The sequence below is a fragment of the Mesoplodon densirostris genome, chromosome 8 (assembly GCF_025265405.1).
Source record: "Mesoplodon densirostris isolate mMesDen1 chromosome 8, mMesDen1 primary haplotype, whole genome shotgun sequence".
NCBI lineage: Eukaryota > Metazoa > Chordata > Mammalia > Artiodactyla > Ziphiidae > Mesoplodon > Mesoplodon densirostris.
In genome coordinates, this window is record NC_082668.1 from 92,542,881 (window position 1) to 92,687,059 (window position 144,179).

Here is a 144,179-nt window from a genome sequence, read left to right on the forward strand (position 1 = left end):
AAAAGCTATTTATTACCATGTTATGATTGTACGTGAAAATGCCTCCCTTCAGTTTTTAAGTTTGCCAAATTGGAATGCTAGCCCCTTGGGGCTATCTAGCATCCTTCGGTGACCAAGTCTGAAAGCCAAACAGCAAACCAACATTTCCTATAATTACATGGGAATTTTTCTCACCACTGGATAGATAAGAATGTTGGGGCTATTGGTACTTTATAGTTTCTCAATCTTAACTGTGAAGGATAAGTAAACCAGAGATTTGAAAAATTCTTGCAGCCACTTATAAAGTTAAAAGGGGACCACACTTTTGTGGAAGTCAAAGTGTTAAGAAATGATAATGTATTTAATTCATTTTAATTACAGGACGCATTTCAACATTTCATGAACACTGTTGGTTCAGAAATCCTTTAAGGCAGTAAATATTGCATAGGTTTTGATATTATAAAAATTATAAAGTCTAAAGGCATAAGATAGAAAATAATCAGTGCAACACTGATGAACTCAAGGTGTAAATTAGTGGTCTTTATCAATCTCAAATGCATGCTTTTTTTAAATGAAGAGGGAACGGGATCTTTGAGGTGCACTGTAAGTTATTGAAGAGTACCGTAGAAAGAATTCAAGTTCTCCCCTCCCAACTCTCTTAAAAATGTAAATAATCAAAGGGTTGCTTATGCCTTTAGTTAGCTGCTTGTAAATCAGAGGACATCTCTGTGTGTGCATATACAAGCAAAGATATATATACCAGACTACACAGAGGTTTTACTTAATTCTTTCAAACTTCTTTTCTATAAAATTTATGAAACTAGGACTTCCATTCTCAAAACCATCCAAACTAATCAGTATTTGTATTGTATTAAATAAAAGGTGTTTTTAAAATGTGGAACCCTGATAACAATACTTGTGTCCATCCATGATGGTTAGTATATATTTTTTGGAATGGCATGTTACTTGTAATTTGAACTAAATGATTTTTTTCTATAGTTTTCCTTCACCATATGCTTTGAAACACAAGGGGAAACTTGCAGCTAAATTTAAACATACCTTATATACCTATACTTATGAAATGTATCTAAACAGTTTACACTGGTTCATTTGTGATGTTATGTAAATGCTTCACCTTTAGAAGTAAAATCTGTAATAGCTGAATGTCAGTAGTAGAAGGGCCATCTGTCCTAGGTAGAATAATGGTCCCTTAATGACATAGCAATCCCAATCCCTGGAACCTGTGAAGATGTTAGGTTACATGGCACAGGGCAATTAAGGTTGCAGATAGAATTAAGGTTGCTAATCAGTTGATTTTGAAATAGAGAGATTCTCCTGGTGGGCCCAATGTAATCACAAGGGTCCCAAAGAGTGGAAAACAATGCAGAATGTGAAAGTGTCAGAGTGATTAGATGTGAGAACTTGACTTTGTTAGCTTTGAGATGGAAGAAGGGGCCAGGAGCCAAGGAATGCAGGCGGCCTCTAGAAGCTGCAACAGGCAAACAGACTTTCTCTAGAGCCTCCAGAACCAAACCTGCTGACACCTTGATTTTAGCCCAGTGAGACCCATTTCAGATTTCTGATCTCCAGAACTGTATTCGGTTAAGACTGAGGTTATTTGTTATGGCAGCACAGAAAATTAATAAATCATCCAAATGTAAATAGCTTCTGACCCTAGAGCAAAACACCTGAAGGGAATTTAAAGTCTTAAATACTGACCAATCCATTACTTAATTCATAGCAGTGAATTCCTATAATGATTACACTTGGCTTCAAGTAAATTCAAATCTTAAAAGTAATAAATTTGAATTGAAAAAAATATATATACCCATTCAATGTACTGTCTGTCATTCTTTTAATGATGTTTCAGAATAAAGAAAATGTCACGCAGTTACATGGGGTTTTTGTTTTAGTATAGGGCACAAGAAATATTAATGAACAGAAAATATTTTTACAGCCCCAAAACAGATCACTTACAAATATTTGCCAAGTTCATTCTTATGGGATTCATGTAGTTTTGTAGTTGATATAACAGTTTACAGAGATGAAAAATTAAAATAGAGCTTTTTTATTAGAAAGACAATAGTACATAATTTAGCCCTTGCTAAAGGTATTCAAAAAGAAAGTGGAGATATTTTTATTTCCAGGTAATTGTCACATACAAGTCTCTATTCTCTACTTCTACATTCTCTTTGCATCACTCTAGTGTGCCTGTCTCCTGATAATGCTCTGTGCATTTTCCCTCCTCTGTATCTATCTGTGTCATGGCTTCTGGCGTCATTTCTTCTGTCCCACTCTTCACTGGGGCTTCGCCGTGGCCGTCTTCTTGTTTCTCTTGGCTTGTAACCTCCATGACTTCTGCTTCGGCTTCTCCTACTCCTCTCATCCCTGCTCTGGCTCCTGCTGCCTCTCTCATTTCTTCCAGATCCTCTCTCCTCTGGACTCTGGTTATGGCTTCTGGGCTTTCTGTCAGAATCAGAATGCCTCCATTTGCTCTTCTCCCCAGAATTCTCTTGTTTTAAAAACCTAGGCTTTTCCTTGTTACTGTGACTGCTAGAACGTTCTTCATCAACTTTTCTCTTCTTAGACTTGTCCGTCTCTTCAGAACCACTGTTGTAATTCCCTGAATGCTTGTTTTTCTTTCTTTTCTTCTTCTGTATTTTTTTTTCTTTGTTGTCACTCTCACTGCTGCTTTCTGAAGTGCCACCACAGGAGGAAGAGGAGGAGGATTTGTTTTTATGTTTTTTGTGTTTACTTCTGCTCTTCTGAAGCTTTTTCTTTTTGCTATCTTTTCTCTTTTTCTTTTTTTTCTTCTCAAGTCGATCCAATTTCCTGTTATTGGGAAAAAAGTGACAGGCTACGTAAAAACAGTCCTTTCACCGACAAATATAAAATTTTGAATAGACAATATAGTTTCTTAGAAGCTATAAAAGTGGTATTCAAATACAAATACATTCTTTACTTTTATTAAATGACAAATCATTTTCTTCCCTGTAAATTATTCAAGTCACATATACTATAAGTTTAAATTAAAAAATGCATTAACTGTCTCAGTATACTTTCCTCAATAGTAATGACTATTAAAAAAATTCTTACTGAATTAGAATTTGATATTATATAGTACCCTAAATAAATGGTCATCCTGGCATAAAGAAAAGTTTGTAACATTAGCTGGACCAACTGCAAACTGAAATATAAAGCTCTAATCAGATGAAACATTAATTTTATGTATGTACTATTTTAAATATGGAAATACTCATCAACATTACACTATCAAATTTCAAGGGCATTTTCTCCAGAAAGTCTGAATAAGTATAATACATTTTACATTTTTTTAATATTCTAATTTAGTTACATAAAATAATCACATATTAGTTTTCAACAATTGTTTAGACTTATAAATAAATAATTAGGACAATTCTATTATGGCATTCTGAATTTCTAAAGAGTATTTCACATTCTCAGAAGAGTAACTTGTTTATATGATATGTTTGAGTTACTCTGAAATAAAAATGTCTTCACTGGATTCTGTCCAGCCATTCTCAAAACTCCACATATTGCAACATCATGAGCTCCCTCTATTGGACTCAGCAGACATTTCTGGATCCTTTAATGCTTAACACGATTCATACTGACTTTAAATTTAAGCATTTTTCGGCATTCCTCATAAAATTGTACAAAATGTAAGAAGAGTAATACATGGCCCACAATTTTCTAAGAACAAACCGTATGCAAAGATATATACAAATCTATGAAAACTAAAAGCTACAAATAAATCTATTTCCAAATTAAATGTTCTGAAAAGTGCAGTGACTTTGCGGTATAAACTGAGTATATAATCTTACATTCATTTTCATATTACTGAAAGAAAGATAAAATTGTACTACTATAGCTGAAGAATAAATCAATAAATGAATGTGATACATGGTTTAAGTACCTTAAACTTAGGATCAGAGTTGAATATGACACTAAGATGAAACATAAGAAAAAATGTAGTTGAATTCATTAAACAGACACTTTTTAATCACCTGAGAAGTTTCTGTTTTTGTTTGGTTGTTAGTGACTTTAAAAATTCGACTTCTGGATCTTCTTCACCCTCACTTGCAACATATTCCTAAGTCAACAAAGACATCATTAAATTGCCAGATTACAAGACAAGTTAGTTATCAGACAGGAAAGGAAACATTTACAAATAAGAAGTTTTATATTAGGGACATACTGTAAATGAGTATGACATTTTGGATTGGAAAGTGGAATTAAAAAATTTTTGTAGTCTACCTGCCAAGGAGGATCATAATGCCCTAAGAGGTTAAGATGACTGCTTTGCCACCATTAACAAACTTTATCAGGAGAGGACGACAGAGAAGCATAGACAAAATGTTTATAGCATGGCTTCTACTCTCTCAATTTTCTTTTTAATTTTATGGAACGTAAAAACCAGGAAGATCATGAACTTTAGGGGAAGGTCAAAACATCCACAATTTTTGCCTTTACAAATTCAGTAGTACATTATCAAATATATTAAACAGTACAAATACATGATATATACGTTATACGTACAATCCCTAGCAATGTTTGAGAAGGAATGTGACTCTTTCAGAGCAGCACGAGTTTACGCCAGTGGGAGTCTGGGTTTTAGTCTCAGCTCTGTCTCTAAAAAGCCACATGATCTCAGGGAAATCACTTAACTTCTGTGGGCTCCAGTTTCCTCATTAAATGAAATAAATGGTTTGTATTAGAACATCTGCATTTAACCCTTTAAACTCAACCATTTTCTGGATCTATGTACACTTTAAGCAAGTAACTGTTGAAAATATTTTCCATATTTTTTAGGGGTTTGCTTTTAATACACTTCTTCCCATTGGTTCTGTTTAGTGTCACTTCATGGGTAAGTTAGCAGGAAGGAAAAAGTAACAACCTTATCACCAGATCAGTTAGATATTTTATCTACATAAACCCAGAGGAGCAGGTTTGTTTATTAAAATATAGGTTTAAAAACAATTTCTCATTTAGGTTAAAATAATAAGCAAAATCAAAATACGTTTTAGGCATTTTCTTTGCTCTATGTTGCCTTCCTATGGATATATACATATTGGAAAACATTAAGTAGCAATTCACAAGCAATCATATTTAGATTTATAGACATTTTCAGCTTACTGATAAAAAGATCATTACCTGTGATGGATCATTTGCGGTCAAGTTTCTCCCCAGTACGTTTCGTTTCAGTGCAAACCCACTGTTTCTCATCTCCGCTATTAGCTCCGAGGGGTGCATCGATGGTCCTGTTCACAAAAATCACAGTTTGAATGTATCATTTATATCTCTCTCTACCTTTTTCGGACTCCACAGTAGGAATGGAGCTGAAGCTTTGTTAAGTAAAATCACAGCTAAATCAACTCAATAATCTTCTGCTGAGCAAATAATCAGATATGATTTTCTAAAACAGCAGTCTGGAGATTCAGAATAGAAAATAATTGCATTTTTCTTACGTGCTAGGGGATTCTCTTATGTAACTTTGTCATATTGAAAAAGATACACTTAAGTGTTATCTGCTTGGTAGTTTTTAGTATAAAATCAAAGCAAAGTGATAAAAGACTGCAATTAAACTTTTAATAGTTATTCTCTCAGTAAGAATTCAATTTGAAAGATACACATATGCTATCGGTAACGATCAAGTACTTTAGTTAATCTTGCATATATACATTTTCAGAGTTTGAAACTTCTAGTCATTAGTTTGGGGTTGGTGACAAGCAATTTTAGGCTAGCTATAGGTGTGTATGTGTTATATTTTCTACAAGCTGTTGTTTCCACTTTTACAAAATCCCCAAACTTTTTGAAAAGTGAGCTTGTTTTTGGTCACATAATATGCTCTAAAGACAAATAATATGGACTAAACATAGATATAATTAAAAATAAAAAATTTTAAACATCTGCACCCTTCCCTCAAACATTATTATGTTTACATAAGATAGGTAAGATTCTTTCCTCCTTCTTTTGTATATTCCAGTTTCATTTTGTTTTCCCTGCAAGTAGCAAATAATGACAACATTTCATGTAAGCTTTTTAGTTTCTGGCCTAAATCATTACACTGGCTTAAAAGAACTGTACTGGGCAACGTATCTGGAATACAGGGAAGAATACGACAGTTCCTGCCAACAAGGAATTCATAAGGGAGGGTGGGGGATAGAGAAACATTCAGAAACTGATACTCTAGTTTGTTGATTAAATACGTCATCTAATTTCTTTACCTTTTCCCTGATTTATTGGTCTTTTACTACTTATTTTGCATGCTCACTTACATGTTACCATAAAAAAACAAAAGGCAATAGGCAATATAATTCAAATCTGTTCTCTTGCCAATAGCATCTTTGGTAAAAAGTTTGGTCAGACAAGTTCAGGTGTAGGTTAATAACTTTTATTGGACTCTGGGCTTTACCATTCTACTCATATTACCAAAAACAACTGAAAGCTGGCTATAGGTATTAGGGAGATAATTAGAAAAAACTGCCTATTACTGGTGTATGGGAAGTATTAATAATGTGATGCTTTAATTTACTGGGGGGAAAAAGCCTTATTTAATTGAAAACAAAACAAAAACATCATAAAGCACCATCTTTATTTCATTGATATTAATATTTCATTTTAAAACAATACTGGATTTTTGGTTTGTTTTTTCTTTTATACAATTAATTTAATTTCCTGTGGATTACTTCAATGACTTCTAGAAAAATTATTCAATTTGGTTGATAATACTGATAATAAGACGTTAAGTAAAAAACTGAATTTTATAAATTCGTTTATTTTATTTATTTTTGGCTGCATTGGGTCTTTGTTGCTGCGTGCGGGCTTTCTCTAGTTGTGGCGAGCAGGGGCTACTCTTCGTTGTGGTGCGCGGGCTTCTCATTGCGGTGGCTTCTCTTGTTGCAGAGAATGGGCTCTAGGCATGCGGGCTTCAGTAGTTGTGGCACGCAGGCTCTAGAGCGCAGGCTCAGTAGTTGTGGCACACAGGCTAAGTCACTCCACGGCATGTGGGATCTTCCTGGACCAGGGATCAAACCTGTGTCCCTTGAACTGGCAGGCGGATTCTTAACCACTGTGCCACCAGGGAAATCCCAAAAATTGAACTTTAAATATTAGTATGGAGTGCCTCTAAATGGCATTGAAGTGCTAATACAATTAATAGCTTTAAATTAATTATAGAGTGTTTCACTTTGGTGGCTTCTCAAATTTCACATGTAGGAACCTAATTTTATAAAGTAGAAAATGTCTTTCCTGAAGTGTCAAAACTACATTTCCTTGTCAACAACTTTTTTAGATGTTCAATGAATTCAGAAAGCAAACATGCTAAGAATTAGGATAAAAACCACTCCAGTAAAGGGCTAAAGAGCTTGGCCATTATGATGAAAGGGTACTGATTTCATCAGTTTTCATCAAAAGATGGGTAATTTTAATAAAATGCTTTAGAAAACATGCTTTAAAATTTTTCATTACAGTACTTCCAACTACTTCAAGAAAATGATCTCTCCTTCCCCAGGCTGACAGAGATTATTCAGATGGTAAAACAAACATTACTCTTCCATCATTTGTATTTCTCCAAAATCTCAACTGAAATTTTGTAGTACATATGCTTAGCATATACTTCCACACTGTAAGACTCTAAACAATGTTTAGTGAAGTACCTAACAAATAGTAACTATTATTTTTGTCAATAGCTATAAAACTTTTGTGATTATTATATATTTTTCACAAAAAATGCTCTTAATAGTAACATTTTTCAAAATCCAGTCTTACTCACTTCTTTTTGTACTTAAACTTTCTCCTTCTATCATCAAAACTTCCAGAAAGATATGACAAGTCAGGTTTAATTAAGATATGTTCAGCAAGGTATCTTAATACTTTCATGTTACTGTGATAGTGGCTATGTAGAGTTAACCTGACAGAAATGACTCCAGCTCTCTGAGAACTCAAAATTTAATTTATATAATATGAATAGATTATATAGGTATGTTGAAGACAGATTTTACAATATGTTCAAATGCAAAATGACTACTTTTTTTGGATGCCTTTATAATTTAAATTACAGATGGAGCTGGGGTTCAGGAAGGTTTGGTTTGCTCTTAAATTTGTTATGGAAGTATGATTCTAGAGAACTCAGAAAAAGGGCGTTTGTTTTAAAATGTAGATTTGTGAAGGCTCCTTTCTAGATCACTTCAGTCAGGCTGGGTTAAGCCTCCATAGCTTGAAAACCAGTGTTCCAACTTAGAAAAGTTGGTCCACTGAAGAAACTGTTTTCAACATTCATTAATTTTGCAAACTTTCTTTGCTGTGATGTGGGTAAGCACCAAAATACTAATTGTGACTGTGGTATTCAGTTCTATGCCCTTATTAGACCCAGACTATTTTCTACTAGAAAAAAACATGAAGTCAATGTCACAGAAAAAATTAATTCTCAGAAGGCAAATTATGGCATACAAAATTATGTTTGTAGGACGCGGAGATCACCTTCCTCCCCACAGATACACCAGAAATACAGCTACACGTGCAACAACTCCTACAGAACAACTACTGAACGCTGGCAGAAGACCCCAGACCTCCCAAAAGGCACGCCCCGCACTCCGTGCCCCTCCCGTGCCCCTCCCTCCCGCCCGGCCTGAGTGAGCCAGAGTCCCCGAAGAAGCTGCTCCTTTAACCCTGTCCTGTCTGAGCGAAGAACAGACGCCCTCCGGCGACCTACACGCAGAGGCGGGGCCAAATCCAAAGCTGAGACCCAGGAGCTGTGAGAACAAAGAAGAGAAAGGGAAACCTCTCCCAGCAGCCTCAGAAGCAGCGGATTAAAGCTCCACAATCAACTTCATGTACCCTGCATCTGTGGAATACATGAATAGACAACAAATCATCCCAAATTGAGGAGCCAGGAGTCAGTGCTGTGCCTCTGAGGTGGGAGAGCGAACTTCAGGACACTGGTCCACAAGAGACCTCCCAGCTCCACATAATATCAAACGGCGAAAATCTTCCAGAGATCTCCATCTCAACACCAGCACCCAGCTTCACTCAACGACCAGCAAGCTACAGTGCTGGACACCCTATGCCAAACAACTAGCAAGACAGGAACACAACACCACCCATTAGCAGAGAGGCTGCCTCAAATCATAAAAAGTCCGCAAACACCCCAAAACACACCACCAGACGTGGACCTGCCCACCAGAAAGACAAGATCCAGCCTCATCCACCAGAACACAGGCAGTAGTCCCCTCCACCAAGAAGCCTACACAACCCACTAAACCAACCTTAGCCACTGGGGACAGACACCAAAAACAACGGGAACTACGAACCTGCAGCCTGCAAAGAGGAGACCCCAAACACAGTAACATAAGCAAAATGAGAAGACAGAAAAACACACAGCAGGAGAAGGAGCAAGATAAAAACCCACCAGACCTAACAAATGAAGAGGTAATAGGCAGTCTATCTGAAAAAGAATTCAGAATAATGATGGTAAAGATGATCCAAAATCTTGGAAATAGAATAGACAAAATGCAAGAAACAGTTAACAAGGACCTAGAAGAACTAAAGACGAATCAAGCATCGATTAAAAACACAATAAATGAAATAAAAAATACTCTAGATGGGATCAATAGCAGAATAACTGAGGCAGAAGAACGGATAAGTGAGGTGGAAGATAAAATAGTGGAAATAACTGCTGCACAGCAAAATAAAGAAAAAAGAATGAAAAGAACAGAGGACAGTCTCAGAGACCTCTGGGACAACATTAAACGCACCAACATTCGAATTATAGGGGTTCCAGAAGAAGAAGAGAAAAAGAAAGGGACTGAGAAAATATTTGAAGAGATTATAGTTGAAAACTTCCCTAATATGGGAAAGGAAATAGTTAATCAAGTCCAGGAGGCACAGAGAGTCCCATACAGAATAAATCCAAGGAGAAATACACCAAGACACATATTAATCAAACTGTCAAAAATTAAACACAAAGAAATCATATTAAAAGCAGCAAGGCAAAAACAACAAATAACACACAAGGGAATCCCCATCAGGATAACAGCTGATCTCTCAGCAGAAACTCTACAAGCCAGAAGGGAGTGGCAGGACATACTTAAAGTGATGAAGGAGAAAAACCTGCAACCAAGATTACTCTACCCAGCAAGGATCTCATTCAGATTTGATGGAGAAATTAAAACGTTTACAGACAAGCAAAAGCTGAGAGAGTTCAGCACCACCAAACCAGCTTTACAACAAATGCTAAAGGAACTTCTCTAGGCAAGAAACACAACAGAAGGAAAAGAACTACAATAACGAACCCAAAACAATTAAGAAAATGGGAATAGGAACATACATATCAATAATTACCTTAAATGTAAATGGACTAAATGCTCCCACCAAAAGACACAGACTGGCTGAATGGATACAAAACAAGACCCATATATATGCTGTCTACAAGAGACCCACTTCAGACCTAGAGATACATACAGACTGAAAGTAAGGGGATGGAAAAAGATATTCCATGCAAATGGAAACCAAAAGAAAGCTGGAGTAGCAATTCTCATATCAGACAAAATAGACTTTAAAATAAAGACTACTAGAAGAGACAAAGAAGGACACTACATAATGATCAAGGGATCAATCCAAGAAGAAGATATAACAATTGTAAATATTTATGCACCAAACATAGGAGCACCTCAATACATAAGGGAAATATTAACAGCCATAAAAGGAGAAATCGACAGTAACACAATCATAGTAGGGGACTTTAACACCCCACTTTCACCAATGGACAGGTCATCCAAAATGAAAATAAATAAGGAAACACAAGCTTTAAATGATACATTAAACAAGATGGACTTAATTGATATTTATAGGACATTCCATCCAAAAACAACAGAATACACATTTTTCTCAAGTGCTCATGGAACATTCTCCAGGATAGATCATATCTTGGGTCACAAATCAAGCCTTGGTAAATTTAAGAAAATTGAAATTGTATCAAGTATCTTTTCCGACCACAATGCTATGAGACTAGATATCAATTACAGGAAAAAAGCTGTAAAACATACAAACACATGGAAGCTAAACAATACACTACTTAATAACGAAGTGATCACTGAAGAAATCAAAGAGGAAATTAAAAAATACCTAGAAACAAATGACAATGGAGACACGACGACCCAAAACCTATGGGATGCAGCAAAAGCAGTTCTAAGAGGGAAGTTTATGGCAATACAATCACACCTTAAGAAACAGGAAATATCTCGAATAAACAACCTAACCTTGCACCTAAAGCAATTAGAGAAAGAAGAACAAAAACATCCCAAAGTTAGCAGAAGGAAAGAAATCATAAAAATCAGATCAGAAATAAATGAAAAAGAAATGAAGGAAACGATAGCAAAGATCAATAAAACTAAAAGCTGGTTCTTTGAGAAGATAAACAAAATTGATAAACCATTAGCCAGACTCATCAAGAAAAAAAGGGAGAAGACTCAAATCAATAGAATTAGAAATGAAAAAGGAGAAGTAACAACTGACACTGCAGAAATACAAAAGATCATGAGAGATTACTATAAGCAACTCTATGCCAATAAAATGGACAACCTGGAAGAAATGGACAAATTCTTAGAAATGCACAACCTGCCAAGACTGACTCAGGAAGAAATAGAAAATATGAATAGACCAATCACAAGCACTGAAATTGAAACTGTGATTAAAAATCTTCCAACAAACAAAAGCCCAGGACCAGATGGCTTCACAGGCGAATTCTATCAAGCATTTAGAGAAGAGCTAACACCTATCCTTCTCAAACTCTTCCAAAATATAGCAGAGGGAGGAACACTCCCAAACTCATTCTACGAGGCCACCATCACCTTGATACCAAAGCCAGACAAGGATGTCACAAAGAAAGAAAACTACAGGCCAATATCACTGATGAACATAGATGCAAAAATCCTCAACAAAATACTAGCAAACAGAATCCAACAGCACATTAAAAGGATCATACACCATGATCAAGTGGGGTTTATTCCAGGAATGCAAGGATTCTTCAATATACGCAAATCAATCAATGTGATACACCATATTAACAAGTTGAAGGAGAAAAACCATATGATCATCTCAATAGATGCAGAGAAAGCTTTTGACAAAATTCAACACCCATTTATGATAAAAACCCTGCAGAAAGTAGGCATAGAGGGAACTTTCCTCAACATAATAAAGGCCATATATGACAAACCCACAGCCAGCATCGTCCTCAATGGTGAAAAACTGAAACCATTTCCACTAAGATCAGGAACAAGACAAGGTTGCCCACTCTCACCACTCTTATTCAACATAGTTTTGGAAGTTTTAGCCACAGCAATCAGAGAAGAAAAGGAAATAAAAGGAATCCAAATGGGAAAAGAAGAAGTAAAGCTCTCACTGTTTGCAGATGACATGATACTATACATAGAGAATCCTAAAGATGCTACCAGAAAACTACTAGAGCTAATCAATGAATTTGGTAAAGTTGCAGGATACAAAATTAATGCACAGAAATCTCTGGCATTCCTATATACTAATGATGAAAAATCTGAAAGTGAAATCAAGGAAACACTCCCATTTACCATTGCAACAAAAAGAATAAAATATCTAGGAATAAACCTACCTAAGGAGACAAAAGACCTGTATGCAGAAAATTATAAGACACTGATGAAAGAAATTAAAGATGATACAAATAGATGGAGAGATGTACCATGTTCTTGGATTGGAAGAATCAACATTGTGAAAATGACTCTACTACCCAAAGCAATCTACAGATTCAATGCAATACCTATCAAACTACCAATGGCATTTTTCACAGAACTAGAACAAAAAATTTCACAATTTGTATGGAAACACAAAAGACCCCGAATAGCCAAAGCAATCTTGAGAACAAAAAATGGAGCTGGAGGAATCAGGCTCCCTGACTTCAGACTATACTACAAAGCTACAGTAATCAAGACAGTATGGTACTGGCACAAAAACAGAAAGATAGATCAATGGAACAGGATAGAAAGCCCAGAGATAAACCCACGGACATATGGTCACCTTATCTTTGATAAAGGAGGCAGGAATGTACAGTGGAGAAAGGACAGTCTCTTCAATAAGTGGTGCTGGGAAAACTGGACAGGGACATGTAAAAGTATGAGATTAGATCACTCCCTAACACCATACACAAAAATTAGCTCAAAATGGATTAAAGACCTAAATGTAAGGCCAGACACTATCAAACTCCTAGAGGAAAACATAGGCAGAACACTCTATGACATAAATCACAGCAAGATCCTTTCTGACCCATCTCCTAGAGAAATGGAAATAAAGACAAAAATAAACACATGGGACCTAATGAAACTTAAAAGCTTTTGCACAGCAAAGGAAACCATAAACAAGACCAAAAGACAACCCTCAGAATGGGAGAAAATATTTGCAAATGAAGCAACTGACAAAGGATTAATCTCCAAAATTTATAAGCAGCTCATGCAGCTCAATAGCAAAAAAACAAACAACCCAATCCAAAAATGGGCAGAAGACCTAAATAGACATTTCTCCACAGAAGATATACAGACAGCCAACAAACACATGAAAGGATGCTCAACATCTTTACTCATTAGAGAAATGCAAATCAAAACTACAATGAGATATCATCTCACACCAGTCAGAATGGCCATCATCAAAAAATCTAGAAACAATAAATGCTGGAGAGGGTGTGGAAAAAAGGGAACACTCTTGCACTGCTGGTGGGAATGTGAATTGGTACAGCCACTATGGAGAACAGTATGGAGGTTCCTTAAAAAACTACAAATAGATCTACCATATGACCCAGCAATCCCACTACTGGGCATATACCCTGAGAAAACCATAATTCAAAAAGAGACATGTACCAAAATGTTCATAGCAGCCCTATTTACAATAGCCCGGAGATGGAAACAACCTAAGTGTCCATCATCGGATGAATGGATAAAGAAGATGTGGCACATATATACAATGGAATATTACTCAGCCATAAAAAGAAATGGAATTGAGCTATTTGTAATGAGGTGGATGGACCTAGAGTCTGTCATACAGAGTGAAGTAAGTCAGAAAGAGAAAGACAAATACTGTATGCTGACACATATATATGGAATTTAAGAAAAAAATGTCATCAAGAACATAGGGGTAAGACAGGAATAAAGACACAGACCTACTAGAGCATGGACTTGAGGATATGGGGAGGGGGAAGGGTAAGCTGTGACAAAGTGAAAGAGCGGCATGGACATATATACACTACCAAATGTAAGGTAGAGAGCTAGTGGGAAGCAGCCGCATAGCACAGGGAGATCAGCTCGGTTCTTTGTGACCGCCTGGAGGGGTGGGATAGGGAGGGTGGGAGGGAGACGCAAAAGGGAGGGGATATGGGAACATATGTATATGTATAACTGATTAAATTTGTAAAATAAAAAAAAAATTAAAAAAAAAAAAAAAAAAAAAATTTATGTTTGTAAAGGGTTTAATCTATTCATTAAGAGCATTCATTTTTATAGAACGAAGCAATAGAAGGTAAAAATTGTTCTGTAGTAAAATAGGTATTTTATCAGAGAATAATATAGGAGTCAAAAGTGCTGGCCGTGACAAAGGCCCTGTCGCCGACTTCCCAATTAGAGGACAGCAGTCCCAGGTGAATCCCACAAATGGCACAGGAGGGAGACTAATGCTGAAGGCAGAGATATTCCTGTGTCTCACTGTTAGCCTGGGCCCATCTGCTCTTCCCAAGGACAGAGCTATCTTCCTTCCAAAGTTCACTGTTCCTTTCAAATAAAGCATTACCTTCTACAGTTTTATGGTATTCAGTGGGAAAGAGGACACTGAGTTACAGGTTAAGTATGGCTGTATTAGAAATACTTTCCCCTCCTTCCCGCAAATTCAATACACTAATTTATAGGAAGCTACTGCTTCCTGAGACTAAAATTCTATTCCTAGAGTGAATATCATTTTGTTTGTGATGACAGTGGTGATTAATTATTTTCCTTCTCATTCTGTGTGTGTATTTTAACTTGATACAAAGAAAAAATCTCAAACCTAGGGAGAATAAAGAGTTCTATATATTCATCACACAGCTTCAACAATTATCAGTGTTTTGCCATCCTTGTTTTATTTATTACCTCCAGGGTTTTTTTTTTCTTTTTTTTTTTTTTTTTTTTTTTTTTTTGTGGTACGCGGGCCTCTCACTGCTGTGGCCTCCCCCGCTGCGGAGCACAGGCTCCGGATGCGCAGGCCCAGCGGCCATAGCTCACGGGCCCAGCCGCTCCGCGGCATATGGGATCCTCCCAGACCGGGGTACGAACCCGTATCCCCTGCATCGGCAGGCGGACTCTCAACCACTGCGCCACCAGGGAGGCCCTGTTTCTTTTTTGATAGAGTATTTTAAATAAAATTTCAGATGTCACTTTGGTATATACATCACTAATATGGGCTATTTCTTAAAAATAAAGCCCTAACACCTTTGTTACACTTATTAATAATGACAGTTTTAAAATCTAGTAGTCAACATTCAGATTTCCCCAATTATCTCAAAAAAAATTTTTTTTTTACAGTTGGCTTGTTCACATTAGGATCCAAACAAGTTCCACACATTGCATTTGGTTTATGTATCTCTTAAGTCTCTCTCTCCCTCTCTACTTTTGAGGTACAAATGACACATATCTTAAATCTCTTTTAATCTAAAAAAATGCAGCCACTTTTCCTCCACTCCCCCCTTATTGCTATTCATTTGTTGAAGAAACTGGGTCATTTGTACTGTAGAATTTCCCCCATTCTGGGTAGTGATGTCATTTAATATGTTCTTCTGGCCCTTGTATTTACTGTAAATGAGCAGTTAGATCTAGAGGCTTATTATTAAATTATTTTGGGATTTTATAACACATACTTTAGGGGAATAATGGAAAGTTTTCTAAAGTTTGGATTCAGGAAAATGACACCTGAAAAAAACCACATTTTTGCTAATGAACTAGACTAAGGAAAAAAGGCTGAGACTTTAACCTGGTATGTTCTTGCTTTCATCATGTATTTATTGTAGTCACAGTAACAGCGGTACAACCTTAAAAATGCGTGGGTTTGAAAATAAACCCCCAAACACATCACAAATGAATTATGATTCTTATTTCCATGAAAAGTATGACATTTATTTCTTCCTTCTTTCTTACGGTTAAGCTGACTATATATTGTGAAAAAGCCACTCCCTGTCACTAAATGTAAAACGGACACTTAGAAACACTAGTAATAGTACGTGATCAAGAGGGAGAATTATCACAATTATCTTACATTTGTATCTGAATCCTAATATTACCTAACCTTTTTGCTTTAAAGAAAGCTTATAGAAAGTTAAAAAGACTGAAAAGGGGGGCACAGCATGCAGCACAAGTCCCAGGGAAAAAGTGAACAAAGCTATTAATAAAGTGTGTGGGTGATTTTTATTTATATAGATGAGAATGTTTTATGTATGATTTTCTAAAGGTTATGCAAGAACCAATTGTACTGAATTGTAATAAAACTGCTCCATACTGAGAATTTTCCTGACACGTTGCCAGTTCATCTTAGTGGAGGCTGGAAACAATAAGGTTTCTTATTGCCCTTATCCTGAGTTCATACTGAAGAAAGCTAATTTGATCTCTATTAAGACATACAATGTAAAGGAAAAATTAAACATTTCATTTTTGTCTGTGTCTGGAAAATACACAAAGGCAGGGAAAGATGAAACTGCCCTTATTGTATGCTAGTGAAAAACACTTTATAAAAAACAACCTTGCCTTACAGAATCAATAATGTTAGAGATATTTGAGGTATATCTGATTATGTCTTTACACTTATATTTTCAACTTAATTTACATGCAGGTATTTTACTGATGATACAACTATCACTAAATAATAAAGTGAATAAAGATAATAAAGTGAATTCATAGTCCTAGAGGACTAAGAAAAATCACTTGTGTTGTGATGAACATGAAGTATTAGAAGTCAGCACTATGTTTTAAGGAAGTTATGAGAATATGAACACTCTTGAAAAGCTGTGCTTCCATGAACCTCAAAAACAATATGTTGAGTCAAAGAAGTCAGACACAGAAGAACACATACTGTATGATTCCATTTATATGAAGTTCACGAACAGGTAAAAGTAATATATGGGATTAGAAATTAGAGTAGTAGTTGTAGGTGGAGGATGCCAACTGGAAGGGGATAGAAGGGTATTTACCAGGGTGACAGCAATAATGCCAGGGTGACAGCAATGCTCTATGCTCTGTATTTGTCAGAAACATTGGTTACATGGGTGCATACCTTTGTCAAACTCAATCTACACTTAAGACCAGTGCATTTTACTTAAAAATATATTAAATCAGTCAACAGTAATTACTGAATGACTGAGTTACTATAGATTTTCACTACATTTCTATACTAGATCTCTCTCAAAATATGGAGAGAGCCCTGCATAGGGAATTTCAACTTATTCTTCCCTAGTATAAAACATAGAAAGTGATTTTATAAATCAATATGTATTATTGAGGGCTTCTTATTTTATCTCACTAGGTACTTGAGAAATAAAGAATGCAGAACTTGGTTTTTGCCTTCAAGCTTATAATCTTTTTTTGGAAAATTAGTTAATATAAAATAATAAGAAAAATATAAATTGAAAATTTGTGTTATAAGATATATTCAGAGAATAAGATGATAAACAGTGATGTTTAGTATAGCTAGCAAAGCCTTACTCTTCAGCCACTCACTAAACTATTATTTACTAAGCATGTGCATTGTGGAAAGCACTGGGAATACAAAGATAAATAAGATACATTACATATTTCAGAAATCAATACTTTCTAGGAAAGAACTAGAAACTGAGTTTGACTTTCAAACTCATAGGATTTAGAAAAAGGTAAAAAATATGGCATTATAAATGAGTGGAACATGACGAAGGTTCATGTTAACTTAAGTCTGATTTGGGTAGAATTATTAATATTTACTAGGTAGACTACATTTCATTCATTCTCCTTTACCCAGGTAATCAGTAGTTAATTTCCTTTACTTGAAGTTGGCAGACCTTGAGTAGATGGAATGATATTAACAGGAAGAGTCATATAAAAGAGAGTTATGGGGCCTCCCTGGTGGCGCAAGTGGTTGAGAGTCCACCTGCCGATGCAGGGGATACGGGTTCGTGCCCCGGTCTGGGAGGATCCCATATGCCGCGGAGCGGCTGGGCCCGTGAGCCATGGCCGCTGAGCCTGCGCGTCCGGAGCCTGCGCGTCCGGAGCCTGTGCTCCGCAACGGGGGAGGCCACAACAGTGAGAGGCCCGCATACCGCAAAAAAAAAAAAAAAAAAAAGAGAGTTATGATTGGGATCTGGGAATCATAATACCCCTTTGAGATTATGGGAGGTGTAGCCTCCACTAGCCCTACATATGCCTTTAACACAGAGCAGAGCCATTTACTGACAGAACAGGATTGCAATTAATTTGTTAATGGAATTTCAAGGCATAGCCACTCTAACAACAAATTTAATCACTGAATTGTAATAGTGCCTATAAATAGTTCAAAATGAGTAACCATCTGTAGTCACTTAAAATAGCCAAAATTTAAAGTACTAATCAAGAGCATCAATTTGACCTTTGAAACACTATGAATTGACAAGTTTTACTGAGTAATCTCTTTAGTAGGTCAGTATTTCTTTTTAGATAATTAGTTTTCTCATGCATTTAAAAACATGTTGTTCCCGATTTATCAATTTTTTTTAAACTTCTTATTTTATGTTATTATTTTTTTAAATTTAATTTTTATTTTTGGCTGCATTGGGTCTTCGTTGCTGCGCGCGGGCCTTCTCTGGTTGCGGCGAGTGGGGCCTAGTCTTGGTTGCGGTGCGCGGGCTTCTCACTGCGGTGGCGTCTCTTGTTGCAGAGCACAGGCTCTAGGCACGCAGGCTTCAGTAGTTGCAGCACGCGGGCTCTAGAGCGCAGGCTCAGTAGTTGTGGCGCACGGGCTTAGTTGCTCTGTGGCAGGTGGGATCTTCCCGGACCAGGGCTCGAACCCATGTCCCCTGCATTGGCAAGTGGATTCTTATCCACTGCACCATCTGGGAAGTCCCTAAAACTTTTTATTTTATATTGGAGTATAGCCGATTAACAATGCTGTGATAGTTTCAGGTACACCACAGAGCGACTCAGCCATACACATACATGTATCCATTCTCCCCCAAACTCCCCTCCCATCCAGGCTGCCACATAACATTAAGCAGAGTTCCCTGTGCTATAACAGTAGGTCCTGGTTGGTTATCCGTTTTAAATACAGCAGTGTATACATGTCAATCCCAAACTCCCTAACTATCCCTTCCCTCCACCCTTCCTCCCTGGTAACCATATGTTCGTTCTCTAAGTCTGTAAGTCTGTTTCTGTTTTGTAAATAAGTTCATTTGTATCATTTCTTTTTAGTTTCTGCGTATAAGCGATATCATATGACATTTCTCTTTCTCTGACTTACTTCACTCAGTATGACAATCTCTAGGTCCATCTACAATGCTGCAAATGGCATTATTTCATTCTTTTTTATAGCTAAGTAACTACTGACAAGGGCTTAATTTTCAAAACACACAAAGAGCTCATACAACTCAATAACAAAAAACCACACAACTGCATATTAAAGGAGAGAAGAAATGGTGCCTGCCTAACTTTTCTTTTTATTTTGAGGTCAATCCTTTATTAGTTTTAATATCTACCTATTTGAAGAGTTTAGCTTTAAAGGGATTCTGGTAACACAAATACTTTTTCTGCTGTAGAATTATGTTGAAGGATTTAAAAAAATTCTGCCATCAGATGTAGGGCTATCTCAGTAGCTATCCTGGGAGGATTCAACTTCTTCAAAGAGTTACATAAAAGAACTCCGTAATAGATACGGGCGGGATGTGCCAGAAGGGCAACTGAGTTTATCATCTTTCTTTCTAAACAAAGTCCCTCCAGCATGTTCCTAGGTGTCCTTCTAGTACAAGCTTATGATCAGACAAATATTTTGTTAAATTTCCCAAACATATTCTCAAGCAACAAAAATTCCTCCAACATGATAGGCTGATGGAAAGATGGAGGAGCAGCATGTGGGAATACTATTGCAGGAAACTGCTATTAGTACTACAGCTTAGTGTAATATTCTTCAACAAAAATTAAATCAAGACTTAGGGGAAATAAGGCAAGGAAAAGAGCACCGATATGTAAACAAACGTTTGCAACAAGTATAAAATAATACTTTCCTCAATTTAAGCTATTATTAATTTTCATATTGTTTAAACGCCCTAAAACCTTTGGCGTACACAAGACTGGTTAGAGAAACCTGAAATATTAAGTACCAATCATCATTTTAGCTGTTAGTGGTATGGCTGGATCTCATACTTAGGCGTTATAAAGAAAAACAAATTTTGTATATGTTAAGAATATCCAGTGATACCATTTTGCATTTAAAATGTACTTTTATTAAAAACATGAAATTTACCATATTATCATATAGAGTCAGTTCCAAATATTCTTAAAATTAAGTTTAAAAAAACGGCAGGGGGCTTCCCCGGTGGCGCAGTGGTTGAGAGTCCGCCTGCCGATGCAGGGGACATGGGTTCGTGCCCCGGTCCGGGAGGATCCCACATGCCGCGGAGCGGCTGGGCCCGTGAGCCATGGCCACTGAGCCTGCGATTCCAGAGCCTGTGCTCCGCAACAGGAGAGGCCACAACAGTGAGGGGCCCGCATACCGCAAAAAAAAAAATAATAATAATAATGGCAGGGACTTCCCTGGTGGCACAGTGGTTAAGAATCCTCCTGCCAATGCAGGGGACACAGGTTCGTGCCCTGGTCTGGGAAGATCCCACATGCCACAGAGCAACTAAGCCCATGCACCACAACTACTGAGCCCGTGCTCTAGAGCCCGCGAGCCACAACTACTGAGCCCATGTGCCACAACTACTGAAGCCCATGTGCCTAGAGCCCGTGCTCTGCAACGAGAAGCCACCACAATGAGAAGCTCACACACCGCAACGAAGAGTAGCCCCTGCTCGCCGCAACTAGAGAAAGTCCAAGCACAGCAACAAAGACCCAACGCAGCCAAAAATAAATAATAAATAAATTTAAAAAAATCATTTAAAAAATGGCAAAGTAACTTTAAATATATAGCAACTTAAACCTAAAAAAACAAAAGTTAAATAATTAGTACAATATGAATCTTATGTTAACAAATTTTGAATCAATGTTTCTTCACTTTTATGTTGCTTTTACAACTTTTAGGCTTCAGTACAATATATGAAGAGCCTGAAATTCCTCCCATTCTCACAACAAGTAAAAAGCTGAAAAAACTGAAAATCAATAAATCTTATAGATTTATCGGAGAATTGAGGTCACAGAGCAAATCACTGCCCCCAAATGGGAGAGACAGGTGATACAGAGACTCAGTTTACCGAGACCAGAAACCAACAGAGCCAGCAATTGGTAGAAATACTTAAAGGATAACTGACTATTCTTGGAGACTGAGCAAGGACTAGCTTGAGAGATGAAAACTCCTGGGGGATCAACCTTAAAGGGGCCCCAACACTTCTGTGAGTTTTACTTCCAGAAGTCCCACCAGGTTCTCACTGTGAACATCAAATAACAATCCCCTTGTACTTCCAACAGTGGGAAGGGAAAAGTAATCATCTTGAAATACGCCCAGAGCATTTTGTTGTCCTGAACAAATGCTTACCCTCAAAGGAAGCTATTTCACCAGAGCCTAACCTATGTGGGTGAAGAAAAAAAGCTGAGAAGTTGGGGGAAAAAGTGCGGAGAAACACTTGTGAAGGTTACAGCCCAGGGGCAGAAGCTCACTAAAAAACTGAAACCTAGTCATAGGATTATAGAATGCTTCCCCTCCCCTCATATCTTACCACTACAACAGTAGGGCTCCTGTAAAATAACAGAAGATTACAACTGAAGCCAGGCTCAGCCTCTATTAACAGAGTCTGTAGGGAAACCCAAAGATAACAGAGGAGACCAAAATAATGACACCAGAGGATATTTATCCTCTAAAATCTACAGCTATAGCAAAGAGTAAATACAACCTAACTCCTAGCCAGATAAACATAAAACCTCACACTAAAGGCCTATTTATCTCAGTTCTGTCTACCTGATACACCATGTCTGGCTTTCAACAAAAAATTACAAGTATGCTAAGAGGCAAAAACCACAGTCTGGAAAGACAAAGCAAGCATCAGAATCAAGCTCAGCTATAATGAAGATTCTGGAATTATCAGATTGGGAATCTAAAATAACTAAGCTTCATATGCTAAGGGCTCTAATGGAAAAAGTGGACAACATGCAAAACAGATAGGTACTGTAGGCAGAGAGGTGGAAACTCTGAGAATCTAATGGACATGATAGAAATAAAAAACACTAATAGAAATGAAGAATGTTTTTGATGAGGTCATCAGTAGACTAGGCATAACTGAGGAAAGAATCAGTAAGCTTTAATATAGGTCAATAGAAACTTCTCAAACTGAACAGAAAATTAAAAAAAAAAAAAAAAGGGAACCCAGAATATCCAAAAACTTTAGGACAATTACAAAAGGTGTAACATATGTACAACAGGAATACCAGAAGGGAAAGAGAGAAGACAGAAAAGAATAGAAAAAAATATTTGAAATAATAATGGCTGAGATTTCTCAAGACTAATGATAGACACCAAACCACAAATCCAGGAAGCTCAGAGAACATGGAGCAGGATAAATACCAAAAATCTGTACCTAGGTATATGATATTCAAACTGCAGAAAATCAAAGATGAAGAGAAAATCTTGAAAGATGTCAGAGGGGGGAAAAATACCTTACCGAGAGAGGAACAAGGATGAGAATCATGAGACTTCTCTTAAGAAACCATGCAAGCAAGAGGAGAGTGGAATGAAATATTTAAAAGTTGAAAGGAAAAACCTACCAACATAGAAATTATCCAGTATCCAGTAAAATTATCCTTCAAAAGTGAAGAAGAAATATTTTCTCAGGCAAACAAAAATTGAGGAACATGTTACTAGTAGACCTGCCTTTCAAGAAATATTGAAAAGAATTTATTCAGAAAGAAGGAAATGACATAGATCAGAAACTTAGATCTACATAAAGAAAGGAAGAGCATTTGAGAAGAAATAAAAGATACAATATTTTATGTTTTTTATTTTTAACTGATCTAACAGATAACATATTATTCAAAATAATAACAGCAAGAATAAACTGGATGCCTTATAACTTATGGATAAATGAAATATATGACAGTAATGTTATAAGAGACAGGAGAAAGGAATTGTGTTATATAACAGAAATTGGTTTACTCTGTTATAAGGTACTGGCATTACTCATGAAGTGGTACAGTGTTATTTGTAAATGGATTTAGATTAGCTGTAAATGTATATTGCAAATTCTAGGGCAACAACTAAAATTTTTTTAAAATTAAGCATAATTGATATGCTAAGAGAGGAGAGAAAATGGAATCACATAAAATACTCAATTAAAACCAGAGAAAGCAGAGAGTGGAAGACAAAAACAAAGAACAAGGGCAACAAATAGAAAACAATTATAAATATGGCAGATTTTAATCCAATTATGTCAATAACAGATAAAAAAAGATCCGACTCTGTGTTGTCTACAGAAACCTGAGTTAAATATAAAGACACACACAGAGAGATTAAAAGTAAAGATATGGAGAAAGATATACCATGCTAACACTAATAAAATAAAGCTGGAGTATTACACTATTTTCAGATAAAGCAGATTTCAGACCAAGGAAATTTATCAAGGATAAAGAAAGACAATTACATAATGAAAAAGGGGCTCATTCTCCAAGACATAACAATCCCAAATGTATATGCGCTTAATAACACAGCATTAAAATATGTGAAGCCAAAACTAACAGAAGTGTTTTTAGAAATAGACAAATCCCCAACTACAGTTGGAGACTTCAGTGCTTCTCTATCAGAAATGGACAGATCCAGCAGGCAGAAAATCAGCAGGATATAGTTGAACGGCACCATCTATCAACCAGATCTAGTTGTTATTTATTGAGTACTTCATCCAACAACAGAAGAATACACATTAAGCTCATATGGCAGCAGTCCCCAACCTTTCTGACACCAGGGACAATTTTAACACAGACAGGGGGTGGGGGGTGGGATGGGATGGTTCAGGCGGTAATGCGAGTGATGGGGAGTGATGAGGAGCGGTAGATGAAGCTTCGTTTGCTCACCCACTGCTCACCTCCTGCCGTGTGGCCCAGTTCCTAACAGGCCGCGGATCGGTACTGGTCCGCGGCCCAGGGGTTGGGGACCCCTGTCATATGGAACAGTCACCAAGACCACATGCTGAGCCATAACCTTAGCATATACCTTAATACTAAAAGAACAGAAATCATACAAAGAATGCTCTCAGACCAAAATGGAATTAAACTAGAAACGAATGACAGAATGATAGCCAGAAAATCCCCAAATATTTGGAGATTAAATAAACACACTTCTAAATAACACTCAGATAGAAGAAGTCTCAAGAGAAACTTAATATTTTGAACTAAATGAAAATGAAAATATAACTGCTGTATAATAAAGAACTCTGCTCCCAATTCATGGAAGGGAGCCTCTAAATCTCAGAGTTTTCTTGAGTGATAGGAGTGTCTTTGTTATTCATGGTGAGCCCCTAGATAGGTTTTGCCAAGGAGATGACTCAGGATGGGGCTGGCCACACCAGAAAGGCTAACCATGTGATTAAAGAGTTGAAGCTTTGAGCCACATATCAGCCTGACCTCTGGGGGAATAGAGAGGGACGAGAGATTGAGTTCAACCACATGGCCAATGATTCAATGAATCATGCCCACGTAATTAAACCCTAATAAAAACTCTGGGCCGCCTGGATGAGTTTCCCTCGTTAACAATACTCTGTGCATATTGGTGTACATCAGTAGGTAAGGAAGATGACATGTCCAGACCCGTGGAGAGAGGACACTGAAGCTACGTGTTTGGGGTAGGGAGAGGCAATGAAATTTTGTGTTAAAGTGTGAAATTTTTCTTTTCTACATATTGTATGATTCCATTTATATGAAATGTCCAGAATAGGCAATCAAAAAAAAAAAAAAACAAAACAAAAAAAGCAGAAAGTAGGTTAGTGGCTGCCTAGGACTGGGGGAGACGGGGGACTGGGGATAAGAACTGAGGGGCGTGGGGTTTCATTTTGAGGAAATGAAAATGTTCTAAAATTGACTGTGGTAATGGATCTACAACTCTGTGAATATACAAATTCAAAGCCATTGAATTGTATACTACAAATGGGTGAACTGTATTGTATGTAAATTATAACTCAATAAAGCTATTAAAAACACTTGCTCAAGGAAATGAAAAGACAAGCCACAGACTTGGAGAAAATGTTTGCAGAAGACATATCTGATAAAGGACTGATACCACAAATATATAAAGAATTCTTAAAGCTCAACAATAAGAAAGCAAATAACCCAGTTTAAAAAAATGGGCCAAAGGCCTAACAGATACCTCTCCAAGAAGATATACAGATGGCAAATAAGCATATGAATAGATGTGCTGCATAACATGTCATCAGGGAAATGAAAAATAGAACAATGAGATACCACTACATACCTACTAGAATGACCAAACTTCCTAACACGGACAATGCCAAATGCTGGTGAGGCTGTGGGGTGACAGGAACTCCCATTCATTGTTGGTGGGAATGTAAAATGGTGCAACTACCTTGGATCAGTTTGGCAGTTTCTTATAAAACTAAATATACTCTTACCACATGATCCAGCAATCACATTCCAAAAACCTGCACATAGATGTTTATAGCAGCTTTATTCATAACTGCCAAAACATGGAAGCAACCAAGATGTCCTTCAGCAGGTGAATGGATCAATAATGTACATCCAGACAACGTGCTATTATTCAGCACTAAAAACAAATAAACACTATCAAGCCATGAAGAGACATGGAGGAACCTTAAATGCATATTACTAAGTGAAAGAAGCCAATCTGAAAAGGCCACATACTATAGATTCCAACTGTATGACCTTCAGGAAAAGGTGACACTATGGAGACAGTAAAAAGATCAGTGGTTGTTAGGGGTTAGAGGGGAGGGAGGGATGGATACTCCAAGCACAGATGATTTTTTAGGGCAGTGAAACTACTCTGTATGATACTATAATGGTGGATACATGCCATTATACATTTGTCCAAACCCATGGAATATACAACACCAAGGGTGAACCCTAAGGTAAACTATGGACTTCGGGTGATAATGGTGTGTCAGTGTAGGTTAATCAACTATAACAAATGTACCACTCTGATGGGTGATGCTGATAATGGGGGAGGCTATGTATTTGTGGAGGCAGGTGGTATATGGGAACTCTCTGTGCTTTTCTCTCAGTTTTGTTATGAACCTAAAACTGCTCTTAAGAAAAAATCTATTAAGAAAAAACACAAATAAGACTGAAACAAAACAAACAAAAAGACTAAGTAGTAGACATACAGATATATGTGACCATTAAATCTACTAAAGCCAAACAAAAAACAACCCACTTGCTTTGTTGAAAACCCCCACTGTGGATTTCAAAAATGATGTTTAATTTCAATATACATTAAAAACATGAGTAAGTAACAGAAGGTAAGAGGCAATGATAAGAGTAAGGGCTGGGCTTCCCTGGTGGTGCAGTGGTTGAGAATCTGCCTGCCAATGCAGGGGACACGGGTTCGAGCCCTGGTCTGGGAGGATCCCACATGCCACGGAGCAGCTAAGCCTGTGCGCCACAACTGCTGAGCCTGCGCCCTGGAGCCTGCAAGCCGCAACTAGAGCCCGTGTGCTGCAACTACTGAAGCCCACGCGCCTAGAGCCCGTACTCCACAGCGGGAGAGGCCACCACGATGAGAAGCCTGCGCACCACAACAAAGAGTAGCCCCCACTCACCGCAATTGGAGAAGGCCCGTGCACAGCAGTGAGGACCCAACGCAGCCAAGGATAAATGAATAAAATAAATAAATTTATTAAAAAAAACCAAAACCAATAACCTAATCTTAACCTTAATAAGCAAACTAAAACCAAAGCAAAAAGAAAGAAAGGAACAATAGATATTGGGGTCAAAATTTATGAAATAGAGAATAAAATACAATAGAGAACATCAACAACAACAACAACAACAACAAAAGAGTAAGGGCTACAGAGTATAAACAAAAGGCTGGTGGGCCAGGCATTTAGTTATGTTGTAATATAAAAATATTTTATAAAAATTCAGTCACCACTGAAGCTTATAAATTTTATATATAATTTTGATGTATCTAGAGTGGACAAAAACTTATAAAGTTAAGATGATCTTATCAGTAAAAAAGATATTCTAAACCAGCTTAGCCAAAAGAAGCATTTTGATTGCCTAATTTAACTTTGTAAAGGAGAAGTAAATCTTATAGCTGGTCTCTGTAAACCTCACAGCTGGAACGTTCTAACAGCACCTTGCAGTTTCCAGTGATCAAAGTAAGTTACTTTATATACTAAACTAAGAATTTCATAATAGAAATAATGTAACACCGGGGGTGCAGTTATCATGAAATAATTACACTCCTGGGAGATTACAGGCACAAGGCTGTACCCCAGGGGTGTGATTATCCCATGATAACCATATCCACTGAAATTGCCTTATTGCAAAAATAATCTCTATTCACTGGTGAGACATTATTCAATAGGTGATTTTTTTTTAATGAAAAGTTTTTAGCTTGAATCAGCAAGTGGATTAGGAAATTGGCCAGTTTATTTTTCATTGCATTCAAATTTGGAATATAACATCATTATTTGCTTTCCTATTTGATACAGTAGAGTATTTTTGATTTGGTTTTGAGAAACCTTTAGGAGTTTCTAATAATGTTAGTTAAGTGGTATTGCTAAATTCAGGTCAAACTTTAAACGGTGTTAAGTGAGCAAAACCATTTTAAATAATTTATTTCTATGTATAATTCCTCTAATATTCCTTTAAAAACTATAAATGTATAACCACTGTTAATATTTTAGTGTATCTCCTTCCAGGCATTTTTATTTTTCTAAAAGTATCTCTCTATATGTCTACCTAAAGATATAAAGAGAAACATGAATGGAATCCATGTAATTACCTTGTTTTATAATGTTTTTTTATTTGACCAAATGTTGTAAACAACATCCATTCATTAAGAAATCTTCCTATCATTTTTAATGGTTGCATAGTATAGTAATTCCCCTGTGGCAATATCCCATAATTATTTACTTACATCCTTTTATTAGGTATTTAGGTTCTCTACCTGTCTTACTATTATACACAATGCTTTATGACAAAAATCTTGGGATGTATCGATGATTATTTCTGTAGGATAAATTTATGACTGTGTAATATTAGTAAAACATAATTTAAACAAACAAACAAGGTCCTGTTTCCCAAATCTTCCATTGTTCTTACATACAGCTGAAGCTGATGGTTCTCAACGCTGACAGTGCATCAGAAATAGCTCAGTAACTTTCATCATCTTATGTGGTATCACAGATGGTGAAAGTTACTGATCTATTTTTACCATAATCTTATCATAGAGTTCAGTGCTTTGAGGTATTCTTAGAAAAGTAAGACACAGGATTTAAGAAACTTAAAATACTGCTTCTTAATTTTTTTTTTACTTGATATATCCTGGTATACCCTCATGTGTCAACATAGATCAATAGCTTGATTCATATATCTATATCTAATGGCTATATGGTATTCCATTTTGGCTATATTGGTATTCCAATTAATTCCGTAATTAATTTATTTTAAAAATTAAAAAAAAATTTTTGGCCACGCTGCACATCATGCAGAATCTTAGTTCCCCAACCAGGGATTAAACCTATGCCCCCTGCAGTGGAAGCGTGGAGTCTTAACCACTGGACCGCCAAGGAAGTCCCCATAATTAATTTTTAAAAAATACACCAATAAGGCTTCCCTGGTGGCGCAGTGGTTAAGAATCCGCCTGCCAATGCAGGGGGCACAGGTTCAGTCCCTGGTCCAGGAAGATCCTACATGCCATAGAGCAACTAAGCCCATGTGCCACAACTACTGAGCCTGTGCTCTAGAGCCCGCAAGCCACAACTACTGAAGCCCGCGCACCTAGAGCCCATGCTCTGCAACAAGAGAAGCCACTGCAATGAGAAGCCCGCACACTGCAACAAAGAGTAGCCCCCACTTGCTGCAACTAGAGAAAGCCCATGTGCAGCAACGAAGACCCAATGCAGCCAAAAATAAATAAATAAAATAAACTTATATATGTAAAAAAATACATCAATAAAGTGTATGTGCCCGGTGCTATTCTAAGCACTACACGTGTATCAACTCATTTAGTTTTCTTAACAACCTTATGAGGTAGGTACTAGTATAATACCTATTTTACAGACACTGCAAACTGAGGCACAGAGCAGTTAAGCAGCTTGCTTAAAGTCACATGGCTACTAAGTAGAGAGCAGGGGTTCCAAATCAGGCATCTATGTACCTCCACACCTCCACAGTCTGAACTTACGGTTCCTTCTGTGTGGAAGGTTGTTCCTTCTGCCTGAGATACCAAATGCTCTTCTCCCAGATCCTGCATGGTTGCATTTTTCTGTCATCTAGGTCTCAGCCTAACATCACTTCCTCAGAGGGGCCTTTCCTGACCACCTCATCTAGTTATTCCCCATTTAGCTCTTATCACAGTATCCAATGTAATTTTAACCACAGAATTTATAAATACCTAGTACTTTCTTATTAGTTTATTTTGTGTCATTCCCAATAGAATGAAAGTAAGAACCTCTTCTGTCTTGCTACTATGTTCTGAGAGCCTAGAAAAATAGCTGGCACAGAGTAAGCACTCCATACGTGGTTGTTGAATAAATGAGTGAGTTTATTTTACCAACACCTTACTGACAGACATTTAGGGTTATTTCTAATCTTTACTACTATTAACCTTTGAGCATCTACCCTATCACTTTCTTACTATAAATTCCTGGACATTGAATTTCCAGTAAAACGATATGCATGTTCTTAAGACTTTTGATACATATCATCAAATAACTCTCGAGAAAGGCTGCTCCAATTTATCAATAGTGGATTAAAATGTTCATTTCATCATACTTGCTCCAACACTGGATGTGTTTTTCTTTTAAACCTTTAGCACTCGTTCTTTTTGTTGCTGTTAGTAGACTTTCTAATACAGATTCATGAGAAAGCAGGTCTGTTAGTTACTAAATAAAGGGCTATCCTAGTCTACAGTCTACATCCTAGTCTCCTAGTATCCTGGAGTCTATCCTACTCATTCTCTCCAAGCAGAATCAAAGTAAGACAAGGCTGAGGAACAAAGACAGCAACTGCCACTGCCTACCCCTAGCCAACACAGGGGTCAGGTAGCTGGAACAGCACCACAAGGATGGCGAAAGAATGAAGAAAGATGCAACCCCTTCCAGCAAACAGAATATACCTTTCAAACACAACAACAGATCCCCGTGACTACCAAAATAAGTGGTCAGAGATATTTGTGCCAATGGGTTCTTCATCCTACTTCGCCCTCATTTTCTTTGGGGCTTTATTTCTTTGGGAGCTTCTCTCCCGTCTTTCATCAGTTGAGTGAGGGCAGGGGAGAGGGAGCATAGTATGTGGGTTTTAAGAGTACCTGCACTTTGGCATCAACGGGATGTTCTTTTGTCAGAGATTGCCAGACCAAGGTCTGTATGGCTATTTTCTCACTACTGAGCAGTTTTCCCTTTACTTAAGATGTGGTTTTTTAAACTTGTTTAAAGAGCAATAAGGATTTTTAAAAAATCAGTTGCAATATTCTGTCTGTACTTCCTCTAGCCATCCTGACATTCGTAACACCATTAATGAGACAGTGTCAAACCTGATAATGGATCAAATTCCTAAACTCCTAATATGAGAACTGTCATCTTGAATCCTATAGCCTGTATCTGGCTTGCTGGAAGAAAGCCCAATGTCTAGCTGTAGAAGAGGGCTGAAGGTCATATGCTGATTGAGGGTGAACCCTGGGCTCAGAAGTGGCAGTGGAAGCCTCAGGGAGCCTAAAGAGGTGCATCACAGGCCTAGATTAGCTGAGAGGTTGGGGCTTCACGCCCAGAACATTTGCTTCAATATAGCAGCTCTGCCTTTATATGTTCTATACACTGGGATTACGTGTAGGATTTATTTTTAAAAATTTTAAAAAGGTTCTATAGCTGTTTAAAAAATTCCGAAAATCTCGAGTTATATTATCATCCTTATTTTAAAATGAACTGAAACTCATAAAGGTGAAATGACTTAAGGTTACAGGGTTAAGCAGGTTATTGCTATTACGATTCACTATGAGTTACTGTTGGATTAGCGTGGCTGTCTCAACAACATACTAACAAGGCACCGATAAATTTAAGTTAAAACTTCTCAGTTTTAGTATCTTTTTATAAAAAGAACCCAAATGATCCAAACCAAATTAGACCAATTTTTCTTAAGTAGACAATAACATGCAGGAAGGTAAATAACTTTCAAGTAAAAATTAATTTTAATATATCTAACATCTTTAAAAACTCAATTTTGATTTTATCTCGGAAACAAAAAGTGCAATTGTTGAGGCTTTTGTCCAGCCCAGTTCTACAACTCGGAAGGACATGAATATGAGAAATAGCCATTTCTTCCTTCTATTTTTAGGTTACCAACCTGATAAACTATGTTTAATACATCTGTTACTTTTAAAATCAATTTCACAGGGCCCTTGGCTAAAAAAATTAAATTCTAATATACAGCATTTCAAATTCAAAACATATGATCAGAGTTTCCTGTTGACCATCATATTTTGGGTATGTAACCTAACCCCCAAAAACCAAACCAAACCAAATCAAACCAATACCCAGAGAGACAAAAAAAAAAAGTTATTTTAGCTTCCCTTGTTTGCCCTCTTATAAATTCTAAAACAAACAAATAAATTATGTCCAGTGCCTACCTGAGCCATCAGTGGGAACTGAACTTGCATTAATTCCAGAAAGACCAAACAAAGGACATTCTCGATCTGTATTGACATGACCCCACTTGTGACATTTAATGCACCTCACATTTCGAACCTGAGAAATAGTAAACGTTAATTATTTTGGTTACTAAAATACTAATAATCTAACCAATGTTCAACTCCCCACTCCTTAGCAGAGTTTAAGTTAAATTAGTCTTGTTTTTAAAAGATCTCCAGGGAAAGAGACTCTACAACTATATTTGGTAATGTAATTCAAACACTAAAATCTTTTATCATAAATTATGCCTAAAAGCCAAGCTGAATCCTGTTTCTTTTTTCTAAAAATATTTATTTATTTATTTATTTGGCTGCATCATGTCTTAGTTGCAGCACATGGGATCTCCCTTGCAGCAGGCAGGATCTTTCATTGCAGTGCGCAGGCCCTTCTTTGCAGCATGCGGGCTTCTCTCCAGTTGTGGTGCACGGGCTCAGTAGTTGTGGCGTGTGGGCTCTCTAGTTGTGGCACGCGGGCTCTAGAGTGCATGGGCTTACTTGCCCTGCAGCACGTGGGATCTTAGTTCCCCAACCAGGGATCGAACCCGTGTCCCCTGCATTGGAAGGTGGATTCTTTTTTTTTTTTTAACATCTTTACTGGAGTATAATTGCTTTACAATGTTGTGTTAGTTTCTGCTGTATAACAAGGTCAACCAGCTATATGTATACATATATCCCCATATCCCCTCCCTCTTGCGTCTCCCTCCCACCCTCCCTATCCCACCCCTCTAGGTGGTCACAAAGCACCGAACTGACATCCCTGTGCTATGTAGCTGCTTCCCACTAGCTATCTGTTTTACATTTGGTAGTATATATATGTCAATGCCACTCTCTCACTTCGTCCCAGTTTACCCTTCCTCCTCCCCATGTCCTCAAGTCAATTCTCTACGCCTGTGTCTTTACTCCTGTCCTGCCCCAGATTCACCAGAACCATTTTTTTTTTAGATTCCATATATATGTGTTAGCATACGGTATTTGTTTTTCTCTTTCTGCCTTACTTCACTCTGTATGACAAACTCTAGGTCCAGCCACCTCACTACAAATAACTCAATTTCGTTTCTTTTTATGGCTGAGTAATATTCCATTGTATACATGTGCCACATCTTCTTTGTCCATTCATCTGTTGATGGACACTTAGGTTGCTTCCATGTCCTGGCTATTGTAAATAGAGCTGCAATGAACATTTTGGTACATGACTCTTTTTGAATTATGGTTTTCTCAGGGTATATGCCCCGTAGTGGGATTGCTGGGTCATATGGTAGTTCTATTTGTAGTTTTTTAAGGAACCTCCATACTGTTCTCCATAGTGGCTGTATCAATTTACATTCCCACCAACAGTGCAAGAGGGTTCCCTTTTCTCCACACCCTCTCCAGCATTTATTGTTTGTAGATTTTTTGATGATGGCCATTCTGACTGGTGTGAGGTGATAATTCATTGTGGTTTTGATTTGCATTTCTCTAATGATTAATGATGTTGAGCATTCTTTCATGTGTTTGATGGAAATCTGTATATCTTCTTTGGAGAAATGTCTGTTTAGGTCTTCTGCCCATTTTTGGATTGGGTTGTTTGTTTTTTTGATATTGAGCTGCATGAGCTGTTTATATATCTTGGAGTTTAATCCTTTGTCCGTTAATTCACTTGCAAATATTTTCTCCCATTCTGAGGGTTGTCTTTTTGTCTTGTTTATGGTTTCCTTTGCTGTGCAAAAGCTTTTAAGTTTCATTAGGTCCCATTTGTTTATTTTTGTGTTTATTTCCATTTCTCTTGGAGGTGGGTCAAAAAGGATCTTGCTGTGATTTATGTCATAGTGTTCTGCCTATGTTTTCCTCTAAGAGTTTTATAGTGTCTAGCCTTACATTTAGGTCTTTAATCCATTTCGAGCATATTTTTGTGTATGGTGTTAGGAAGTGCTCTAATTTCATTCTTTTACATGGAGCAGTCCAGTTTTCACAGCACCACTTATTGAAGAGGTTGTCTTTTCCCCACTGTATGTTCTTGTCTCCTTTACCAAAGATAAGGTGACCACAGGTGCGTGGGTTTATATCTGGGCTTTCTATCCTGCTCCGTTGATCTATATTTCTGTTTTTGTGCCAGTACCATACTGTCTTGATTACTGTAGCTTTGTCATATAGTCTGAAGTCAGGAAGCCTGATTCCTCCAGCTCCATTTTTCTTTCTCAAGATTGTTTTGGCTATTTGGGGTCTTTGTGTTTCCATACAAATTGTGAAATTTTTTGTTCTAGTTCTGTGAAAAACACCATTGGTAGTTTGATAGGGATTGCACTGAATCTGTAGATTGCCTTGGGTAGTATACTCATTTTCACAATGTTGATTCTTTCAATCCAAGAACATAGTATATCTCTCCATCTGTTTGTATCATCTTTAATTTCTTTCATCAATCTCTTATAGTCTTTTGCATAAAGGTCTTTTGTCTCCTTAGGTAGGTTTATTCCTAGGTATTTTATTCTTTTTATTGCAATGGTAAATGGGGGTGTTTTCTTAATTTCACTTTCAGATTTTTCATCATTGGTGTATATGAAGGCCACAGATTTCTGTGCATTAATTTTGTATCCTGCTACTGTATCGAATTCACTGATTAGCTCTAGTAGTTTTCTGGTAGCATCTTTAGGATACTCTATGTATAGTATCATGTCATCTGCAAACAGTGACAGTTTTACTTCTTTTCCGATTTGGATTCCTTTTATTTATTTTTCTTCCCTGATTTCTGTGGCTAAAACTTCCAAAGCTATGTTGAATAACAGTGGTGAGAGTGGGCAACCTTGTCTTGTTCCTGATCTTAGTGGAAACGGTTTCAGTTTTTCACCATTGAGAACAATGTGGGTTCCTGGCTGTGGGTTTGTCATATATGGCCTTTATTATGTTGAGGTAGGTTCCCTCTATGCCTACTTTGTAGAGAGTTTTTATCATAAATCGGTGTTGAATTTTGTCAACGCTTTTCTGAATCTATTGAGATTATCATATAGTTTTTTTCCTTCAATTTGTTAATATGGTGTATCACACTGATTGATTTGCGTATATTGAAGAATCCTTGCATGGAAGGCGGATTCTTAACCGCTGGACCACCAGGGAAGTCCCTCCTATTTCTTTTTGTGTGTTACTTTGTGGCAATAAAACAATGTCATCCAAAAAGATATGGTAAAATACCAAAAAAGAATGATGTCATGGCTTAATGTTAAATCCTCTCATTTAAAAAAATTAACCTTTGAGGTTTCAATTTCCTAAACCAGGGGCTGGCATACTTTTTCTGTAAAGGGCCAGATAGCAAATATTATAGGGTTTATGGGCCAAAGGTCTCTGTTGCAACTACTCAACTCTGCCAATATAACAGTAATATGTAAATGAATAAGTAAGGCAGTATTCAAAAAAATGTTATTTATAACAAGGACCTGGCCTTCTGATGATAGTTTTTTCTGGTTCCACACAGTTTTATATATTTTTTTGACCTTGAGCTAATTCTCCAAATTCCTTGAAAACCACAGAGACCATTATCATTATAACCCTCACTACAAAACTTTGAATCCTATCTTTTATCAGTTTAGTACATTTAATATTTTCTCTCCTAGTCCTTCTATTATCTGATACAAATAGAAGCCACAGAGCCCCTTTTCAGCTTAAATACCTTTTGGACAACAGTATAAAGAAGTGTTTATAAAAAAAACTTATTCTTACAGTATAAATATGTGTCACTTGCCTGAATACCAAAGGGCTGATCTCTGATGTTCATGTCATCTTTGGCATATCTATTAAGGAGAGAAAATGTACAAACTCAATATTATTAATAATTAAACTAAAAATAGTTTTATAGTTCTGAGTAAATTATGAAATGTACAACTTCAGTAAATAAATAGAACCATAAAATCTATTTAGTATTTCCAAACACCACTTCATTATTAAGTATCCAGTCTGATGATCTGTGATTTTAAAAAATGAAAAAAATTAAAATAGAACTAAAGACTATAATCAAGCAAATGAGTTGCATAAGACAAATCATTAAAAATAACTTTTCACATTAGTTGCTTTCTCTAATGAATAAAAAGGCAACATAAGATGGGATATTATCTAAATTTAATGATACACATTTTATCTTAAAAGAAAACCAGCTCTTACTTTTCTCGTGGGGCCCCTTTTTGCCATTCAAATTTGTATTCAGTCTCTCCTTCTGTTTCTTCTTTCTAAAAACATTCATTAAAGTCTTTCAATTTTTCCATAAAATTATAATCTGTTGCAAATAAATCCAAACATAGAAAACAGTACTTTACCTCTTTGTTTTCTTGATTGCATATCAAAAACATGGGAGGAAAAAAAGGTAGGTCAAGTTAAAAACTTCAACATAAAAGTCTGCTATCATATACGACACTATGATATCATGGTATTTAATTGTAGCTTGTAAGAATGTATTAGTTTGACTTTTTTTCTTTCATAAGATAAAATTCAAATCACTGAAGGATAAAAAACAGTGAATAAGAGATAGTATTTAATAAGCACATTTATTTCTAGTCTTTAAACTTTTATAGTTTTCATTGACAGTGAATATTATGCTTTGTATTTACAAGTATACTCAGTAAGAAGGACTAAATACACAAATTATAAAAGAATAAATGGGGCCTCCCTGGTGGCGCAGTGGTTGAGAGTCCGCCTGCCGATGCAGGGGATGCGGGTTCGTGCCCCGGTCTGGGAGGATCCCATGTGCCGCGGAGCGGCTGGGCCCGTGGGCCATGGCCGCTGGGCCTGCGCGTCCGGAGCCTGTGCTCCGCAACGGGAGAGGCCACAACAGTGGGAGGCCCACATACCGCAAAAAAAAAAAAAAAAAAAAAAAAAAAAAAAAAAAAAAAAGAATAAATGTACTTCTCGTGATGTTGAGATTATTTTCCTCCCCAAAGGACAAGTCATGAAATTATTACTAGATTAGACAAATATTTTTAGTATTTATTCTACTGTTTTTTTGTTTTGTTTTGTTTTGTTTGCGGTATGCAGGCCTCTCACTGTTGTGGCCTCTCCTGTTGCGGAGCACAGGCTCTGGACGCGCAGGCTCAGTGGCCATGGCTCACGGGTCTAGCTGCTCCGCGGCACGTGGGATCTTCCCAGACCACGGCACGCACCCATGTCCCCTGCATCGGCAGACAGACTCTCAACCACTGCGCCACCAGGGAAGCCCTCTTCTACTGTATTGATTGCAGTATTTTAAAAAATTATTTTGCAAAAATAATAGCAATTTTAAAAGATGAAGAGCAACTTCTAAACAATGTCTGTCATAATAATTCGCAATCTTTAGTTGCAAACACATCAAAGACTTAAAAAAAGGAAATGACCGAGTACCTTTTTTAGCCCCTGGTGGAGCCTCATACATGAAATTAAGGCCATTCTTTACACGTTCATCTCCCATAAGCAGTCTAAATAAAACAAGACATAAAGTTAGCAATTTGTTGTAGGAGGAAAAAATTACAGAAAAACTGTCCCTCCATACCCCTAAATCCTAAGGGAATTAGGATTAAATATTTTTATTAGAGATAAAGTTCCGGAAGTTTACTCCACTGATTAGGTGACATCTGAAATATCTGACTGGAAATTCCAACAGTGCTGCCTCTTTAGTAACTAGTTGTAAATTCTGAGACTTTCTCGTTACCTGAGAGATCCCGGCACTCCCAACTGAAATGAGGGAAAAAATGCCATGCTTCCCCTCACATGCTTTTCTTAAACTTTGAAATGCTGTGGAAATAGGAACAATTTGAAATTCTATACGCCAACACAAATTTGCAATTAAGTTAAATAGTGCCAACATTTTTCCTTAATTGTGAGGAATCAAACAGTTCTAGAAAAAAAAGTCTCTCTGGAATTTCTTTAGGAAGGCAAATCCAATTAATTCTTAAAAGAGCCACAGGCAATAAGAGAATCAAATTCTTTAGCGAGGCCAATGAAGAGAGAATAGTTTAAAGATAATCTACAACAGGTTAATTACTATGATGGACTGCTGCATCTTAAAAATCATTTTCTTTCTTTTTTTAAATAAATTTATTTTGTTTATTTATTTTGGCTGCATTGGGTCTTCACTGCTGCGTGCGGGCTTTCTCCAGTTGCAGTGAGTGGGGGCTACTCTTCGTTGCAGTGCGCGGGCTTCTCACTGCTGGGGCTTCTCTTGTTGCGGAGCACAGGCTCTAGGGGCATGGGCTTCAGCAGTTGTGGCTCGCCGGCTCTAGAGTGCAGGCTCAGTATTTGCGGTGCACGGGCTTAGTTGCTCTGCGGCATGTGGGACCTTCCCAGACCAGGGCTCGAAACCGTGTCCCATGCATTGGCAGGCGGATTCTTAACCACTGCGCCACCAGGGAAGCCCCTCATTTTCTTTTTTATCATTTCCGTTTTAACACCAAAAGTTCCCTGTTTGGGTTCTGTTTAGAGAGATATGCTGTGCTTTTTAGAAAAAAAGCTCTGCTACAAATTGAATCAATGGTCAAGTTAAAGTTTTAATTCATAAGATCCAAGTAAAGTACTGATTATAAAGAAGAAGGCTAAAGAGTGAACAGAATTTCCTCTTATTTGGAAAAGGCTATCACAAAGGATCTCCTACATGATTATAGTTCCTCACTTCTTATTCCCACTGGTGTTTACAAAGAATTGTAAAAGAAGAAGAGGGCAAAAGGATGACAGGATCTACCTCTATACAGTGGGATATTATTCAGCAATAAAAGGGAATGAACTACTGACACATGCTACAACATGGATGAACTTCAAAAACAATGAAAAAAATGTTTTTTAAAATACATTTAAAATTTTTTAATTTTTAAATTTTAAATAATTATATTAAATGAAAGAAGCCAATCGCAAAAGACCACATATTGTATGATCCCATTTATATGACATTTCCAGAATAGGTGAATCTATAGAGACAAATAAATTAGTGGTTGCTTAGAGCTGAGAGGTATTAGGGGGCACAGGGTGTGGGAATGGGGAGTGACTGCTAATGGGTATAATATTTCTTTTTCGGATGATGAAAATGTTCTGAAATGAGTTATGGTGATGGCTCCAAACTCTATAAATACACTTAAAACCAACATATACTTTAAAGTGTATAAATTGTATCTTATATTAAATTAACACCATTTAAAAAATTAAAATGGACCACATGAAAAGCTCAACATCACTAGTTATTAGGGAAATGTAAATTAAAACCATGAGATATCATGTTGTACTCATTAGGATGCCTATTATCAAAAAAAAAAAAAAAGAAGGAAAATAACAAATGTTGGTAAGGATGTGGAAAAACTGCATTGCTGGTGGGAATGTAAAATGGCACAGCCCCTATGGAAAACTGTTCGGTGGTTCTTAAACAGCCAAACACAGAATTACCAGATGATCCAGCAATTCTACTCCTAGGTAATACCCAAAGGAACTGAAAATAGGGAGCTGAACAATATGTGTATGCCAATGTTTATAGCAACATTATTCAAAACAGCCAAATGGTAGAAGCAATTCAAGTGTCCACTGATGGATGAATGGGTAGACCAACTGTGGTATACACATACAATGGAATGTTATTTGGCCATAAAAAGGAATAAGCTGTGATACATGCTACAATATGGATGAATCTTGAACATGTTATACTAAGTGAAGTACGCCAGACACAAAAGGACAAATATTGTGTAATTCCACTTATATGGTATACCTAGAATAGGCAAATTCATAGAGACAGAAAGAAGAATAGTGTTTATCAGGGGCTGAAGGGAGGGGGAATGGAGTTATTGTTTAATGGGTATAGAGTTTCTATTTGGGGTAATGAAAAAAATTTTGGAAATAGACAGTGGTAATGGTACCAACACTGTGAATGTAATTAACGCCACTGAACTGCACACTTAAAAATGGCAGATTTTGTTTTATATATTCCCACCCCTGAAAAAGCATTTCACTTATACTGAAACAAAAATAACAAAATCAAAACTGGAATATCAGTTTCATTTTGTGCAAAACTCAACAGGTATACAAAATAAAAGGAAAAACTATGATATTGGCATTTCTGTTTTAACTTCAACTAAAAACCTGTACAGGTTCTTTTTTTTTTTTGCTGTTGACTCTAAGCAGAGTGAAATGTACAGATTTTTGGACATCCTTTTATTTATCCAGTCAGAAAATAAATGTGATTGTCATCTTTAAAAAAAAGTATGTAGGGATCAATATCCACAAACATTAAGAAACATCTAGGACAGTTAAAAACTTAAAAGGGAAAAAAATACAGTACTAAGGAACAGAATTGGCTATCAAGGACAAAACTTTTGAATGGGAAAAAAGAAAAATGTAGCAAATCACTCCAAATACTCATAAATTTGCTTTTATATACTCATAAATTCAAACAAACAAACCTAAAAGCAATGAACACACCTAGGGTCTAGATCCTGGTATGTAAATATCTTTCTCCAATAAAAGGAACCAATAAAACTGCTCCAATGTTGGAGCAGGGAAAAATAAAAGACAAATTTTTGATGATCTTGTAGTGCCAGGAAGAATTTTTTTTTTTTAAAGGGATGGGGCATGTTAAATGGACATAGGAGTCAAGCTGAGAGCAGGCAAAGGCCAAAACTGGAACAATTTGAGCAAAAAATAAATAGGAGTACTAGATTATAACCAATTAAATAAATATCTGAGTCCATGCTGATAGGAATAAATGATTAAATAAATAAGTGAGGGAAAGGGAAAAATCCTCTTTCCAGAAGAATTCAAATTAAATAATGTAGAGGGACTGAAATAGAAAATCACTATTAGAATACTACAGTAATAACTGATGCAGGCAAGATCTATCAATGAATACTGACATCAGTGGGCAAAGTTCAGAATATTTGCATAGCTTCAAATATTTCCACCTCCACTATCTCTTCATTGGTGTAACTCAACTATATTGGATGTTTCCTGAACATCCTCTCCACCTTCCCACCGTGATCATCCTTAATAAGCTTTTACTATATGTAAATCACAGTCTCTCAACGGTAGTGCTATTGACATTTTGGACTTGATCATTCTTTGAGTGCACTGTGGGCTGTTTTACAGCATCCCTAGAATCTACCCACTAGGTGCTGTTATCACCCAACCCCTGAGTTGTGACAATCAAAAAATGTGTCCAGGGACTTCCCTGGAGGTCCAGTAATTAAGAATCCACCTTCCAAAGCAGGGGACACAGGTTCTATCCCTGGTCAGGGAACTAAGATCCCACATGCCACAGGGCAACTAAGCCTGTGTGCTCTAAAGCCTGTGCGCCACAACTAGAGAGCTGGCAAGCTGCAACTACCGAGCCTGCATGCTCTAGAGCCCACACGCCGGAACGAAAGATCCCACATGCTACAATGAAGATCCCACATGCCGCAACTAAGACCTGATGTGGCCAAAATAAATAAATAAATATATATTTTTTAATAAAAAAAAAAATGTGTCCAAATGTTGCCACATGTCTCCTAGGGGTAATAGTGGCCCTCAGTTGAGAACCAAAGATCTAAATCCTTACCATTCTTCACAGTTCAGCTTAAATGTCACCTCTTTTATGAAGTCTTACCTTGTTATCCCAAATGGAATTCTTTTCTTATGCTAGCATGCCACAGTTTTTATAAAGTGTGTTTTCAATCAGTTATTACCTTCAGCCTTGAACTATATGTATGTACATATCCCTTATTAGATTTCCTTGGGGGTAGAGAGAAACTATGCATCACAATTTTATAGGCCACTACAACACCATTTGTTGTCTTACATGAAGTAGGCACTCAATAAAAGTTAATCAGATTAAATAAATTAGTGAGAAAAGTACTTAATTAAACTAAGCATTTTATTTCCTTAATTTTGCTCTCGATATACTATATTTTAAAAAGAGTATTTAGTAATAGTTTAGTATTACTTCGCTTAAGTTCCATGTTTTGATGAAATATACGACTGAGTGGAAGAGAAAATATGACCTATCTAACTAAAGCACCACTATTCATTTGCTTGATTAACCAAGAGAAATCAGCTTCAGAGTTAGACCTGCAAATACAAACATAAATGACAATAGCTAAAGGGCAGGTACTGTACCGTAGTAAACCAACGAAGAACTCTAGCTCTGATCCTGCCATTAACAGAACAATGACACGCAGGTCAAGTAGAGACACTTCAATTTACTTCTTGAAGCTGTCCTGTGCGCCTTTTCATTTCAGTGTATGTTGAAGAAATATCTTTGTAAGAGGCCTCAGTAGTTCAAGTATAGATATTTATTTTTCTTCTAAGTTTTGTATAAGTTGGGACTTCCCTATAAACTGTATGTGGAGTCACATCAATCAATTTTTTTTTTTTTTTCTTTTTGCGGTATGCGGGCCTCTCACTGTTGTGGCCTCTCCCGTTGCGGAGCACAGGCTCCGGACGCGCAGGCCCAGCGGCCATGGCTCACGGGCCCAGCCGCTCCGCGGCATATGGGATCCTCCCAGACCGGGGCACGAACCCGTATCCCCTGCATCGGCAGGCGGACTCTCAACCACTGCGCCACCAGGGAGGCCCTCAATCAATATTTTATGTGAATTATGGGTAAGGTTGGAAAAAGTGCCCATCTATCAATATAAGAGTAAAGACAGTTCACAGGGAATACAATCCTATCATTGGGTCATTCAATTCAATAAAGCTAATTTAATATATGATTCAGTAAAGGATATTCTCATGCAATTGACTATTCTAAAAACACCAGCATAGTGGAATTTCTTACCTATTGTCATATGATTCTTGTTCTTTAAGATATTGTTGCATTAATTCTTCTTGTTTCTTCTTATCATATGATATTTTCTGTTCTGCCATCCATACCTAAATTAGTAAAGTACAAAACTTAAGTAGGAAGTTTACTCTCTTTTATAATAAAATATAAAATGCTATTGTATATAGTTTACAACATCATCTATTTTGGTCATAATGTCGTTATCACAAAACAACACTTGAAAATCTGATTTGTGCTTTTATATAAGTCCTTAAATATAATCATTCAGAACAGCTAAACTTTCAGGCAAAAATGTCAAACTTGAGAACCACGCTGAGCACTTGGGGTACAACTGCTTCTTGCATTCAATCCCTCTGTTGTTGTTTCAGAGATGAGAACAACCATCTCTCTACATGGAATATGTCTAGTCCAAAAAACATATAGGGCACAACCAGTAAGGTTAAATGGTGCCCATGGATGCCAGTGGGTGTCACTGACATCCCAAGAGAGGAGAAATGGAAGACAAATAGGAGAAAAAAAGGAAAGGAGATGAAAGGTAGTTGTAGAAAAAAGGGACGAGACAAGAGAGGAATCAAAGAGATGCATCTGACGTCCTGCAGCTGCTCAAGGGCACCACCACCACAGGCTGAATGCGTCCCTATGTGAAATTCTCAGAATCGTAAAAGTGGTGAAGGTAAAAAGCCCACACAACTGATGTAAGGATATTTAATCATGTTACTTCCAGGTTTAAAAGGTATCAGTGACTTCCCACCTCCTATAAAGTAAAGGACAAAATGTTTGATAACCATTCAACATAAACAGCAAGGCAAAACTTTCTCTCGCAACAAGCTAAGTTTTAAGAAGGTAAATTCAAGGAAAAATACTTACACTGATAAAATTATAATTATTAAATGTAGGTGGGGGCAGGTAAGTGTGGGGAGAAGGATGGGGGACAAGACTGACATTATTTAGATGCAAAACAGCAGTTATCAGTATTTAATAGTGCTCAGAAAGGAAGCTTCTATGGGCACCACAATCTGAGATTAATATGGAGATAAAAGCAAAAATAGAAATGAAAAGAGAACCCTTCAGGGACAGATATACCAGAAATTTCTTTTGGTATAAGTTTCTGAAAGTTTCTTCCACTGCCTTCATAACATAATATACATAACATACATGCCATAACCAACATAACATTACCAATGTAATATTATAGTAGAAGAAAAGTCTACACTTGGGATGGGCAGTAAAAAGCACATGTTTGGAATTTTCACCGTAGCTCAAAATGCAAACAGTTGCAATAGAAAAATGCAAGGTGTCATTGCCTGGTCAAATAATATATTAAAAATAACATTCTAATGATTAACATATTACTTCTAACAAAAACTACCATTTATTTAAAGCTTTAGATTTTACAAAGTTATTTTACTAGTCTCAATTGCTCAAGAGCTTAAATACATGAATATTTATGATGAACTAGAATAAAAAGTAGTAAAACATATTCTTGCCTACATAATGCTCAGAATCTGCTAATAGAAAATCATACTAACTTTTCCGTATGTTTAAGATATTTCATAATAAAAAAGACAGGAATTGTGTAAATAAACAGTAACAATATTTGGGCCTGGGCTAAGGGCAGGGGAGAGGGGCACATGGTGACTGTGTTTTTCATAACTGATGTTTTTATATGGTTGCATTTACGCCAATAAATCCTCAGCTGGGAAAAAATAGTAACAATAAAAATTGATATTTGGAACAGAGTATGTTCAACATGAAGAAATAGAATAAGACAGTGTTCTAGGGGGCAAGGAAGAAGGCTGGTATAATGGAATGCTTTATAGCCAAGTTTTGGTTTTTAGAAGTTCTTTATTTTTTAAATGAAGTAACTATATTCACAGGTAGCCAATATTATTCCTGTTTTGTATATTCTTCCAAAGATGTTCACAAGGACATACACATAATATACATAATATAATACAAACACATGCATTTTTTGGTCATTCTTTTCACAAATGGTAACATATACAGCATATATATACAATATGCTGTACACAGAGAATATGTATAAAATAAAATTCTATACCATGAAGATCATTCCCAGATCAGTAAACAAAACACTTTCTTGTTTTCTGGGGGATGGGGTGGTGAAGAATATCCTTCTTTTGTGGGGCTACACCACCATTCATTTAACCAATCTCCTGCTGTAGTGATGGGCATTAAGAAATTTCCAATCTTTTACTATTACAAACTCAGCTGCAATAAATAACCCTGTTACACAAGTAGCTTCATACATGTTAAACAGGATTTTGAAGCGGATCAAAATTTTGCCAAGGGAAAAACAGAGTGAGATATTACCAGCAGAGGGAACAACTCAGACAAAGATCCAAAAGTGTAAAACAGGAATTAAGTAGCTTGATTTTACTGGAGTATAAAATCTATGGTGGGAGAATAGCAGTAAGGCATGAAGAAGGAAAAATAAACTGGAGCCTGGTTACCTGGACTTAATCCTGTAGTATTTTAATAAGGAGCTAGAAGAAATCAGAGTTGTGCTTTAAAATGACTACTCTATGGAAACACCCAAATATTCATCAAATGATGGATAAATAAAATGTGCTATATCCATATAATGGAATTATTCAGCAATAAAAAGGAATGTAATACTGATACATTCTACAACATGAACTCTGAAACATTATGCTAAGTGAAAGAAGGCAGTCACAAAAAAATCACATATTGCATGATTCCATTTATATGAAATGTCGAGAATAGGCAAATCCACAGAAACAAAAAGCAGGTTAGTGGTTGACTAGGGCTGGGGAGGGGGAAGGATTAAGGACAAATGGGGAGTGACTGTTAATAGATATGGGTTTGCGGGGGTGATGAAAATCTTTTAGAACTTTTGTGATGATAAAGTTCATAAATATACTAAAAACTACTGAATTGTACACTTTAAATGGGTGATTGTATGGTATGTGAATTATACCTCAATAAAACTGCTAAATAAAAAAATAATTATTCCAGGGCTTCCCTGGTGGCGCAGTGGTTGAGAGTCTGCCTGACGATGTAAAGGACACGGGTTCGTGCCCCGGTCCGGGAAGATCCCACATGCCGCAGAGCAGCTAGGCCCGTGAGCCATGGCCGCTGAGCCTGCGCATCCGGAGCCTGTGCTCCGCAACGGGAGATGCCACAATAGTGAGAGGCCCAAATACCGCAAAAAAAAAAAAAAAAAATTATTCTGATGGCTAGATGGGTAGAGAATGGATTTGAGAGGGGTCAAGACTGGCAGCAGAAAAACCAGTTAGGAAATATAACTGTCTAGGTGAAAGATGATGAGGGTCTAAGCTAAGATACAGGCAGTAGTGACAAGGAGGAGAGATGGATTCAACAGATATCTGAGAGGTAAGACCAACTTAGCTGACAAGATAAAGGAGTGATGGGAAAGGACGAATCCTGAGTCTCTGGCCTGGGTGACTGGATGAAGGGTTGTGTTACTACCTGTATTTCCTACTGATATGAGAACAGGAAGTATAAAAAGAAGAGCAGATTTAGGATAAAAGGTAAGTTCCATTTCAAATATGTTGAGTTTGAGATGCCTGTAGGATATCAAGATGAAACTGTCTAGTATATAGTTGTCTTCAGGTGCCTCCAGCTAAGGGGAAAGATCTCGCACTGTAGATTTGAGAGTCAGGAGTAAATAAGGGGTGGTTAAAACTATAAAATTGGCTGTGATTGTTTGGGAAAGCATACAGAGTAAGCAAGACATGGGCCAGGGATGAAACTCTTGTTACCACCTGTATTTTAGGAGCAGGCTAAGGATAAGGGTGTGTGTAGGGGCAATTAACACTTTATTGAGCACTCCCTCTATGTGTTGGGCAGAGTGCTAGGTGGTGGTACTTGTTTCAAAGTCTTTATCTACACCATCTTATTTAGTCCTCATAACAATTTTCACAAGTCAAGGCAACTGATACTAATCATTCTTAACTTATAGATTAGGACACTGAGGATCAGGGACATTAAATATTTTGTGTAAGGTCTCAGGGCTAAAAGTGACTGTGCTGGAAAAAGAGAATCTAGGTCTGGTTTCAACGCTCATACTCCTCCTACCTCACCATTCTGCTTTCCACTACTATAATATTCAACACAGTTTTTCTGTACTGGACGTAGTAGACCTGTAAGTAGTTATTTAAAAAGCCAAAGTTCAATGAGGTCTCCAGACAGACGGTACATGATCAAGTGGGATAAAAAGAGTAAGCAAGGTGTGACTTTATTTCCCTTTTAAGATCTATCTTAAATAGACAGGGAGTCTTCTTTGTATAGGACAGCAGAGCTCAGAAGCCGTGATCTCTGGGATTCGAAAAGACAACATCAGAATCTGCTGCGGGAAGTTATGAGGAAGCCGGTTATCGGTCTTCATATCTTAAAGATTTACATTCTAGCTGACAAAACCGAAAGAGCACACAGAGCCGCCCGTCTCCTGGCTGATGTACAACAGAATAAACGTCGAGGGCCAGCGGAGAAGGGAAGAGAACGCCAGGGCTTTAGGCATGGAGAAGAGGCGACTGTCCCAGGGATCCCAGAGACTCCACCGCTCTCACCTCCAGGAACCCCTGGGAACCCAGGCGCCAAAGGCCTGCTCCTCGTACTCACTTTTTTGATGTTGGATTTGGAGGCAGGATGAAAGTCCTTCTTGCACATGAAATTGGCGAAGGATTTTCCCATTTTGGAGCCTGAGCTCGGGAAGGGAGCCGCTAGATCTGAGACCAGCGTAAACAAACTCTGCTGCCTAACCGGAACTGCGCCTCCCGTGGCAGAGAGAACTTCCGGGGTCAAAAGGGACAGCTTCCGGCAATTAGCGCCTGTGCCGCTCCCTGTTCGCCCCTTCCTCCTTTCACTTTGGGCCCCTCGGAGGCCAGGTGAGGGGGGTGCACGGGGGTGGGGCGAGCATAGTAGTTGTTGGAAGCGGGAAGTCGGGAACTGTGGCGCGGCGGGGCCGAGGGGCTCCTGGGAGGGGCTGCTGGGGGCTGGGAGGGGCTCCTGGGAGGGGTCCGGGTCGCGGCGCGGGCTGCAATTTGAGTGCAGCCAGTTTGGGTGAGGAACGCTGGCTGGGTGGCGGCTTTTGTACAAGGAGGTGCTTGAAGTCCGAGCCCTTTACTCTGTGAACTCCATTTCGAGTTACATAAACTTTTCTAAACCAACTTTTTCTATCTGTGTTACTAAAGTAGTAATTCTTGCCCTAACTGTAGCACGTTTGTGAGGATCAAACGATGTGATGTTTCTGAAACCGCTTGGTGAACTAAAGCATATAAAGTAGAATGTCAACTCCAAAGGAGCGAGGACTCTTTTGTTACCAGTACGGTGCCTGGTGCAGAAAGATATTCATGAACACTTGTTAAATGACGAATACATTTTAGGAGTTAGTAAAGGCCCTCAAGGCTTCCCCTCCTAAATGGGCTAGGTGTCTTACTAACTGGGTGGCATGTTTCCTTAGCTTTCCTTATTACCGCAGTTTGCTCAGATCACCTAGTGAAGCTTGATGGCTCTTGAAACTTCACGGTTTTGAGTGGACGTGGCTGTAGGGGATCCACCAACCAAATCCTCTCGCGGGAGGGGGTGAGCGTGATGTCAAGAATAAGCCTTTTGTAAGAAATTGACTCTTCTGATGAATAATAATAACAGCTTTAAGTGTCTGATATGTTCTAAGAACTGAAAAACGCTTTACACACTGTCTTATTAAATTCTCATAACAGCCCCCAAGATATTTACCGATGAGGCAGGAGACTTAGACAGAGATTAAATAGCCTGCCAAAGTTAAGTAGTGGTGGAATTAGCTTTGGAACACAAATAGAAGGCGATCTAGGATATAAAGGTTGAAATTCACACGGAAAAGAACAGAAGCAATGGTGACCGTTCTGTTTCCATCATTGAGGAAAAAAGAAAAACCCTTAGGTGTTTCAGGCTGAAGTTGTTTCTTTCTTACTTGAGTCATTGTGTTTTCTTTTGAATGAATCATTTATTATACTTAAATCTGAAACTCTAAAACAATGTGCCATTCTGGAAGCAAACAAATTCTACTAAATTGAGGATTTAAGATTCTCCAAATTACAAATGAAGACATGATCTTGATATTAAATTATACAATCAGGATTCACAAGTTGAATGTGAACATCTTCCTGGAAATAACAACAATTTGGAATTTTATTGACATGTTTTTGTATTTGTCCGATTCAGTGAGTCTGTTTCAAAATTTCAGTCTTATTAGTATTGTAACCATTCAAAAGAGACCCCTTCTTCCCATCTTTGAGGAAACACTGGGTATATAATACTGTGACTTTTCCATAAGTGCCAGTGATGAGAATACAAAGATTAATAAGACATACTCTCAGCTCTCAAGGATCTCACTGTCCACTAAGAAGACATATATATACAAATATAGTCTTTATAACAGTAGAGCTAGGTACAGGTGTTCCCAAATACGGAAATAGTGAAAGGAGATTCAAGGAAGACTTCAGGAGAGAAAGAGCTTAGAGAGTAAATTTGACCTATAGACTAGAAGAAGGTACTTGTCATTCCTATTTTCTTACTAAATCTTGTAGTACTAGATTCATTCCCAAGTCATTTTCTTACTGATACGAAATTTGAAACTTTAATGAATATCCTATGTTAGATATGGCAGTAATATCCCCTGGTCATCAAGTAAAACTCTTTGTTTTGTATATACTAAAAATGCTTTTCTCTTTTTATTTTGAATCTTCCATATGATTTTTAGTTTTAAAAAAATGGAACCTTGTTCCTGTGACACTTTTGTGGCACTACCTCCAGCAACAGTTAATAACAGGATTATTTTTGGAAAAAATTCAGATAGACCCTGTGATGAAGTACAGGAGGTAGTTTATTTTCCTGCTGCAGTTCATGACAATCTGAAGGAACATCTTAAGGTAGGTGAAATGCATGTTTTGTTAGCAATATTTTTCTTTAAAAATATCATGAACAGGTTTTTAAAAATCATTAGCCATTTGGCAGAGGCTATAGAAGTTAAAAATTTAAGAATTTAAATTTGAAAAATAATTTGAATCAGAACTAGACCTCTGGTCTTTAATTTCAATGATTTGGAGGAAGCTGAAATAACAATAATAAGAATTGTTAATTCTTTGATCACATATTTGAATGCTTACCATATGGAAGCATGTCGAATAGGGCAAAGGGATTTAAAGCCTGCTGTCAAGACTAGTTCTGTCTTCCAGGAGCTTAGAGTCTAGTAGAGGAATAGGATGTGTATGTAACTAACCACGTTGTAAAAAAGGATGGTTTAAATGCTAAATTTAAGTAAGGGCAGCAAGTTGTGACATCAGTGGAGAAGCAAGTAATTCAGACTAGGAATTAAGGAAGGCTTCACCAGGAGTTGGGGTTTCAGCTGGAGTTTGATGGGCAAAAAGGATTCTGATTGGTGTAGAATAGGAAAAATCATTCCAGACTCTGGAAGTAACAGTTTTATCATCAAAAAAGGTTTTTGGATCCATTGGTAATAATATCAACACTATGCACTTTATGCAGTCATTTGATAGTATACAGGTCAATTAAAGGATCCTTTAAATTTTTTATTAAAAAAATCCATTTAGCATGGAACTTAAAGTAAAAATTTCATACTATGCTTTTATTCCTAAGTTATATATTTTTTAGATTCCATTTTACTGATATTCTAATACCAAAATATATTAAATATTAGACATTTTTATGTATACAGTTGTTCCTCCACATCCATGGGGGATTGGTTCCAGGAGCCCCTAGGATATCAAAATCCTGTGATGCTTAAGTCCCTTATATAAAATAGCATATAAATGCACATAACCTATGCACATCCTCCCGTAAACTTTAAATTATCTCTATATTATATATAGTACAATGTGAATGGTATGTAAATAGTTGTAAATACAATGTAAATGCTGTCTAAATAGTTGCCAGCAACTGTCAAATTCAAGTTTTGCTTTTTGGAACTTTCTGGAATGTTTTTTTTTTTCCCTGAATAGTTTCAATCTGTGTTTGGTTGAATCTGTGGACGTGGAACCTGTGTGTGTGGAGGGCTGACTTTACTAGGCCAAATTTTTTCTTTTGCTGAGATTATTTATTCATCTTGGGTCCATTTCTCTTTTTTTCTTATTTTTTATTTATTTGGTTGCACCAGGTCTTAGTTGCGGTAGGCAAGCTCCTTAGTTGCAGCTCATCAGCTCCTTAGTTGAGGCACATGGTTGCCTTAGTTGTGGCGTGCGAACTCTTAGTTGCAGCATGCATGTGGGATCTAGTTGCCTGACCAGGGATCGAACCCAGGCCCCCTGCACTGGGAGCATGGAGTCTTATACATTGTGCCACCAGGGAAGTCCCGTGGATCCATTTGTATTTTATCTCTTCATATTTAAGTCTCACCTATCCTCTAAGCCAGTGGTTTTCATTCTTTTCACTGCTGTGGACATACTCGGTGATTCCCACATGTGACATTGGCATCTGTATATTTAAGGGCTACCATATGGAACTTACATCACCAATCAAGAAACACTGGACATTGAGTTTGAGATCTGTTTCCCTACACTTCAACTCAGATACATCTTTCTCTACAAAATGTTTCAAGATTCCACAACTAGAAACTATCCCTTTCCTGAGCTTCCATTAACACCCCATCTTCACTTTTCTTCATACTCTTTATACTTTATATTTCATTGTATCTTAGGTAATGTAGAAGTCTTAGTTTCTTGACAGCAAGATCTGCATCTGATTCATCTTTGAAACCAATATATCTCTTAACAGAGTGTTTTATCGTAGGAGATGCTTAGCAAATATCTGAATGAATAAATGCTCTAGGGACAATTCTGAATATGTTTTAAGTGTAATGCCTCTATTATTGAAATTTTCAATTTAGTTATAATCTCTTTCATAATCGTCATGTCTTCTGATGGATTTTAAGATTCTAGACTTTGATAACTTTTCTTTTTTGGTTTTATTGTTATTGTTATGACTTTCTCTACAGTGTACTTACATAGAGATTGATCAAGTTCCTGAAACATATGCTATTGTCCTTAGTCGCCCAGCTTGGTTATGGGGGGCAGAAATGGGAGCCAATGAGCATGGAGTTTGCATTGGGAATGAAGCTGTATGGGGAAGAGAAGAAGTTTGTGATGAAGAGGCACTACTGGGCATGGACCTTGTCAGGTTATTTTTTTGTTATATTTTTGCACTGTAGAACTTGTCTAAATTTAAAATTTGTTGTAACTCTTAACATGTTTTTATCTTCCCTTTTTTTTCATTTTTTTGGACTTTGATACTTTATAGTTTGTGTTAAAAATTCTTCAGGGGGCTTCCCCAGTGGCACAGTGGTTGAGAGTCCGCCTGCCGATGCAGGGGACACGAGTTTGTGCCCCGGTCTGGGAAGATCCCACATGCCGCAGAGCGGCTAGGCCAGTGAGCCATGGCCGCTGGGCCTGCGTGTCCGGAGCCTGTGCTCCGCAACAGGAGAGGCCACAACAGTGAGAGGCCTGCGTACCGCAAAAAAAAAAAAAAAAAAATGCTTCAGAATACAGGCATGCAATTTCAAGACTCTCAAATATCATTAATTAGGAGAAGGGAAGGAGTTGAAAATTATGATTCATTGGAAGTACCTAACTTACTTTATCAGACTGTAACTAATTCTCACAGTCACCTTATGGGGTATTATTATTATCCTAATTTTACAGATGAGATACCTAAGGTTCAGAGATAAAGTGATTTGCCAATAAACTCCCAAGTTGGAATTTGAACGATGATATTTTTGACTCCAAATTTTTGTTTTCATGATTCCAAACTGACTTCACTACTTCACAAGGAATAGTTTAGAAGTTGGATTTCAGTGTATCTGTTAACTTGAAAGGATTTTTACTTGGAATATAAACACAAAATCTCATGTGCATGAAATTATTTAAGAAACATAATGGAAATTTATTTTAATCTGAGAACTTTAATATTTTTATTTTAGACTTGGTCTTGAAAGAGCTGATACAGCTGAAAAAGCCCTCAATGTCATTGTTGATTTATTAGAAAAATATGGCCAGGGTGGAAATTGTTCAGAGGGCAGGATGGTATTTAGCTATCACAACAGTTTCCTGATAGCTGATAGGAATGAAGCCTGGGTTCTGGAGACTGCAGGGAAGTACTGGGCAGCAGAAAAAGTACAAGGTATGGACAACTTTTCATGATTTAATTTGTTTTACAATTAATAAAAAACTTCTTAGTTGCAGACATTGCATTTAATTGTTTTTCAAGATTTATACTCCAGTGCAATGAAGGCGAAAACTGAAGGGGAAATGAAAAAATTTGAAAGAACATACATTGAAAGAACACTATAAAGGGCTTTCTTGAAAAAGAGGAAAAGGTGGTGTTATGTCTTTTTAATATATATGATATTAATTTCATATAACCTGTATACATTTTCTGTGCAGTAGCTCTTGGCTGTTTTATACTACTTTTTCACTTTTTTTAAACCCCTCCCCTTTTTCACTTTTTTATGAAGTGAAACCATTTCTTTACCATTTTTTCCTGCTTTAACTTTGGGCTGAACTCCAAAATTTTATCACGTGTGGATATGGAGGTGAGGACAGGGTAGTGTTATTGGGGATTGGTGACTGTGGGTTTAATCGTTAGAAAGAATATATTGATACAATAGTAAAGTATAAAAATTTGATGTCATTGAGTAAATAACACAGTTGATTGTTTTGGAATGCTTTGCTTTTTTTTTCTTGATTTCTTTGTAACCATATATTCCTCTCATTTTTCAAGTGAGTAGATCCAGAGATATGAAGTGATTTACTCAAGGCAGTGAATGAGAGACTTAGAATTTAAATCTTTCCATCCTGACTCTCAGTTCAGTATTCTTTCACTAGAGTACAACCTTGTGCTTAAGCTTGACCATGTACTTCTTGTGTAATTACCTCCTGGATCTCATAGTTTTACAAGGGGGATAAGATACACATGTGAAAATATTAAATGGCAAGTGAATGACACACACACATATATGCTATGAACATTTAGAGAAAAGAAAAGTCATCGTGAGCTGGAGAAATTTGGGAAGTCTTCATGAAGGTAGCCTTGAGCTTTGGAGGATTTGGATGTTATTTTTCAAAACAGGTCATTGACAGTTGTTTTTTTTTTTTTTTTTTTCTTTTTGCTGTATGTGGGCCTCTCACTGTTGTGGCCTCTCCCGTTGCGGAGCACAGGCTCCGGATGCGCAGGCCCAGCGGCCATGGCTCACAGGCCCAGCCGCTCCGCGGCATATGGGATCCTCCCAGACCGGGGCACGAACCCGTATCCCCTGCATCGGCAGGCGGACTCTTAACCACTGCGCCACCAGGGAGGCCCTGACAGTTGTTTTGATGGACATTTTATATTTTGCATGTGTGTTTATTAATACACAAAACTGAATTTAGACTCTTTTCATTATTGTGATAATTGGCCTGATTATACCATTAATTACTTTTTATTTTGTCAAGTGTGCTATATCCAAGAGAAAAACGAATTCTGTTGAAAAAGATAGCCCCACCGAGCCATCCAAAACAAACACCTTCACTGAGTCTGATTATCCAATTGTAGATTAACTTTGCCAACTTGTTTCTCTTCCTATTACTAAATTAGCCCAAGAACTAAGTAGTTTAACTATAGGGAATTATCTACTCGATGGAAAATTCCTCTTCTCTTTGATTCTATCATGACTTAAGTCTATTTTTGTAGTGAAAATATCCCAGGTATGATTTCATTAGAGTAATTAAATTGATTTCTACTTGGCAGACTATCATTCCAAATCTGTTTTAAAATGTTATTAATTTTCATTTATCATGATCTATTTCATTTATTCTGATCTGTTTAGAACAGACTTTTATTGTTTCTTCTATTTTGTATTTTAGTTGAAAATTTTGTTATAACTTAGTGCCATGATATTTTTAGAAGCCTTATATTTCTGTTCTAAACTTACTTATGACTATTTTTTAAACAGTAATTCATATAAAAGACTAATATCTAGAATATATAAAGAACTGTCAAAACTCAACAGTAAAAAGACAAATGACACGAAGAGACATTTCACCTAAAAGGTTATACAGATGTCACAAAAGCACATGAAATGATGTTCAACGTCATTAGCCATTAGGGAAATGCAAACTAAAACTACAATGAGATATCATTCTACCTCTATCAGAATGGCTAAAAATTTTTAAATGACACTCCCAAATGCTAGTGAGAATCTGGGGGATGGTACATTGCTAATAAGAATGTACAGTCACTCTGGAAAACAGTTCGGCAGTTAAAAAAAAACCTTAATATGCAACCATTATACAATGCAGCAATTGCAATCTTATGCATTTATCCCAGAGAAATAAAACTTAAATGCACACAAAAACCTGTACATGAATTTTTAGAGCAGCTTTTCCCATGATACCAAAAACTGGAAACAACCTAGCTGTCCTTTAACTTGTGAATGTTTAAACAAACCATAGAATGTTTATAACATGGAATACTAGTCAGTAATAAAAAGGAATGAATTGTTGATACATACAATAACCTGGAATAATCTTTAGGGAATTAAACTGAGTAACAAAAGCCTAAAGATTGTATATTGTATGATTCCATTTATATGATTTTCTTGAAATGACAGTTATAGAAATGGATAACAGATGGTTGCCTGGGGTTAATGAAGGGCTGGGTGTGGGAGATAAGTGGGTGTGGCTATAAAAGGGCAACATGAGTGATCCTTGTGATATTCTGTACCTTGACTGTATAAATACTAGTATTTTGGTTGTGATATTATGCAAGATGTTACCATTTGGGGAGATGGTGTAAAGGTGCATAGCTCTCTCTTTAATTCTTACAACTGCATGTGAATCCATAATTACCTCAAAATAAAAAGTTTAATTTAAAAAAGTAATTTATTTATCTATTTGAGTCTGTAATAAATAGATGCACATGGTACAACATTTAGAAGCCTATATTTACATTGAAATAATGATTAAGGATCGTAATGTACAGAGATAGATATATTACATTAAATATGACTTTTCTTCTCCCTTCTTCTCTTCTTTGAAAATAGAGGGAGTTCGTAATATTTCTAATCAGCTTTCTATAACAACCAAGATTGATCGGGAACACCCAGACATGAGAAGCTATGCTAAGCAGAAAGGTTGGTGGGATGGTAAAAAGGAGTTTGATTTTGCTGCATCATACTCTTATCTTGACACAGCCAAGATGATGATTTCTCCAGGCAGATACTGTGAAGGCTACAAGCTTCTGAATAAACATAAAGGTAATTTTAAATAATATTAGAATGAAAATGTTATTTCATGTAAATATAATGTGGGTATAATAAAGTCTGTTTTTTGAAAAATTATTCTAAGTAAGATATAGTTTTATTAAAACTGAAAACAGGGAATTCCCTGGTGGTCCAGTGGTTGGGACTCTGTGCTTCCACTGCAGGGGGCACGGGTTTGATTCTTGGTCGGGGAACTAGGATCCCGCAGGCCGTGCAGCACAGCCAAAGGAAAAACAAAAAGAAAAAAAACCTGAAAACATTGTGATACTGTAAGCTGTTTTTTGAGATGAGTGAAGTGCTATATAATTGTGAGACGGTAATAATTCTTTCTGAACGACAAGTTCAGATTTGCAATCCTCAAACCCTTTTTTCAGTTCTTAGTAATATTCTTAAGGCCAAATTTGGATTACTTTTCTTCTCAGAGTTCATTGGAACATGGAGATGGTTTTCTTTGACTATTGCTGCTGCTTCTTTCATTTATCTTTTGATAGTACCCTTATTGGTTATTTTCTAATTTCAAAAGTTATGTCTATAACTTGTCAAGAAGAAAAACTGAGCAGATATAAGAATTCTCCCTTTCCACTCTTAAACTCTAGAAATGTTGAATAAAATATTTGAACATTAAGGACATATATAGATAGGTTTAAACACAAGAAGAGGAAATCACTAGGTACCAAAAATGAAGAGAGAACCCATAGTGTCAGCAAGATTTGAGGTGTCTCTTCTCCATACAGTCCTCCTTCTCTCTGTGTCAAAGGGGAGATGGTGGACCACATATCATCCTTAGAGGCTAGTTTTAACATCCTTGAGAATGTAGGTGCCTAGCTGAAAGACCTATCTGGGGAGCAGGAACTGGACTAGTTACTAAGATTAGAACTCTGCTCCATGCCCAGAGTCCCAGCCTGGAATTGAGCTGTCTGCTGTCCCAGGCTAGGGGTCAGTACATTCTCTTGTGAGTGACTGAACTCTGAGCTACATGTATTTTGTAGACTCAGCTGAGGCTACCTGTGCTGTGTTGAGAAACAAACTGGTTTGGAACCTGCAAACCACAGGTATGCAGAATTCCAGCATACCTGTGTCTCTATGAATATATGACAAATACTCAAATTTTACTCAAATTTCCCATCCAGATGAGAAATCTGCTATAATGAATCTTCATGTAACTGCCATTAAAAACATGGACATTCAGATGAAAGGATGTAGTTTCTACATTTATTATGGATAGTTTCTATTATTATGTCCTCAAGTTCATTGATCTTTTCTTCTGCATTATCTAATATGCTGTTAATCTCACTTAGTAATATTTTCATTTCAGTTATTATATTTTTCATCTCTACATGTTCTATTTGGTTCTTTTTGTATATCTCTCATTTCTCTATTCATTACCTTCATGTTTTTCTTTAAATCCTTGAGCATATTTAGCAGACAGCTGTTTTATAATAGTTGTTTTAACATCCTTGTCTTCTAACTCTATTATCTCTGTAATTTCTGCATCTGTTTCTGTTGATTTGATATTCTTCTGGTTTTGGGTCACATTTTCCTGCTTATTCATATGTTTAATAATTTTTTATTAGATGATGGACATTGCAGATTTTTTTTTTTTCTTTTTTTGCGGTATGCGGGCCTCTCACTGTCGTGGCCTCTCCCGTTGCGGAGCACAGGCTCCGGATGCGCAGGCCCAGCGGCCATGGCTCACGGGCCCAGCCGCTCCGCGGCATATGGGATCCTCCCAGATCGGGGCACGAACCCGTATCCCCTGCATCGGCAGGCAGACTCTCAACCACTGCGCCACCAGGGAGGCCCGACATTGCAGATTTTAATCATTGAGTTCTGGATTTTGTTTTACTCCTTTAATGAGTGTTGGACTTTGTTTTATCAGTTAATTTCATTATTTAGGGAACAGTTTCATCTTTTTTAGGCCTATTTGCTTTTCTAGGGTAGCTCTAGAGTAGCTATTATACCAGGGCTAGTTTAGTCCCACTAAAGGCATGTGATCCTTCTGGGATCTCTGCTGAATGCCTTATGTATTAAATGAGATCTTCTTATTCCAGCTAGTAGGAACTCAAAAGATTCCCAGCCCTGTGTTAGCTTTATGTATTTTTTAAAAACTCATAGTTTCCAATAATTGCTCTTTCCTTATAATTTGTCCTTTGTTTGGTCTTGTGGAGTTTCACTCTATGTGTGTGTGCAAATTGGTATTCAGCCAGAGGCTCAATGGACCCTCTGTACAGGTTGCTAGAAATTTTTTGAGAGGTAGCTCATTCCTCTTTCGTGCTCTGCTTTGCAAATTCTACCACCCTGACCTCCCTGAACTTCCACCTCTGTTTCCTCAACTTAGAGTGATCTTTGGGCTATGTCTGGGTCCCCCTCCCTGTACTGTTGTCTGAAAATGCCTCCAACAACACTGAGCTCCTGGAGTCAACACAATGGTAGGGCTTACCTTATTTGTTTCCTTTCTCTCAGGGATCATAATCCTACATTACCTGTTGTCCAATATCCAAAAACAGTTTTATATATTTTGTCCAGTTTTCTGTTTGTCTACAGTAGGAGGGTAATTCTAGCCCCTACTGTTCCTTCATAGTTGGAAGCAGTTCTATTTACATTATACTGAGTGTTTTTTGCAGTACAGAAGAGAAATGCAATTCATATCCAGTAAGATATGTTATTATTTTGAACTGCACACAGCACAATTATTGGACATTCATTGAGAGTTAAATAAATAGATGATTAGTGTTTACACACTTCCCATTATGCAGAAGTTCTTGGTTGATTGTTACATAGGTTTTACAAGTATTTAGTAATATTTGGGGAAATTGATTGAGTTTTTAAATATGGGCTAGGAATACATTATTATTTTTTCCATTTAAAATAATGGGTTGTAGGCTCTTGCTATTCAGTGTTTATAACAGTTTAGATTCAGGTAAGGAGGCTGTATGTATTTTATTAACCACCCATATGGAAGCCTTCATTATCCATGGTCTGCCAGGACTCTCCTAGAAATTCCCTTTGAAGATGATTTCACAGGAAAAAAATTATAAAAAAATTATAAACACATGAGCAAATATAGTACTAAAAGAGAAACAATTCATAGACCCAACAAATACAGGAAATTCACACCCGAGAACAAATTAGCTGATTTAAAGTTAGCTAATGATTAAATAATATTAAGGAATTATTATTTAAAAATTCAGATGTGGTCATTGTATTTTAGCTATATTTATAAAAAATTCAGATGTGGTCATTGTATTTTAGCTATATTTATAAAAAAATTCCTTTTGTATAGATAACGTACTGAAATATTATGGATGAGATGATGTGACTGGGATTTTCTTCAAAATAATTTGATGGGAGAGATTTGATAACTGTTGAAGCAGTAATGAATATTTGAGGATTCATTGTATAATTTTTCTGAACTTTTATATATTTGAAATTTTCTATAATAAAAAGTTAAAAAAATAAAATTAAAATGTTCAAAGATATAAAGGAAGGAATGAAATCCATAAAGGAAGAGTAGGAGATTATGAAAAATAAACAGATAAATTTGAAAATTCTAAAATGTGCAGAAATTCTAAAAATGAAAATTACAGTCACTGAAACAAAACCAAAATTGAATGTTGTAACAAATATTCAAAGTTAAGCATTTGGAAAATGCAGGTAAACAAAGAGGAACAAAAATTACTCATAATAAGTACTCAGCACTCACTTAACATTTAAATATTTTTAATTGCAAAAGTAAAATATATCATTGCTAGCAGATATTCTTTGTAGCCATATTTCCCTGTATACATATACAGCTTATTTTTTAAAATAAAAATAGGCCAATACTGAATATATTCTACTTTAATCCACTTTTTAGTTGATGGTATATTTGGAATATCATTCCACATCTTTAGTTATCATTCATTTGAAATGTTTTAAAATTTCCCCTGTGATTTCTTTTCTGACTTGTGAATTATTTAGAAGTGTGTTATGAATTTCCAAATATCTGAGGGTTTCCTAGATATCTTATTGTTATTGATTTCTAATTTAATTCCACTGAACTCAGAGAACATACTCTATATGACTTCAGTCCTTTAAAATTTACTGAGACTTATTTTATGGCCTGGCATATGATCTATTTTGCTGTACAAAATATGCACCTTGCACTTGTTAGGTATAGAGTTTTATAAATATCAATTAGGTCAATTAGGTCAAGATGGTTACTGTCATCATCTACATCTTTAATGATTTTTTTTTCTTGTTTTATATATTACTAAGAGAGGAGTGTGAAAATCTCCAATTATGCTTATGGAATTGTCTGTTTCTCCCTTTAATTCTGTCAGTTTTTGCTTAATATATATTAAAGCTCTGTTATTAGGTGCATACATATTTATAATTGTTTTGTCTTTCTGGTGAATTGGGCCTTTTCTTCATGAAATATTATTTCTCACTGTTAATACTGTTTGTCTTGAAGTCAACTTTAGCCCAGCTTTCTGTTTACTGTTTATATGACATATACTCACCTATCCATTTGCTTTCAAACTATCTGTATCTTTATATCTAAAGCACATTGCTTGTAAAAAAAAATATGGTTTAATCTTTTTTTTAAACCATTCTGATAAGTTTTGCCTTTTAATTAGAAACTACAGTTCATTAACATTTAATGTAGGCTGGTTCTGGTTCCAGATAAGATGCTGTAAGTAAACTCTATTCTATCTCTTTTTCTGAATATAACCAAAAACCTGGAAATATTGTATGGAACAGTTATCTGAGGACCTTTAAATGTAAAAAGGGACAGGCAATAGGAGAAAGAAACCAGAACCCAAAGTATGAATTCATCCAGCAGTGAGTTTCATGGTTTTTTTCCTTCCATATCACCTGGCCTGGTTTCAAACAGTATGATTCCTGGAACTATGCACTGGGTGTGGACAGAAAGTAGGCCCAAAATCTCATAACATAATGTTGTAATCTAAATGGTACAATCCAAAATTACCCAATATATGAAAATTAGGAAAATCTCAACAATTTGGAAGGGAAAAGACAATAGATACCAATGACAAGATGATCTAGATGTTGGGATTATCAAATGAAGACTTTATTCAGTTATTTTTTTGATTGAAGTATAGTTGATTTACAATGTTGTGTTAATTTCTGCTGTACAGCAAAGTGATTCAGTTAAATGTATATATATGTCCTTTTTTATATTCTTTTCCATTATGGGTTATCATAGGATATTGAATATAGTTCTCTGTGCTATATAGTAGGACCTAGTTGTTTATCCATTCTATGTATAATAGCTTACATCTGCTAACCCCAACCTGCTATTCCATCTCTCCCCCAACCTTCTCCCCCTTGACAATCACGTCTGTTCTCTATGTCCATGAGTCTGTTCCTGTTTCGTAGATAGGTTCATTTGTGTCATTCAAATGAAGACTTTAAAGCAGCTATTTTAAGTGTGAACACTCCCAATATGAATGGGAAAGTAGAGCATCTCAGCAGAGAAATAGAAGCTATAAAACAGAACTGAATGGAAATTTTATAATTGAAAAACACAGTAACTAAAGTAAAAAATTCCTCTGATGGGCTCAATAGCAGAATGGATATGACAGAGGAAAGTGTCGGTGAATTTGAAGATAGATCAGTAGAAATTATCTAATATGAACACAGAGAGAAAAAAAATTGAAACAAAGAAACAGAACAGAGCCTTAGGGACTGTGGGATAATACCTAAACATCTAGAGTCATTAGAGTCTCAGAAGGAGAGAAGAGTGTGATGCAGAAAAGTTTTAAAATAAATAATGGTTGAAAACTTCTCAAAATGGCAAAAGACTTAAATTTACAGATTCAGGAAAGTTAGCAAACGTCAAACAAGATAAATGAAAAGAAATCCATGCCTAAATGCACAAACTGCTGAAAACCAAAGACAAAAAGGCTTAAAAGCAGCTAAAGAAAAATAACACATTATATGTAGGTAAAAAATGATTTCTGTGTGTTTTTCATTATAAACCATAGATGCCTAAAGGCAATGAAACAACATTTTTAAAGCTCTGAAAGAAAAGAATTCTGTATCTAGACGAAGTATTCTTCAGGAATGAAGGTGAAATAAAAACATCCCGCCATGTGGGAAAACTAAGAGACTTTGTTGCCAGTATTCCTGCTGTAAAAGAAATGCTAAAGGAATTTTTTTAGATAGAAGGGAAGTGATAGCACAGCGAAACATGGAACTTCAGGGATGAAGGAAGAGCCACAGAAATGGTAAATATTGGGGTAAATATAATACCATGTTTCTCCTCTTAAGACCTTAAAAATGTGTCTAACAGTTATAAGCCAAAATTACATTTCCTATAATATACATGATAATCACAGTATGAAGAGGGGAGTACATATGGTGTTAAGGTTTCTACATTGTACTTAAAGCTGTAAAATATTGATTCTAGTAAACAGATAATTTAATTACATATATTGTAGCCTTAGAGCAACTATTTAAAAAGCTATGTAATAAGATACAGTAAAAAAAACCCAAACACATGAATTAAAATGGAATACTAAGAAAATATTCAAAAAGAAGGCAGGAAGGGGGAAATGGAAGAATAAAAATAGAAGCATCGAACATAAAACAATATAACGTAGATCTAAAGTTCAACATATCTATAATTACATTAATTGTTAAATGGTCTAAACATACCAATTAAAAGATGACGTGTGTCAGACTGAAGTAAAAAAACAAACCACGACTCAGCTATATGCTGTGTACGAGTGACTTACTTTAAGTAGGCGAAGAGTAAAAGAATGGGAGAAGTTATAGCATGTAAACACTGATCAAAAGACAGCTGGGTTGGCTATATAAATATTAGATGAAGTAGACTTTAGAGCAAGGTACATTATCAGGGAGAGACATATCACATAATCAAAAAAGGGTCATTTCAGGGTTATTATTTTCTCCATGGTAAACGTATACGAACCTAACAACAAATCTTCAAAATATATGAAGTAAGAACTAACAGAACTGATAGGAGAAGTAGACAGTTCCACAATTATAGGTGGAGACTGTAATGCTTCTCTCTCAGTAATGGGAAGAGCCAGTGGACAGAAAATCAGCAAGGATATGAAAGAATTGAACAGTATATCAACCACTGGATCTAACTGATGTTTATAGAATTCTCCACCCAACAACAGTGGAATGCATATTCTTTTCAAGTGCACATGGAACATACACTAAGTTGACCATATCCTGGATCATAAAACAAATCTTAAAAAGAGACATAACAAAGTACAGTCTTTGACAATAATAAAATTATATTTGAAATCAGTTACATAAGGATATCTGGAAAATCCCCAATACTTGGAAATCACACAACACACTTTATTTTTTTTTAATTTATTATTTATTTTTGGATGCGTTGGGTCTTCGTTGCTGCGCACGGGCTTTCTCTAGTTGCGGCGAGCAGGGGCTACTCTTGGTTGCGGTGCGCGGGCTTCTCATTGCAGTGGCTTCTCTTGTTGTGGAGCATGGGCTCTAGGCACGCGGGCTTCAGTAGTTGTGGCTCGCAGGCTCTAGAGCACAGGCTCAGTAGTTGTGGCGCACAGGCTTAGTTGCTCTGCGGCATGTGGGATCTTCCCAGACCAGGGCTCGAACCTGTGTCCCCTGTATTGGCAGGCAGATTCTTAACCACTGCGCCACCAGGGAAGTCCACACAACACACTTTAAATGTATGGGTCAAAAAAAAAGTCTCAAGGGAACTTAGAAAATATTTTGAGTGGAATGAAATGAAAATCAATATACCAAAATTTATAGCATGCAGCAAAAGTAGTGTTTACAGGAAAATTTAAAGCATTAAGTGCTTATACTAGAGAATAAGAAAGGTCTCAAATCAACAATGTAAACTTTCACCTTAATAAACTAAAAAAAAAAAAAAGAAAGAAAAAAAAAGAACAAAAAAATCCCAAGCAAAGAAAAGAAAGAAATAATAAAGTGCAGAAATCAGTAAAATTGAAAACAGTGGAGAAAATGGATCAAACTAAAAGCTGGTTCTTTGAAAAGATTAATAAATTGAAACAGCTCCACAATGAAAAAAAAGAAGAAAACACAAGTTACATGTCAGGAAAACATATTATTATAGACCCCATAGACATTAGGAGGATAATAGGGAAACACTATAAACAGCTCTAAGTGTGTTCAGTAACTTAGAGGAAATGAACCAATTCCTTGAAAGCCACCAATCACCAAAACTCACCTAGGAAGAAATATCAATAACTTTTGATTTAGCAATTGAATTGGTTGTGTTCTGTCTGCAAAGTCTGTCTCCTGGTCAGCAGCTCAAATTTCAGTTTCGTTCTTTTATCTTTAGCTGAGCTGCTATCATTCTCCCCCACATATGCTGATTCATGAAACAGATGGAGATTTGGGCAGAGTTTTTTTTTTACAAAGAATTTGGGGGTTGCTCTCTATAACTCTCTCCTTTCTGCGATTCTCCCTTCACCTTCTAGTACCAGTAGTTGGCCTCTGGTTCTTCAGGCCAGAAAGACCAAGGTTTTCTATAACTGCCTGCGCCACATTGCACAGCATTGACCATGGCCTTCCCTCAGGCTAAAGCCGTAACAAAAGTGGGAAATTTACTCTGTGCTTCATCCCATCTTCCAAGTGTCACCCCTCCTCCAGAATTTTCCTGCTTTTGCTCACGGTAAAGAGCCTTAGTGTATTTTGTCCCAAGTTTATAGTTATCTGAGGGAGGGTTAGTATGATAGAAGCGTACTCAGCCTAAATGAAAGCAGAACTCCTTTGCATGTCATTTAATATTCTATGACATTCTTTTACTTATAAAAATAAATATATTCACATGATTCAAAATTCAGCAGTATACAAGAGTATACAGTGAAGCCTCTCCTTTCTAACATGCCCCTGTTCAGTCCTTTTTCCTACAGGCATTCCCTTGTATATGCCTTCAGAGATGATGTATGCTTAATGAAACAAATATGTATAGGTATTCTTGTTCTCCTTTTTACAGAAATGGTAGCATGCCATACACACTCTTCTGCACATAAGTTTTCTCTAGGTACCAATATATAATGTAGATCATTCTATTTTAATATATATAGAACTATCTCATTTTTAACAGATGCATAGTATTCTATTATTTTGGTATAATATTTATTTCCATGTGGTTGTATTTTATCATTATATAGTAAAGATTGATTGTATGAATCATACTTTAGTTAACAAATTCTCTGTTATTTAGGTCATTTTTAGTTTTCTACCACTGAAAATTTTACAGTATGCTCATAGCTTCTTTATTTTCACATCCATGATTACTTTCCTAGAATAATTTCCTACAAGTAGAATGTGGGGTCAAAGCATGTGCATGTTTTAAGGCTTTTGAAACACATTGCCAAAATGACCACCAGAAAAGTTACATCAGTTTAAATTTCCACCAGCAATATTTGAGTGCCCATTTTCTAATATATTTACCAATATAGGATATTGTTTTTGTTCCATCTTGTTAAATTTTTAGGCAAAACTGGCATGTTATTACTTTAAAATATATTTCTCCTATTAGTGAGGTTAACCATATTCTTAAGTTTATTGAAAATTTATAATTTTTAAATAACTTTCCTGTTCTTAATATATTTTTTCCCCATTTTTATATTTGGTTACTACTAACTCTTAAAAAATTATTAGTAATGTACCTTTGTCTATTCGCCTCCAAATAATTCCAGAAAAATAACTTTTATTTAGAAGATTATTGGGTGGCGGATAAATGCTAAAAGGGTCTTTCCACTCATAAAAATCTGTGACTGATTTATCTTCCTTCACTTGAAGGATAAAATGGTTCTATAAATCAATCAGAAAGCAACTACTCAGAGATAGATAAGTCAGTGATGAATACTTGCTTCTCAAGTATTCATTAAACAAATTAATTATATGTAGAGCAGAAAAAAGTTTGTGACAGAATGTTTTTAGAATGCCTTAACATCATTGTTTTCAAAGTATTTAATATCTTATATTTTAATTTCCAGAAGAATGTTGTCATTTGAAAAGTTTCCTATAAAGTTTCTTAATATTAGTTTGCCATTTTATAAGTAGGTTATTTAAACTATCTTTTTTCATATAGGTACATGTGTAGAAAATGCTAAAATATGTTATCCTAAGGATTTTGATTTTAGGCTTACTGTCATTGTAAAAGTAGAGACAGAGTACTGGCTGCAGCAGCACCTACTCCTATTTATTAAAAAAGTATCAAAGGGGGCCTCCCTGGTGGCACAAGTGGTTGAGAGTCCGCCTGCCGATGCAGGGGATACGGGTTCGTGCCCCGGTCTGGGAGGATCCCATATGCCGCGGAGCGGCTGGGCCCGTGAGCCATGGCCGCTGAGCCTGCGCGTCCGGAGCCTGCGCGTCCGGAGCCTGTGCTCCGCAACGGGGGAGGCCACAACAGTGAGAGGCCCGCATACCGCAAAAAAAAAAAAAAAGTATCAAAGGCTAGACACTGTGCTAAGTGATTACATTATTTTCTTTAAGCAACCATGTGAAGTAGGTATTATCTTCATTTTACAAATGAGGAAGTTGTGTTTGTGCTCTTCATTTATCTCCTGTATGAAATTGAAAAAAAAATGGACTCTCATTTGTCCTTATATTTCTCTGAGCACCTAGTTCAGTGTCTTGCACTAGTGTGTGTGTGCTTAGTAAGTTTCTTTTTTTTGTTAAATTAACAAAGGATTATTAGTTGAATTGAATTAAATTATAATTTGCAGATAGTTTAACGAAGATCATTGTTGTATCCTTTTTTTCTGGCAATAAACCTAAAGGCTTAGGACATAAAATTAGCAGGTATTCTTAAAAAATGAAGAATAATAACACATAATTAAGGCGGAGAGGAAAATGTCAAGAATCATAAGGTTTAGGGTGATCAGATGAAAGGAAGAAAAAATAGGTAGAAAGAATTATAAATTAATTAGCCACTGTATCATAATAATTAATTCTGTTATATTTAACTACAAAATAACTGAATTATAGATTTGAAATGCATAAAATATTATAGTAATAGATGCATCTGACATGAAACTTATTTTTCCCCTAAGTATGAAATATAGTTCATCCAACTTTCTGTGATTTGCCAAAAGAATAAATGTCTTTCCAGTACTTTTATAGAAAATTGTCTACTAGTACATTATGGCTAATTCTTCCTATGAGTTTTCTAGATGGAAGAGCCTACCTCTCTTCTTTACAACTATTCTTACCTGATAGCTATTAACTGTGCTGCATGTATATTCAAATTGTATCTATATTCACTCTTGTATTATAAATAACTAGTTTAAATTGCAGTGAAATTGTACCCTGTGTTTTGCATTCATTGTAGTGAACCCTGCCACTGCAGTCTCAGTACTTATCCAGTGCTTGCAAGTGGATTACTTATAGTTATCCTACTCAAGTGATTATGTAAATCCTTCTTTCATTTTGAGAATTGTAGGTTTTGACTACAGAAAACATTTTCATAATACCTGTGTTAATACAGTGTTATGGTTCTGACACTGTTTTCATTAAAACTTGCCATTTACAGGAATTTATATTTGAATCATTCTAAAATCTCACCAGGTGCAGAAGCTATGTGTGTGATAGATAGGTGTGGATGGCTTTTGCTTTATTGTTCAGTTTTAATATTAAGGGTTGTTTTCAGGTGTATCCTTTTTTTTTCCTTCCTGCATTTTTCCAAAACTAACAGAAAGATATTGCTCCTGCAACAAGTTGTCTATACATTATTTTTCTTGAATTTGAAGTCATAGCTATATTATGGAGAAAGTGAAAATTTGCTATTAACATAAAACAGTTGTAAGTTTGCGTGATTAACTGAGGGTGGAACATTAGACTGTTTTATATGGAAATCAGTTTTATTTTAATTTGAAATGTCACAAAAATCACAACCTGGGTACAGACTTGATGTAAGCTTTTTTTCTTTTAATTATTCTCATATATCATGGGGATGGGGGGAAATTCTTGCTCTTCATGCTTTCTTTGTCTTTGTGAGTAATTTCATTTTTTATTCCTTTGCTGTCATTGTAGTAGGGTTTGGAGAGAGAGGAAAAACTTACCTGTGGTCAACCAACTATGTTAAATGAAAGTTATTTGTTTCTTTAGAACTAATTTTAATGAAGTAATTAAACATTTCCATACAAAGTATCTGAAAATATCTTATCCGCTGACAGGAACTATATGTTTTGTGTTATTTTTTTAAACTCTACTTGTTACAGTATGGGTCTATCACATTCATTACTGTTATTCAGAAATTGATACTACTTGAGGGTAAAAAGAGACTGATGTATTTAATAAATGGGAGGCATAATATTGGAGTGGTTAAAATCACAAAGCTGGACATTTGCTTCTGGTTAACAAGGAGTAGCTAGTACTAGACTAACCTCTCCCCAAGAATAACTAAAAGCTGGGAAAATAAAACCCACTGTTTGAAGGCATGGTGAACACCCAAAACAGTTAGGACATGAGGGGCCTAGATCCAGGAGATTGGGAAAAGACTATGTGCACTCTGAGAAGAGTCTGACCTTCTATGTCACAATTTCTCCTTAAAGCAGTTGCTGACTTCTAAGCAGTGCATATGTAGGATGAGACTCTGTAGGATTAGTTACCAAGAGCTTAAAAAGTTAAGTAGAGGGCTTCCCTGGTGGCGCAGTGGTTGAGCGTCCACCTGCCGATGCAGGGGACATGGGTTTGTGCCCCGGTCCGGGAGGATCCCACATGCCGCGGAGCGGCTAGGCCCGTTAGCCATGGCCGCTGAGCCTGTGCGTCCGGAGCCTGTGCTCCACAACGGGAGAGGCCACAACAGTGAGAGGCCTGCGTACCGCAAAAAAAAAAAAAAAAAAAAAAAAGTAGAGATTTTGGCAGTCTCACAAGGCCTTAGGGACAAAAATTGGATTTGATGAACAACCAAGAAGAAGAGGCCTGGGAAATACCCTAGGCTTTCAGTTGAAACCCCATAAAGGCTACACTTTAGGAATAAGAACAAACAGAATAGACCAGTCTCAGCTGGATCAATAGGTAATCTACCTATATTACATCTGTTTGCCAGAAGAAAATTAAATACTCTGTGGAGGAAAATATCATGCAGTGCCTCTACAGATTTTAATCTATAGTGTCCAACATTCAATAAAAAATTATCAGACATGCCAAGAAATAGGACCAAATGATTGAAAATCAAGAGAAAACAGACAGTAGAAACCAACCCACTGGTTATCCCCAAATTAGTTTTATCAGATATAGACTTTAAAATTAGTATGTTTTATATGTTCAAGAAAATTAGACAGGGCTTCCCTGGTGGTGCAGTGGTTGAGAGTCTGCCTGCTGATGTAGGGGACACAGGTTCGTGCCCCGGTCCAGGAAGATCCCACATACCGCGGAGCGGCTAGGCCCATGAGCCATGGCCACTGAGCCTGCGTGTCCGGAGCCTGTGCTCCGCAACGGGAGAGGCCACAACAGTGAGAGGCCCGCATACCACAAAAAAAACCAAAAAAAAAAAAGAAAGAAAATTAGACAAAAAGATGGAGAATTTCATCAGAGAACTGAAATCTATAAAAGAGAACCAAATGGAAATAATAGAAATTTATAATAACTGAAATTAAGAATTCAATAGATTAGTTTGACAACAGATTAGACATAGCAGAAGAAAAATATTAGTGAACTGGAAGATTAGTAGAAAGTTCCCTGATTGAAACAGAGATAAGAGTTTGGAAAATATGGACAACAGTGTGAGAGCCATATAGGACTCATTGAAAAGGTCTCATATATATGTAGTTGGAGTCCCAGCAGGAAAGGAGAGAGAGAATATGGAGGGGCAAAAGCAAGATTTGAAGAGATACTGGCCACGAATTTTTCCAAACTAATAAAAGTCATCAAGCCACAGCTTCAAGAAGCTCTGCAAATCCCAAGAATAAATAAAAGGAAACCACACCTGGGCACATCGTAGTGAGATTGCTGAAGGGGGAAAATAGAAACAGAAGATCTTAAATGCAGTCAGAGAGAAAATATATATTATCTTCAAAGGAACAACTATAAGACTGACAGATAACTTTTCAAAAGAAGGGAAAGAATCTGGAAGACTATAAAATGACATCTGTAAAGTGATGGAGAAAGATAATGACTACCAATTTAGAATTCTATACCCACTGAAAATATCCTCCAAAAATAAAGTTGAAATAAAATTGAGAAAATTTGTCACTAGCCAATTGGCATTAAAAGGAATACTAAGGGTCATTCTTCGGGCAGGAAAAATTATCTTTGATAGAGGCAAGGTAAGCAGGAGTGAATGAAGAGCAACAGAAACAGTAAATACGTGCATGAAACTAAATGAATATTGTCTGTTTAAAATAATAATAATTTTATGACCAATGGCCATAGCTGCAGTGCTCAAATTCTGTTGTGCATTGAATTCATGTAGTACTAAGGCTGCGCTTCCCACAGGCTGCTCCTGGCCAATGACTGAAAGCAGCAGGGAGACTAAGGCAGGCCCATTCCTGGGGTCATTGGACTCCTCTGATGGCCGACTCTGGGTCAAAGACTCCCTGTGGGCCTCGCAAAGCTTTCCTTAGGTGGCATGGCAGTCTAGGTCACTTTCACCCAACGTTTCTTCCCTCTCTAGTAAAGCCAGGTTCGGACTTCTGTCACAGTCCAGCTTCCTCCCCATTTTCTCTCATAGGCATTTTCCCTCATAAAATCCTTGTACATTTAATCTCATGTTGTGGCATCTGCTTCTCAGAAGACCCAGATGAACACAGCAGAATTAATGTATGAGAATAGCACTAAAAACAGGAGGCAGTAATTGGAGTTAAAGTGTTACAAGGCCCTTGTATTAACGAAGTGGTGAAGAACTAATTTAAGGCAGACTGTAATAAGTCAAGAGAAACTAATAAAATAATAAAAGAATATATAAGTAATAAGCTAACAGGGGAGAAATAGAATAGTAAATATTTGTTAAATTCAAAAGAGGGCAAGAAAGGATAAAAAGGGCTAAAGAATAGCTGGCATAAATAGAAAAGTAATAATAAAATGGTTGATTCTGTCCCATGTGGAATTGCTCTTATATGGTTTCTAGCATTGATGTCATGCTTTTAGAATGGCCATTTCACTGTACCAGAAATGGTTATCTACATCTTATATTTATAGTTTGATTTTTTTAATTTATAATTCTTCTGGAATTATTCTAAAATAAAATATGAATTAATTAGGATTACAGTTTTTTTCTCACTTCTCAAATGATTACCCAGTGATCTCAACACCACATTTTAAATGAATTATCTTTTCTGTTGATTTGAAATGCCAAACCAACTTTATCAAATATTAAATTCCTAAGTAAACCCAAGTGTAAATTAGATTACTGTATTTGTCCAGTTTCATTTAGAACAGTGTAAGTATACGTAATAAGTGCTCAATACTTGCTTTTTGAGCCAAAGGACAATATGAATGAATTTACAGGGGTTTTTTTAATGTGGTAGGACAAATACCTCCTCATTATTCTGCTTTTTCAGAATTTTCCTGACAATCCTTGACTGTTCATTTTTCAAGGTTAATTTTACAATCATTTTTCCAGCTTCTCCCTGAAGAATCTTTTTGAGGTTTGATTGGATTTGAATTAAAACTATAGATTATTTTAGGGGAGAGTTCACATCTAATAATATTGCCTTCTAGTCAAGAACAAGATATGGTTGTCTGTTTATTGAATTTTTCTTTTCTGTTCTAATTAGACTTTTATAATTTTATTTGTCTAGGTTTTCCATATTGACATTTTTTGTAGTTGTTAAAGAAATCTTTTATAAACACTTGCTCTGTGCTAGGCATGGGGCCACATAGTGGCAGACATGATACAGTCTATGACCTTCTGGAACATAGTAACTGGTAGACGGGAGGACACAAATGGTATTGTTCACTCTTTGGTTGTTTCCCTTTTACCACTGTAAATCATGTGAACATCTTATTTATTAAGTTTGTCTGCATTTCAAAATTACTTTAGAATAGATTCTATAAGTGAAGTGGGACCTACAAAATTTGCAGTCTCAACCTAAATGAGAAAACAGTGTCTCTAGTTCTCTTCTATAGGGCCTAAACAAATTGTTTCTTAATAAGAACTTCTTTTCAAAATTTCAGATTGTTTTAATTACTTTTTTGTATGTTGATCTTGTATTCTGTGACTTTGCTAAATGAATTTACTGGTTCTAGGAGGTTTGTTTTTCGGGGTTTTTTTTTGGATAGACTCCTTGGGATTTTTATGTATACACTATCATGCCATCTGCAAATAGGGACAGTTTAGTTCTTCCTTTCCAATCTGTATGCTTTTTATTTCCTTTCCTTGCCTTATTGTGCTGGCTAGGACTTACAGCGTTATACTGAATAAGAATGGTGAGAGCAGACATCCTTGCCTTGTTCCCAGTCTTAGGGGGAAAGCATTTAGTCATTTACCATTAAGTATAGTATTAGCTGTAGCTTTTTGTAGATGTACTTTGTCAACTTTATCAAGTTAAGGTAGTTTTCCACTATTCCTTGTTTGCTGAGAGTTTTATCATGAATAGGTACTGAGGTTTGTCAAATGCGTTTTCTGTGTCAGTTGATATGATTCTCTTTTTTCTTTAGCCTGTTGATATGATAGAGTACATTGATTTTCTAATATTGAACAAGCCTTGTATCCTGGGAATAAACCCACCTTGGTCATGGTATATAATTCTTTTTACATATTGTTGGGTTCTATTTGCTAATATTTTGTTGAGGGTTTTTGTATCTGTATTCATGAGAGATATTGGTCTGTGTTGGTTTGTTTGTGCTGTCTTTGTTTGGTTTTAGTATAAAGGTAATATTTGCCTCATTAAATGAGTCAGGACATGTTTCCTCCTTTTTTATTTTCTGGAAGAGGTTGTGTAGATTTGGAGTTAATTCTTCCTCAAATGTTTGATAGAATTCTCCAGTGAAACATCTGGGCCTGGAAATTTCTGGAAGTTTTAAAGTCAATTTCTTTAAGAGATATAGGGCTAGTCAAATTATTTCATATTGAGTGTGCTTTGGTAATATGTGCTTTTCAAATAATTGGTCCATTTCTTCTAAGTTGTTAATTTATGGGTATAGAGTTGTTCATAGTATTCCTTTATCATGCTTTTAATGTCTGCAGGGTCTGTCATGATACCCCTTTTTCATTTCTGATATTGGTAATTTTGTAATTTGTGTTTTCTCTTTTTCTGTCAGTCTAGCTAGAGGCTTGTCAATTTTATTGATCTTTTCAAAGAACCACTTTTTGTTTCATTGACTTTTCTGTTTTCTGCTTTCAATTTCATTGATTTCTGCTTTTATCTGTATTATTTCTTCCTTCTGCTTGCCTTGAGCTTATTTTGCTCTTCTTTTTCTAGTTTGTTAAGGTGGAAGCTTAGATTACTGATTTCTACTTGACTTTTAAGTTTTTTTCTGGATATTTGATATTTTTTTACTGGTAATGTGAATGGAATATTTTTCTATTATGTTTGTTAATTGGTTGGTTTTGATATATAAGAAAGCTGAGGAGTGTTTTTACTTATTTAATGGGACACCTCATTGATAGTCTATTTTTTCCGTAGTTTTAAAATCTATTCTTTTTGGTTTTTCAGGTAAGTAATTATATGTTAGTGATCCTATTTTAATTTTCTTGTAGAATTATACTTTGGGGAATATAAACTTTGTACAAGCATGAAAAATTAGGAGGTCATATAAGAAAATTGGGGAGATGTAGGTACTTTAAAAAAATGACCTCGTTTTAGTCATATATCAGCTGGTTAATGAAGCAAAGATTGCAGCAAGTTGTGATGGATGGTAGGAGGGATGTCCATTTTATCTGAATTTTCAGTCTGATGCCCCAAAGTTACAAGGGTTGCATAAGGAAGCAAAGGTAGTCTTAAATATAAAGATAATCACTCATGAACCATCTATTTATAAAATTAGTCCTCATTCAAACATCTTTCCCGACTTAACACTGTCCTTCCTCTTCTTTGCATCAATATTTTTGTTGATGTCTCTTAATGATTAGTAACACAATACAAATAAAATACAAACTGAAAGTCTTACAAAAGATGCAAGATTTCCAGAAGCCCATGAAATTAACATTAGATAACTAATTAGGTCACATACAAAACCACTGGCAAATTAAAAAATGGACAGAGAGTTAGACCTATTGACAACTGAAGAAAAACTGAGAGCAGTAACATGACAAAGTGCTTCAAAAGAAAATGATTTGAGTATTAAATAATTAAGAATAGATAACTAATAATAACCTGCTGTATAGCACAGGGATCTCGACTCAGTACTCTGTAATGGCTTACATGGGAAAAGAATCTAAAAAAAAAAAAAAGTGGGTATATGTATAACTGATTCACTTTGCTGTACACCTGAAACTAACACAACCTTGTAAATCAACTATACTCCAAAAAATTTTTTAAAAAGGAAAAAAAAAATAAAATAAAATTATTTTACACTAAAAAAAAAAAGAATTAAGAGAAGGACTTGAGAAACTTGATGAAGTCCTCATATATTTTTGCAATCATTATCTGTATGATCATTCTGCAATAGTCAAATAAAGTCGAATTCTCTTACCATTTTGTTGTAAAACTTACACTTGTTTCATTCTTTGTTCTAAGAATTAGCATATTAAAATTTTAACCTTGGGCCTCCCTGGTGGCGCAAGTGGTTAAGAGTCCGCCTGCCGATGCAGGGGATACGGGTTCGTGCCCCGGTCTGGGAGGATCCCATATGCCGCGGAGCGGCTGGGCCCGTGAGCCATGGCCGCTGGGCCTGCGCATCCGGAGCCTGTGCTCCGCAACGGGAGAGGCCACAACAGTGAGAGGCCCACATACCGCAAAAATAAAAATAAAAAATAAAAATAAAAAAATAAAATTTTAACCTTAATCTTGTTAACTATAAGCTTATATAAACTTATTTTTGTATTTTAATTTCATTTTAAAGACCCAGTCAATCCTTTTCCTCCACTACTTACCATGAAGTTTTGATTTCTTATTTTAAATATGTTGCTTTAAGTGGCTATTTTCTGGTACCAGTTTTCTTCTGATGATGAGAATTTCTTGCATTTATTCAAAGAAAAGGTTTCAGACCTGTTCTGAAACTCTTCAGGAGAAATCTTTTCTTTAAAAAAAATTATTTATTTATTTATGTTTTATTTATTTATTTTTTATTTATTTATTTACGCTGCAGCGGGTCCTAGTTGTGGCATGCAGGATCTTTTGTTTTTAGTTGCGACATGCGGACTCCTAGTTGTGGCATGCGGACTCTTAGTTGTGGCATGCATGTGGGATCTAGTTCCCCGACCAGGGATCGAACCTGGGCTCCCTGCATGGGGAGCGTGGAGTCTTACCAGGGAAGTCCCAGGAGAAATCCTTTTTGAATTGTTAACTGTAGTTACCTCAATTGAAATTGGATCAGGAGACTTTCATTTCTTTATATTCACAGAGCTGTGTATCCATGTTTAAATCTATCAATATCTGTCTTTCTGTCTGTCTGTGTCTGTCTGTCCATTGCCTAGGACAGTGCCTGGCATTTAATAGGTGTTCAATAAATATTTGTTGAATGAATGAGAACTAAATAGAGAAAATCCCATTCTTGTCTTGAGAGAATTTGTAATCTAATGGCAGAGATATGACCAATACAGACAAAAGATCAGGAATTTATAATCTGATGGCAGAGATAGGACCAAGATAAACAAAAGATAGGACTAATACAGACAAAAGACAGATGGAGAGGAAAAGTTTATTTCAGTTAAGCTTAGTAGTAATTTGAAGGAGTTCTAATGTGATTCAGGGAGAATTGAGTCATAAATTTTGGAGAAGAGAATTATTATCATGTGAGAAGAAGATATTTTGGCTACTTCTGGAGGACTGCATTGTGGAAGAGTAAGATTATTCATCTTGTCATGAGATAGATCCTAAATCACATCTTTGACTATGGATATATATAGAAAGAAACAGAGCTGTCTGAGGGCATAAAATTGGCTTTTAAAATTTTTTGTTGGAAATGCCTTCCAAATATGGGATTCTGAGGTTCTCTGTAACCATGGACATGTTGTGTTTGCTAAAGAGATAGATTTTCTTCTATTTTTCTCAAAAAACTCCTTAAAATATCAAACTTTACCTATGAAAGCAGAAAACAGAATATAATGCCATTTATTTTCATCACACATGATGGACATTTAAATTTTTAAAGTAGTCCAGTGGAACTATGTACATACAAATTCCATTAGCCAATAATGTCTTTTGCCTTCTTCATTCCCACTCAGGTTACAATTCACACTTTCATACAAGGGTATTAATGTCAGGCATAGAAATTATATTACAGGAAAAATAATTTGTTATTTTGTAAAGAACATCTTGTATAATATTGGAAACTAAGCACAATATTCTCTTAATATTTGGTTCCCAGAATGGATAGACTCAGATAATAGTTATTGATGTCATCAGTTAATTGTTAACTACATAGCTCTTAAAAATTTTTGGAAGGGCAGTGAGATTGAGTGTATTTTGCATTATTGATTTCTTCTTCTTAGGAAATAACAGATTTAACCTGTTACAATGTTTTGAGATTTTGTATATTTTATATTAGAAAAAAATCTTCCTTGTGACAGTGCAGTGAGTCTAGCAGTTATGATACAAGATTTGCTTATAGTCAATCTTACTTAATTTATACCTAGACCAGTGTCTCATATTATGTATTATCAATAGAGAAAGCAGTTCATAATTGCAGGATACCAACCTGCAAATGCATATGTATTTGATCGTCTTAAAATTCATTTCCCTAGGAAACATAACCTTTGAAACAATGATGGAAATTCTCCGAGATAAACCAAGTGGCATTAATATGGAGGGAGAATTCCTGACCACTGCAAGCATGGTTTCTATTTTACCTCAAGGCTCCAACATTCCTTGCATCCACTTCCTTACAGGGACTCCTGATCCTGAGAGGTAAAGTCACAAAGTACTATAAACCAGGCAGGGGGTTAGGGGTAGGGTAGAGTCATTAGTTTGGTGATGATTTTGTCAGGCTAAATTTTTGTTGCACAAATACAGTAATTTTTGAATGCATTTTCTTTTTTTAATTAATTAATTAATTTTGGGCTGCGTTGGGTCTTTGTTGCTGTACGTGGGCTTTCTCTGGTTGCGGCGAGCGGGGGCTACTCTTCGTTGCGGTGCGCGGGCTTCTCGTTGCGGTGGCTTCTCTTGTTGCGGAGCTCGGGCTCTAGGCTTCAGTAGTTGCAGCACATGGGCTCAGTAGTTACAGCTCGCGGGCTCTAGAACGCAGGCTCAGTAGTTGTGGCACACGGGATTAGTTGCCCCGTGGCATGTGAGATCTTTCCGGACCAGGGCTTGAACCCCTGTCCCCTGCCTTGGAAGGCAGATTCTTAACCACTGCACCACCAGGGAAGTCTCTTGAATGCATTTTCTATTCAGGTTTTAGTCTGCCATTTTCCTATGTGTATCATTGCCATAACTATTCTCATTCATATGGGATGAAAATGTTTATAGTTTCTGGTATGCAGTTATCCCTACTCCCTCTTTCCCTAACTATGTTTAAAATTGTCAAGAAAAAAAAGTAGATTGGTTTTCTAATGCAGATTTCAGTATTAAATATTAGATGATGAGTAAGAGTAAAAAGGTTAAATGATCTAGAAAATACGTACATGTAAAACAAAATATCAATAGTTCAGGTTATATCTTAAGTAGTATATATACAGACTACCTTGATTTAAATCATTGGTATCTCATAAAACTTAATGCATGTTACATTTAGAAGTGATCTTATGTTCACTATCTCTTAGTATTATAATCTTTCATATTATTAAAGATATCTTCCAGAAAACGGAATAAAACTTGTGAGTCCCTTATTAATACTGCTGCTTATTTTCATCCTAAATCCTAATGCTCAATCTGTTACATTGAGGATTGTTCTTACCCTCCAACAGTGGAGTTTGCAGTAGAAAATGATGAACTATAATTTTACTTGACACTGTTTATATGCCAGGCCCTTTGTTAGGTTCATGGGAATACAAGGCTAAATAAAATATGATCCCTTGCCCCAAAAGGAGATCCCAGTGTACCAGGGAAGACAGGCATGGGTATAAGTAGTATGACAGGAACAATTAGTATGTTATAAATTAGTAGAAATTAGAGGGAATCTTAGAAGATTTAGAATAATGCTGAATATTTTTATATCCCCACATACCAAACTTAATACTTTTCCTTCTAGATCTGTTTTTAAGCCTTTCATATTTGTACCAAATATTTCACAACTATTGGACACCAGTTCACCCACATTTGAAGACTCAGTTAAAAAGAAGCCACAGTTTAACATTAAGCCTGACAGAAGACACCTACTCTACCAAAAACATCAACAGGCCTTGGAAATACTAGATAATAAGCAGGTATGATTAGATTATATTCTCTGTTTTATCATTAAGAATAACTTAAGGGCTTCCCTGGTGGCGCAGTGGTTGAGAGTCCGCCTGCTGATGCAGGGGACACGGGTTTGTGCCCCGGTCCGGGAAGATCCCACATGCCGTGGGGCAGCTGGGCCCGTGAGCCATGACCGCTGAGCCTGCACGTCCGGAGCCTGTGCTCCGCAACGGAAGAGGCCCGCGTACCGCAAAAAAAAAAAAAAAAAAAAAGAATAACTTAAAATATGATTCAATCCATATTTTGAACTTTGAAATTTCAGCTTTCTTTCCTTTATATAAAAATAGGTTTAAAAATAGTTTAGATGCTTAGACTATAATAAAGCTATATTATTTTTGAACTTTGGTTTAAAAAATGGTGAAGAATGTATTGTGAATTCAGAGAAATTTAGTATATTAAACATAATAACAATAGCTAACATTTACTGAACACTTATTATACACCAAGCACCATGGTACTGTTACATGGGATATTTCATTTAATCTTCACAACCACTTTATCAGGTAGGTACTATTATTGTTTCCATTTTACTGATAAGAAATCTGAGACTTGGAGAGTTTAAGTAGCTTTCTTAGTGTATCTCACACTAAAAATTACAAAACCTCTGGAGGGGAGTTAACCTGGTCTCTAAGATAATGTTCTTAATCATATACCCTCAGATTAATTTTAATTGAAAATGACTTGACACCCCATAGACTTAAAATAATAATTATTATAATGAGTTGAAGTTTTTAAAAAAGATAAATGCTTATTATTTTTAAATGTAAGCATAATAAAAGATTAAACACATCACCCACAATCTCATCTCCAGAAATAAGTAGATATATATTTTGGGGGGACAGATAGATTGACGGGTAGACAAATAATTTTATAAAGTTCATACCTCTTCAGCCTTCCTGCCCTCTTCCATCTCTGCCCCAGAGATTAAAAAAATAGATTAGAAGGAAATGGAAGGGCTACCTAAAGGCTTTTCTCAGAACTCTCAACTGAGTCCTTGCAATGAAGGAAAAGATTGGTCATCTTATACCTTTTCTCACCTGCTTCTACCAGCTTCGCTTCTGATTTTTATTGCCTATAATAACTTTTACTTTGTGAAGGTATATACATTTACATTCTTTCTACATTAAATGAATTAGATGAATTTTCCTCCTCGGCAATTATTTACTTATATCCTTTTTCTGTAGTATGTTTACATAGTTGCCATACTTTTCCCTCCCCGACCCCCCTGGCCCACCCCCGTGGCCCACCCCGGTGCTTATGCTTAAAGCAGACAGCTCTGTACAGATCCTCTATTTGCTATAGATTCTTGACACTACTGCTTTTTTCTGAGACCACTTTGTTTTACTTCTGACCTACAGTGTAAACACCCTTTTGTAACCTAGCGGCATGGAGTGAGAGGCAAGTGTTTTGTTCTAGGAGCCTGTCAAGTGCACTGACTAGGGCCCAGTGCACCAGGCCAGAAGTGTCATTCCCTCCATGGGCTTGGCCCATCCTCCAGACTCAGCACAGTGCTGTGAAAAATGATGAGCCCCTGGTTCTTCTTGCCTTTGCTCAAGTTCTTCAGTGATATGTTTCATGAATGTCTGCTCTGGAGGGATTTTCCCTCCTTCCTGAGCAGCCTCTGCACTGCTCTCATTGCTCATGATCGTTCTCAAGAGTTGTTAGCTCCCTTTTCCCCTTAAATACTGCTTCCGGGAGGTGGGTTTTGTAGACTTATTACTAAATGCCCATTAAACTAAATTAAATTGCCGATTGACATTTTTCTAAGTACTAATGAAATAAAATTTAAAAGCAGTTACTATTTTAGGCTTTATTTAATAGGTATTAAATGTTGATTGACAACATGAAGTAGTGGAAAGACAATGGGATTTGAGGGAAGAAGTGTCCAAGAGCTGGGTTCTAGTCCTAGCTCTGTAAGTAACTACTTTTGTGTTTTAGGGAGAGTCAGTCCTGCTGGTAGTTTAGTTAATATTTCTTGATTACTAATGAGGTTGAAAATTTCATATGTTTATTGGCCTTTGTATTTCCTCTTAAATGACTTGCCTATTATTTTCCTTAGTCTGTTTTTCAATTGATTCTTGGTTGTTTTTGTCTTTTGCCTCAAAGAGGCAAAAATATGTGAATAACTTTGTTGTGTAGAAAATTTTTAATCTCAGTTTGTTTATTTAACTTTTTTGTCAGACAGAAGTTTAAAATTTAATCAGTTGCATTTGTTAGTCTTTTCCTTTAAGGCCTCTTGATTTCATGCTTCAAAAGGGCTGCCTCACCTCAAAATAAATATAACTTCTGTATTTTCTTTCAAATACATATATGTATATTTGCATAAGAAAATTTAGTTCTTTATCTGGAATTTATTTTTATGGGTGTTATGAAGTAGGGTTCTAACTTCGTTTTCCAAAGAGATGACCAATTATTCTAATACTATTTATCGATAAAATACATTTTTTGCACTGATACGAAGTACAGTGTTTCTTCAGAAAAAATTGCATACAATTTCATACCGAAGTATAGGTCAAAGTTAAGAATCCTTGTTTTGTGGAGTTCTGCCCCATTATGGTTCAAATTTTTTAAATTACGCTCACTTTCTAGTAACTCTCTTCTTATACACTTTTTCTGTCAGTATCTACCCTCTAACTGATGATGGTAATTCATTAATAACTTAAAAATTGCCCCTTTCTATAAGAATCATGACCTTTTTCCCCCTTGTTGATACAAGGAGGAATCACAGAGAAAATGACTTTTCTTTTAGTTGCTCTTTCCCTTGAACATCACTGTTCTATTTCCTTTGTTTAATCTGATAATGCTGGTTTTAAATGTAGAAGATGCAAATTCATAAAAATATTTCAGCCTTAGTTTTCAGCAACCTTCCCCATCCACAATTAATATCAAATTTTCAATTGACCTGTTATTTGTCTTTTAAGTTTCTTGCTTATAGACTAATACTACATAATTGTTATTGTATCTTCTATTAAAAATAACTAATAGTTTGTGGTTAATAGATTAACTGAATCTAGAACAATGATTTTTCCCAAAGAATTTCATTCTTTCTTTATCTAAATAATAGGAGAAGGAGAACCAAACCAGAAGTTGAAACCAGAATGAACAAACCTTGTCTGTAGAGGTGGTTTGGAATTTTGTTAGACTCATGTGTGTGCATGTGCACTCATGCACACATGTGTGTCTGTGTATTTACTTATTTTTATTTTTTAATTGTTCAGGAAAAAGCCAAAACAATGTTGGACAACATGAGCAAACTGGAGAAGGAACTATTCAAAGAGATGGAATCAATCCTTCAAAACAAGCATCTTGATGTGGATAAAATTGTTAATCTTTTTCCTCAGTGTACAAAAGATGAAATTAGAATTTATAAGCCAAATATTAGTTCTTAGTGATCGTATAAATGGTCAGCAATCTTCCTCAAAATTAGAATCTGTTACCTTGGTAAATAATATAAATTAAGTTTGAGCAGATCTGATTATTCTTTAATAGCATTCAGGTGATAGCTTGGCTATTAAAACTACATGTAGCCTTGATGAAATATTGAGAAAGAAAATAACATTGGATTTGGACACATATATCATGGATAGCCAGGTATCACTTTAGGTACCAACTTGTATTTTTTTTTCTAACCACAATACCTTTTAAAAAATCACAGTAATTAAATATCCAATTCTGCATAAAGCATGAAACATTAAAATAATGTATACATTTATTATAATTATATATTGTCCTCAAATAATTTTCTCAGTTATAACAAGAAAGCAGATTTTTCTTTAGTAATGGAAAATATTGATTCAACTAATAAGTTTTTTTGTGCTTTAGGCAAGTATTAGCCAGCTCTAGCAAAATTTTCTAGATTTACATTGTCTTATCCCAGTCTTTTAATTATGCAAATGTTTTACTAAACTCAAACATGCTCTTTGTCAAGACTTAGCTGACCAGTGAGCTTTTAGCTCTAATTATCTAGCATTTTTTCGCCCATACCCCTTAACAGACTCTTATGTTAATATTTTTAGAAGAGCTTTCCTGGGAGATTACAAAATGGAATAAGCCAAGACCTTAGGAGGTATTATTTTGGTGTCTCAAATCTCTCTCATCTTTTACTTCTGTTCATTCAGTGAAAACAGGAACAGGAATGAGAGAGTGGTAATGAAATAGAAGTATTAGCATATTATGAACATTAAGAATGTTATAATGTATAATGTATTATGAACATTATATATGAATAATAATACCTGTCCAAAGATTACAAAACTCTGTTAAAGTTACACAGGGATTACCAAGTAATACTCAAAGTTGGAAATATAAACAAAAGAAAAATCCAACTCAAAATAACACTATGTTGGGCTTCCCTGGTGGCGTAGTGGTTGAGAGTCCGCCTGCCGATGCAGGGGACACGGGTTCGTGCCCCGGTCCGGGAAGATCCCACATGCCATGGAGCGGCTGGGCCCGTGAGCCATGGCCACTGAGCCTGCACGTCTGGAGCCTGTGCTCCACAACGGGAGAGGCCACAACAGTGAGAGGCCCGTGTACCGTGAAAAAAAATAAAAATAAAAATAAATAAATAACACTATGTTTTTATTGGTTTCTAGAAATTTCCATTTTAGGTGTTTGATTGCATTATCATATTTATTGGTCACTATCACTGCAATTAGGATTATTACTAAAATAGTGGATCATTATATTTAAAGAGTCCTCAGAAATTATTTTTTAAATTCTCTCATAAAAATCATAATCTGCCTGATGGCTCTTGTCTGATGCAGGGCTGCCATTACAAAAGAAAACTGTATCAAATGCTCAGTTAATTCTGGTTTGCCTTACATATAATTCAGTGATAAGTTCTTCCTAAATCATGAAGCCCCTTGGGCAACCCCCAAATGTCCCCCCCTCTCTTTTTTAATACGTGAGGAAACTAAGGGTAAGCAGTTCATTGATTTATTTAGGCACAGAAATGTGCCTCTCTCTAGGGCCTGCGTGTTTTCACTTTCTCCTTTGACACCATGCTAGACCAAACTAGTACCAGGCTCTCACCTGGACCACTGCAGTTAAGTTCTGCACCCATTTTTGCTCTTTATCTTCATCCACATGGGTTACTGCAGCTAGAGTGATCTATTAAAATTTTAAATATGTTCATGAATTTCCCTCCTAAAACTTAAAAAAAAATAGACTTGAGGGAGGGGAAAAATAGACTTTATTTTTAGAGCAGTTTTAGGCTTAAAACAAAATTGAGCAGAAAGTACAGAGTTCCCACGTACCCCTGTTCCTCTATCCTCCCCTCCACCATCAACATCCCACACCGGAGTGGTACATTTGTTATAACTGATGAACTTACACTGACACATTATTATCACCCAAAATCCAGAGTCTGCATTAGGTTTCACTCATTGTACATTCTGTGGGTTTGGATAAATGTATAATGACGTGTATCTACAATTATAGTATCATACAGAACAGTTTTACTGCTCTAAATATCCTTTGTGCTCCACCTATTCATCCCTCCCTTCCCCTAACCACTGGCAATCATCTTTTTACTGTCTCCACAGTTTTGGCTTTTCCAGAATATTGTATAGGTGGAATCATACAGTATGTAGCCTCCTTTTCAGATTGGCTCTTTAACTTAGTAATATGCATTTAAGTTTCCTCTATGTCTTTTCATGGCTTGATAACTCATTTCTTTTTAGTGATGAATAATATTCCACTGTCTGGATACCCTGGTTGCTGATATCCACTACTGAAGGATGTCTGGTTGCTTCTGTGTTTTGGCAATTATGAATAAAGCTGCTATAAATATCCATGTGCAGGTTTTTGTGTAGACATGGTTTCAAGTCATTTGGGTAAATACCCAGAACATGAGTGTTGGATGGTGTGGTTAGAGTATGTTTAGTTTTATAAGAAACTGCAAAACTGTCTTCTAAAGTGACTACTGTACCATTTTGCTTTCCTACCAGCAGTCAATGAGAGTTCCTATTGTTCCACATCCTCGCCAACATTTGTTGTTGTCAGTGTTCTGGATTTGGGCCATTCTAATAGGTATGTAGTAGTATCTCATTGTTTTAATTTGCATTTCCTTAATGACATATGATGCAAAGCACCTCTTAATATGCTTATTTGCCATCTATATTATCTTCTTTGGTGAGGAATCTGTTCAGATCTTTTGCTCATTTTAAAAAATCAAGTTGTTAATTTTCCTATCGTGTCTAAAACTGTAAAGAGTCAATGAGATAAGTCCCAGTCCTTAACAACTATCAACAAGATCCTGCCAATCTGCCCCATCTATATCTTATTATGCTTTGTTTTTTTAAAGTTTCTATTCTGCTCTTTCAATTCCTTGAATGTGCTGAGTTCCTTCATCATGACTGTACCCTCTGCTTGCACCATTCATTTCATGTGCTTTTTATATAAGTAGTTCTTTCCATCCTTTAGAGTTTTGCTGAAACATGACTTCCTCAGGGAAGTTTTCCCCACTTAAGATCAAGCCTCTTGATACATACTCTGAGAGCCACATGTGATCCTGATCACAAGTGTAATTAAATGTTTCACATCTGTCTCTCACAGCAGAAGCAGCTTTATGAGAATAAGAACCATATTTTTTCCCACTGTTGTGTGCTTAATGTTCAACATTATGTCTGGCACAAGTTAGATGCTCAATAAACATTTAAATTAACATTCAAGGACTGATGGAGAGAATTTACACAGTTCTCTTCTCGGCTTGTGAAGTTGAGAAAATTAGCTAGACAATCTATCTGTACAACTTGATAGCCTTTTATAAGGCTGAGGTCAACCTGTTCCCTTTTTCCATATTCAAAATAGGAATAATAACTCCCCAGATAAAGATAAGGATTATTATATTTATAAAACAGCCAATTAATTTATAAAACATTTTGGGAGGCTTTCACTCTATAAATCCAATATGGTATTGGGCTTTGGTACTTCAGTGAGTAATTAATACCTTGTGGAATATTTTAGAAAAGTTAAGGTTTTCTTAAATTTCATGTGTTTCTTAAGAGTAAAAAATAGAGTAGCTGGGGCTTCCCTGGTGGCGCAGTGGTTGAGGGTCCGCCTGCCAATGCAGGGGACATGGGTTCATGCTCCAGTCCAGGAAGATCCCACACGCCGCGGAGCGGCTGGGCCCGTGAGCCATGGCTACTGAGCCTGCGCATCCGGAGCCTGTGCTCTGCAATGAGAGAGGCCGCAACAGTGAGAGGCCCGTGTACCACAAAAAATATATATATACATATAGTAGCTGGGGGGACCTTCAAGATGGTGGAGGAGTGAGATGTGGAGATCACCTTCCTCCCCACAAATACAGCAGAAATACATCTACATGTGGAACAACTCCTACAGAACACCTACTGAATGCTGGCAGAAGACCTCAGACTTCCCAAAAGGCAAGAAACTACCCACGTACCTGGGTAGGGCAAAAGAAAAAAGAAAAAAGAGAGAAAAGAATGGGAATGGGACCTGCACCTCTGGGAGGGAGCTGTGAAGGAGGAAAAGTTTCCACACACTAGGAAGCCCCTTTGCAGGCGGAGACTGCGGGGGGCGGAGTGGGGAGCTTCGGAGCCGTGGAGGAGAGTGCAGCAACAAGGGTGCAGAGGGCAAAGCGGAGAGATTCCCGCACTAGGATCAGTGCCGACCAGCACTCGTGAGCCTGAGAGGCTTGTCTGCTCACCCGCTGGGGGGTGGGTGTGGGGGCTGGGAGCTGATGCTCCAGCTTTGGAGGTCGGATCCCAGGGAGAGGACTGGGGTTGGCTGCATGAACACAGCCTGAAGGGGGCTAGTGCACCACAGCTAGCCGGGAGGGAGTCCGGGAAAAAGTCTGGAACTGCCTAAGAGGAAAGAGACCATTCTTTTGGGGTGTGCAAGGAAAGGGGATTCAGAGCACCACCTAAACGAGCTCCAGAGACGGGCGCGAGCCGTGGCTATCAGCATGGACATCAGAGACGGACATGAAACGCTAAGGCTACCAAGAAGCCTCTGTGCAAGCACAGGTCACTATCCACACCTCCCCTCCTGGGAGCCTGTGCAGCTTGCCACTGCCAGGGTCCCGTGATCCAGGGACAACTTCCCTGGGAGAACAGTGTGCCTCAGGCTGTTGCAACATCACGCCAGCCTCTGCCGCTGCAGGCTCACCCCGCATTCCATACCCCTCCCTCCCCCTGGCCTGAGTGAGCCAGAGCCCCCTAATCAGCTGCTACTTTAACCCCATCCTGTATGGGTGGGAACAGACGCCCTCAGGCGACCTACATGCAGAGGTGGGGCCAAATCCAAAGCTGAACCCCAGGAGCTGTGCAAACAAAGAAGAGAAAGGGAAATCTCTCCCAGCAGCCTCAGGAGCAGCAGATTAAATCTCCACAATCAACTTGATGTATGCTGCATCTGTGGAATACCTGAATAGACAATGAATCATCCCAAAATTGAGGAGGTGGACTTTGGGAGCAACTGAAGTCCTGGGGTTTGCTTTCTGCATCTAATTTATTTCTGGTTTTATGTTTATCTTAGTTTAGTATTTAGACCTTATTATCATTGGTAGATTTGTTTACTGATTTGGTTACTCTCTTCTTTTTTTAAAAAAAATATATTTTTTTCCTTTTTCTCTTTTTGTGAGTGTGTATGTGTATGCTTTTTGTGTGATTTTGTCTGTATACATTTGCTTTTACCATTTGTGCTAGAGTTCTGTCTGGTATTTTTTTGTTTTTTTGGGGTTTTTTTGGTATAGTTTTTAAGCACTTTTTATCATTGGTGGATTTGTTTTTAGGTTTGGTTGCTCTCTTCTTTCTTTTTTTATTACTTTTTAATAATTTTTTAAATTTTAATAACTTGATTTTTATTTTACTTTTTTCTTTCTTTCTCTCTTCCTTCCTTCCTTTCTCTCTCTCTCTCTCTCTCTCTCTCTCTCTCTCTTTCTTTCTTTTTTTCTTCTCCCTTTTCTTCTGAGCCGTGTGGCTGACAGGGTTTTGGTGCTCCAGCCAGGTGTCAGGCCGGAGCCTCTGAGTCGGGAGAGAGACCTTCTGGCTCCAAGTAATATCAAATGGCGAAAGATCTCCCAGAGATCTCCATCTCAACACTAAAACCCAGCTCCACTCAACGACCAGCCAAACAACTAGCAAGACAGGAACACAACCCCACTCATTAGCAGAGAGGCTGCCTAAAATCATAATAAGGTCACAGATAGCCCCAAACACACCACCAGACGTGGTCCTGCCCACCAGAAAGACAAGTCCAGCCTCATCCACCAGAACACAGGCACCAGTCCCCTCCACCAGAGAGCCTGCACAACCCACTGAACCAACCTTACCCACTGGGGGCAGACACCAAAAACAATGGGAACTATGAACCTGCAACCTGCGAAAAGGAGACCCCAAACACAGTTAGTTAAGCAAAATGAGAAGACAGAAGTACACAGCAGACGAAGGAGCAAGGTAAAAACCCACCAGACCAAACAAATGAAGAGGAAATAGGCAGTCTACCTGAAAAAGAATTCAGAGTAATGATAGTAAAGATGACCCCAAATCTTGGAAATAGAATGGAGAAAATATAAGAAACGTTTAACAAGGACCTAGAAGAATTAAGAGCAAACAAACAATGATGAACAACACAATAAATGAAATTAAAAATTCTCTAGAAGGAATCAGTAGCAGAATAACTGAGGCAGAATAACGGATAAGTGACCTAGAAGATAAAATAGTGGAAATAACTACCACAGAGCAGAATAAAGAAAAAAGAATGAAAAGAATTGAGGACAGGGCTTCCCTGGTGGCGCAGTGGTTGGGAGTCCGCCTGCCAATGCAGGGGACGCGGGTTCGTGCCCCGATCCCGGAGGATCCCGCATGCCGCGGAGCAGCTGGGCCCGAGAGCCATGGCCGCGGAGCCTGTGTGTCCGGAGCCTGTGCTCCGCAACGGGAGAGGCCACAGCAGTGAGAGGCCCGCGTACAGCAAAAAAAAAAAAAAAAAAAAAGAATTGAGGACAGTCTCAGAGACCTCTGGGACAACATTTAATGCACCAACATTCAAATTATAGGGGTCCCAGAAGAAGAAGAGAAAAAGAAAGGGACTAAGAAAATATTTGAGATTGTAGTTGAAAACTTCCCTAATATGGGGAAGGAAATAGTCAATAAACTCCAGGAAGTTCAGAGAGTCCCATACAGGATAAATCCAGGGAGAAACATGCCAAGACACATATTAATCAAACTATCAAAAATTAAATACAAAGAAAAAATATTAAAAGCAGCAAGGGAAAAGCAACAAATAATATACAGGGAAATCCCCATAAGGTTAACAGCTGATCTTTCAGCAGAAACTCTGCAAGCCAGAAGAGCGTGGCAGGACATATTGAAAGTGATGAAAGGGAAAAACCTACAACCAAGATTACTTTGCCCAGCAAGAATGTCATTCGGATTTGATGGAGAAATTAAAACCTTTACAGACAAGCAAAAGCTAAGAGAATTCAGCACCACCAACCAGCTTTACAACAAATGCTAAAGAAACTTCTCCAGGCAGGAAACACAAGAGAAGGAAAAGACCTACAATAACAAAACCAAAACAATTAAGAAAATGGTAATAGGAACATACATATCAATAATTACCTTAAATGTAAATGGATTAAATGCTCCAACCAAAAGCATAGACTGGCTGAATGGATACAAAAACAAGACCTGTATATATGCTGTCTACAAGAGACCCACTTCAGACCTAGGGACACATACAGACTGAAAGTGAGGGGATGGGAAAAGATATTCCATGCGAATGGAAATCAAAAGAAAGCTGGAGTAGCAATTCTCATATCAGACAAAGTAGACTTTAAAATAAAGACTATTACAAGAGACAAAGAAGGACACTACCTAATGATCAAAGGATGAATCCAAGAAGAAGATAAAACAATTGTAAATATTTATGCACCCAACATAGGAGCACCTCAGTACCTAAGGCAAATGCTAACAGCCATAAAAGGGGAAATCGACAGTAACACAATCATAGTAGGGGACTTTAACAACCCACTTTCACCAATAGATCATCCAAAATGAAAATAAATAAGGAAACACAAGCTTTAAATGATACATTAAACAAGATGAACTTAAGTGATATTTATAGGACATTCCATCCAAAAACAACAGAATACACTTTCTTTTCAAGTGCTCATGGAACATTCTCCAGGACAGATCATATCTTGGGTCACAAACCAAGCCTTGGTACATTTAAGAAAATTGAAATCATATCAAGCATCTTTTCCAACCACAGTGCTATGAGACTAGATGTCAATTACAGGAACAAAGTCTGAAAAAAATACAAACACATGCAGGCTAAATAATACAGTACGAAATAACCAAGAGATCACTGAAGAAATCAAAGAGGAAATCAAAAAACACATAGAAACAAATGACAGTGAAAACATGACAACCCAAAACCTGTGGGGTGCAACAAAAGTAGTTCTAAGAGGGAAGTTTATAGCAATACAGTCCTACCTCAAGAAACAAGAAACACCCCAAGGAAACAACTTAACCTTACACCTAGAGCAATTAGAGAAAGAAGAACAAAAAAACCCCAAAGTTAGCAGAAGGAAAGAAATCACGAAGATTAAGTCAGAAATAAAAAGAAATGAAGGAAACGATAGCAAAGATCAATAAAACTAAAAGCTGGTTCTTTGAGAAGATAAACAAAATTGATAAACCATTAGCCAGAGTCATCAAGAAAAAACAGGAGAAGACCCAATAGAATTAGAAATGAAAAGGAAGTAACAACCGACACTGCAGAAATACAAAGGATCATGAGAGATTACTACAAGCAAACATATGACAATAAAATGGACAACCTGGAAGAAATGGACAAATTCTTAGAAAAGCACAACCTTCCAAGACTGAACCAGGAAGATACAGAAAATATAAACAGACCAATCACAAGCACTATTGAAACTGTGATTAAACATCTTCCAACAAACAAAAGACCAGGACCAGATGGCTTCACAGGCGAATTCTATCAAACATTTAGAGAAGAGCTAACACATATCCTCCTCAAACCCTTCCAAAATATAGCAGAGGGAGGAACACTCCCAAAATCATTCTATGAGGCCACCATCACCCTGATACCAACACCAAAGATTTCACAAAAAAAAGAAAACTACAGGCCAATATCACTGATGAACATAGATGCAAATATCCTCAACAAAATACTAGCAAACAGAATCTAACAGCACGTTAAAAGGATCATACACCATGATCAAGTGGGGTTTATCCCAGGAATGCAAGGATTCTTCAATATACACAAATCAATCAATGTGATACACCATATTAACAAATTGAAGGAGAAAAACCATATGATAATCTCAAGAGATGCAAAAAAAGCTTTTGACAAAATTCAACACCGATTTATGATAAAAACCCTCCTGAAAGTAGGCACAGAGGGAACTTACCTCAACATAATAAAGGCCATATATGACAAACCCACAGCCAACATCATTCTCAATGGTGAAAAACTGAAACCATTTCCTCTAAGATCAGGAACAAGACAAGGTTGCCCACTCTCACCACTCTTATTCAACATAGTTTTGGAATTTTTAGCCACATCAATCAGAGAAGAAAAATAAATAAAAGGAATCCAAATTGGAAAAGAAGAAGTAAAACTGTCACTGTTTGCAGATGACATGATACTATACATAGAGTATCCTAAAGATGCTACCAGAAAACTACTAGAGCTAATCAATGAATTTGGTAAAGTTGCAGGATACAAAATTAATGCACATAAATCTCTTGCATTCCTATACACTAATGATGGAAAATCTTAAAGAGAAATTAAGGAAACACTCCCATTTACCACTGCAACAAAAAGAATAAAATACCTAGGAATAAACCTAAGGAGACAAAAGACCTGTATGCAGAAAACTATAAGACACTGATGAAAGAAATTAAAGATGATACAAACAGATGGAGAGATATACCATGTTCTTGGACTGTTAGAATCAACATTGTGAAAATGACTATACTACCCAAAGTAATCTACAGATTCAATGCAATCCCTATCAAACTACCAATGGCATTTTTCACAGAACTAGAACAAAAAATTGCACAATTTGTATGGAAACACAGAAGACCCCGAATAGCCAAAGCAATCTTGAGAAAGAAAAATGGAGCTGGAGGAATCAGGCTCCCAGACTTCAGACTATACTACAAAGCTATAGTAATCAAGACAATATGGTACTGGCACAAAAACAGAAATATAGATCAATGGAGCAGGATAGAAAGCCCAGAGATAAACCCACGCACATATGGTCACCTTATCTTTGATAAAGGTGGCAAGAATATACAATGAAGAAAAGACAGCCTCTTCAATAAGTGGTGCTGGGAAAACTGGACAGCTACATGTAAAAGAATGAAATTAGAACACTCCCTAACACCATACACAAAAGTAAACTCAAAATGGATTCAAGACCCAAATGTAAGGCCAGAGGACACAAAACTCTTAGAGGAAAACATAGGCAGGACACTCTATGACATAAATCACAGCAAGATCCTTTTTGACCCACCTCCTAGAGAAATGGAAATAGAAACAAAAGTAAACAAATGGGACCTAATGAAACTTAAAAGCTTTTGCACAGCAAAGGAAACCATAAACAAGACAAAAGGACAACCGTCAGAATGGGAGAAAATATTTGCAAATGAAGCAACTGACAATGGATTAATCTCCAAAATTTACAAGCAGCTCATGCAGCTCAATATCAAAAACACAAACAACCCAATCCCAAAATGGGCAGGACACCTAAATAGACATTTCTCCAAAGAAGATATACAGATTGCCCACCAACACATGAAAGGATGGTCAATATCACTAATCATTAGAGAAATGCAAATCAAAACTACAATGAGGTATCACCTCACACCGGTCAGAATGGCCATCATCAAAAAATCTACAAACAATAAATGCTGGAGAGGGTGTGGAAAAAAGGAACCCTCTTGCACTGTTGGTGGGAATGTAAATTGATACAGCCACTACGGAGAAGAGTATGGAGGTTCCTTTAAAAACTAAAAATAGAACTACCATACGACCCAGCAATCCCACTACTGGGCATATACCCTGAGAAGACCATAATTCAAAAAGAGTCATGTACCACAGTGTTCATTGCAGCTCTATTTACAATAGCCAGGACATGGAAGCAACCTAAGTGTCCATTGACAGATGAATGGATAAAGAAGATGTGGCACATATATACAATGGAATATTACTCAGCCATAATAAAAAGAAACAAAACTGAGTTATTTGTAGTGAGGTGGATGGACCTAGAGTGTGTCATACAGAGTGAAGTAAGGCAGAAAGAGAAAAACAAATACTGTATGCTAACACATATATATGTAATCTAAAAAAAAAAAAGTTCTGAAGAACCTAGGAGCAGGAGAGGAATAAAGACGCAGATGTAGAGAATGGACTTGAGGACACAGGGAGGGGGAATGGTAAGCTGGGATGAAGTGAGAGAGTGGCATGGACATATATACACTACCAAATGTAAAATAGCTAGTGGGAAGCAGCTGCATAGCACTGGGAGTTCAGCTCAGTGCTTTGTGTCCACGTAGAAGGGTGGGATAGGGAGGGTGGGAGGGAGACACAAGAGGGAGGAGATATGGGGATATATGTATATGTACAGCTGATTCACTTTGTTATAATGCAGAAACTAACACACCACTGTAGAGCAATTATACTCCAATAAAGATGTTAAAAATTATAATAACAGTTGATAAAAATAAATATTAGAGTAACAGGAAAAGAGAGGTTTGGTCATAAAATGAGGTTAGCTAATATTTAATAAGCTCATGGTTCCCTAAGGTGTGCCAGGCTCTTTATGAAAGTTACTAGATTTAATAAAGGTGTTAAAACTATGGCAAAAAAAAAGTAGCTGAAATTTAAGGGGTTTTTTAGTCAATCCTTAGATGATGTGGTTTATTACTTACTATTACATAATAAACCAAGGGAATAATCTAATAAACTGAGTGTTTTAGAGAAAGCTAGTTTGATCTTTTATGAAAACATCCATTTACATATTAATTTTTAATAAAAAAATTGCCCTAGAAATAATTATGCAGTCTAGAATTTTGGAAATCTAGTTCCTATTTGTAAAATTTGCTCCAAAATATGTTCAACAGGGTTAGTGTTTTTCTCTTTTTAATTGATTTTAGGCTTTTATCATAACAATTGTAGAAATTTATCATCCCATCTTTTTCTGAAAAATGGTGGTAACATTTCTGATCTGAACTGTTTCCAACCATAACTCATCACTTCACTACCTAGTTTAGTGATCTAAAGTAATTTAATATTTTACATGATATGAGGTATGATGGGACAAAAACTAAGAGCTGTATTCTAGTGCATAGCAAATGTAACATAATAGTTTCACATTATTTTTTGCTTTTAGAAGCTGACTGATCATTAATTGTTATTCCTAAAATGCCAAGCACAGTTTACCTTATTCTAAAAATACTGAAATTTAAATACAAGTTAGGCATGGAATTACTCATTGAGAACAAAGAAAAAGAACAATTGACCATGCTGAAGATTGGTGTAAAAGGGGTAGATTTTTTTTTTTTTTTGCGGTACGCGGGCCTCTCACTGTTGTGGCCTCTCCCATTGCGGAGCACAGGCTCTGGACGTGCAGGCTCAGCGGCCATGGCTCACGGGCCCCACCGCTCTGCGGCATGTGGGATCTTCCCGGACCGGGGCACGAACCCGCGTCCCTTGCATTGGCAGGCTGATTCCCAACCACTGCACCACCAGGGAAGCCCAAAGGGGTAGATTTTAATCAAAACAGTATTGGATAATTTTCTCATCTGTGACCCTGCATATTAAAAATTATGAAATATGTGAGGACTGTAACATCATATTGACTCGTGAATAAAATGTGTTTACTGAGTGCATAATTGGGCAAGGCCTTGTGCACAAATCCCATAGGGTCATGAAGAATAGAATAATCTCAGGAGACCCATTTAAGGAAACATTGAAAACCTATACAAAAGATCTCTCTAATGGCTTCTGCATTATTCAGATTACTCAAAGAAAAGACGTTGGCAATGCAAGTTAAAATAGATATTTTATTGAGAAACCTGCTTTGTCAGTGAGTGAGTAAAAGTTACAAATACTTTTATTTAATAAAATTAGCATATCCTTAATTCTAAAAACATCTCTTAGAAGCTTTCATTATCTGTAACTGCAGACCATTCTGAGTCAGGGTTTTCTTTTAGTGTCTTCCATGGAAAAAGATGCTGCCAATTCCTGTCATGCAAATAACAGAACATGTGTAGTATGACTTGTTCACAAGCAAAACAAATTCCCCACTTGAGTTTCAGTTTCTTGCATGCATATGAATTAATATCTTTATTGCTGTAACTATAAAATTCTCCTGGTACAGCAATGAGGCTTTATGCTTACTCCTGAGGATTCTAAGAGTTATAATAATGTGGTCATATATATATTTTTAAGTTATGTAGCAGACAGTTCTGCTGAAAAACCCCATTCCCTAGTTATAACTTAAAATTGGTATAGGTTAATACTACACACTAATGTGCAATTTACTTGTTAAGTACACTAGGCTTCCATGCAGGTTTTTTTTTTTTAATTACATTTTTGTTGCATTAAAAGAGCAATGATTTAACCCTATAAATTATTTTCTAAATGGCTTTTACGTATAAGACACTAAAACTATGAGACAAATAAATATTTGAAACAGTTTTAAATAAGTTAAACCAGTACTAACAGCTAATAATTAAGTAGAGGGCAACATTTAGTAATTTTCAAATTTATAAATTTTTATACATGGACACTTAAAAAAACTAAATTATAAATGTAAAAATAGGATGTTAGGCATAGAATTTTAAAATTTTGGCTTGAATTACACAGTTTTTTCTTCTCTTTAACTGCAGGGAATAAGGTAATAGGTAATAAGGTAATCGCTGTCCTGCACAGAGATGCTTTGTGCAAACACCAGAAATGATATATCACACAGCAATAATTTTGCTGATAAATTTAAATGGATCTGCTCAAATTATTACTTTTAGTACAAAAGCTAAAGGTTAGACTATACTTCTGTTGATGAATTTTAGAGATAATAATATTTATGGAGGTTCTTATTTCCCTCCTAATGGCACAGATTAGTACGTTGGATAGAAAAGCAAGAGGAGATGAAGCACTTATTTTTTTAAAAAGTGCTTCTAGTTTTTAATGAGTACTATTTTTCAAGGGAATGGAAAAATAGAATAAGAAGGCCTCTCATAAGAATCAATGAAATTTTTTTTAGGAAGTGCTATCAATAAGTGCAAACTGGTCATAATTTAAGGTCCATATCCTCCCAACAGCTGCCAAATTCAGCAATTTGAAAGAATAGTAAATTGGATATTGATTTTGAAATTACAGCACACAACTGCAGGAAGCAATGTTTTAAAATATTGGCATAGTTTATAGTAATTATTATATTCATTATCAGAACTTTAAATTTTGATTTGTTTCTCTTTTTTCTAAGTCAATTTCCTGTGTGTTTTACATACACATGAAATCACAGAATATTAAGCATGGGGTGGGAACATGTCTTGTCAAATTTTACAGAAGAGGCAACTGAGGCTCAGAGAGGTTGTGATTTGCCCAAGGTCCCCTAACTAATAAGTAACAGATCTGGGGCTAGAATATGACTCCATGTGGGCTTGTCTCCTTTATAACTTAGGTCTTAAGGGATGGGGATGAATGCTCAATTTCTTTGTATGTTTCCTGTTGGGGAATGTTTGCATTAATAGCAGGAGGACTCTGTTCAGGACTCTTTTGAAGAAATCTGTAAAACAAGTACTCATCCCGAAATTCATAATTGTTGGTGATATGTTGGATGACTCCCCCTTGCACCAGTTTGTCTCCGTATATGACAGCTTCACCACGGTCGGAGGCAAGGCCAACTTCAATAAGCCAGTTCACCAGGTCACAGCCACAGAAGGTCCCAGCAGAAGTCTTTGCACCACACCTGTATGTCAAAGGAATGATTCACCCATATGCTCTGTAAATCTGGTATCAGCACTGCATGATGGAGGACAAGCAAGGAAAAATAGAAGGAGACAGGGAAAGACAGCATGACAGTTAAAAGGTGGCAGGGATGGAACTATTCTGAATATAAAGGGTTTGTTAAATTACCTGAACCTAGAAAGACCCACCAGAGAAAAGCAAAATAGGCCAATAATGCTTGTGAAAACAGAAACAGTTAAACAAAAAAAAATGACTTAGGTAATGTAAGTGCATCAACAAAGGAATATTCTTTTTATAGTAGATGGTCTTTTATGATCAGATGCATTCTGTAGATAGCAATTATATATTTTATAAATTATACTCAGTTAAAATAAATAATTTGTTTCAGGAGCATTAAATAATATTTTTGCAAGCTCTTAAGAAGTGACAACTTTTGGGCTTCCCTGGTGGCGCAGTGGTTGAGAGTCTGCCTGCCGATGCAGGGGACACGGGTTCGAGCCCTGGTCTGGGAGGATCCCACATGCCGCAGAGCGACTAGGCCCGTGAGCCACAACTGCTGAGCCTGCGCGTCTGGAGCCTGTGCTCCGCAACAGGAGAGGCCGCAATAGTGAGAGGCCCGCGCACCGCGATGAAGAGTGGTACCCACTTGCCACAACTAGGGGAAGCCATCGCACAGAAACGAAGACCCAACACAGCAAAAATTAATTAATTAATTAATAAACTCCTACCCCCAACATCTAAAAAAAAAAAAAAGAAAAATCTCCCCCTTATTAAAAAAAAAAAAAAAAAGAAGTGACAACTTTTACTAAATTACTGAAATCAAACATTTTATTTTCTGCTTATCACAATACCTTTCTTCATGCCCTGAGCAAGATAATCTTACTGATATGTTAGGAATTTGCTCCATTAAGAAGCAGGCAGGGCTTCCCTGGTGGCACAGTGGTTAAGAATCTGCCTGCCAATGCAGGGGACACGGGTTCCAGCCCTGGTCCGGGAAGATCCCACATGCCGTGGAGCAACTAAGCCCATGAGCCACAACTACTGAGCCTGTGCTCTAGAGCCCACGAGCCACAACTACTGAAGCTGCGTGCCACAGCTACTGAAGCCTGCGCGCCTAGAGCCCGTGCTCCGCAACAAGAGAAGCCACCGCAGTGAGAAGCCTGCACACTGCAATGAAGAGTAGCCCCTGCTTGCCGCAACTAGAGAAAACCCACGCTCAACAACGAAGACCCAACGCAGCCCAAAATAAAAAAAATTAAAAAAGAATGACTATTGGGGGCTTCCCTGGTGGCGCAGTGGTTGAGAGTCCGCCTGCCGATGCAGGGGACACGGGTTCGTGCCCTGGTCCGGGAAGATCCCACATGCCGCGGAGCGGCTGGGCCTGTGAGCCATGGCCGCCGAGCCTGCGCGTCAGGAGCCTGTGCTCCACAATGGGAGAGGCCACAACAGTGAGAGGCCTGCGTACCGCAAAAAAAAAAAAAAAAAAAAGAATGACTATTAAAAAAAAAAGAAGCAGGCAAAGGGTGAGATCTGTCTTGCTATAAATCTAAGATTTTTTTTCCACAGTTGTTGACTATATTCCCCACATTGTACATTTCACCCCTGTGATTCATCTATTTTACAACTGGAAGTCTGTACCTCTTAATCTCCATCACCTATTTCTTTCTTCCCCCCAACCTCCTCCCCTCTGGCAACCACTTGTTTGTTCTCTGTATCTATGACTCTGTTTCTGTTTTGTTATGTCTGTTCATTTGTTTTGTTTTTTTAGATTCCACATATAAGCGAAAGCATACAGTGTTTGTCTTTCTCTGTCTGACTTATTTCACTTAGTATATTGCCCTCTAGGTCCATCCACCTTGTCGCAGATGGCAGGATTTCATTCTTTTTTGTGGCTGGGTGATATTCCATTGTATATATATACCCCATCTTCTTTATCCATTCATCTACTGAGGGACACTTAGGTTTCTTCTATATGTTGCCTATTGTAAATAATACTGCAGTGAACAAAAGGGAGCACATATCTTTTCTAATTAGTGTTTTTATTTTCTTTGGGTCAATACTCAGGAGTGGAATTGCTGGATCATATGGTACTATTTTTTAATTTTTTGAGGAATTTCCATAAGATTCCTCAGATTTTTTTTTTGTTTTTTTTGGCCATGCTGCATGGCTTGTGGGATCTTAGTTCCCAGACCAGGGGTTAAACCCACACCCCCTGCACTGGAAGTGCGGAGTCTTTTTTTAAAAAATAAATTTATTTATTTTACTTATTTATTTTTGACGCATTGGGTCTTCATTGCTGCAGGCGGGCTTTCTCTAGTTGCGGCGAGTGGGGGCTACTCTACGTTGCAGTGCGCGGGCCTCTCATTGCAGGGGCTTCTCTTGTTGCGGAGCACAGGCTCTGGGCATGTGGGCTTCAGTAATTGTGGCACATGGGCTCAGTAGTTGTGGCTCACGGGCTCTAGAGCGCAGGCTCAGTAGTTGTGGCGCACAGGCTTAGTTGCTCCGTGGCATGTGGGATCTTCCCGGACCAGGGCTCAAACCCGTGTCCCCTGCATTGGCAGGCGGATTCTTAACCATTGCACCACCAGGGAAGCCCCAGTGTGGAGTCTTCATCACTGGACTGCCAGGGAAATCCCAGATTCCTCAGATTTTAAAAACTTTTGAAAATAAATCTGCTTCTTAGTTATTTAAAATTTGTCTTCCTAATGCAAATGTGAGGGTGCCTCAGGTATGAACGAAAAAACAAGGGAAAAAGAAATGTAAACAAACTAAGTAGATTCTGTTCATTTTTATACAAGTATGCAATAGACAACATGAATCTGTCCACAAGCATTAGTTAAGCTGCAAAACCTAAAGTGCTTGACAATAGGAAACAGTGGATGAATATCAGGATGAAATGAGAAATAGGTGACAAAAATTTTAAAGCATTTAACCACAAATGAATGTACATTAGCGTTTCATATAAAAATTAGAAAAGAGGTTAATATACATGAAAAAATTTCTCAAGTACACAAAATCACAATATTGTAACATCAGTATTTTACTTAGTAATAGGATATCTTAATTTATGCTTTGCAACTACAAACATCACTTTAAACAAAAGCCTGAATGTTACACCCGGAGTCTGAGCCTTTTTCCTCCTTGTTGATTTTAAATTTATAGCCCTACACCTTCTAATCCAGACACCAACTGATTAATATTTGCTTCCTGATGACTGATCAGGCAGCTACAGCCACAGCCCACCGAGTTGTGCAGAGTGGCAAAGGATTAGCCACTATGCAGGATGCAGAGCAGTACCATCACCAGCCTGTGCCCATTTGCCATCTGGGACGGAGGCAGCCTGACAGCGCTGCAAATGGCAAAGAGCTATGCCAGTCGGCAATCACAGTGGGCCTGGAGGAGGTGACACAGAGTTCCTTTTTTTTTTTTAATTTTAAAAAGCAATTTTAAATTGTTGAAACTATCCATAGATGGTACTTTGAAATAATTGTGTTTGGGCCTTTAAGGGTAGGAAACTAATTTTTTTTCATAGCTTACCATTTCCAGAAACTGGGCTAGGCACATCATATAGACTTTGTTATATAAGGCAAACAACCCCAAGAGCCAGGTATTTTAAAGAAGAGGAAAGCTAAGGTTTGGAGACTGAAACTTGCCCAATGTCACAGAGCTAATAAGTGGCAGATCCAGTAATTGAGTTCTAGTATTAGTCCCCACCCAGTGAGTCCCCTTTCCACGAGCTATACCAGGATATCTCCAGTTATAATGAAATATAGTGGCATAATATTTGTAAATATCCTGAATGGTAATTTTCATAAATTTTCAATTTTTCAGTTATAGACATAAAAGTATTCTTAATATCATGTTTTGGTTTTTTCTCTTTTTTTGACAACCAAAAATACTGGCACTAAAACATTTGTTTATTCTTTTCCTGCTGTATACTCCATACAGGATTAGAAGAATAAATATGCTGTCACCTACTGAAGATGAGGACTTGAGGTGAAAAATAAGCAGCAGAATTAATTAAGAGATAGAAATTTCATTTCATTTTCTTAACAATATCATTAGTAATATGAAATAGCATATTACTAGCATACCCCTAGGAGATGGGGAATATAAAATCACTTCTAAATACAATGTATCTCAAAGGTTTTTGAGAGGTACTAATGGCCAACATGAAGTGAATGTTCATATTCTGCTACATTTTGGTTCATTCTAAAGTTTTCATGTTTTACATGGAAATCAGAAGTTATATGGCATTTAAAAATGTAAAGATCAAAGTGTTATGGCTCTTATATATGCTGTTTCTTAAACCATAAACTGACCCATAGCTATTTTAACTTTTATGTGTATATGTGTTATTGAAAATAACAATAATAAAGTTAGTCACAAGCACATTACTTAGCTTATTACAAACCAAAATTAATCATCTAAAATATAATTATCTAAAAGCTGTACTTACCTTCTTTCCTTCACAATTTTTTGGATACAGAGGTCACGGTGATAATGGATAAACTGTTGACAGGTCATTTTTATTTCCTCAGGAACAGAAGAATCCCTATTTTCTGCTGTTTCTTTATTGTTCCATAGGAATTCAAGTCTAAAAACCAAAATTTAAGGATGCAATTTTTAAGGAAAGAAAAGCCCTGAGAGAGAGCCCCTTCTTGCTTATCACCCCATCAACATGGCTGTTCCAAAACTGTCACTCACCACAGCTGTCATCTACAACACCCAGACATCCTTAGTCTCTGAAGCAGAAACATATTTAACCTGCATTTGGTGGCTGGGGTGGGGGACTTGAACATTTTATAAACCCTCCAGACATGTTGGACCCATTTCAGTAACTACCAAAAAATGAAGTTTCTCATTCTACATTCTACTGTTTTAAAACTCAAAAATAATGTACTGAGATCAAGCATATTATTTAATCATTTTCCAATTTCGCTACCAGAGAGACAAGCAGTGGGACCTGGAGTACAAAACAATTCTGTTTTGCCAGCCCAGACAATAGATCTGTTGACTCTTTTAACCAATCAACATTATAAAGCTAATAACTAAGTGCAGTGACTTTCCTATTACGCTTTTCTTCTTTCATGAAAGGACTGTGACCCTAGCAACTATATTTTAATGATGATGGAAAAAAGAGAAGGAGGAACAGGGACCTTTTACTGGGCACTTTTTATATAGGCAGTAGGATAAATTCCACTAGCACTTCTAGTTTCTACTAATTTTGACTTTGAAAACAAACGAGGAAGTACGGATTCACCCCTCTACCTCCGCCACTTCCTCCCACCCCCAAGGTGAAGTGTTCTCATTTAATTATTTTTCATAAAGAAATCCCTGATCTGAATTCAAAGAAACTCCTCACCAAGTTAATTAAAAAAATTGAAATTTAGAAAGAAGAAAACTTGAGTTTTCTATAAATTGTCGGTTTGACAGAAAGAGAAATCCTGTTGTCAAACGAGAAAGACAACCAAATATAGACCTTTGGGGGCACATCACCTACTATTTCCATTTCTAAATACGTTTTCAAGTTTCATTTTACTTTATGTAGTTAATGGCATAGATAGAAGTCAGTATCCATCAATTCCTGTTAAAATACAAATTAAAATGTTGGATTAATGACAGCTCTTCTGTCATTTTCTCTGCAATTATTTACAACAAATATGTGAATCAACAGATAACCTTTCTGTGGTTTCCTAGTAGTTTCTAAAGGTTTAAAAATATAAGTATCTTAATAGAATGGCTTTGTCATCACCTTTACAGTTACAGCTTTATTTCAAAACTAAAAGTACCTTCTTTTGAAAGGTAGGATGATTAAATGTTTGTCCAATCCAAAGATGCCAAAGGAAATAAATCCCTATGGAAGAAAAAAGAGTTGTATTTTATGAGTTCTAAAATAAATTTTAAGACAGAGAAATGATGGAAGCCAAAATATTTAGTGTTTGGGTAAGTAAACCTCTAGTGATTAGGGCAACATTTTAAACAGAACACACAGGTAGGACCTCTAAAGTTCAGTGCCTGATGGCAGGTACAGTCAATCCTCTGTATCCACAGATTCCACATCCATGGATTTAACCTACCGTGGATTGAAAATATTTGGGAAAGAAATTCCAGAAAGTTCCAAAAAGCAAAACTTGAATTTGCCGCATAGTGGCAATATTTACATAGCAATTAAGGTGATGTAACTAACCTAGAGATGATTTAAAATATACAAGAGGACATGCATAGGTCATATGCAAATACTGTGCCATTTTATATGAAGGACTTGAGTATCCATGGATTTTAGTACCTGAGGGGTGTCCTGGAACCAGTCCCCCTCGGATACTGAGGGATGATTGTATGGTCCTTGGCTACCTCTTCCCAATCATCTTTCCTACTAATTATAATGGGTGAAAAAAGTGAGTGCTGAACAACCACATTGGCAAGCTACCTTACTGGAGAAAAATGAAAACATTTAAGGGCTATATGACTTTTTTCCCCTTTCTAAAAAGAAAATATCTCCCATTATGCTTAAGTACTTCTTTATTATTTTTCTGTTAAAACTTCAGAAATTATAGAGTTAACAAGTGCTATATGTTCTGATTATAATGAAGTAACTGAAAAAAATGTATGTGAAATGAAATTGGCTAGTGTTTAGGGAAAGGGTTTCAAGAATTTGGGAGTGATGAGGCAAACTAGCACCAGATATTAGCCACGTATCAGGACAATCAGGACTGCCTTGGAGAGATGGGAGGCTGGGAACTGCCATCTGTCAGGCACAGTGGGGTAAGGATTTTAGAGCAGGTTGGTGTGGGTGGGATGGAAAATGCAATGACATGAAGGACCTACCTGTCTTCACCTCAAATTATAAACCACCTAAAGGGAATGATCTTACTACCACAACTCCCCAAGAGAAAAATGGAATGGGAGCAGGTTTTGTATCTGTCTCCCTCCTTTGAAGCACTTCAGCCATAAGCTGTGGGGACAATATTTCAAATGCAACATTCCTGGCATTAGCTTCTGTTTGCGAAGCTTTGTCAGTCCCAGTCCTGGGATGGCTCAGCTTGGAGTGGGCTTTCTGAATGCAAAATGCTGAGTAAGACTAAGATTTTCAACCTAGTATTTTATAGTTCTTGGGTACAAAATCAAATCTTGAACAGTATCACAGAGTGAAGTGGGCACCAAGTAGCCCTGGGATGCTCATGTCTGTCTATAATAAACTGATAAGTCACTTGTCTGTCTAAATATAGCCATTTTTGCTCCCATAATAAAGGCAAAGCAAACTGGAAATATTTCAAGAAATTAACGTTAGGCAAAAACTTGCAAGAGCGTCTACTGATATGTTAACTAACTCACATGGCCAATTATTTCAGGTTTGATAGGCAAGCGCAATGATTTCAAGTACTGTATTTTTTTCAACCTGATACTTAATCTTGGGACTAAAATTCTCTAATTAAAAAGTAAGGGATGTGGTTAAGACTTCGCCTTCCAGTGTAGGGAGTGCAGGCTTGATCCCTGGTCTGGGAGCTAGGATCCCACATGCCTCATGGCCAAGGGACCAAGACATGGAACAGAAGCAATATTGTAACAAATTCAATAAAGACTTTAAAAAAAATGGTGCACATCAAAAAAAAAAAAAAAGGGATTGAAGACAATAAAAATTTTTAATTTTCACATCAAAATATTTTCCCAATATCTAAAATATCATTTACCCTTAAATATCCATTTTAATAGTGACATAAACAAAGACAACAGCACCTATCATATTAGTTCTTCATGGAATTTTAATTTCTAATTTTTAAACTGGGGGTGACAAGTCTACTTTGCAGATATTCTTGTGATGTTTAAATGAAATAATTAATGTAAAATGCTTTAAAATGTTTGGCATATAGTAAACTCTCAAGGAATGGTATCTACTATCCCTGATCAAATTTTATTTATATACCGCATGATTTTTTTTAAAGGATTTAAGTACCTATAGTTCAAGAAACATCAAAATGTAAATGAAATGATGTGCATTAAAATAAGTTGCTAAAGTAAAGGCTCAGAGAAGTTAAGTCATTTTCCCAAAGTAACTTATTAAGGCCACAACAAAGTTTAAAAAGAACTTGGAACATCTTGTCCCTGCTAAATTATCATTCTTTATCTCAAAACCAAAGCAAAAAACTATTTGGTATTTCTGATTGAAACACTCAGTGTGCATTCTGATGACTTTAACCAATATAATAATTCATCTCTACTAGGAGATAGGCAGCAGCTGTCAGCTGTCACGCATACCAGCAGCTGGCAAACAAACTAAACCCTTTTGATTTAAAAGAAAACAACAAAATCCGTACCATCCCCCACCACCACCACCATCAAACCATCCAGGAAAACAAAAACCCCTCAAAGTTCTCAGTAAATAAATACCTGGCCAAAGTTAAACACAGCACAGAAAAACTGTAACTCAACATATAGTCTCCCAGGCTCTTGGTTGAATAGCCACCATAAACAACTGGAAAGATTCTGTAAAGGAAGGAGAAAATAGTACTTTAAAATGAAACAAGCTGATCATTTCTCTCTATCCAGAACATAGTACAATAACTTATCTACTTAATAATTAGGAAGAAAAGGACTAAAGGGAAAAACACCAAGAGAATATAGACGCTTTGTCTTTCAAACAAGAGGTTTCAACCTCTCTTCTTGACAGATGTCATTCAAGCAGCATCTATTCTGATCAGAGTTGAAGCAAGAAGACATGAGCCATAATACAGAAGCTTACATAATACATCAGGACTTCGACTAGCCGAAGACAGGTCTGATTTTAAAATTAGTTTTACAGTGAAAACAATCACATCACCGAGCAGCAATTCTTGGCTGCATTTCTTACTTTTTGATTTTTGTTCTTAAACAGCAGTTAAAATGGTGCTGGCTGATATGATTCTATGTAATGAGCATCCCAGTTTGGAAAGGGTAAGGGGGTTTCTTCATGGGTTATATGGTCCATCTCCCATCGCTAGGCAAGTTACACTTGAACTATCACGAAGAAGTATATAATAACTGGTAATTCACTAAAGAGGACATAGAACTAATTTTTAAAAAAACCCTTTAGTAATCAAAGAAATGCATTTAAAAAATGAAGTGCTATATTTCACTTATAAAATTATCAAATAAAATATTTATAATATTCAATGTTGGTGAGAGTACTTTACAAACGTATACTACTCCTTTGGAAAACAACTTAGTAGAATGCATCCAAAGGCACAAAAATATTTATACTCTTTGATCCAGGCTTCCCAACTTTGAGAATCTATCATAAGGAAATATATTTCATGGAGATGTTTATTAGAGCATTCTGAAAAACTAGGAATGATCCATAGATCCATAAGGAAGTGGTTGAGTGAATTATAATGCTTCTCCTCTATGGTTTATTGAGGAGCCATTTAAAGTAATGGTTATGAACACTTTGCAGCAACATGAAAATGCTTGACATAAGTCACAAAGCAGGACATAAATCTGAATGTATTATTAGAACCATGAAAAATGTATTAAAAAAGAGAAGGCAGTAGTAGGATGGATATTTTTCCTCTTTTCTCTGTTTTGTAAGTATCCATTGTATGAAGTGGTTATGTTATTTTCATAATGTAAAATTATTTCTAAAGGTTTATTTATCTGAGGACTATCTTCTGAGAGACCATGTAGTCATTTATCCACAGAAGTCAGTCAAGGAATATGTTAGAGGTAAGTGGTTCTGTACACATCATGGAGATGCCTGGTTTTACCCCAAATTCTAGGTTCAAGGCATAGGATGGGTAAGTATTCTAAGCAAAATAAGCCATTGAAGCACTTAGGCAACAGAGTAATGTGAATTATTCATTCTCTTTTCCCCAAAAAAACATTTAGCTCAAGATTAGGATTCAGATGGTTGGAACTGCCACCCCCCTGTGAAGGAGCAACTAAGTTTCTCCAGATGCCTGAAAAAAACCTTTGCCAAACATTTAAAGAAATGGCCCCAAAACAAAATCAGAAGAAACATTTACAGCAAACAGGCCAATAATGAGAAGTAAACACAGAAACACATGTCGAGTCAGTTGCTGGTCTCCACTCTGTAGATACTGCTCCTCTTCCTGGACTAATATGCAGCTCTGGGAGTTACAGCGACTCACACAATGTTCATCTACAAAACAGTAAGTACAATAATTTGTAATCAGAGCTTTTTATCTGAATGCATTTTAAATTCATAATGACTTCCTAAACAAACCACCACATATGCACATTCAGCTCAGAATCAGTATTTTATTTTAGTTGAAATCCAAGGAAGTCTCCTTCATGTTGTTTTAGGAGAGTTCTACTTGTAGAATCTTCTTATCCCCCCAAAATACAAGTAGTACGCAATAGTTCTCTTCTACATTATTTAACAATGTAACACACACACACACACACTATTTTAAGGCTAAATTAATAACTCAAGTTTCACCTGTGATAAATCTACACCTTGGGGTAATATGGTAAAGATGTAAAACTCTACACCTTGGTGTAAACAGGTCACGAATACCCTATGTGGGCTAAGAGCAAAACAAATTTACCACTACCACTTGCCTTTCATTAAAGAGTTTAATATGTGCCTTAGAAAAGACCTTTAAGGAACCAAACAAAAAATATTATACACTTTGTTCTGTTCGCCTATGGAACCAAGTCCAAATCACAACATGACTCTTCTCTGGCCTAAAAGAGAAGTGAGGGGCCTTTCACAAGAAACCTTTATTCTCCCACCTCAGCTCCACTACCTCTAAGGCATCAAATGCAGGGGAAAACATTTTTACAAAATCGATGCTAGTCTAACATACAGTCTTATTACAAAAAGTCAGAGATGAAAAAACACAACTTTACAGCTCTTACCTTTAAGCGAACAAAAATTTATATCTCCTAAAGCCTCTTCTTAGAAAAGAACATATACAACCATTAAATATGGTCTGGCACAATAGCTAATGGCCTAGGTGAATATTCACAATAAAAGTAGGTTAAAAGTAAAAAGTAAAAGGAAACTAGGCCGCCAAACAGTTTCTATAGTATGATCCTATTTTATATCAATTATTTGGGTACATATTGGTGTAGAAAAATTCTAGCAGTATATATAATAAACCTGGTCTTAAAACATTATGTAGAAGTATTATAAAAATGGATAAAAATAAATTTTACTATCTTTTATTTGCCTTTTTTACACATTGCGATATTTATTTTGCCTTTGTGGTGTGTCAGTGTTTTGGCGACAAGGGATTAAACTCTAAAAATCGTTAAACTCTAAAAATTCTCATTTGTCCATGGTTTGATTTCCTTTAGACTTTATTTCAGGCTTAGGAATGGTACTAAATTATGTGGGCAGATGAAGTCCTTATATGATGGCTCTCATTCTATATAATTTTTGTAAAATATGATCAGAAAATCTAAGAAGCCCCTATAATTAAAAAAATTTTTCAGGAATCAGCATTATTAATGGAGAAATGATAGATAAGCAAATTGTAAGGGGATTTTGGGGGGGGTAAAAAAAGTTGTTGAATCAAATCACATGTTGAGTTTGCTAATGGACTTTACTATTAGGTATATTGTATAGGGAAGAAAAAGCAAGGAGCAAACCCTTGGGAATTCTGATGTAAAGAATTTTAGAAAAGGGGCACACAAAACTTGAAACACATGTAACTGAGTGCCAAGAGGGGTTTCCTATTGAAAGTCAGTGAAGGCTCAACATCTGATGTATTTTTACTTCTTTCTATGGAAATATGAATTCTACTATTTAAGATTCATTCCTAGCCAGCAGAAAGCAGTCAAGTATAAATCCCGCCTGAATAATAACAACAACTACTGCTGCTGCTACTATGTTTAATAAGCATTTAGTTTGTATACCACTCACTGTGCTAAGTGATTTGCACACATCATTTCTTATAATCCTCACAACATTTCTTATATAAAAACATAATGATAGCAAAACAGTTGACATACGCTCCATCATAAAGAGGACTTTTTAGGGTTTCCCTTTCTACTTTGATTAAAAATAAGCATGATCAACTGAAGGTACATTGCAATTTCACATAAATGTATTCAGTTGCCTTAAATAATTTGAAATTCAGACCATAAATGTGATTTAGTCTCTTAGTCTATATGCCAAAAGGTTATTACTTGTAAAGATTTTTCTTATTTTATAAGAAAGGGCATATTTTAAAGCACATGGATTCAAAATGTAATTAAGCACTAACTAATTAGTCCTGGCCCTGAGGGAATGGAGTGGGGGAAAAGTCTCAGCTTCTAAAACAAGAGCCCCCAAAAAATAATGGTCCTTAGGGCAAACTTCTTGGAATTATCACTTGGGTTAAATTTATTGGAAAATTTCCACGCAAATTAAAAATCAGTACCCTATGTATGCACAATTATTATACTATTTGTACTTTCTTTGAGAATATTCTCAAACAGTAGCTTCTATAGAAATTCTATATAGAGTTCTTTTAAGGCATAAGAATAAGGAATCTTTTGTTCCTTAGGCCCATCCTCATAGCCCAGATGCACTTACTTTTCTTTCTTTCTTCTTTTTTATACATATTTTTATTATTTTTTATTGGAGTATAATTGCTTTACAATGATGTGTTAGTCTCTGCTGTACAATGAAGTGAATCAGCTATATGTATATATACATCCCCTCCCTCTTGGACCTCCCTCCTACCCACCCCATCCCACACATCTAGGTCGTCACAGAGCACCGAGCTGAGCTCCCTGCCAGAGGCACTTACTTTCCTCAAACGAGGGAGTCACATACCCACTGGTGCTTATGTTTGCTACTGGTTCTGTGGATGGGCAGCATAATTCACCATTTCCCATGGAGCAGGAGCAGCAACCTATATAGACAAAATAACATGTGAGGGGAGAGTCCAAGCACAACAGGAATGGACAACATGAAGAGATGCCAAGTAAAACAAACCAAACCCCCCAAAACCAAACCAAACCAAACCAAACTCATTCATACACACACACAAATTTTCCATACAGCCACATTGTATGGGTATCTATCAAAAAGTATTCAGGGGCTTCCCTGGTGGCGCAGTGGTTGAGAGTCCGCCTGCTGATGCGGGGGACGCGGGTTCGTGCCCGGTCCGGGAAGATCCCACATGCTGCGGAGCGGCTGGGCCCGTGAGCCACGGCCACTGAGCCTGCGCATCCGGAGCCTGTGCTCCGCAACGGGAGAGGCCAAAACAGTGAGAGGCCCGCGTACCGCAAAAAAAAAAAAAAAAAAAAAAAAAAAAAAAAAAAAAAAAAAAATTCAAATGTGCTTATACAGAAGCTAACATTTAAAGAGTGGCAGACTAAGGATCAGTCTTTTACATATTGTCTCTTCTTTGTATGAGACAAGGAAAATGTTTTTGTTTGTTTGTTCTCCAGCTGATATCTTTTTTTGGACCGTCAGGGAATTCCCATAATTAATTAATTTTTTTTTAAGGAAAATGTTTTTATCCATGCTGTTTTATTAGTTTCCACTGTGCTTTTGGAAATAAGAATTTGACCACTTTCCTAAAATACAGCTTTGATTTCATCTCTCCTTGAAAACATGCACTAATGCTCTATTGCTAACTGCAGCTATTTCAAACTCCTTAGCCTGAATTTGAAAGCTCTCTAGGACTCCGCCCCCTCCCCCTATCCAACCACTCCCACTATTCAACAAAGGCCCTTCCCTTCTTTCAGGACAATTCTCTAGTTGTCCTCCACAAACTTCACGTTTGAGTCTCCCGGCCTAGTTTGACATAGATTTCATCCAAACCCTCTCCTCCTCTAAGTTTAGCTCAAAACTCACTTCTTTCAAGAACATGTTTCCTACTAGTTTAGACGATGCAGTAAAAGCAGTTGTATTCTTTTTTTATTTTTAGATATATACTGCTGAAAGTCTCTTGCTGGTTTATAGGTAAACTGGTTTACAGAAGTCATACTGAGACATCTGCTATAGAGCTGTAATTTTACCTCTATATAGTCAGAGAACTGCATGCAGTGTCCTTTAAAACATTTCTCACATATATGGACACGGTTCTCCTTGACATGGATTATAATAGAATAACTTCAGTGATAAACTGTATTAAAACTTAATGTACTAAAAAGGAATAATTCATAGGCTGAAGCTTTCATTGATAATGTGCTTTAATTTTTCTGTAGTGTTCTTAAAAACAAAACAAAAAAAGATTTCAAAGTATAAAAACTATAATCTATAATAAGCTATTACAAATGTCTTTCTAAATTTAAGATAACAATGCCACAGAATAATCGAAAAGAAAATACAGAAATCATCTGGCCCTGCCCTCTTACCTTCAGAAATTTGAAGGCTTAAATTCACTAAGATAAAATTGTTAAGAAAACAGATATAAAGCCAGCGCATTCCAATGACATATGTATAGGGAACACACACATATGGCAGTTTTTCCCTTCAAATGTAAGAAGGATATGTAAGTGCCCCATTAGCCTTCTCATTTGTGTATGTATGTTTGTATGTTGCTCAGTAATATACCATACTTATTTATTACTTTTTAATTTTACCCTTTGACCCCCTTCGCCCATTTCTCCTACCCTCTACTCCCTGCCTCTGGCAACCACGAATCTTGTTTTCAGAATCTATGAGCTTTTTTTTTTTTTTTTTAAGATTCCATATATAAGAGAGATGATATGGCCTTCTCTTTTATTAACTGAACCTTTGCTCTCATATTAAAATAGGTTAATTTTCCTTTCAATTATAATTCCACACTTAGAGTGTAAGCAAATCATGTGTCTCTGACAAATGTTTAGCGAGGGGCAGAAGGGAGTGAACTATTTTGGATTACTGAGATTTGGGGAGGCCAGGCTGGATCTAATGTGTTATGTGTTAATACTACTAGCAAAGCAGAAGAGAGCAGGCTTTAGGGAAGGAAAATAACCAGACAGGTTTAAAAACCTTTTTCCTAGGAACATGGGTGAATAGGCAAATAAACAAGTGCTTTGCCACAGGAGTTTTCAGGGTAGCTTCAGAAAATCATGGCACATCTTATCTACCCACGCATCTATCCATTCATTTAACAAACATTACTAAACATGTAGAGGAAGCCTGATACCATGCTAGGTGCTGAGGCTATAATGATGGGCAAGTCAGTCACAGCACTTACACTCTTGTGGGTTATACTGAAAATTTAAAAAGCAATTATAAAGCAGTGAGATAAGAGGAGAGGGAAGTATAAACACTGCAGAAGGTTTCCTATTGAGATAAGCCATAGCTGTCTTCTGGCTCTCCATTTATACAAAAGGTGCAAGCTAGTTTTCCTGCTAGAGATGACGATGACAGGATTTAAAGAACATCTATGGTACTGTTTATTTGCTATTTTTAAAGGACAGTAGAGATGTAGCAGCAGAAGTCTCCGGGCTTAAGACACTTAGTTTAGGACTCCCCACACATGTCTGCAGGCCTTTGGTGGCCAGTTCTAAAACACTCGCAGGAGAAGAAGATGTAGAGAGTGGTGGTCTTTACACCCTGTCTGAAAACATAAAGTAGATGGATTTATAGGATAAATGTGAGAGTACACAAAGAAAGCGAGGAAGGAAAGGATGCTGGGCATGATCAGAAAAGTACTCGAGACTTCAGAAAAGTGGCTTTTAAAATCTTAGTGAAAGCGTACACATAATCCTTGAACTTCTGTTTTAAAAGGGAAAATAGTCAAGAGGACTCAAAAGAATGAAATTCTGATGATATAATCACAAAGGATCTGACAAAGAAATTAGTGAGCACCACCAATAAAATGAACTAAAGGAGGCCTGATTGAAGCAGGGTTAATGTAAATCACTAGTTGGCAAACTACAGTCCTATGTAGTGGGACCCCGCAGTCCTATGTAGTAGGTATTAGCAGCATTAAATATGGAAACCAAGGCACAGAGAACTTGCCTAAGACCAAATAATAGTAAACTGTAGAGTCATATTTGAACCCAGGCAGACTGGCTCCAGAACCGTGTTTCTAACCCCTGTGCCATCTACTTCCAGTTTGGGATGAAGGACAGGAGAGAGGAAGGAAGGCAATGTAAGACAGTAAGATTTGTGGGATCTTCTTCCCTTTTTTTTTTTTTTTTTTTTTTTGCGGTATGTGGGCCTCTCACTGTTGTGGCCTCTCCCGTTGCGGAGCACAGGCTCCGGATGCGCAGGCTCAGCGGCCATGGCTCACGGGCCCAGCCGCTCCGCGGCATATGGGATCCTCCCAGACCGGGGCACGAACCCGTATCCCCTGCATCGGCAGGCGGACTCTTAACCACTGCGCCACCAGGGAGGCCCCAACATTTGAAATCTTTTTTTTTTTTTTTTCTTCTTCCTTTTAAGTTAGTTAAAATGCTTTTTTAAGTCTCTTTTTAAAAAGAGATTTCTTTTTGCTCTTTCTTCTTTACTTATTGCTATTTACAACTAATAGTTTTAAGATTAGTCATCTCTCTACTCCACACACTCTCTAAACAAAATAGGTACCATCATTTACACTTCCTAGCACAGTGGTCTATGTCTATGAAATCTCCACAAGCACCAGTGAATCCAAAATGCATACTCTATTGCTGAGTTCCCTTCACGAATTGAAGCAAACCCGATAACCATTAACACATTAACAAAGTCACTGGTTAGGGTCATATTTTCACTTATACCAAGGATTGCTGAACATTTTCTATAAAGGGCCAGATAATAAATATTTTAGGCTTTGAGTCCATTGAATCTCTGTTGAACAACTCAACTCTACCAATATAGCGTGAAAGCATCCATAGGCAATATATAAATAAATGAGCATGGCTATGTTCCAATAACATGTGATGGACACTGAAATTTAAATTTCATATAACTTTCAAGTGTCATAAAATATTTCTCCTTTAAAATTTTTTCTTCAACTCTTTAAAAGTGTACAAGCTATTCTTAGCTCTTGAAACATGCGGGAACAGATGGCCCACTGTAGTTTGCCAACTCCCAACTTTCACCATTAACCCTGCTTCAATCAAGCCTCTTTAGTTCATTTTATTGATGGTGCTTACCTGATACAATGTTGTTAAATTAACAAACATAAGTGCTTAGTTTCCTAGAAAGCGCCTTCCTTCAGTTGTTACTCTTCTCTAAACTCTCAGGACCAAGGAAGTCTTAGGATTTAACAAAAGATTATCCTCACAAAAGATTTATAAACAAGAATCTAATAAATGAACTTGCAAGCTCTTTCTATTATTGACTATGATTCAAGTTCCTCATTTCATAAATACCTGTGATATTCAAGATAGTTCAAGGAAGTTTCCTTAAACAAAACATTTAGGATACAGGCTATACAGGCATGTAAGAGTTTCTTTATAATTAAGGATCATACTTGTTTCTGGGATAGAACTTGTAAAAGGTTCAGGTTCATTTATCGGCACTGGACTGTCCTCGAAAGCAGTGCTTCCAGGCTCTGCTGCTTTGTGGCCTTGAGACTGGTCGAAACCTTCATAGCGTCCTGCTTGGGAGGTGCGGTACATACACATGAGTGATACGCTGGCTATCACAATGCTGCAGAACAGGGTGACTGCCGTGATGATCATCTGTCAACATTGCAAAGAGATGTTAGGCCACTTTTCACAATCCCAGCTTGAAATCTTAGTAGATGAGGTTAAGGGCACTTTTTTGGTTGAAAATGCATTATCTCCATAGCTATAAATGCTCTACAACAGTAGTTCTTAAAAAAGAGGAAGAGTATGGAAGGAATGTAAGTTACTTGAAGAGAAATTAGGGTTTGCTTGTAATCAAATGAGATTTCTAGATGCTCCTTTCACTATGTATCATGTCCTTGGTTTCCTCTACAAGTAATCTAAATGATTACTTATAGACTTTTTCTTTACTTCAAAGATTTTGCCTGCTTTAGTACACAGTTCAACTGTATTTCAACTAGAAACTTTGTTATGGTGATAATACTAAAAATAAGTAATTATAGCTAATACTTATTGAGTACTAACTATATGCCAGCACTACTCTAAGTCATTTACATGTATAATCTTATTTATTCTCACAACAATCCAATAAAATTCAAAATTACAAAACAGAAAAAAAAGGGTAAGAAATCAAAATCATTTTAGGAAGTTCTTAAAAAACACGTCTTTGGGAGGGGCAAGGTAGGGATGTGGAATTAAGAGATACAAACTACTGCGTATAAATAGATAAGCAACAAGGGTATATTGTACAGCACAGGGAAATAGAGCCATTATTTTGTAATAACTTTAAATGGAGTATAATCTATAAAAATATTGAATCACTATGTTATATACTTGAAACTAATGTAATATTGTAGATCAAACTATACTTCAATTAAAAAAAAAACACACAAATCCTTGGGAAATTCTGATTCAGCAGGTCCCAGAAGCCTCCTACTCAATAGCTTTTCAAGCACACTTTTTCCCCAAATACTTTTTGTTCTGAAATTTATATGTATGATACAATTGGAGGTCAAGAACTTGGCTTTTATTATTACTGCTAACTTATTAAATGGCTTTAAATTAATCACCCTTTCCTCCAATAAAGGAAACATAATTCATAAGTATGCTTAAGAAGACCCAGTAAGTTTCAAATATTTGGAAATCCTCAGCTACAAACAGACTTAAACATGTGAAATCTTTTTTTTCCATTTCATTTTCCTTTTTATAGACATGTAAAATCTCTACTGCATTTTGGTGTGAGTTAACAAAGTGACATAGGATCACCAGTGTGATAGGCAATAAACTGGAATAGACTTTCAAAATTAATTTTAGTTTAAGTATAGCAAAACACATTAAGAAGCTAAAAAGAGACATTCTCAAGAACAGAACTGTCAGTAAACTCTTCTCACCTGCTCTTTTCCATAAAAGAAGGCTGAGTCAATGGTGTCTCCATTATGTTTTCCAGTTATCAAAAGAATACCAACAAGGAGAGCAGGAATCCTATAATAGCAAGAGTTCAGAGGGAGAGAAAAAAAGAGCGAGAGAAAAAAGGAGAGGATGAATAGTAACTGTGTATGTGGGAACATGTAAGCCAACAGAAAACTACCAACTTACCCCCAGCCAGATATTATGATGATGCCAACAGGAATTTGTACACTTTCTCTCTTTTTCAAAAGAAGCAAAGAAATCGCTAGAAGGCCTAAGAATAAAAAATAGAGATTGAAAGATAGGTGATTACTCTTAATGTTGATCAGACTTCATGGAACTTTAACCAAGCTTATTTCAATAGTAGTCTGTAGTTCTTGCCCTAGAATTCACTCCTTCTAAATAAATGCTTTTCCCAATATTTTGAAGCAAGTTTTCTTAGTTCAGAATCATTCATGTTTTCCCTCCTACATTGCTTCTTTACTGAAATCTTCTTGTTTTATACATGAGGATTTTTTTCCAAAAGCCCAAATCATTTTGTTCTTTTGAGTGATGTGTTTGGAATCGAAGTATACTTGGAAAAAAAATTTTTTAACTGGATACAGAATGATTCTAAAAATAAAAATATCCCCACTTTGCTGGTGCTAAGAAAGTACAGGCAATTCTTATACAGGTTTTGTTTTGGGAAAATTCACCAAGTCTAAATGATGGACCTTAATACGAATATAATATAAAGTTAATACAAAAACAAATGTTTTAAACAAATGTTTTAAAACAAATATTTCAAGAGCTTTCCTTATATCTTATACCCATTATTTATAGAAGTAACATCCTATATAATAAATTCCACATAGCTATAGAAGCTTAGAACTTTAGGGTTGGAAGGGACCAGTTTTAAATTAATGCCTTCTTTTTTTTTTTTTTTAATGCCTTCATTTTATAGATATGTAAACAAGGGTTTGCCCAAGCCACACAGCCAGCAGAGGGCAGAGCAAGACTAGAAACCCAGCCTTCTGCCAGAAGGTTAAGTCCTCCAACTCTGTCAGTGTTTCTAAAACTCAGATCTGTGGACCAATAGGGATGTGGAAATTTCTGTGAGAAATGTTATGTCTTTTTGGTTTATTTGCAATGATAATCATCTGGATGACCATCTTACAACCAAAGTACAGTCTCGTTATTTCAGGGCTTACATCTGGTTTTATCTGAAGTTTGAGCCAAGTGAAAGCCAAATAATATCACAACACATAGTCCAAATGAACATTCTGTGGTAGTTTGAAGAGGAGAAAAGCAGCAAGATAACCAGGTCATAAACCCACACATCAAAGTAAAGCCAGGCCAAACCAAAAAAACCCTACCCAGAGAAATGAGTTGCATTTTACACAGATTAGCAAAATAAGATCCTTTGTCATGTCAATTAATTTTGCTAATTAGAGTTACTGAGCTTATAGTTTTCTTTAAATCTAATCTATGAATTTGCTTTGGCTTTAAAATTGTGTATTAGCTGTATATAAGGAATTCATACCTAGATTTAAGATTATACAGATTAAGTAACACTGTGCTAGAAATAATACAAATCAACACTGAGATCCTTGAGAATTTTTTTTCTTTACAGAGGACCCACACAGTACTCAAGTTCAAGAGATACTGTAATACCAGTGCTCCTCCCAATGCATTTGCACACTCTATTGTTTCAGGTTTTTAAAGTGCCAGGGAAGCAAGTAACCAATCACAAAAGAGTGCCAACTGTGTTATAGTAGTGAGGGCACTCTTTAAAATTCCAGTGTTTATCATTTCATTCGTGCCTTGTGAAAATATTGACATATGAAGAACAGGCTTAGTCTAGGCCTTGATGTCTCACTGATGAAGCTGTGAGAGTTCTTGCCTGAATCAGTTAAACTCTTTGGGCCTTATTTTCCTCCATTTGCAAAATGAAAGATTTAAACTAGACCAGTGTTTCCGAAAGTGCGGTGACTGTAGGTGGCACGGGGGCACATTTTTTGACTAATTATGTGTTTAACATGTGCTTGAAAAATTTTTAAATAACACATGAAACCTGGGATTTTACTGAGATAAGGCTAAATTTATTAAAGTAAAAAAAGTGAGTTAATTTTAAGGTGGAAAGAAAGGACAAGTGGTATGCAGATATGGCAAAATTCATGAGGATGGTTTACAAAGGAGTAAATTGAAAATGGCTGAACAGGATGATTTAAAATGACCTTTTAGGTCTAAAATTCTGTTATATCACAATAATCTCAAGGTTATTCTTCATCAAGGTCAAGGAATTCAGAACAGCTTCTTTGGAGAGATTTTGGTATGCATGCTTGAAGAGGATATCAGAGAAACTTGGGGCTTTTTGACAGATTGATCTATATACTGCTCTCTTATTCTCATTATAAATTTAACCTTAATAAACCTAAGTAGGGCTTTCCTGGTGGTGCAGTGGTTGAGAGTCCGCCTGCCGATGCAGGGGACACGGGTTCGTGCCCCGGTCCGGGAAGATCCCACATGCTGCGGAGCGGCTGGGCCCATGAGCCATGGCCGCTGAGCCTGTGCGGCTGGAGCCTGTGCTCCGCAGCGGGAGAGGCCACAGCAGTGAGAGGCCCGCGTACCGCAAAAACAAACAAACAAACAAATAAACCTAAGTATTAGAGATCAAGTTGGTTCATCTGTATTTGGAAATAAAGTATTCAGGCTCTTTTAACTTGGCAGCTCGTGAAAACTCTTACGCCTTGCAAGGTGTACTTGCCTTTAAAAAGCACAAACCTTCTCCTGTTTGCACTGAATTCATTTTGTAATTCCTCGCCACATTGTTGCTTCACTTCAAAAGGCTGTTGACTGAGATGGGTCCTACTTTGATCCTGAAGGCATGAAATCAAAGGCCTGTCCCTCCCCACCCCCCCACCCCGCCCCCAGCCACTTCCGGACACCTGCCTCCTAACAGGGTCTATAACCAGTGCTACCATTCTACAGTTTCCTTTTATGTGCCATTTTATAGGTTTGCATTTGTGGTATGAATACAAATCAGCCAGACTGAATGTTTCAAAAACATACCAGAATGTACACACCCAAATAAATGTTATACTTCAAAAGAGCAATGTGCTAAAACATTTTGAATATCCTTTATGGGGCCAGTTGAAATGAAAAATAGTTTTTCTTACTGGGTATTCTTCTCTTTCCATACCCTTTTGTTCACTTGTTTTCCTCCTTCTCATATTACTGCTCTTCCCTCTATTTAATAATATAGTTACATTTGTTGAGTGCCTACCATGTACCAGGCATAAACATCCATATTTCATTTAATTCTCAAAATAACTCTGTAAGGTGTGATAATCCAGACTTACAGATAAGGAAACTGAGACTGCAAAAGTTAAGTCATTTGCTTAAGGCAGAGCTAGAATTTTTCGTTCAGTTCAGTTGGATTCTAATAGTGAGCTCTGCAACACAACTCACATGCCTCATCCCTCTCTGCCCATTCTTTCCTTTCCCTACCTGCTTCTAGTGCCTTTCGCCCTTGATGGCTCCAAAGGGGAGCTGTGCTGACTGTGGCCTAGAACCCAAGACCCTGAAGAAAAAGGACATGTGACTGGAAACCACCTGAGCCCAGGCAGAAACAGAGTGATTAGGGAAGAGAACTCAGCTTTGCAGACTGCCTATGTTAGTGGGTATAACTGCCCAAGTGAATGCCTTAATCCTGCACTACTAGACTTCAACTAGATCACTAGAAACTGGGGCCTCAAGTAATGGAGGAGAGGGGCACCTAAATTTCTTTTCATGATCCAACTTACCTGTCCACAGGTAGGTGCTGTAGAGGGAGCTGTACAATAAAACAAACACCAGAATTTGTCCAACAAAATTTTTTTCTTTAACAAAATGCCATATCATCATTCCAGCGCAGACAATAGACTGAAGAAAAAATTATAAAAAAACAGTCAGTCATATTCATATGACTCATACTCATGTGTTTTATTCACAGCAACTATAATTATTCATTTAAAATGATTACTGAGTAATTAACTATTGCATTCTAGTTATACTAAAACTTCGAGTTTTATGATTAAAAAACTTTTTATACAGAGCCTTTAACAAGCCTTTCTATTTAATTGAAATAGATAATGACAACATTCTAAATATTAACCTTATATTTAGAAAAGGTTTACATAGAAAATGTAAACTTCTTTCCTTTATGATTTGAGACATGCAAAGATTTAACTAGAAAAGTAAGATTATGAGAGAGTTTAATTTGTAATGATTCAATTATTTCTATTAAAAAATGCAAAATTATCACTAAATGTCATTACAGTTGTCTTTCTGTATCCATGGAGGATTGGTTCTAGGACACCTCCTCGCCCCACAACAGATACCTAAATCCAAGGATGCTCAAGTTCCTTATATAAAATTCTGTAGTATTTGCTTATAACCTATGCATATATTCCTGTATACTTTAAATCATCTCCAGATTACGTATAATACCAAATACACTGTTAATGCTATGTAAATAGCTGTCGGCATATGGCAAATCCAAGTTTTGCTTTTTGGAACTTTCTGGTATTTTTTTTCTGAATATTTTCGATCCATGTTTGGTTGAATCTGAGGATATGGAACCCATGGATATGGAGGGTCAATTGTATTAGCCTCAACTTTGTATAGTTCAAGACACACTGCAGTATTTAATAAATTAGGCATAAATTAGTTGTAATCAAATTGTAATTGATTGTATTTGGTAAAAAAATACTTTTGACTTTATACCTGAAAAAACCGAACAAAGTGATTTTTTCCTCTATAGTAATATAATCAATGAGAAAAACACAGCTTTAATTATCTGTAGGTTTACTAACCTGAGCGATGAGTAAATTAGTTGTAAGCATATGAGGAAGCTGTTTATACTTCTTGCTCAAAAGAAGGATAGCCAAAGACCAGATCTTAAACACAGAGGTTCAAAAGTTACTCAGGTTTCTTAATCTTTATAATCACTTATTAATTACTAACTTTTATTTTATAATTACTTTACTAATTACTTATTAGCCTCTTTTTTTTTTTTTTTTTTTTTGTTACGTGGGCCTCTCACTGTTGTGGCCTCTCCCCTTGGGGAGCACAGGCTCCAGATGCACAGGCTCAGTGGCCATGGCTCACGGGCCTAGCCGCTCCGTGGCATGTGGGATCTTCCCGGACCGGGGCACGAACCTGTGTCCCCTGCATCGGCAGGCGGACTCTCAACCACTGCGCCACCAGGGAAGCCCACTTATTAGCCTCTTTAAAGAATCCTCTTATCCTGGTTCAAAAAGGAATTGCAATATTTTATTTACTTTAACTTGTGTAGTTCCCAAAAGGGCATTAAGGTAAACTAATATCCAAAGTAAAATAGAAAGCATGGAGAGATCCTATGGTAAATTAACTCCAAAAATGACAGAGTCTTTAAGAACTATTCCTTGAACAGGGAGGGCCACGTTCCAACTACCCCTACCTTTGGTGGCTGGGGTGGGACACAGGCTCACAGCCAACTCCTCAGAAAATGAGCTTTAGTGGGAGACGCAGTTATACTGCACTATCTTGAATTTTCCCTTTTTGATTCCACCACATTGGCTTGTGAAGTATCTAAATTCCAGGCTGTCTTACTTCAAACAACACATGTCATCCACCTTAAGATTAATTTTCCTGCATTCTTTATATTTAAAAGGATACACAGTAGTCAGCTACGTATGCTGGTTTGATTTCCTTCTTTCTTCTCACCTCACTGTCAATCAAAATTTATATTGTCTCTCCCCCTACGAAACTGCCCTCTTATCAATGGGCATCATTTTTAAGAAAATGTAACAGAAGCAAAATTTCTTTAAAATTACATTAATCACACATTTATTTGTTGCCAGTATACATATTCATCCTTATCTCCTTTCAACAGCAAAAGTTGTCTTTTTATTTTCAGCCAGAATATTGTTGGAATTCAACAGGCAACTCAATCTACAAGATACTCTAGTTGCCAAGTGTATAAGTATTTAATTTGAGCTAGATATGTCCAAAGATTTCATTAACATTAAATGGGTGTTTGGTCTTAATCCCAAAGATCCCTTCCAACAACATGATTCTACAATAGCTAGTATTTATATAGCAATTCACCATTTTCAGAATGCCTTTTACATATATTGTCTCATGTAATCCTTAAAACAAACCATGGAAATAGGTAAAATTATTATCTGTATTTTATAGTTGAGAAAATTGAAGCTTAGAGAGGCTTGTGTTATTTCTCCACAGAGAAATAACAGCTAGTTTGTCATAGGGCCAGGAGTCAAATCCAGGTATGACTAAATCTCATGCCTTGTCTGTTATACAACTCTAACTCCCAACTGGAAAGACAAAACTCATAAGGCTGATACTATATTTTATGGGTAGGCTTTAGCTTTCTGTATTGCATAAGAAATTATATTTTTACTCCCTTTCTGTTACCAAGCTATTCTCAAATCCATTCTGTGATTCTCATTCATTTTTACACTGAAACATACTTACCAAGGAGACCAGACTGATAATACTTATATCAAAACTAACATTCTGGATGGCATATGCCAATGGCTTCGGGTCCATGCTGGGAAAAGTCAGTAACCAGGCAGAGACGTACATGATTGGCGCAGACACAAATGTGCTTATTACCATCCCTGAGGTTATCTGCAAAAAATGAAGTCAAATTGAGGAAGAGTCACAGACTCAAACAATTCCCGTAAATGTTAGCCACAGCGCACTAAGGCATTCTAAAATAAAAGCAGGAGTCAGTAAAGAGACATCACAGAATCCAGCATGTTATCTAATATCATATTCCCCTTTTCTTAGAGTTCTTCAAAGAAAACACAGTTAAGTTCCCTTGGCTTCTCTTCCAGTCTATGCTCAATTTATATTTGCATATAACAATGCTAGAAATCCCACATCTGATGTTTATCTCCTAGATTCTAGAAAGTAAATCATATTAATGATCTACTTAAACTGATGACCAGTTTCCTTCCATACTATTTCATAAAATATAGGGCAATAAAAGCAATTTCAAAAAGAGAAAAATTACCATGCAAACATTCTACCGATTAAATAATGGAACTAACCTCTGGTCAACAATTTAGTTCCTTCATGTTATATTTCAAAAACGTCTGCTCTAATGCTGTAGATAACATGTATAGTATGATTAGACACTAATTGATGTTAACTGATTTAGCTATTTATTGCAGTTGATTATGTGGTATTTTGCATCTGGTGGTTGGATTATCAATGAATAAAACAGATTTTTCCCCTCAAATTTTGAAAGTTACCCTTCTGTAAATAACCTTTAGGCTTAACTAAAATTACAGCATTAAAATACTTGAAACTAAAAAAGACTAATGAAAAAAGTCATGGCTGAATAAAGACCCCAGATTAAATAACTCATTTGTTACATGATGTTACATAATGTCTCTTTATTTATAATGAGGCAATTTACAGATATCAAATTCTCATAAAAGAATATAGATTTCTGTGTTTTAAAAATTCATTTTTCTACTAACCAAACAATCAAACTTAGAAAGTAATATATACATACAATCTCTACTTCCATGTTGAACTGTGTTGCAAAGATAGCCACTCCTGGTGCTACAGGAAAGACACCATACAAAAATGCATAATTCGATACACTTGCATGGTTCACTACACTGTTGCCCTTGTCCAAGAGTTCCACCATTTCTCGGCACAGAAGTGGCAGCACCAGGCTGAAGAAACAAGAAAGGCATCATTTGCTTGGTATCAAAGTATGCTGGTCCCCAAATAGTAAATTGCTCTAGTGAACTTGGCATTAGGTTATTCTTCTCCTGCCCAGAAGGTATCATTTTATTGAAAGAATAAAAAATTCAACTTGGAGCTACTTAAAGTAAAACAATATTCTAGAAATACTTCAAACATCAGGAATTAGGAGGAAAAAAACCTAATTTTTTTGTTCTATGAATAATTTTCTTGCAAAAAAATCTGTAAAAGTTGCAATTATAACTGTTGTTTCTTGCTTTCCCTATTAGTTCATTGAAATGTTAAAAGAAAAAAAGAAGACTGACAATCTGAGTAAACTTTTTCAAGAAAATTACTAAACTCATACTTGGAAAAAAAAAAAGTGGACCTTTATTATGATTAGAGGTTTAAATGGTTCAGGTAATGATAACAGTGCTACTCAGTTAGATTTCAAAAACCAGTAGAGAAACAGGTATCTTACAATTAGCTCTTTATCTTAATAAAGAAAAAAGGTTTAGCGAAGGGAACTGAAATAACTGAGGTAGAGCAAAAAACTAATGAAATCCAGATCTGGTGAAGAGTTAATTATTAAACAAATCCTCCAGGATTCCATAGAAAGACCATATCAACAGAAGCAAGTTAATGGAGCTTTCCTTTAGAAAGAAGAAAACCAAGGTTAATATTGTCACAGCAGCACCTACAGAGATGCTCTCAGATGGAGTAAAGAACTACTCTAATGTGTTTTTTTTTAATTAAAAGAAGACGAAATTATGTAATAGGGATCAAAGAACCAGAAAAAAGATTTTAGAAATGAGAATATTTAAATACTTATAAGTAATGGTTGGTATTACTATTATTGTTAGAACCATATTTATTGCTGTGAAAAACTAAATAAGGGACTTCCCTGGTGGTCCAGTGGTTAAGACTCCAGGCTTCCACTGCAGGGGGCATGGGTTTAATCCCTGGTCGGGGAACTAAGATTCTGCATGCCATGCAGTGCAGCCAAAAATTAAACAAAAAAACTAAATAATACTTTATTTCCAAGAGCATAACACCACTATAAATAATCTTCAGAATTTATATGCATTTTTATTATTTTGAAAATATAGATACTATTTCATATTGCACTGGTCTCAGGAATTTAATTGTCTATACAAGAGCTAAATTCAATAGTTAAATATGCCCCAAGTGCCTTGGGCTAATCTTGTAGTAAAATTATGTCACCTTTACCAGGAAGTATAACTCTACGTCTAAAGAGCTAAGGAGGCTGAAGGAACTATCAACTACAGGAGCTAAGAACTTTTCATTTACAGGCTAGGATCAGATGGTTAATAATCATCATTCCTACTGACTTACCTATATTCAGCCACCCTCAGAATTTTAGAATATTTTCCTCAAATTCATGAAATAGAAGTTTCTATTCAAAATTATTGTTTTCATCATGGCCAACAGGATTTTAATAAATTTAGAAAACTCAGAAATCCTGCAAAATTCCTTTAAAAATATGATCAAACTAGGACACTGGAAGATATTAAGTAAAATTATATAAAAGCTGAAGGGAAACCAATAGTCTTTATCCTCTGAGAGTAAAATGGAAAGAGTAAACTATACGGAAATGACTTTCCACAATATACCAACATCACATTTTCCTTTAAATTGTAACTACTCAATTAGGAGGAATACTACTATCAAAGTATTTAATGGAGAAAATAGAGACATATCCCAACGAACGGGCTAAATAAGGCTTTCACAAAGTACAATCCCCAAGTTAAATAAGTGAAACTTACAGTTTAGCTGTGATGAGAAGAATTAGTACAACAAATGCTGACTTCTTCAGTTTCTTTATTTTTCCTACCATTGTAAGACCAAGATAAAATAGAGCTGATCCAGAAAAAGAATTCGCAAGTCCATCAAGAAAATTTTCCATATATACGGGCACCTTTTGATCAAGAATAAAATTGAAAGCAATGCCAATGAAAACCATAAATACTATTGGGTTCTGTAACACACGCAGAAGTCCAAGTCCCACAATTTTCACTTTGCTTTGAGAAGCATTTTGAGTGTCTCTCCATCTCTGCAATTCACAGAAGATAAACCCTATAGGGTTTAACATCATAAGAGATATTGGCGCCACTAAGTAAATGTACTGGAGATACTCTGGGTATGTCGTTTGATATAAAGCTTCAACTGCAAAATACAAATTAAAATTGATTTTTAAATGGTTACCACAGAAATATATTAATAAATTATGAATATAATGTTTTCCATGCTTAATTATAACATATTGTAAATTAACCTAAATAGTGTAGAATGACCTCATTACCCTAGTTTGGAAAAATATGTTTTAGTAATAAAGCTGAAAAGGAAAAAAAACCCCACTATATTAAATGACATTTAGCTTATAAAATGATAATCAACTTTTAAAAAGTATTTTTAGTAAAACCCACTAATTGTTACTACTTAGAGGCTAAGACTAGTCTCAATAAAGGGGCAGAATTGTAGAATTCTTAAAACAATTCAAAGTAAAAATCTACTAACAAAATGTTTAGGTAGTCATAGCAACAAGGTAGTTGTTGGTTCTCTTGAGAGGGAAGTTTCATTGGAGTGGCGAGGCAGAAATCAGAGCACAGAGAATGCAGGAGAGAGGAGGAGATAACAGACTAAAAAATGAGCACTGAGGGACTTCCCTGCTGGCACAGTGGTTGAGAATCCTCCTGCCAATGCAGGGGACACAGGTTCGAGCCCTGGTCCGGGAAGATCCCACATGCCGCGGAGCAACTAAGCCCATGTGCCACAACTACTGAGCCCGTGTGCCACAACTACTGAAGCCCGCGCACCTAGCGCCCGTGCTCCACAAGACAGGCCACCGCAATAAGAAGCCTGTGCATTGCAAAGAAGAGGAGCTCCCGCTCACAGCAACTGGAGACAGCCCGCGTGCAGCAACAAAGACCCAACGCAGCCAAAAATAAATAAAATTAAATAAATTTATTTTTTAAATGTTTTTAAAAAAATGAGCACTGAGGCAATGGAGTCCAGGGTATATAGGGAAAGAAGTGAAGATGGGAGATGGCTAACAGATAGAGAGCAGAGCGGTTAGAGACTGGAGGTCCCTGTGAAGTTCAAGAAGTAGGTGTAGCTGGAAGTTTAGGAGTTCACAGTAAGTCAGATAGTGAGCTATTGGATTTAATATTTCCCAGATGACTGGGTCCAGGATGTGGCCATGGGAGATGGTGGCTGAAGTCGAGTACAGGAAAACATCATTGGAGGTGAGGAGGTCAAGGAACTGAGAGAGCAGAGAATTTGGTGGGTAGTTCACATGGATGCTAAAGTTAAACAAGATAACAAGCAAAACTTGGGAGTAGAGAAGATGACAGTGGACCAGATATTAGTCTTCAATGAATGAGGAGGAATGACGAGTGAGGTCAGCAGATGACAGCAATGAGGATAAGCAGTTTAGCCAGGCAGCAGGAACCTCAAAGAAGCAGTTTTTACAGAAGAGAGAGAATAATGGCCTAGCAGTGGTACACAGTGGCTATGAGGATGCCAATCCTGCCTACCCACTGCTCACATGGTATGCAGGCGATGAGAAAATGAGCAGCCTCCATTGGAGAGGAATGAATGCCTTCAGGAAGGAAGACCAGTGAAGATGCTGAAGAATGAGAGATGGAAAGGTGGATCTAAGAAATGTTTGGGAGGGGAATACAGTAAAGTCATGTCAATGCACATTTAATGCAAATTCAACTACACTTTCTTAGGAAAACAAAGGCTTCATTTTTCTTTTTCATAAAACATGTTCCCCAGTGCAAACTAATTACTTGTTCATTGAAGAAGAGCAATGCTTACAAAAGAATCTGGCTATTAGACTTATGAGAAATGGTACAATATACACAAACTACGTGTGCTGCATCTTGTGGGTGATTTGAGGGATTTTTCAAAGGTTCAACTGTATATGATGACTTTAGGACCTAACCATTGCATGAGATGAGTCTCCTTGGAAGGGGATGGGTTGGATCAGGCTTCTAGCAGTTTCTTGGTTCATGTGAGGGCTGGTGGCCTGGTCTTGGCTTGATCAGGGCAACTTAGAGCCTTGCAGCATCAAATTGGTCTCAAGGCACATTTTTGGCAATGAATTCTGAAATTATTCAACCTAATATATGCAGAGCCTGATTCATAAATGATTTCAAGTTGAGAAAGACAGATAAAATAAGAACAGCCACAATCACTCACAATCACTTGCTTCACAAGAGAGGCAATCATGTGAAAAAATGTAAAAGATTAGGTTTCTCAATTTACATTAAGATAAAGTGACACAGGTAGGAAAATATATTTGTTTGCTTACTCAGGATACATAAGTTCAGTTAATGTCAAGCACATGTCCCATTAGTTATGTAACTGGATTATATAACCTTTAGAATACCTTGTTCTCATTAGCTAAAAGCTACTTTTTATAAGATTCAATTCCCTTTTTTTCAACTAAGCACATACAGAGGTCTCTAATATCTTTGAAATGTTAAACAAAATATATTTGATTACATAAAATTTCACAAATTCTTTCCACTGATTTCCAAATTAGATATATAGCTCTATAACTCAGTGGTTCTCTTTCATGTTTCATAAGGTTTCATCCTTTAAGTAAAAAAAAAAAAAAAAAAGCAGCACTTTTGATAACTATTTCTAGTTAGCTACACTTCTTCTGACTAGATATTTTAGCTCAAAGAGAAAGGTGTCTTACCCGCCCCTCAATTTTTAAAATAGAGAGTATATTTTAGAAAAGCCTTGTGTTTTCAATCTGAGCCTAAGAATTTTCCCAAGTAGCCAAAGTAAAATGCATAAGGTATTTCCTTTGACAACTTACAGCACACAAAGCTTCTTAAATTAATGCCTTTTTACCAGAAATGTACTTTCCTGGTACAGTAGCACTTAATCACCATTACATAATGGACTTCGGGTTGTTTTAAATGCTCAATGCAGGGCCTCCCTGGTGGCGCAGTGGTTGAGAGTCCGCCTGCCGATGCAGGGGATACGGGTTCGTGCCCCGGTCTGGGAGGATCCCATATGCCGCGGAGCGGCTGGGCCCATGAGCCATGGCTGCTGGGCCTGCGCATCCGGAGCCTGTGCTCCGCAACGGGAGAGGCCACAACAGTGAGAGGCCCACATACCGCAAAAAGAAAAAATAAATAAATAAATAAATAAATAAATAAATGCTCAATGCAAATTTGAACAAAAGTCTATATTTAGGCCTAGCCAATCACCAAGTCCTTTCTTCTTTTGCATGATCTTTTGTATTTGATTCCTACTTGGAATCTTGATTCCTGCTACTCCCACTAGTCAAAAATCTCAAAAGTGGGTTACCTACTCTGTTTACCAACATATATTCTTCTGGTTTTTCTTGACCATCCCCCTTATCCATTTTACTTGCTACCAACAATATCACCTAAATCTTAACTTTCAAAAATTAAGATTTTCCCACAGCTCTCCCTGCCCACAAGATCACAAATAAAATCTTTCTTTTGACAGTCACAATCTAGTCACCACAATTTGTTCCTTATTTATCCAGCTCACCTCTCACTATACCTTAGTGCAAAGCCTCTATCAGCCAGTTTATATCCCTGTAACGCTGGATAAACACCAGGTTCATAATTTCTAGTTCTACATGCTCATCATCATTCCCCAACTTCATCATCCCCCAACTTCTTGAAATCTCTCCTTTCTTATCCAAATCTTGCCTACTATTTAAGGCCTGTCTCAGGTACCACTTCTTCCACCAAGTCTTCAGTCTACATCATGGATCTCTCCTTCCCTGGATGGCTCTGGTACTTTGTGTACTTTTTGTATCAGTGCCATCTCAACAAATTCTAAGTTCCTTGAAGGTATCATTTTATAACCCCCAGTCCCAGCTGAGTGCTAAGCAAAATCTGAAAATACTTGCTGAATGGAATTAACACATCAATGAATGTCAAAGGTTTCAGACAGACTAAAAATGTGTTTTGTAACATAGAATTAAAATGTGTTTTGTAACATAGCAATTTATAACTGTTATCCATGAACCCATTTCTTTTTATATCCAATTTTTTTCTTTTTTCATCTTCTGAATATGTATAAAGCAGGCTACTATTGGGGTATTTTAAGTCAGTTGAACAGGTATACAAAGGCAAAAGAAGTATAGTCTAGTGGGAAAGCAAAAAATTGGGAATAAATACTTGTTTAATTACTAGAATAGGGTTCAGTATGGGAATTTCAGTTCATTCTGCCATTCATTTGCATAATTACTTAACATTCCATCTTTATCTATAAATAGGCAGCACTATTTTTTAAATTTATGTATTTTTTATACAGCAGGTTCTTATTAGTTATCTATTTTATACATATTAGTGTATATATGTCAATCCCAATCTCCCAATTCATCCTACCACCCTCCCTCCCCCGCAGCACTATTCTTTTGTTATCAATCTGAGTATAGTTTTTCAAATCTGAAAAACAATTGAAAGCAGTGACCCATATTAACAAATTAGATTTATAATCATTGTATCAACTATTAAGTTCTAACTAATACTTATAAATAAGGCTCTTGGGGGGAGGGGAGAATCCCACTCTGAGGAATTATTATATAGCTTTGAAGAACTAAGAGACAAAATTAGCCACCCACTGTGGCTCCTCTTTTGATTACTGCAGGGTTTCAATCCCTAGCAAATAACACAAAGACCCAGATAAGATCATTCTATTATTTAATGGCATATAGTTAAATGCTTCATTTCCTTTCTGTTTACAGCTCAAGCACTAGAGCATAATTATGATTAGTCAGGGTGCTTATGCTATCAGCATTGTTTAAGAATGAATTATAGCACTTAACTATGCCCTATTGTATCTTTTAATGACAGAGGCAGGGAACCATTCTGATTTGCTAAAAATCCACACTTCACCTCAGTAGAGTCTTGGTTTCTTCTCATACTCAGATTTCTTAAAGTATCTCTGAAAAGAATTGTTTTTAAAAATAGCAAGCTTATTTTTTTAGTCTGCAATAATGCAATGTAGTATTATGTCACTTGAGTATAGATAAATCATTGTAATGCAATTTCATAGACCATTATAATTATAGTATAGAGAAAAAGTAAAGACTGTCCTTTTTCTTTAATCACTAACATCTCTTCTGAGTCACCTGTAAATTGGACCAATGTTGTAGAACAAATGCAGTCGTAAAAAGGACATTTCCTTTAAGCTACCATGCTTATCTGTGCACTAGAGAGTAGGAATTCTTGGGAGAGGCCCCATAAAAAACAGAAAGAATGGTCTTCTCTCTAGAGACATGGTCTTTTCTGTTTACCCTGAGCATAGCCAGAAGGCAGATGGCTATGAACAGCAGTAATAAATAACCTCATTGGAGCAGATAAATGGCCCTAGTTCTGTACCACAGCTTCCAATCTGCAGATATATGAAAAAGCACTTCTGTGTATACTGTTGGTTTCTGCTAAAGTTATTGTCTACAACCTAATGTCCCAAGAGCTCTTACATTATCTGTGACTTAAAAACAAACAAACAATTACAACTCAAAATCTGCAAGCATAATCATCAGGGGAACTGGGCTAGCACACTGCTGGGAACATGATTATTACCAGATTCATTGATTTAATGTGGGACATGAGAAAAACAGCAATGAAAATGGCTGACTCTATTTTTTATTTGGAGATTCTGCCTTAATATGAAAATGGATAAACTCATCTAACAGGTCTCTTTCCACTGCTACTCATTTTATGAATTTTTTTGAATAATGTAAAGATTATGAAAAACCTTGATTCTCTCTGAAAATAATGTATTATAAGGGCTAGCTGGGTCTTCTGATGATCAAATTGGCATGTAATATAACTGTGTGGCATAAGAGAATGCCCAGGATTTAAATCTAGGTTTGGGTCTCAGTCACCTGTTAGCTGTGTGACCTGGGGTGAGACAATTAAATCTCTGTAAGTCTGCCTTCTTATTTGAAAATGAGGATAATAATATCTGCCCTACCTCAAATGAGATAAGTATATAAGAAAATACTCAAATGTTAGTTCTATTTAGTTATGGGCTTACTACTGTATGACAGCATGAAACTTACAGGTCATGTCCAAATTAAGATATAGCACTATTTATTAAATATTTAACACTATGATACTTAGCCACTTCTAAGGTCCTTATACCATCAATACCTTGACAAATGTACATTATTAATGCTCCTGAAGAGAGGGACAACACATTAACTCCTTGCTCTTTTATTTCCAAAGTCTTTATTTAAATGCTTGGCTCACCTTTTAATTTTAAAATTGATTAACCTTAAAGGAACACCTATCTAGTTTCTGACTATTCACAGCTCGGTTATCTAAGAGCCCGGATTTTCCTCTCTCATAAACCTCCTACTTTATTCATAGTTATATAATTTCTTGGGTATATCTCTATTTCTGGTAAGCAATATGGAGAAGAGAATGATGAAAAGTATAGTCCACTAGAATCCTTTTGGTGCCAGAGGTGTAATAATTTTTTTGGGAGGGGTAGTTAAAAGATAAGAAATTTGAAAGTTAATGGCAGATTTCAATTGTCCATTTCATTAAGTTTCATTCAGTCTCTGCTCAGAAGATATATCACCAGAGAGGCCTTCACTGACCCTGCTCCCCACCTCAAATGCCATCTCCTTGTAAAATAACACTACTTTGTTTTTATGGCCCTTGTCATTACCTGATATTATTTTTGTTTTTATTTTATTTTCCCATTAAAATGTAAATTCAGTATGTACAAGAACTTTGTTCACAAGTGTATTCCCAGCAGCTGGCACAGTCACTGGTACTAACACGTTCCTATGAATGAATGAAGGAATAAATGAATGACTATATCGGTAATATTCAGATCCCTACATTATGATACATGATCAAAGCAAAAAATAAACTTTAAAAATATTAAAAATTCAGAGAAAGTACATTGGTAGATGCCAGGGGCTGGGGGCTTGGGGGGGAGTAGGGAGGGGGAATGGGGAGTTAGTGTTTAAAGGGGACAGAGTTTCAGTTTAGGGAGGTGAAAAATTTGGGAGATGGAAGATGGTGAGAGTTGCACAACAATGTGAATGTACTTAGTGCCACTGAACTGTACACTTAAGTATGGTTAAAATAGTATGTTTTATATTATGTGACTTTTACCACAATAAAAAACATTTAAAAAAAAAGTAGTTACTAAGTATACATTTTCTTGGTGGCAGAGAGTTCTGGAAAATAGAATATGTTTCTAAGATATCTCAACATCCCCAACTAGTATGTTTACTATTTCATCAGGAAAACATATACACATAGAAACATAAAATTAGGCTGTTTAAACAGTTGGAAAGTTAAAGAAGGAAAAGTTGGAAAGGTAAAAAAAAGTCCTCATTTTGTCCTTAAACAAGAAATTAACTTCGACCAAAGTACACTGATATTTTGAATAAAAAACTCAATAACAAGAATTAATGTAAAATAATATACACTCTAGATGGAAAGAAAAATAAGGGAAAAAGTCACTCATAAATTTCCACTGCCAACATTTAATAATGACGGTTTTTAAACAGGTGTATGCCTATGCTTTTTACATAATTTAAATCAGAATCTGATCTCTTCTGGAAATTATATTTCTTTCACATGTGATTATTGAGAAGAAAAAAAATACTATTAGAAAGATGACTCACAAAGTTTATTTGGATATAACCATTTATTTCAGGTAGATGTTTGAAGGTGCCTCAAACTCTGAAAAAATATAATTCATCTAACTTAAGACATATTTAAGAAAAAAATATGAAAGATTTCTTAGATATAAGAATAAGTATAAATCACTAACAAATGCTTAGTTAAAAGATTCAAATTAAAGCCTTACATTTTGTTACCTTCTAAAAGACCTGAAATTTTTTAAAACTTAAAAAATAAAAAGTAACTTACCTATAGGATATCCCAATGCAAAGTCGTTACTTTGTGTAGCAAAAATAGGGAATAGTCCAGCTTTGCTAAATCGACTATCGGGACTGGCAACCAATAAGGTTAATACACATACAATGAAAAATACAGAAGCTTTGGCGATTAAGATACTATATAGAAAAGACCAATCCACATGGGAAAAATTAAGTACAACCATGTTTTTGAATAATAAAGCTGGAAGTGCAAACCTGGAGACAAAATTTCCCAGTCCTTTCGCCTGTGTTGATGTTATAACATTGGCCCTTCCTGCTATGTAGCCACAAAGGACTATGCCAAAGCATTCTAGTAAGGCTGGAAAAAGCCTTGTTATTGACATTGAAGGTGGGTCATTAGTGGAATTAAATCCATGTGTTACTGGTGAGGACAAAGTCTTGGTCATATTGACTGCAATGGTCAAGTTCTTGGCAGGTGTATCAGAAAAAGAATTCATTTTCTTTCACCCTCCAACTCCAACCTGATTTCTGGAAAGAAAGAAGAAAGATTCAGTGTGAAATCAGTGAGAAGAATTCTAGTTGAAAGGATATACTGGCAAACATAGATTTATTAAATGGCCAAATAAATATACAAACTTTTTTCAACAACCATCAGAGAAAACTACAATGAAAAATAAAATGGGTGGAAGTGTCTGCTAACAACAGCCTCTTGACTCTCAAAGGTGGGTCAGCTCAAAATATTTATGTTGCTGTCCTATATTCAGTATCAAATATGTGTAAAATAAGATCCACAGATTTTACAGCTGTAATGATGCCCTGTGGTCCTCTCCAGTGCTCCACAGTCAAGCTCTGCCTAGTGGATGAGAGCATGGCACCCACAGAGTCTACTGAATGTCCACCTGCAGCCATATTTTCCAGAAATTTCAGAAGTTCTCAGGGCTACATCTAAGAGTCACAATGGACAGGAAGGTCCTTTCCAGCCTGCGGAAGGACTTGACTATAGGATAGGAAGAAGAGTATAATAGAATATCACTGATCAACTTTGAACCAGTAACTTACTTTTCTGTACCTCCTTTTCCTCATCTGTGAAACGGCAATAATAGTACCTACCTCATAGGAACTTGATATTATTCAATATCAAGTCCTTACAAACACATCTGGCACAAATAAATCACTTAACAAAAGTTAAATATAACTTCTGGTGGCATATAAGAGAGAAAATGAAAGAAAAAATGATGGCATCCCACGAGCCTACTCTGTTGCTTTTACACCAGCCAGACATATTGGCTGTCTTGAATTCCCCATAGTCCTTTGTGCCACAGGGGCTTTGCCCAAGCAGTTCACACTAAAATATTCTCTTCCCTGCCCACCCACATAACAACTACCCATCCTCCGAATTATATCCAAATCAATTCAGGAGTCGTTGTATCAGGTAAGGCTCCTCTAACACCATAGCCAGGCCAGGAGTCTTTCTCAAATAGAATCATGTTCCTTAACTTTAGGCCACTCTTCTCAGTTTATAATTATACTATGTATTAGAGTGACTGTGTGATTTATGTCTGTCTCCTTCACTAGACTTTAAGTGCCATAGAAGCAGGGACTATGCATGTTTTTGCTCACTTTTGTGTCCCTAATGCCTAGCACCGTGCCTGGAGCACACAGGAGATTTAGGAGACTAGAATAATTACCTGCTCTTAAATAAACTTTTCACCCTTTAGTGGATCAATGTTCTTTCTTAGGAACTATCTACTTCATGGACAGAACTTTGTTTTTTTGTTTTTTCCTGAATGTTAAGCATTCTAAGTTTTTCACCAAGACCACAGAATGTGTTCTGAAATGTTCCAAAACTGTTCATAAAATGTTAAAGAACACAAAATGTCTTGTAAAATGTTCTAAAGATGTTCAGAAAATGAAGTAAGGAAAACTTTATGTTAATATGACAATACTTACCAGACTTTCCTCTTGCTGCCAGGGACACAATGAACATTAGGTTTGAACAACTCTGCAACTAACCAGCTTTTATTAGTAACTTGAAATTGACATAATGACAACTGCCAATTCCTAAGTGATTATTCTGGGTTAACCATCTAAAGTAGCCTTATATAAGGTAGAAAGTAAAAAAGCTTATGCTTCCTGAAATGTATAATGCCCAGGTTAAGTTCTCAAACACCCACATCACATTAAGGACTCAGATGGCAGGCCAAAGACCAACAGCTGATACAACTGGGGGTGTGGATGAGATAATTTTCTCGGTGCTACCCTGGCATAAACTGAACCATTTAAAAACATTACATTTAATCTGGATCAGGACAAATATTTTCCTACTAGGATTAGATAGGAGTGGTCAATATACACAAAACCTGTAATACTCACATACTTGAAGTTTACCAAATAAGCATCAAATTATATCCTGAGAAGGCTACTGATTGGTACAGGTGCCCATAATTGAAGTAAGGAGCTGGTAAACAAGTGAACAAAGGTGTTTAACATTTGGAGCCCCTGAGAGATGTGGACTTGAAAAGGCAGTGCTAAAGATTAAGGTGATAAACTACTCCAGTCTTCTGTTATTTTTTTAAAGTTCCCTATATTTCTTTGCCTGGAGCATTATAACTTACACTGCTCCCTACCCCTTATTTGTACCACACTTGCATATCAATGTATTCCAATAATTTTTAAACCAACAGTTTTAACTAAACTTGCAGTTGTTCAGTGAAAAGAGTCAGATGGCCTGAACCCAATTTGGGGCCTATCACTTATCAACTCTTTGGGTAACTCAGCCTCTCTGCACCATAGCTTCTTCAACTGTAAAATGAGAGTAAAAACCTCCTTAGAGGGCTATTGTGAGGACTAGAGCTTTTATAGACAGCTTATCACAAAGGAGGCCTTCAAGAAATGGTAGCAGTTGCTATTAGGAGTTGTGTGTCCTAATAATAAGAAGAATGGTAGTAAATTAAATATAATTCATTGTTCTATGCAGTTCTTCAAACATACTTGGTATTAAAGAGCCTCCAACTAAAACAGAGGGATGGGATGGGTTGTAAGGTCATCAGTTTTCATTTTATACCAAACAACTAAGAGGAGTTCAATTTGATTCAGTTTGATCTTAGTTGTTAGCAGGGAAGGGAGAGCTCTTTATTTCCCTCAAGGTGATAGTCAAATAGCTGTAGCAAGGCCCAGGTTTCACTTTCAGTTAGTCAAAAATTAAGAGAAAAACTTTGGAAAGTAATCTTCCCCTTCCCATGAAGTTTCTTTTAATGTTCCTTGATATTGTAGAAGCAATATCTGCTAATTGAGGGGCAGTCAAAATAACCAAAAAGGACTTACAAAGTTTTATCTCATCTTAAATTTTTTTCCAACAGGAAGAGAATATACTTTTTTAATATAAATTTATTTATTTTATTTTTGGCTACGTTGGGTCTTCGTTGCTGCGCGTGGGCTTTCTCTGGTTGCGGCGAGCGGGGGCTACTCTTCGTTGCGGTGCGCGGGCTACTCTTCGTTGCGGTGCGCAGGCTTCTCCTTGTGGTGGCTTCTCTTGTTGAGGAGCAGGGGCTCTAGGCGCGCGGGCTTCAGTAGTTGTGGCTCATGGGCTTCAGGAGTTGTGGCTCGTGGGCTCTAAAGAGCAGGCTCAGTAGTTGTGGCGCACGGGCTTAGTTGCTCCACGGCATGTGGATCTTTCCGGACCGGAGCTCGAACCCGTGTTCCCTGCATTGGTAGGCGGATTCTTAACCACTGCGCCACCAGGGAAGTCCCGAGAATATACTTCTTAAAGCATTCTTTTAAAATAAACAGGAGCCACAGCAATGGAAGTTTAAAAAAAAAAAAATAGCATCCAGTCTTTTCATCTCATTAAAAACAAGGCTTGTTAAAGAACAAAAAAGTTGGCTGGTCACAGTAAAAGACCACTCACTGGGGCGGGAGCAGAGAAATGCTATACACCAGCCACTTCTGGCCACTCATATTTGGTTTAGATAACATGGAGGAACCATTAACATTGTAAACAACTGCTATTAAGTGAAAATGGGGAGGAGGGTTCTGACGGGTTTCAAAGAGAAAGCTTTAAACTCTTAAGCTATTTCTCAAACACCCAATAACCTTTAGCCAGTGGGAAAAGCATAACACAGTGTGGTCCTATTCAAGCACCCTTCAACACCAGCAGTCACACCATTCACCCACTCCCACCTACTTGCAGGGGACCAAACGTCTTCCCTAAAGACCCAGAGCGGGGAGGGAGTGCTGAGCACTGCCTCTTCTCTTGTCGGGAGGGACAGACTTTGGCCCTCTAAGATAAGGATGTAGAGAATCCGTAACCAAATAGGCCGCCTAAAGAACAGCTGCCACCCAATGCCTGGGCAGGCAGCAGTGGAAGTGTAAAGGCAGCCTGGGTTCTGTGCCTGGGATACAAAGTTGGTCGCTCAGCTTCCCCAGGGCATGGCAGTCACAAAGCATGGTAAGTGAAATGCTCCAAAAAGGGGTAAGGGAGAAAATTTGGTGCAATGCTCCAGGTACCTGGGCAGAAGCTCCCAGGATGGCATTCACTGAGGCCACCCCCCCGGAATAAAGGAAAGAGTCTGAGAATGGTTGGGTGGACGCACGTACAATGATGTGCTCCTCAAACTGAGGGATGGCAGCTCTGTCACCAAAGGGGACAAGCCGCCCCTTCCCCTACGTAAGTCTTTCCGAGTGGCCCCGCACGTCCTAAAGGCGGGCGCTACGGGGCAGAGGCGGGCAGGCGCAGGCAGCGGATTGCGGGCCTGGGCGCTGCCCACCTGCTCAGACTCGAGGGGCTAGAGCGGGGTCACCAAGGGCCCGCAAAGCCGAGCCGGGACCACGCAGGTCGGCGCCCCGGGGGCCCATCTCACCTGCTACGGCTGCATCCCCGGGGCCGCGGGAGAAGGGAGTCGATGTTCGAGGTGGGCCAAGTAGGGAGGAAATCACCGTCACCTCCCACCCCAGCCCTCCTAGCCGAGAGCTGCCGGCTGCCAGCGGCCGGCTATAGCAGCTCATTCACATTACGAAAAAGTGAGGCGCTCGTAAGCCGGGACCGGGTCAGCTCCTCCCTGCGCCGCCGCGCCGCCTCCAGGCCCCGCCCCCTGCCGGGGGAACCACAGAGCCGCGCCGTCCGAGGCCCCGCCTTCAGGCTCCGCCTCCCGCCGCGAGACTGTACGCCGCGCGGCCCCGGCCCCGCCCCCGCCCTCCGGCTCCGCCCCCGACCGCTGAGACGCGGAGGCCCAAGGTCCTCCGCTACCCCAGCCTCCAGCCGCTAGACGCCGGCGGCGGGACTTCCGGCCGCTGGGCTCCCGCAAAATGGCGGCCGCCGTGGGGGCTTTTCCGTGTTGTTTTCCTCTCCGTAAATTCAGGTGTAGAAGCCTCTTGTCTTTCCGCCTAACCCCAGCCTCATGTGGTCTGCCAAGTCCTCTCTTGATTAGCCTAGTCGTTTTTATAGCACAGTTTAAAGCAAGGTCTTTAATCGTGGGTCAGACTCCTGCCTTTCACTTTTCTCAAGGCAGTGTGACCTTGACCTTCCTAAATCAGAGACTGAAATGTCTGTAAAGCTTTAGCCCTGTGCTTGTTTTAGAATAAGCACCCAGACCCTGACTGCTTGTGTTTCTATTGTCGGAGGAACGACATCCATATCCCCTCAGTGTACTGAGCGGAAACTGTACTGGTGGAAAACTTGTAGAGCAGGAACTGAACATATAGAAAAGTCATGAATTCTGCTCCTGTTGTCCTCACTTCACCCTTGTTCTCTTTCTTCTTAACTTTTAACAGCTTCCCTGTTTCCCTTGAACCTGGCTGCTTTTTTTTTTTAATCTCCTGATTATATCTCAAAGCTAAAAGGATTTGTGTTTAGAAAGTATGGAGATTAATTCAATTAAATAAATATTTATTCAGCTTTGACTTTTAGCGGAATACAGGAAGATAGGCCTGGAAAGATAAGTTAGGGTGAACCTCTAGGAAGTTCCTTAGGTTAGTCTTAGTGTTTGGACCTATCCTCTGACCACAGTAAAACCATCAAATTCTTTTTTCATGAGAACATGTCTTAGTGATCACACTATTTTCAGATATGCAATCTGGAAGCTTTCCCAGGATTAGCTGAAAGACTGAAAGCAGGAAAAACATGACTTTGGGAAAAACCAAGCCACGAGGAAATAAAGATGTACTCTGGGGTGGTGGTAATGAAAAGAATGAAAGAGGCTTGAGAGACATTACAAAAGGAGAACTGATGGGACTGGATTACTGATAGGGCAAGAAAAGGAAGGAGATAATGAAGGTATGTATTTGTTCATCCATTATACTAAAGAAAATGAATTGAGGTAGGGAGACTCTAACATCCTTATTAGTTCTAAAGTTCTACTGTTTCCTATCGTTCTATTATCTGAAGATGAAAGGAAGAAATGTTTCAAGTGAGGGAAGTGGTTACAAGAAGATAATGAATTTGGTTTTAGACCTAAAATCTAAAACCTCAAGAAGCTTAGTTTAGTCTCCTCTCTTGAAGAAGTTATCATCATCTTTCTTTGAGGTCCTGGAGATTAAGTCATTGATCTAAGAACAGCCAGCAAGTGAATGAGAGTCTAAGTGCTCACTGTCCTGTGAACTAACTGCTCATGAAGTTATCAGCACATGTAAGTAGAGATTTCTAGTAGACACCTAAAGAGAAAACAAGCTCAAGAGAGAGAAAAAACAGAGCCAAAGATGTGGTTTGGAGATATCTGTATGGAGTGGACAAGTAAGAGCAGCTGGCAGGGGGGACAGTGACTCTAGGAACAAAGTGTTTACGGAGATGAAGGACTTCATCCAAAAGTCATTCTTAGATAAGCAATTACTGATGAATGCCATAAGGTAATAATTTAATTCCACTATCATGTCTGCCAGTCATTCTGTGAGATGCTGACCTATATATACTGTTAACTGAAAATAGGAAGTGAAAAGCACAACACCTAAGATAACTTCTGTTAACGTTTTACTATATATGTATCACTTTTTCCTATGCATATATAAATCAGTTAAGAAAAATAAGGTCATACAATACACATTACTTTTCATATAGATGATTTTTAGTAACCTTTTTCATTTAATATATAACATTTTTATTCAGAAATATAGATCTGTGTCATAATTTTCAATACCTATTTAATATTCTCTATCAAAATTTTGAGGATGATCTCCCTTGAAAAATTTGGACTCTGGGCCATCCATAGAGTCTACTCAAAGATGAGTAAAGAAGAGGAAGATAAAATAGTACAAGTGTTTAGAGTGACTTAAAATGTGTTATTTGAATATGTCTAAAATGATTTCTAGTTTCTTTCAAACTGCCTGTCCCCTTCCTGTCAGTACCAGTTTCTCCTTAGAGACTCATATGATTCCAGAGAAGCTGATCTCACTCCGCCTTCAAAGGTGATGTAACTAACCTATGCTAACCAATCAGTATGTTCGTTGGACTCAATCATTGAGTCAGGATGGGCATTGGCACCAAGGTGGTTTTATAGAATGGCTCTTAGAACATTTGCTGAGAATGCTGACGTTCTTTCCTACTGCCAGGAAGTTACTGGCAGCCATCTAGGGACCATGAGAGGAACCAGTCTTAGAATGATGCAGACACCAAGGAAAGCACAGCAGAGGGAAGGAAATAAACGGGTCCTTGACATATTGAGTTGTAGGATCAAGCTTCACCTGAAGCCAGTCAGCCTGTGGACTTCTCATTCATGTGAGCCGATCAGTTTTCTTTATTGTTTAAACAAGTTTGAGTTGGGTTTTCTGTTACTTGAAATCAAATGTATAAAAAAATTCTAGAAGAATATGCCAATAGTAATTATCTTTGAGTGATAAAACTACACGACTTTTTTTTTCTGTGTAGAAAAGTTCCCAAAATTTATACCAAAAAATGTGTATGTATTTTATCAGGAAAAAGTCTGAAATAAGTCATAAAGTGTATATTTTGGCTATATGGAAATGTTGAACCATAATAGTAAATATTTTTCTAAAATTCACTGCTAAGTATTAAACCAGGTAGGTGTACCAAATCTACCTATAAAATAGAACAATTTAAGAACACTGATACAGTGCAATATATGAACTTACACAAGGCTAAGGCCTTGTTTTTGTTAATCTGTGTATCCCTAGCATTTATAATAGTGCTTTCCGTGACATACAGTAGCTGTTCCATAAATGGTTTTTGAATGACTGAATAAAACATAACCGCCTATCAGCTATCCAAGATACCTTCTTTCTATTCAATGGGAATGATGGGGCTTGGGGCAGGCCGTTCCCAAATAATGTCAAGGTGGCATATTGATTATTTTGATTTAAAGTTACTTGAGAAACAGCTCTTATAAGAACACTCTGACCCTCCTTTGTTCCCCTGAAAGCAGGAAACAAAGCTCCCATAGGAAGGTATCCTCCCTATGCCATGAGGATGAAAGGCATTGAGATAGGGAATTTGAGTCCAGGAAAGGTGTATAAACAAACTTTGTTACTCCATTAATTTGCTACCCCAAGCAAAAACCCCTTTGTTTTGTCAAATCTTCACAAATGTTTGATTCTTTTTCTAAAAAGGTATGTAAACAGCCTGCTTTGTTCTCTTCTTAGGTATGTATGAAGTTAAATTTGTTTGTTTTTCTCTTGTTAATCTTCCTTATGTTAATTTGATTGTTAGACCAGTCGAAGGAACCTAGAAGGGAAAGGAAAAATTTTCTTCCCCCACAAGAAGCTATTTGATACAAGCAATTGTGGTATAGCTCTTTTATAGTGGCTGGATTTCTTATTTTTTCCAGCTTTTCACTTGGCCCAGGTTTATAGCTTTATAGAAACATTATCTGAAACTATGGCTTCTGTTTGTTATTTTAAATGCTATAATTAATTTAATTTCTGATCTGTCAAGATAAAACCCTGAAAATTATCTTTTAATTTAATATTGTGTTTTTGTAAATACATAATAACTTTTTCCCCTTTTCAATTTGCTATTAAAATATTCTTACAGGACTTCTGGGTTGGTGGGCACATGGAGGTACCTGGAGAGTGGCTCATCCAGAGAGGGCATGGAAGCTCCATACCCCTTCCCACATACTGTGCCCTATGCATCTCTTCCATCTGGATGTTCCTTTGTATCCTTCATCATATCCTTTTATAGTAAACTGGTAAAAATAAATATATATAGATTTTATATACACATGTAATATGTGTATTATATATGTATTCTTACAAAAGCAGTGAGGGAAAATAGAATCTAAACATCTCACCTTGTTATTGATCTTATTGACTTCAGGTAAGGCTCAAATGTAGTTACAAATGTAGGCAAGGGCTTTTGTCTGGGCCAGCACTTAAGAAGTTTTAAGCCGGAAAAACAATGAAACCAGAATTAGATTATGAAACTGAAAGTTAAATCAATGATTTAGATAAGAAAGGGTGCAGAAACCATACAGTAGCAACATGATGACTTTGGAGCCCATCCCGTTTGTCTCAGGATTTAGCTTCTTGATACCTGTGGTTTTGTTTTGATCTTTTTTTTTTTTTGTAAAGGGGTTAGAGATCAGGTAAATGGGAATGAAAAACAAACAAAAAATACTCCTGTTTTTACTGCTACTCTGTTCAGTTTAAAATGTGCTCACAAATTTATGTAATAGGCAGTCACTCAACAAAGCATCTTATAAATGTGCAGAACATTTTGTAATTTGAATGGTGTCTAAGATGAAACACCGTAGAACTAACAAATTTTGTATGATATAAAGAGGAAGTGGCAAAAGCCTCAGATTTAGTTTTGACTTTGGAGTAAGTTCTTTAGTTGATTCTAGTTAAAACCTGGGTAGAACTTTTGAGTAAATAGCTAATTCAAAAAAAGGTTATCTATCATATCCTCAGCATAACAATTAAGCACAGACCTCAGAAGCACTCTTCCAGTAGAGTATGTGTTTCAGGAGTTCCACTGTCCTTCCTTCCTTGAAGGGGCGGGCACTCTATCTGTGTTGATTTTCCATAGTATCCTCAGTACCTGGAACAGTGCTTGGCACATAGTAGGCACTTGGTAAATGTTTGTTAACCTACCAACTCTTGGAATGCCAGCTAAACACGTTTATGAAATTTCTGTATTTAGAGAACTTAGAACGGAAACACCTGCTCTTTCTTGTGCTGCTTCTTTGAACTATCAACAAAAGTAACTGAAGGAGGAGAAGTATCAGAACACAAGTCTCTGTGTAGCTGCAGAGGAACCAGATGGTTTTGTGACTGACAGTGGCTGGAAAAGCCAAATCATGAGGAATTATCATTGGCTGTGGCATAGCATAAATGTGATAACGTCCCAATAATCAATTCTACAAATATTTAAATGTCCCCAGAATTCCAAAAATTATTTAGACTTTCCTTTTACCTTAACTTCTATGCAAGCTTTCCCTGAGCCATTCCAAAAAGTTGAAACAGGAAAGAGAACTTAAGACTTCTGAACTACAAGAACATTACCCAGACTGGGTCAGAAAGAGGCCTGGGCACTAGGTTTGGAGACAGTTGTTCTTGGAGAATAAAACTGATAAAAGTAAGTTTCTCAGTGCAGTATTAATTGGCACCTAGGCTTCTATAGCCTATAGCTAATATCACTATTAACTATATCCTCAAGTCTGGCTTATTATTAGTTCTAACGGCCTAACTCAAGCCCTCTTGCATGGCTGTACATAAACATTTTGGAGACAAGATGTTTATAGTAATGCTAACATTTGATAAAATTCCTAGAAAAGTCTTAGAAATTTAATTTCAAATGTTGCCTCAGTAACTGGTCAAGGATTTTGTTTTTTAACATAATAGTTTTTGTCAAACGAAGAACTACTCTTAAAAGTTTAAGCCCAGAGGTATACATTTTATAAAATGTTACAATGAAGCTCATGGCTGACCTTTAAATGGTAGGAGTTTTAAGTATGCTATTGAAAATCTGTAAAGGACAGTTAAGAAAATAATCAGACTGTAAGAGAAACATGTGAGCTCACCAAACAAGAGTTTTAGTGTAGACTTTGCCTTATTTATTTATTTATTTATTTATTTATTTATTTATTTTTGGCTGCGTTGGGTCTTTGTTCCTACGCACAGGCTTTCTCTAGTTGCAGCGAGCAGGGGCTACTCTTTGTTGTGGTGCGTGGGCTTCTCATTGCGGTGGCTTCTCTTGTTGTGGAGCATGGGTTCTAGGTATGCGGGCTTCAGTAGTTGCAGCTGGTTGGCTCAGTCGTTGTGGCTCGCGGGCTCTAGAGCGCAGGCTCAGGAGTTGTG

The 144,179-nt window shown here is 36.9% G+C and overlaps 3 protein-coding genes and 1 long non-coding RNA gene across 5 annotated transcripts; 2 read left to right on the forward strand and 2 right to left on the reverse strand.

Moving 5' to 3' along the window:
- Positions 1–1,817: 1,817 nt before the first annotated feature.
- CIR1 (corepressor interacting with RBPJ, CIR1) lies at positions 1,818–47,547 on the reverse strand. The gene is made up of 10 exons (XM_060106441.1): positions 47,402–47,547; positions 42,770–42,864; positions 37,387–37,460; positions 36,330–36,340; positions 36,178–36,242; positions 35,762–35,810; positions 31,993–32,110; positions 5,155–5,261; positions 4,008–4,093; positions 1,818–2,811 (listed from the first exon to the last, which is right to left on the reverse strand). The coding sequence occupies exons 1-10, from the start codon at positions 47,471–47,473 to the stop codon at positions 2,148–2,150; spliced, it is 1,341 nt and encodes a 446-aa protein (XP_059962424.1). The 5' UTR covers positions 47,474–47,547; the 3' UTR covers positions 1,818–2,147.
- Positions 47,548–47,592: 45 nt separating this feature from the next.
- On the forward strand, positions 47,593–84,300 carry SCRN3 (secernin 3). Of its 2 annotated transcripts, none has more exons than XM_060106808.1 (8): positions 47,593–47,667; positions 49,613–49,689; positions 51,771–51,952; positions 52,752–52,951; positions 55,851–56,063; positions 76,858–77,020; positions 78,303–78,477; positions 81,727–84,300. In XM_060106808.1, the coding sequence occupies exons 3-8, from the start codon at positions 51,852–51,854 to the stop codon at positions 81,895–81,897; spliced, it is 1,023 nt and encodes a 340-aa protein (XP_059962791.1). In that variant the 5' UTR covers positions 47,593–47,667; positions 49,613–49,689; positions 51,771–51,851; the 3' UTR covers positions 81,898–84,300. The 2 variants fall into 2 exon arrangements, with proteins under 2 accessions (XP_059962791.1, XP_059962790.1); XM_060106807.1 differs by having other exon boundaries at positions 47,594–47,667; positions 49,521–49,689.
- Positions 84,301–94,555: 10,255 nt separating this feature from the next.
- Positions 94,556–138,000, reverse strand: GPR155 (G protein-coupled receptor 155). The gene is made up of 16 exons (XM_060106905.1): positions 137,795–138,000; positions 132,967–133,463; positions 124,828–125,227; positions 122,865–123,030; positions 121,814–121,969; positions 120,151–120,234; positions 119,101–119,218; positions 115,505–115,589; positions 115,300–115,390; positions 113,812–114,022; positions 109,222–109,326; positions 106,483–106,619; positions 104,873–104,968; positions 102,277–102,341; positions 100,944–101,081; positions 94,556–96,485 (listed from the first exon to the last, which is right to left on the reverse strand). The coding sequence occupies exons 2-16, from the start codon at positions 133,430–133,432 to the stop codon at positions 96,194–96,196; spliced, it is 2,610 nt and encodes an 869-aa protein (XP_059962888.1). The 5' UTR covers positions 133,433–133,463; positions 137,795–138,000; the 3' UTR covers positions 94,556–96,193.
- Positions 138,001–140,522: 2,522 nt separating this feature from the next.
- On the forward strand, positions 140,523–143,412 carry LOC132494657 (uncharacterized). The gene is made up of 3 exons (XR_009533154.1): positions 140,523–140,640; positions 141,913–142,036; positions 143,313–143,412. It is a non-coding gene; the product is annotated as an uncharacterized LOC132494657 (long non-coding RNA).
- The last annotated feature ends 767 nt before the right edge of the window (positions 143,413–144,179 follow it).

Bases quoted from the DNA above. Each gene is read 5' to 3' on its own strand.
- CIR1 (XM_060106441.1), bottom strand. From the start codon at position 47,473: ATGGGAAAATCCTTCGCCAATTTCATGTGCAAGAAGGACTTTCATCCT. The intron at 42,865-47,401 runs GTGAGTACGAGG...TTACTAATTTAG, and splicing joins CCAAATCCAACATCAAAAAA to GTATGGATGGCAGAACAGAA. The intron at 37,461-42,769 runs GTAAGAAATTCC...TGTTTTATTTAG, and splicing joins CAAGAATCATATGACAATAG to ACTGCTTATGGGAGATGAAC.
- SCRN3 (XM_060106807.1), top strand. From the start codon at position 49,531: ATGGAACCTTGTTCCTGTGACACTTTTGTGGCACTACCTCCAGCAACA. The intron at 49,690-51,770 runs GTAGGTGAAATG...CTTTCTCTACAG, and splicing joins ATCTGAAGGAACATCTTAAG to TGTACTTACATAGAGATTGA. The intron at 77,021-78,302 runs GTAAAGTCACAA...TTTTCCTTCTAG, and splicing joins GGGACTCCTGATCCTGAGAG to ATCTGTTTTTAAGCCTTTCA.
- GPR155 (XM_060106905.1), bottom strand. From the start codon at position 133,432: ATGAATTCTTTTTCTGATACACCTGCCAAGAACTTGACCATTGCAGTC. The intron at 123,031-124,827 runs GTAAGTTTCACT...TTGTTTCTTCAG, and splicing joins CTTCTCATCACAGCTAAACT to CCTGGTGCTGCCACTTCTGT. The intron at 102,342-104,872 runs GTATTTATTTAC...TTTCTTCCATAG, and splicing joins CTGTGTTTAACTTTGGCCAG to GGATTTATTTCCTTTGGCAT.